This window comes from Colossoma macropomum, unplaced genomic scaffold (genome assembly GCF_904425465.1).
Source record: "Colossoma macropomum unplaced genomic scaffold, Colossoma_macropomum, whole genome shotgun sequence".
Taxonomy (NCBI): domain Eukaryota; kingdom Metazoa; phylum Chordata; class Actinopteri; order Characiformes; family Serrasalmidae; genus Colossoma; species Colossoma macropomum.
Genome location: NW_023494807.1, coordinates 10444766 through 10588944, shown reverse-complemented (window position 1 = coordinate 10588944; position 144179 = coordinate 10444766). Strand labels below are relative to the sequence as shown.

Sequence of the window (144179 nt, the reverse complement as noted above, 5' to 3'; positions counted from 1 at the left end):
CAACAAAGTCATCATTAAGATTCCTCCATGTTTAGCTGCCCACATATGACCCTTGATGATGAGCTACCTACACCAGCGATTTTTACATTCCGCAAGTTCTATGAACCAGAGATCCAGTCTGTCAAAAATCTGGTTTTATAAGGTAAGATGTCTTTTTATTGCTATTACTTGCATGTTATTACTAATCATTCCAATGCGGATTAATATAACAGTGTCATGTTGCCATTACTGTTAATTGTTATGACATTACAATGTTACATGCCATGACAGCTAACTAGGGTGATACAAGCTGTCATGACATCAAACATTATGGCGCCTGTCAAGGCAGCTATTACTGTTATGACACTGAACAAAATCTGTCATGACAACACATGAAATCTGTTATGACATGTTTACGGCATGGTTATGTCATGGTTATAAAATGCTCAGACAAAGTGTGCTGGGTCTATTAACGTTCTCAATAATCACAAGATTTACAGTTCACACAGTATTAAAAAGGAATTCCACCAAATTTTAGAAATTGATGCATAATTAAACAGAGTCGTTCAGAGTGGTTCGGTGTGAAACGCTCTGTTCTAGACAAACTTACTGAGTCAGAATTGTTCACAGTGGAGGTGATAGGAACCAGACGTCCACCTCTAAAAGCTCCCTCACAGAAAGTCATTACATGAAATGCTTATGAATTCACTGCCTGATGTCTGAGACACTGTTTTATGATAATTTTGGGATATAAATATTGGTCTAAAACACTTTTCCTAACACCATCCACAGTGGAGGAATACATGTAGTGTGTTGTGAGGCAAAATAGTCCCTGAAGAAAACTTATTATATCTGATTCTCCACTAGCCATCAGTAGCATTGCATATAAAACTCAGAACACACATGTAGGTTCACTGGTGGTTTTGGATAGTAAATAAAATGTCACAAATATATATTTGTGTTGTAGTCATGGTGACCCCTGGTTCCTATCACCACCACTATAAAGACATCTGAGTCTCAACAAGGAACCATTTCACACCAAACCACTCAGAATCACCCTAAATCCCAGTGAATTATGCACAAACTTGGAAAAATCTGTGGAATTCCCCTTTAAGTGCTGGCTGTGACACTGATGTCAACCTGCTAGATACCGTAAACCATGTACAGAATGTACACAGCTGACCTGCTTTAATAAATATCCCAAATATTAATGAGTATGCATTGAGTATGATGATTAGCTATGTAATTAATCATGTAATTGTGCCATTCCATTTGAACAGCATACACAGGATTATATTTGGACTTTTAAGGCTTAAATGTGGAGCCTATGAGATGAGATGAGTCAGCTTGGTCTGTTAGACGGACCGGAGGATGAATGGCGTCTGAATTCCATCGCCATCTGTGGCTTAAACCCGATGCCAATAAGAAACTACAAAGAAACAAAGAAGAATTACCCTCTAATTGGATGTGCCCTTCAACGGACTCCAACTCATCTTCCTCCGTGACCACTGCACAGCGGTAGGCGCCCATGTCCGACAGCTGGACCTCTTCAATCCTGCACACAAAGAAGGGGATTAGCCCAATTCGGGAGATTCATAGCTCAGAATTAGGATTACAGTTAGATTAAGCAGTCAGCCACATTAGAGAAAGAGTCAAAAGCCATTTTAAAACCATGCTCGGCCGCGTGAGCCAATATGAGAACATGCATGCGGAATTGAGGTGACTGGACCCATAAACGGGGTCATCCGCAGTAAAAGAAGACAAACCGACAGATGACCAGGCAGACAGGTGGCATACCGGAGCGTGCTGATGACCAGCCAGGTGTCCTCGCTGTAGGGCACCTGCACCTGGTTGGTGTCGGCGAACTCCAGCGGCTGACCCTCTCTGAGCCACAGGATGTCCGGCGGGCCCTCGTCGCCTCCATTGCCCTGCAGGATGCACTGGACGTCAACCGGCTTCCCTAGCGACGAGGTCACATTCCCTGGACTCTGAATGAAGCGCAACCCTGAGGAGGCATTCAGAATCTGTCAGCTTCACAGAGGAACTCGAGTTGTTTAGTTCATTGTCACGATTTCAGATACAAAACTTACAACGTATGATGGAAATTTGTCTTTGATGTGCCGCATCACATATATCCCACATACATAGACAACATTCATCCCCTTAAGTAAAACAAGCTGAGCACAATAAGATGATTTAACTTTAAAAGTGCATATCGCTGTTGTCGGAAGAAAACCTCGTATCTCCAAAATGGTAACTTTACAGGAGAAGGAAAAAACATACTTTACTTTTAATGTGAGTCAATGGAACCAGAATTTTTTCCAAGCCATTTTGGGCTGTTTCTTTTGGTCCATTCCTCATGAAATTTACAAACAATGAAAAGAGCAACATGCATTTTCAAATTATGTCAAAAACTGAAAAATGACAAAAATGGAGATACAAGGTTTTCTTCTGTCAGCAGCGATATGCAACAGCTTATTAATAAATACACTTTAAAACTAAAATCAGTGATGTCCCACAAATCATGGCAGCATTTACATGCACAAAAAAAATACACATTAGTCCATGTATTCACTTACGGGGGTGGCTGTCTTTCAAAAATGCTGCACTATTTACTGACTAAGACATTAAGTTCACTATAATGAACAATGTTTTATCGAGATAACACTTATTATGTCATGATAATGATATAATTGAGAACTCGAAACAAAAATGAAAATATCTCCTTATTACAGAAAAATGGAGTAAAGAAACATGAGAATCCAAGGGCTTTTAGGGCTTCTGTACTGATAGCAATAACTAACAATTTCATTTTTGCGTTTTAAAACAAGCTCACATAACAAATACGAAGCGCAGTGAGCATAAGACGTTAAAACTCCTCGAGTAATTCACAGGATCATTGATTAGGTTTAGCCGTGACATAAATAAACCAGACGTGACAATCACTGTAAACATGTGCATCACTATATTTTAATGCATAAATGAACTGATAAGCTATTATGGGGAATTATCAGCAGTAATATCAATATCTGACATAAAATAATAATTCGATTTTCTCATTTATCAGCAAGCAATATATTGGCCACTGATACAAGCTTAAGTTTTAATGTATATACTGTATATTAAGGTCTGAGTGCTGAGGTCATTTCGTGGCTGATATCGATACCGAATTTGAGTGGCTAAATATTCAGATAACTGATAATATCGGCCGATAATAGAGGTGGATGATACTGCAAAAATGCAATATCACGATACTTTGGGAAGTTTTTATGATACACAATATGTCACAATATTTATTTTTTTCTGACATCTAAAAAAATTGGGAAAGACAAAATAGTGCCACTTTTAAAAATAATACCAAAAGCTATGAACATGAATGCTTTATATGATTTATATTCAATATTTCACATCCTATGCTACACTAAATCCAATAAAACAGGACTAATTATGCTCTTTTTTACAAACATGGTTGGAAAGTGTTTTTAGGAACTGTTCCACAATGTGGTCAGAAAACTGGCATATTGTGGTGTAATGATATATTTATATTGGTATTTTATATGTTAATTTTATACTTTAACAGTTTTGTCCACTGTAATTTGTAAAACCTGTTCTCAATGGCTATTTTTGTTAAACCCAAATAAACAGCAGGTTCCAGTCTTATACAAAAATATAAATACTGTAGCACTGGGGAGCGGAGCAACCCAGAATTCACAGGTTTGGTTTCTGTTTATTACCTCCTTCTATTTTTTTAATCATAATAGATTTTTTAAAGTGTTATAACATGTTATTCTTATGCTAAAGATGAGGTTTGGATACATTTTAAACATTATTTTAACCAAGATTTTCAATGCTTGTGAGTTCAAATCCCATAAAAGATGCTAATTGTCGGTGATACTTTAACAGATGCTGATAAAACCCACAGATTGGCCGTATTGGTCTATACCAGGGGCATATCAAATTCAATAAGGTCCAGTTAGAGAAAATTTCCTCAAGCATCATAATGTCTGACTTGCATCATGATTCAGTGCCATATACTGTTTACTGAAGTAGCCTAGTAGGTATATCAACATCTTATACAATCAACAACTGAATATCAAATCAAATAAAGTACAATTCAGTAATATTTAAACAACATTTATTGTCAGTATTCTGTTTTTAGAGCACGACATGTGAAATAACTTCCCTCTGACTCACTTTCTTCTCCGACTGCTGTTTCTCGCCTCATCCCTCCCTTGTGTTTGCATCACTCACTCGAGTCTCAGTGCTCATCGTAATGCACAGATCTGATTGGCTGAGTTGTGTCATGTGTGATATTTATACCGCATGCGATTGGTCTGTGAGTCTCCCGGGCCGCTAAAGCTAAAATAAAGGCTAGAAAAGTTATGCAGATTAAAATAGGACCACCCCGTCAAAATTAAGTAATTCTCCATAGTTTATCAGTTATAGGTCCAGGTCCTCATAGGACAGTGTCTGGGTCCGGACTCGGACTGCAGTACGCCTATTAGTGACCTCTGGTCTATACTATTGGCCGACTGATATATCAGTCAGGCTCTAATATGTAAATATACAGGTTGATAAGTGCTATCAGTGCTGAGATAAGAGGAACAAACAGCGTTATCTTATTATCACTGAGGCATGACAATCAGAGCAGTAAGCTTAGCGCAGCTTTAGCTCGTGTTTGTGCTGATGATCCACTTTCCAAAAACCATACTAACCACCTCAGCTCAGCACACAAGATCGGCAACCGTCAACAGCTGAGCTCAGGAAGATCATGAAGCCTCCCTTGATGCTACACAGGCCGCATGGTCTGCAATCTGCGCTCTGTCAAACGTTAGCAAGGCCACAAACACAGCCATAATGAATCACTTTCCACTGGACTCCTCCCTTGTCTTCTGTTTGGCTTTAGAACCGAAATGTTTCACATTCTTCTGGTGGCATGGGCTCGATAACAAGTCCTGCTCTAAGGTCTGGAAGATAGCAGAAGCTTGTTCAGCTGAGCGTAGCATTGGCAGCACATTGGTATTCCGCAGTGGTGGATTCAGTGGTTAGCAGCTTGAGCTAATCTTGAGCTGAACCCAAAGATATTTAACTCTGCGAAATGCACTGAGCCCAAAGTTAGCCTGCTGTCCCACAAACCCACCGTCAAAGTTCTTCACAACTGAGTTCCAGCAGAAATCTTTGGAGTTTCTCAAGCCTGTCAGCCAATCTGATCTTTGACATCACAGCACTGAACTCTGACCCCGACATAGATCATTCGGCCCCCTGGGCCACCGTATTGGGACATTAACTGCGGCACACTTAAACATTATTGACGTCAGCCTGTCAGAGGCTTTGTAGAAGCTCGACCACAAGTTAAGAGTGACAGACTCAAACCTGTACATTGAAATATATTGAATTTGCCTGATTCATATTTCTGCATCTATATATTATATCCAGATATAATTTATCTAGTGTATCTAGATACAAATTTGTATATAAGTTATATACAAGAAGTTAGTAACCTGGCGGCCTTAAAATTTTGACTTCACTGAACTTCAAATAAAAAGTTACAGTATATAAAACAGATTATTGTTCTTTTAACTTACAATTAGTTCAATAAACTCATAATTTGAAGGCAACCAGGTTACTAACATCTTGTATACAACCAGGTTACTTACTTTTTTTTAAGGTAAAACATTAAATCGTTTTTGAAGTGTGTAAAAATACAGTTGAATGCAAACGTTTGAGCACCTCGATCAAATTTCATGTTTTGTTGATTTTCTTACTGTTTATTCGCTGAACTCAACGTATTAGATAAAAAGTAAAATGGCCTGTTACAACACATTTTATATTTTATGTTTATTTTTTCTCAAAGTGTGTTCCCTGTAGAGACTTTGTTAACTTATTTTCACTTAGAAAATCGACAAAACTTGTAATTTGTTGTAATGTGTTCAAACTTTTACATTCAGCTATTTTGCCGAAGGTATGTAAACTGCTCAAAAAGTTATTTTTTCCGTTTTATATACAACTATAAATTATACAATGTGGATTTGAGGTATTTTTCTCTGTCTTATTTAATATTTTGAGAATTCTGTGACGTTGAAGTCGTTAAAATGATACATTTTTGCTCATATTTCTGTCTTAAGGTTTGCTCTCTGCTTTTTAAACATGATAAATGTGGATGTTAATTTTATTAGAGCTTCTCTGTTGATGTTCTACAGCTTTATTAATCATACATATTAATTTAACAGTATTTACCTGAGCAGTTGTTCAGAATGTACAGATTACAATCATTTTAAACACTGCAGCTACATTTGGTGTCTGAAAACAGCAATTCTGAACTTGTTGTACATTTTGTACTGCACTTATGTGCAAATTATGTACACATTTGAATCAAGTAACTTCATGCATTACTATTTTTAGTGCAGTGACATCGGAATCCTTCAAGAATGATTGTGCAAAGGGATACAAAAAGATCAATATGATACAAAGTGCAGTGTGTCCAAGCCACACTAAGGAGAAAAACACAGGGAAGCAGTGAGAGGATATAAGAGCATAAACAACCCCCAAGACGATACTTAAACTGAGGCCCACTAACCCTGCTGTCATAGCTGGGCAGCCTCTGCTTTGGTTTGGCCTCCGCGTGCTGAACAGATTTTAGCCTCCCTCACTTCTTCTGGCACCTCTCCTTTTATGTCTTTCTGATCTCGGAGGAATGGGCCAGGCCAGCTCTCAATATAAACAGTCTCACTTCGAAATGGGCTATTTTGGAATTCTGGGTAATATGGAAGTTGGAGATGGTGACCTAGACGTAGTGTCTCTTTTAGGTATTCTGACTAATTGTGATATATTAGTAACCGTGAAAGTTAAGGAACCGATATTTGGTTTTGAAAAAAGAGATGTAAACAGTGCGGTGTGCTAGCACCACTAGGCTAGTGCCAGTCTAAAAAAAAAAAATGAACAGTGAAATACATTTGAAACATGTTCTAATGTTCAAAAAATAGCCAAAGAGGAACCTTCTAGTCTCTAAATAACTGGCAAGCTTAACAGATGATGAGCTAATGATCTTCAGATGAGCTAAAGCTAGAGCTAACCGGAACAGTGTTATATTGTAACAGGACTTTTCTCCTCAATGTTTCAGAACAGTATTCCGTTGTTTCTAGTTCTAGCTAATGTCAGCTATCATAGTTAGCCTAGCTAGAGATCCAACCGCACTACAGTAGACTTTTTAATCATGTCCTTGGTAATAAAACTACAGCTCAATATATGGCACCTGTGCTTCATAGTAAGGAAGTAACATAGGTCTACAAGTACAAGCTAAACTGACGCACATTACAGACTGTTTTGTGATACTTTCTCAGTTATTTTTAGTTAGCACTAATAAAGTTAATGAGCTCAGGCTGACTTGATACTCAATGCTAAAGGAATGTCTTATAATCCTGGCGGAGTTTGTTTTGTTCTGTTTTCGTATTAAATTGAACCAAATGGAGTCTTAATTGTAAACATAGTAAAACTACTACTACTACTACTACTACTACTAATAATAATAATAATAATAATAATAATAATAATAATTAAAGCTCAATTTAAAATGCGCTTTTCTTAAACTCAAAGCTCTCCAAATGTACTAGATAAGGCATAATAGATAGTGATAGATAGAACAATATAGAACAAACTAAAAAAATGCTTAAATAAATATATTGCATTATACACACACACACAACACACACACACACACACACACACCTACACACACACACACACACACACACACACACACACACACACACACTAAATGCTGTACAGAAGAGGAACAATTACTTCACAACTGTATTTTAACTTCACAAATGTATTTTAAACTTTTCTTTCTTACTTTTCAATCTAAAGCACCCAGTAAATGGCACTAAATTGCATGGATATAATTAGTAAAGGGTGCAAAATAGACTTCAAAGGCTGCTATTTGGGCATTATATCATGAATTATGTATTAAATATATGGTTCAAAATATTGCTTACACTGGAAAACTACACAGTATACAATTACCACGAACTCAGGAAACAATCTGTCGAATCATCTACTCACATTAATATGAATAAGGACTTTATTTTAGCTGTTTTTGGGCTGTTTCTGCTGAATAGTTTCTGGTTTTTCACTGTTTTAATCAGCATAACTGGTTGTGTCTTGTTCCAGAGATAAAAACAGGCCTTTTAAATGATGTTTACTGTGACTGGCTGTTTCTTACTAAATAGTATAAGGACTGGAGGGACTACTGGGCTCATTACAGTTTAACCAAATTAGTATTTTGCAATGGATTACTGTTTTCGGCACAGTTGACCGATACTTATCCAAGCACATCCCCCGTTTGGACGTGACTGTGTAAATGAGTATATGGGGATGTACAAGTGTCACACCTCCGTAATCACTCCTCATCGCTCTTTTTCATTTGCTGTTACTTTATCTCAGCACCCTCATCATCCTCCCGTCTGCAAGACTGAAACATTTCAGCTGCCAAGGACAACATAGCGCACACGGAGAAAAACGACAGACCAGCTCCGCCCTCCCTCCCTCCCTCGCTGCCTTTATCTTTGCCCTCTTTCCTTTCACACATTTTCCTTCTTTCTTTCCCTCTCCTTTCATTCCTCACATCTCCTCCCTAGCCTCGCCTTTTCATGCCATTCTTCTGGATTGGACTCTGCGAGGGCCCTGTGCTCCCAACTCAATCCATCATCTCCCTGACCAGACCCTGACTCACAGTCCGGCACTTTCTCTCCCCTCGTCCCTCTTCTTCCGCCCCCACACAGTAGAGCCCTGCCCTCGTCCTACACTCGCTCACGCAGCATCAAAGAGGTCTCGCCTGCATTCCCGTCATCTACAGCGCCTGTTAAGATGCGTCAGGCTCACAGCAGCACCAGCATATCCGATTATCCCACTGACTCCTGCTAGAGCTATGAAAGGGCGAGTCACAACATCAGCACACGCTCTACACTGTAAACTCTGAAACTAGACTGTAAACACACAGTAGACCTTATACATTTAGTCAAATCGCATAAAAATGTCAGCCACACTTTTGTTATTCATCAGTTTCATCTTTGGCACATCTGTATGACCAAACTCACGTCTAGTTTGTGTAAATACGAATGTAAATTGCCTGATTTGTGTTTAAATAAGAAAAATGATTGTCAATAACATCAATAATAACAGCAATAACAGTAAAAACAGAAAGTATATATGATAATTCTAATAACTTCAATAGCAATTGCTCTACAAAAGTGGATGTGCTATTTTTTGTGTACACTAACAACCCTGCTGAAGCGTTTCTGTTGGTTCCTGATGGTTTCGTAATGTGTTGTGGCTTTTTTAATGGGTTGCTATCACAACGTAAAGGATCCTAGTGGTTTAACGGGTGACCAATGGCTGATTCTAAATGCATTTAATGGGATCTGAAGGTGTTTTACTGTAAACCAGTGCAAGCCATTAAGCCAATTCCTATTAAAAAGCAAAACCATTAGGTTTATAGGTTACATTTTCCATTTATAGACTTTTGCTTTACATTGCTGATACAGTAAATACCCTCCCTAAAATGCAAAATATAGCACAGTAGAAGGTCATATACTGCAATATTATAGCTCAAGCAGTCAGTGTTTTATGGAAATGACTGCACGACACAATCACATCTTTTTATCTGAAACAACAGCTGTAATTTTAACACCATAAAGCTATGTAGCCTTTGTGCTTGTGCGCTTCCTGCTTGACCCCAAACTCCACCTATAAGGACAACCATTGGTTCACAATCCAAAATTCTGCATGCATTCGGCTGTGCTATGTATAAATTGTATGTATTTGAAGGCAAACTGGGGCAAGTCAGTGCAAATATATAAGACTCGTGTTTGAGCGCTTGTTTTCACGCACTGAAGCTGATTTATCAGTTTCGCTTGTTTATTCGTTGTACGCCAGTTTTCTGAATCAGTTCATACGTCATTCAGGTCACTCAGACCTGTACTCGTTTGTAATGAATAAGGGTCACTCACTGTGTTGAATACAAGGTTTTAAGACTAAGGACCAATCCCATTTCTTCTTTTTACCCCTACCCCTTGTTTTTGGGTGTCACCCTATCCCCTTGGAACAGAGTTACAAGGGGTAGTGGTTGAAATCTTCCCCTACGAAATGGGGAAAACCTTGCTTCATTAACAGCTACTAGCGGTGCTCTGTAGGCGACCCGCCCATCTTCAGTGATAGCAGAGGAGGGTAAAGTTCAGCTCCTCACTGCTGGGCTTTAAATACATTTAGGGCATCATATGCTTTCAAAGAGGGACAGTTATTTATTATCGCCTACCCCTAATTCTTTGGTGATATGAAGCTGAAGTCAGATATTCTCCAGCTTCTTGTTTGAATTTTCCCGTTCCACCTTAAATGGAGCAGCAGTTACATTCTGGTGCTTCAGGTGTCAGAACTGCTGGACTATTTAAGGTGGAACGGGAAATTTAGCTGGCTAGCTACCGAGACATTAGCATACTTTTAGCAATTTTTTATGCTTGTTATGAAGAAAAAGGACCATAATACACTGAAACTACTACTAAGATAATACAGTGGTTATCGTGATTTTTTTACAGAGAAAATTCTCACATTTGTGGGTTTCTTTGGTCTCTTGTTCAGCCATCTTGCCAGTTTTTCTTTTTTTCTCATAACTCTCTGTTTGGAGTCTCTGAAAAACCTCCGTTTGGAGGGTAATGTAGCTCTAACACTTCACCCTACCCCTCTATCTCAACAAAAATTGGGACACGCTACCCCTAGACGTGAACGCAAAAAACAGAGGGCTAAGGGCTAAGTGGTAGGGGCGAGGGGTGAAATGGGATTGTGCCCAAACATAAGCAGTTATCATTCAAACTACAGCACAGTTATGAACCGAAATGAAAAGTCTTAGAAAATCGAAAACAGAAAAAAATTTAAAACTGTTCCCAAAACATAAACTTATTAATTAATTTAATTTACTTAATTATTAAAGAATGTAAACTCCAGTGCTGTGAAATTCGGTGCTCTCGAAGGACTGATCATCAAAAATCAATGAATTGTAAATCAATATGTCCTATTATTTTTATTAAGTCTTTTTGATATTTGTCTGTGATTTGTGAACATCTTCATAATTTCATTAATTCATGAACACTTTTCTTCTGCTTCTGTCGTTTTGCTGTATTTTGTTTATCAGTTTTGATACTGTTTGTCATGTTTTGAGATGTTATCAGGTGCAGTGGAGAGGTTCTTGGCCGTCTCGATGCTCCACGTGAACAGAGATCATAAATCTTGTGTGTAATGTTACACGTGGCGGATGTTTTCACTGCCGATTTGCTGCTCAAACCGTCTGCACTCATCTCTGCTGACTGGGGCAGGACAGCGAAGGAGACAAACTCTAGGAAACCCCACCCCATACTCTATTAAAACCCATCTTGTTGGATTTGTTTCTCAGACAAAACTAAGTACACTTGAATTTTAACCAGAAAGAACAAACAACCTGCCTGGATTTAGTGAAAAACATTACTTGTGAGAAATTAAGTCATCATAACTGGATTATTTCAGTACAATGTCAGGCCTTATAGTGTGAAGCAGTCTCTCTCTTTCAGCTCAAGAACAGCAAAAAATTTCCCCCTTAAATGTAGTCGATCAACCATGACATCAAACGGGACCCAAACAAATGAGGCGTTATTATTTATATAGCATATTACACAACAGACCCTGTTCCACAGCAGCTTTAGGAAGAAAACAGACCCTGAATGGCTGTTAGTGAGGGTGACAACAGCAGGAGAAACTCCTTAAGAGCATGAGGAGGAACAATGGCAAGATACCAAGACAGGAGAACCCATCCTCCTCTGACTAACAACAGCGAAATTCTTCTCTTCAGTATCTCAGATCTGCTCTTCTGCGAGTAGAGTGGATGTGATTTCAGGTTAAATGGGACATTTAACAGACTTTCCAATAAAAAGTACTTGCGCAACTGAAGCAGCCCACTTAGGCTACGTTCACATTACCAGGCTGAAGTGGCACAAATCAGATTTTTTCAAATCCGACCTGAGCCACTTTCATATGTGGTCCTAGATCGGATACGTATCCGATTCGTGGCCATGCGACCTTAATGTGACGCTCAGATCAGAATTCATGTGCTTTTTTCCCCACTGCGCGTGCGCCATCATTCAGCGTTACCATGGCAACAGCGCTGAACAGAAGTTAAAGCCTGTAAACGGTGGAAAAGCAGCTCATCTCACCTTTTTCACCTTTGTCTTGCTCTAATAATGAAGCTGAGAGCTGATCAGAGTAAATTATCTTCTCAGCGAAGCTCGTTCTGCTCGTTAGTTTGTTGCTGATGATGCATGTGATTCATTCACGTCACGTTACTGAGTAGGATGTGCTCATGAGGGTCATTTCAGGACGTTATTTGTTCACATTAATGACAGATTTGAGTCACTTACCTAAACGAGTGTAAACCCTCGTGTCAGAGAGATCAGATTTGAGCAAAAAATCGGATTTGAGCAACGAGGCTCGTAATGTGAATTTAGCTCTACAGTGATTTCCTATCACCCATTTAGAAAGAATACACTAGAACACATCAGCAGGAACTGGAATAAACTTGAGTTTTGAACATATCTCCTTTATGCTGTCATATATTCAAAAAGACTGATGACAAACACTGTTTCAAGGCGTACAGAACCAGCTCAACACTCACGGTCCAAAAGTATCCAGACCTACTTCTAAACTCAGCTACTCTATGGTCACCCATTGGTCACACAGTTCCACTGCTGCACAGGTCCCCAGCATTGGGCTGTGGAGCAATGGAACTGCGTTCTCTGGAGTGATGGAGCTCCATCCAGTACCTTTGGAATGAGGTGGAGTGATCCAGAACTGACCATCCAACATCAGTACCTGACCCCACTAATGGTCAATCAAATCCTCACAGCAATGTTCAACATCTAGTGCAAAGTCTTCCCAGAAGAGTAGAGGCTGTTACTGCAGCACAAACTCACTAATAACACCTTCTTTTTTAGAAGAAACACTGGAGTCTACAGACTTCTGGACACGTCTTCTTCAAGGGTTCTTTAGTAAGGAAATGGTTCTATATAGAACCATGAACACTCAAAGAACCCTTTGCATGATTAAAGGGTTCTTTGTGTCATGAAAGCGTTCTTCAGATTGATGGAGAATGTGCTGTAGACGGTTCTATATAGAACCTTTTTGGAAAAAGCGTTCTTCTACTGTTGCAATGTCAAGCTTGTAACAACACAAGAACCCTTTTAATGCATTATAGAACTTATTTTAAATGCAAAGAACCCTTTAATTATGCAAAGGGTTCTTTGAGTGTTCATGGCTCCATATAGAACCATTTTCTTTATTAAAGAACCCTTGAAGAGCCATCTTTTTAATGAGTGTATGGTGTTTTTTTCATGTCTTGCCACAACAAATGGTTTAATATATAGTACTTAAGTGCCTTTTGCACAGTACTGTACACTCTTAAATAAGATGGTTACGATGGTTCTTCAAGAGTTCTTTAGTAAATAAATGGTTCTATATAGAACCATGAACACTCAAAGAACCCTTTGCATGATTAAAGGGTTCTTTGAGTCATGTAAGGGTTCTTCAGACTGATGGAGAATGAGCTGTAGATGGTTCTATACAGAAAAAAAACGTTCTTCAGTTGTTAGTGTCAAGCTTGTAACAATAGAAGAACTTTTTTTGGTGCATTATAGAACCTTTTTCAAAATGCAAGGAACTCTTTAATCATGCAAAGGGTCCTTTGAGTGTTTGTGGTTCTATAAAGAACCATTTTCTTTACTAAAGAACCCTTGAAGAACCACCTTTTTGAGTATATGGTGTCTTTTCATCTTGCCAGGACAAATGGTTTTAAAAATAGTACTTAAGTGCCTTTTGCACAGTACTGTACCCTCTTAAATATGATGGTTCTCCAAGCGTCCTTTAGTATGGAAATGGTTCTATATAGAACCACAAACACCCAGTAACCCTTTGCATGATTAAAGTGTTCTTTGCATCATGAAAGGGTTCTTCAGATTGATGGAGAATGTGCTGTAGACGGTTCCATAAAGAACCTTTTTGTAAAAAGTGTTCCTCTATTGTTGCAACGTCAAGCTTGTAACAACACAAGAACCCTTCAGATGCATTATAGAACCTTTTTCAAAATGCAGGGAACCTTTAATCATGCAAAAGTTTCCTTGAGTGTTCATGGTTCTATATTGAAGGGTTCTTTGCGTCATGTGTTTGTGGTTCTATATAGAACCATTTTCTTCACTAACAAACCCTTGAAGAACCTCCTTTTTTTAAGTGTGTATATATTTGAATATATATGTCTGGCTCTTTATGATACTGTGCATATATAAGGTCATATATCGGATCCCTGGACTGGGGTCCTCACAGCTGCCGGACGTCAACAAACAGAAGTCTTACCTGACAAACTCTGACCGGCCGTGAGCGCGAGCGCGGGGGCCAGGAGGAGAACGAGCAGCGGGAGGTCGGAGAGCTTCATCCTTCTCGTCTTGCTGTGAGAACTTGGAGACTTTCTCGTTCGCTCGAGTCGCGCTGTGTTTCCCTGATGACTCAGCGTCACCGCATCGCTTCCACACCGACAAACAGCTGCAGAAGGAAAAGTTTGGGGACGAAGCTCGAGGAAGATGCGCGAGGCTGTCTTCTCAGGCGCGGAGTTCTCGTTTTTCAGGTTTCGAGAAGGAAAAAAAAAGCCAAACACAACTCGCTGGTTCTGCTTTACAGCTGAGGGAAACCCAGTATCTTCCAAAGGTCCACGAGAAGAACATCCAAGAAGTGTGAAAACAGCCTTCCAGCCTTCCAGCCTTCCAGCTGTGTCCTTTCTGAAGCTCGAGGCGCAGCAAGGCCAAAGTTTTCCAGCCAAAGTTGTAAATAAGAAGTTATTTCTGGAGCTGAGAAGCCCCTCAACCTCATCGACAAGGCCCCCTCTCCTTTCTCCTCCTCTCTCTCTCCCCCCCTTCAAACAGGACTCAAACAAATTCCTCTACACAACTTCTTTCCATTCTCTTAGTTCCCTCCTCCTCCCTCCCTCCCTCCCTCCCTCCCTCTTCCCTCCCTCTGAGTCTCCTTCTTTTTCTCATGGACGTGAAAAGGCAGGGGGGGCACTCATTACCCCGAGACAATCCCCTCTCAGCAGCTTCAATTACCAATTTATCACCCCAAACTCTACAAATAAATCACTTTTTGGTGCTTTTTGTGCAAAACCGAACCATTTCTGACACTTTTCTGCTTCTCTCTCATGGATAAAGGGGGGAAATGTTTACTTTTGTCTTCTAAATTTCTTCATTCAGATGTAAACATAAGAAATGGTTGGTGAGAATGGTGAGAAATGGTTCAGATGTCTTTACAGTGGTGGTGATGGGAACCAGGGGTCGCCATGACTACAACACAAATGTAGACATTTTATTTACTATCCAAAACCACCAGTGAACCTACACGAGTCTTCTGAGTTTATATGGAATGTCGACGATGATAAAATTATGTAAAATCTGAAAATAATAAGTTTTATTCAGGGACTATTTTTTTTCCACAGTCTACATGTATCCCTCTGCCGTGAAAGGGTTTAAAAAAAAATGTGTTTAAGGCCAAAACTTTTATCTCAAAAATACTCAGACATTATATTCATAACTATTTCATGTAATGCCTTTCTGTGAGGGAGCTTTTGGAGGTGGACGTCTGGTTCCTATCACCACCACTGTGAACAATTCTGACTCGGGTAAGTTGCTTTAGAACAGAGCGTTTCACACCAAACCACTCTGAATGACTCTGTTTACATTTTAACCATTTTATCAGGCAGAAATCTAGAAAAATTGTGTAATTCCCCTTTAAAGAATTCCCATCTGAGTAGGCTGAGTGTTTTAAAGTTATGGCCGAGAATTGATGATGACTGTTGACAGTGACCGTCTGCTCTTTTTCAGGTCAAAGTTTTCTGACATAAAGGATTTTATGGTGCAAGAACATGAAGTTTTGTCTGAAAAACAAAGGTTTGTGAGTCATCTGGACCCAAAGCACTTTTCCATCCCTGATGGGTCAGCACTGCAAAACACTCACTGGAAATACATTGCAATAAACAGCCTGAGTCAAAACTAAATCTCTCCACAACAGTTTAGACTTTGGTAAGTATGTTTAAGTGGCTTCTTATTTCTTTTGTGAGATTCCACCAAATCCTAGTCTACTTTTCCCTTCAGACCGACGCACATAAACAAAGAGACTGAAGAACAGACACAAACACAGACAGTAGCTTATTAAAACAACCTCACTCTGTTCTGCTGCCTTAAAGCCCATTTTATTTTGGCGTTCTCGTTGCTGTGTCTACAGATGGAGCGGGCAGGCGTGTTTAGACCGGTCTGATGAGGGGGATCTGGGGACAGAGAGCCATGAGAGCAGATACACAGATAGACTGACTGACAGACAGACTGACAGACAGACAAACAGACAGATAGACAGACTGATAGATAGATAGAGAGATAGATAGATAGATAGACAGGCGGACAGACAGACAGAGACACACAGACAAACAGATAGGACGCCTAGATAGATAGACAGACAGGTGGACGGACAGACGGAGACACAGACAGACAGATAGGACACCTAGATAGTAGACAGATGGATGGATGATGGATGGATGGATGGATAAATAGATGGACAATGAGTGGATAGATAGATAGATAGATAGATAGATAGATAGATAGATAGATAGATATTGATTGGGCAGATGAGTTAATGAGCCCTTCATGAATTATTGATTTCCTGGGTGGGGGATTCATCGTTGCCGTGGCAGCACAGTGAAGTGGGGCTGCTGTGGTGTCGGGTTGCGCCGCTGCCAGCCCTTTAAGAGAAGGTTTGCGGGGGGACGCACGGTGTTCCCAGGGTCTTTAATAGAGATGGAGCTTCGCCTGAGAAAGACCCCATTGTGTGTCCTTTTCTCTTCAATAGAGCTCGACTGGAGCAATCAGACTCACACATCACACAGATACATACAGCGAGAGAGACAGAGAGAGAGAGAGAGAGAGAGAGAGAAACAGGAGAGAGAGAGAAACAGGAGAGAGAGAGAGAGAGAGAGAGAGAGAGAGAGAGAGAGAGAGAGAAACGGGAGAGAGAGACTGGAGAGAGAGAAACGAGAGAGAGAGAGAGATAGAGGGAGAGGGAGAGAGAGAGGGGGGTAGACAGGTGAGAGAGAGAAACAGGAGAGAGAGAGAGAAAGAGATGAAAAAGTGAGATAAAAAGGAGAGGGGGGAAGGACAGCTAGAGAGAGAGCGAGAAAGGAGAGGGAAAGAGAGCAAGGGGGTCCTCAGAGACAGAGAAGCACAAAAACTCAAAATTAGAAGAATGGAGCTCTTTTTTCTTGGTAGACAGAGCACAGCAGTAGAGGGCGGGGTTAATTAAAAGAGAGAGTGAGAGAAAGAGAGAGAGAGAGAGAGAGAGAGGGAGAGAGAGAGAGAGAGAGGGAAGGGTGGATTAAGTTCATTCCATTTCTGCTCTAAACTGGATAAACAGGCAACAGTTGATGGATCACGCCACAGGTAACACCTCAGAGGCTTCCTTTGAAAAATGCCAGAAATGTAACTAGAAACCAAAGAGAACCTGTGCAGGTAGAACAGGGGCTCAGCCTGGATCAGTCACACACATCCCAAACATCACGGCAGCTTTTCATTTGCTCATTTTAAACTTCTACTCTCTAACCACCTCCACTCTGCCTGCACCTGATTTTTTACTATTATTGTCTTATTTCATTATTTAATTGTTTTATTTATTATTACTCATATTCTTATTTCAATTATTTTATTATTATTTTAGTCATTTTGATTAATTTTTAGTTTACTTTTTAATCTTATCCTTCTTTTGTTTTATTTTGATTTGATTCAATTTTATTAACTTTTATGTTTCAGCTACGTTTTAATTATTGTTTTATATTTTCTACTGTATTTTTTTATTAATGTTTCTTTTTTAAACTTAAATGATTTGAGTAATTTTTCATTAAATATACTTTTGTTATTTGATATGTTCTTAGACATTATCAATCCCTTTTCTTGTATCAATTCAGCAACACTGTAAATGAGGGTCACCCTCAATGTTCTCCCAGGTTAAAGAAAGGTTTATTGATTGACCGATTGGTTGATTGATTTCTTGCAAGTTTCCAGATTTATGTAACAGTCAGGTTCCACAAAGGTACCTTCACTGTCTTCACTGCGCTGCATCTTGAAGTTTTACACGGCAGCATGAGCAGCAAGATATGATTTACTCTTTATTTCTGAATTTCGTTTATTTTACACAGAGCATTTTACAAAAATAAACAGTTTGATGTGTCCCAGAATATTTAATTATTCGGTTTTTGAAAATGCAAAAACATCTAAAATAATTAGATATAAAAACAATAAACATCATCATTGTTTATTTTTTATTTTATTTTATTTAACACCTACACTTAAAAAATGGTTCTTTAGTAAAAGGACTGGTTCTATAGTGAACCACTATGCTTAAAAGGTTCTTTGCATGGTGAAATGTACTGTGTAACATTCTGTACATTTTAAAAATGGTTCTATATGGCACCAAAAAGGGTTCCTCTACAGTTTTAATGTCAAGCTTGTAATAGAAGAACCCCTTTTTTGGTGCTATAAAGAACCATACAAAACACATCAATCAATCTGAAGAACTCTGAAGAACTGAAGAATTGAAGAACTATTTCACCACGCAAGGAACGATTTAAGCACGAAACGGTCCTATGAAGCACTTAAGGTTCTAAACAGAACCATTGCCTTTACTAAAGAAAATTGAAAAAATTCTTTAAATGAATTTAAAACTGAGCTTTTTAATTATATCTATAATTTGCCTTTTGTGGTAAAAATGTCATTTTGCATGAGAAAATATTGGGACTCTTTGATGTACACCTGTTAAGTAACACACTACAAAACCTCTTTTGTTGATGTCCACTGAACTCTTCACTCCCAGCTGCCTAAATCTGTTTCACAGGGCGGTGACTGAGCTCTCCGGTGGGTGTGACCTTGTACCTACCATGAGAAACACCATCAGCAAACAGTGTCTGTAACACAGCCTTAAACACACAAACACTGCAGCAGGCCTGTACACAAGGGCCCTGAGAGGGCATGGGAAATACAACACTCTCCCCGCTCTGAGTGACCGACACCTAGTGGCCGAGACAGGAGCTACACTGCATGTCCAGAAGTTTGTAGACTCCAGAGTTTCGTCTGAAATGATGGGTGTTAATAGTGAGTTTGTCCCCCTTCGCTGCAGTAACAGCCTCTACTCTTCTGGGAAGGCTTTACACTAGATGTTGAACATTGCTGTGAGGATTTGATTGAGCATTAGTGAGGTCAGGTACTGATGTTGGATGGTCAGTCCTGGGTCACTCCAACTCATCCCAATGGTATCGGATGGAGCTTCATCACTCCAGAGAACACAGTTCCACTGCTCCACAGCCCAATTTAGCTTTATACTCCCCTCGCTCAGCATTGGGCATAGAGACCTTAGGCCCATGTGCAGCTGCTGCAGAGCGTCCCATTCCACTGGTCAGTGCTTTTCTAAGGATTTATGGTACATAAATATTTATGATTCATGATTTCATAGTGATTGAAGTAGCCATTAGAATGTATGTATTTCAGGACTCAGTATTCATGTAGCTAACTGTGGGTCTGTGAGAAAGGCATGTGCAGTTTGAAATATTAATATAAATTAATAGTTTGCTATCTTGTAATTTTTATGTATGTGAGGTAAAATGTCTGAAACTCTACAAAACATACGCTGTGTAAGAATGTAGTTTAGTTTAATTATGTGTCGAATGACCAGCTCGGCAGATTAGCTCAGACAGCTAACAGGCTAAAAGGCTCCTTCAACACAGAGAAAGGCTTGAATGTCTACATAATTAAATGGCTCCGATGTAAACAGAGTCGTTCAGAGTGGTTTGGTGTGAAATGAGTCAGAACTGTTCACAGTGGTGGTGATAGGAACCAGATGTCCACCTCTAAAAGCTCCCTCACAGAAAGTTATTACATGAAATGGTTATCAATTCACTGCCTGATGTCTGAGACACTGTTTTATGATAGTTCTGAGAAGATTATGGCCTTAAAATCCTTTCATGGTGGAGGGATACATAATATGCAGGGTGTTGTGAGGCAAAAAAATGGTTAGAATTCCCTTTTAAGTTCAAATGTTTACTAAACAATTCACTGAAGTTCAAATGTCCTTATTTAGTAGTATTGCTGATGTAAGTAGCATTAAATCCAGTGTGGAGAAGTGAATGTAACTTGTTCTAACATAATATATAAAATATATACTTAATATAAAAAATCAGACAAAACTAATGTTTTCAAAAGAAAAATAAATTACATTGGTTTAAAGTAAAAAAAGACATTTGGGACTTTTAACAGATCTTGGACTTTAGACTATAGTCTAAAGTCCAAGATCTGTTAAAAGTCCCAAATGTCTTTATATTTATATATATATATATATAAGAAGAAAAAAAGAAATACATATACACTGACTCTGAATATACACATATACACAATATTATACAATTTGTACAATTTCCAATGTACAGTTATACAGTAATAAGTTATGAAATAAAACTATGATTGTTTATTTATTAAAATACATGACTGAACGTTCCATTCTGTCACTACCAAATCATAACTCTACCCAAACTTTAGCAAATGTTTCAGCAGTGACTGTTTCAGTTGTGACAATTTTAGCTCATTTTTGTGCAAAACTCACCAGTAGCCAGTATATGACTAGCAAACACAGCTTTGAACAGCTGTTCACACATAAAATCATCATATTTTTGATTAAAACACAGAAAAGTTGTAAAATTACAGACAATCTGTTTGTGTTTCGGTAGTGACAGTTCTTAATGCTTCACACTGATTTTCAGACTTTGGGACACATTTACTTCACAACACTGGCGTCTAACTGCTTACCATAGCTGCGTTCCACAGTCTAGGCTGCAGCCGAGGTAGTGTGGGTCCTCGGTAGGACTGTCCTATAAAGACTCCTCCTTAGTAGCCTATTGGTCACACAAATGGAGCAATCCTAACGAGGCTGTGTGGTGACGTCACCAGAGCGGCGCGAAACTTGTGAGGGAACTGGTGAGAGAAACTGGAACCCGTTGCATTGAATTTGTTGCTGTGATAGCTAATACGCCAACAAGCTTATGTAGTACGATAACCTATATATACAAATACTTCTATATAAAATACGATATATGGACGATACATGATATATGGACCAATGCTTTAATTAATCAGTGATTTTACACTTTGTAAGGTAACAAAGATGAATTCAAGGCTCCAACGGCTTCATTTTCCATCATTTTTGTGGTGCTGTTTTTTTTTTCTTTGGTGTCGTTCGTGCGCAGAACTGTGGGTAACCGAAGGCGGATACATCTGATGCATCCTTCAAATCACTCAGAATGTGGGCTGCATTTCTAGGCTGTATATGAACGGTCCCTCACGTTGGAACGGCCTGCTATGACGTAGCAGCCGAGAAATGCAGCGTAGACTTTGGAATCCAACTCATGTGGCCATGAGGGACAGGGATGCAGTCTCACTTCCTGCTCTAAAATGCAGGGTCGTGGCTAAAATAAGTCTCCACCTATGGACTCAAACTGTTTCAGTAGGAACATGAAAATGCAGGAGAGCCTTTTTAAATAATTTTTTTTAATCTTTTTTTTTCCAAATCTTTCAACTTCACTTTACAAGAAATCAAAAATATCTTTTAAAAAAACAACAAAGATAAAAGTGTTATTTTAGGGTTTGGAACAGACACATCCCAATAGAAAGCAATAGAAAGCACACTATAAAGGATGATGTTGTATATACTTAACTTCTTACTATCTCTATTAGTTTGTTGGGTTTAAATAGATCAGAACATGCATATATATATATATATATATATTGAACGCCATGGTGCACCTTAAATTTGCTGAACTCTTTAATTAGAAGGAGTGTCTGGTCTCCTGAGTGAGTGTTGGATTGAAATTGGTTTTCATATGAACACTTTCATACCTGCTGTGTCCATCAGCCACTTTCCCAAAGCTCGCTGTACACATATGGCTTTGACAGGCAGAGAGGTTACATAACAGTACTGTGGGCAGGCGCCTAGGAGGCTGATTGACCAGTAATCCTCCACTTCCAGCCTCTATCTCTCCCTCTATCTCTCTCTCTCTCCGACACATGACATTGAAAACAATCAATATTATGGCAGGGCAGAGAAGGTATGCTCCTGCAGCCTCAGATTAGCACAGCCCGGTTGGGAAAGCTGTATGCGACAATCCCAAGCCTCGTAATCCCTACAGCCTTGAGAGGACACACATTCTCTGGGGCCACACATGGTCAGTACCTCAGGAATACTCTGTGTCCGTCTACTCTGAGAAACTCTGAGGTACTGTTTGGGTGGTGGATCATTCTCAGCATTGCAGTGATGCTGACGTGTGTTGTGCTGGTCTGAGTGGATCAGACACAGCAGTGCTGCTGGAGTTTTTAAACACCTCAGTGTCACTGCTGGACTGAGAATAGTCCACCAACCAAAAATATCCAGCCAACAGTGTCCTGTGACCACTGATGAAGGACTAGAGGATGACCAACACAAACTGTGCAGCAGTAGATGAGCTATCGTCTCTGACTTTACATCTACAAGGTGAACTGACAAGGTAGGAGTGTCTAATAGAGTGGACAGTGAGTGGACACAGTGTTTAAAAACTCCAGCAGCACTGCTGTGTCTGATCCACTCAGACCAGCACAACACACACTAACACACCACCACCACGTCAGTGTTACTGCAGTGCTGAGAATGATCCACCACTCAAATAGTACCTGCTCTGTGAGGGTCCATGGGGGTCCTGATCACTGAAGAACAGGGTAAAAGGGGGCTAACAAATAGAAACAGATGGACTACAGTCTGTAACTGTAGAACTACAAAGTGCACCTATATAGTAAGTGGAGCTGATAAAATGGACAATGAGCGTAGAAACCAGGAGCGTAGTCATAATATTATGCCTGATCGGTGTGTAATGGAAATACGTGAAAAAAATGTTAATTATTTAAGCAGTTGGTAAATTGTTGCCATATGGCAACAGTGCACAATCGTGGAAAGTAACATAAAATCGAATTTTTCTCTAAAAACATCCTTTTATTGAAAAGAAGACAAATCCAACGTATACTTTGTGAAATTTAAAACACAGATAAATTAATATAATTTTGGTTGTTATTTGGAATGTATGGCAATACTAACATCATGATAAGTGATATGATAAGTCACATACACCTGTAATAAGACATGGGGACATCATTCTCTTGATCAAAAAACAAATGCATTTCCTTTTTAATATTAATTAATCATTCTCATTCAATATCATTAATTCCATTTAGTCATCATCAACATTTTTTTCATTGACTAGAAATGAACACAAAAGTGGACCAACATATAAATTGGGTGGGATTTCCCAATTCCTTCTGCTAAAACTATGATTTCCAGTGTTGTCATTTACAATCTACATAATGTGTTACAGTTACAGAATATCTGAAATTACAAAATGCAAATGGTGTTTTTTCCCTTTTAAATGTAGTCAAAAGTTGTAAACATAGTCTCAGAGTAGCCTGTTAGTCTAATAGGCTGAAAACACAAAGATCACTTACATATTCGCATAGAGTTGTCATATGGCAACAAATTCATTTTACCATTTTACCAAAAAAAGGTATCACATCTAAACAGATTTAATGACCAAAATTAAAAGTTAACTTACCCCAGATAGCATTTACATTTTTTTCTTGAAGGAATTTTGCCTAAATATTGAGCAATGACCCACTCAGTGTCAAGTGTCCATTAAAAAAGGAGTGTAAACAGGATTTCCTGGTCATGTGATATCACTGAGTATTTGTCCTTTCATAGTAAAAGACCCTTTTTCCCCCAATTAAAACATGGATTTTATTTTACTACCTTTAGTAATATTGAGATAAAGTAATTGTTGCCATATGGCAACACTGTGCAATAGAGGGATGTCATTGTTGTCATAAAAGAAATTGTTGGCCTCCAAAAAAATAAATGCCACAGAGTTAGCATTGTTAGCAGAGTCAGTAGATTCTATATAGTCTCACGCTGTCAAAAAGATCATACCAACATCCAAAACACAGCATTTGCTGCTTTTACTATTTTTCTAGCAAAAGCAGCTCCGCAGCTCTAGTGCTGTTAGCTGTAAAGTCAGTGAGTTCAATGTTGTCGTATCATAAACAATGCATTATAACTCCACAAAGCTTGTTTGCTGTAAATCTGTGGGTTCCATATCATTGCTAACTTTGTAACTCCACATTGAAACAGTAAAAATCTGTAATATCATTTACGCCATTTGTTGACGTCAGCTAAACTTCACCTGAATTCATGATTCTGAACCTGAATTTGTGACACTGAACCTGAATTTGTGGTGCTGAATCTGAATTCATGATGCTGAACCTGAATTCATGATTCTGAACCTGGATTTGTGATGCTGAATCTGAATTTGTGACCCTGAGCCTGAATTTGTGGTGCTGAACCTGAATTTGTGAGACTGAACCTGAATTTGTGACGCTTAACCTAAATTTGTGACAGTGAACCTGAATTCATGATTCTGAACCTGAATCCATGATTCTGAACCTGAATTCATGATTCTGAACCTGGATTTGTGATGCTGAATCTGAATTCATGATGCTGAACCTGAATTTGTGACGCTGAACCTGAATTTGTGGTGCTGAATCTGAATTCATGATGCTGAGCCTGAATTTGTGCTGTTGAACCTGAATTCTTAATGCTTTCTTCGTACAGACATAAGCTGATGCTTGATTTTTTGTAATAGTGATTAGATACCACCTTAATTTCTCAACCTAAATTTTACAACCTGAATTTCTCAACCTGAAAAAGCATCAGGAATTCAAAGGAAGCCTGAGTTTAAGGACAAGCTGTATGATGTGAAGAACGTTTTCTACAGTTTAACGGTGTTTTCTAGTAACCATTGGTTGCGGAGAGAGTGATTAGAGTAATGTATGTTACTCTAATTTAGAGTGAACTTCTTCTGCTCTCTCTTTATGTAAGAGATGTGCTGTTTTGTACTGAGCAGGCTGCTCCTCACACATCAGGCCCAGGCTTTATCTTTTATCTTCTGCACCGTAGCCCAGCTAGATGATAACAGCTACAATGAATCTTTGTACAGTGGCCTTGAAGGAGACTAGCCCATCCTGAGGACACTAGACTTGATCCTATTGGCCATATTTGGGCTTCCTTCTCATTTATTATGTATATTTGTTAACGCACGCTTGATTATTCATACTGCAAATATGTGTAATCAATGAATTTTAACGTATTTGTTCAATGAAATGTATCTTCAACCTGCTGGGGACCTACATGAGCTCATATCAATTTGGTCTCTGTGGAGAACTCTGGTAGTTTCACCAGGAGCTTCTTCTAGCCGTTCTTTAACATCCCAGGCGTATTATTCAGTAACTACAGGGGAACCAATTTTGTTATTACACAAAATGGTTATGAATGTGTGTTAGTGTGTGTCGTGCTGGTATGAGTGGATCAGACACAGCAGTGCTGCTGAAGTTTTTAAACACTGTGTCCACTCACTGTCCACTCTATTAGACTCTCCAACCTTGTCAGTCCACCTTGTAGATGTAAAGTCAGAGACGATAGCTCATCTGTTGCTGCACAGTTTGTGTTGGTCATCCTCTAGTCCTTCATCAGTGGTCACAGGACGCTGCCCACAGGACACTGCCCACAGGACGCTGTTGGCTGGATATTTTTAGTTGGTGGACTATTCTTAGTCCAGCAGTGACACTGAGGTGTTTAAAACTCCAGCAGCACTGCTGTGTCTGATCCACTCAGACCAGCACAACACACACTAACACACCACCACCACGTCAGTGTCACTGCAATGCTGAGAATGATCCACCACCCAAATAGTACCTGCTCTGTGAGGGTCCATGGGGGTCCTGACCACTGAAGAACAGGGTAAAAGGGGGCCAACAAAGTATGCAGAGAAACAGATGGACTACAGTCTGTAACTGTAGAACTACAAAGTGCAGCTATATAGTAAGTGGAGCTGATAAAATGGACCAGGATGTGGTCATAATGTTATGCCTGATCGGTGTATGCACGGTGGCTAACGACGACTAATTTATTTCACTCTTCTTACCTTGATTCCAGTTTCTGTGGTGGAAAATACAACAGAGGGGGCAGTAGTTTACTTTAGCAGCCACATTTGAAGAAATCCACTTTGCATTTTTTCACAGGTCTTGAATAATGTTAGTCATCGTCGGTGAAGTTGTTCGACCTCGGTTTTTGTGTGTAGCTTCAAAACAATTAGCCACTGCAGGATTTCTGGTATTTGTAACGACAACTGAAAAAAACGCACCATAATGTATTTTCTCCATTTATTTTTGCCTCCTGGTTCAGCGCGGTTCACCACCACTCTGAGCAATTAACCAGCAGGGAGTAACTGTGATCTATCACAGCTCTTCTTATGAATAAGTTACTCACATAAGCTCTGAGTTTTGTTGACACCGTGCGGCGCAACGCCACCAACCCAGTCATAACATAGGGTGTCCGAAGAAAATGTATTTTTTCTAGTGTAAAACCTTACAAGACACATGAAAGTTCACTGGTCATTCTTTATAGCAGATAAAATGGTGATACTTGTAGTGAAGGCATAACAACGTCTGGTTCCTAGTACTATAATGGTGAACAATTCTGGCTCAGTAAATTTTTCTAAAAAGGTGCATTTTACACCGAACCCCTCTGAATGATTTTGTTTACCACTGAACGATTAAGTAATTTTGAAAAATTGGTGGAGTTCCCCTCTAAATGCAAACTGGTGTGTAATAAAGCTTTGGGCCTGCTGGTGGGCCCACAGCCTGTTAAGGGGTCAGTTGTGGTCCTGTGGCTTTTCTGTTTTTCTCATCTTTAAAGAGATTTGCCACGACACCACTGAGGAAGCTTTATGTTTAAGAGTGCAGGACCAGAACCGCTCCAATATATACATATCTATATATTTTCTGGGTCAGTGAATCTATTACATAAATAGACACTCGCCGTTATCAACGAGCGCCTGGCTGTTTTGATCATAGTGAGAGAGTGTGAGAAGGAATTGACTATGACATCTGGCGAGGGGTCGGATGATGAAAGCTCTGATGGTGGCCTGGGTGGGATTTGCTGCGGGTTATGATTGCGATTATGATTACGGCGGCTGACGGGTGTATGTGATGTTTATGTGCAGCTCTCCCTTAGAAGCAGCAGCGGCGGCAGCAATCCCATCATGCCTCCCTCCGCACTCCCGGATTGAGCCCTGGCTTCTGGAATGTCCTAAATGAGTAGGGATTATTCTCTCTCTCTCTCTCTCTCTCTTTCTCTCTCTTTCTATTGCACACAGACAAATTGAGAGTGCACCCTGAAGCCGTGGGTCTTTGTGATTTCTCTGCTTGGCTGACCGCAGACATGACCGCAGCAGGGGTGCGCCGAGGCTTCCTAAAGAAGTACGGTGAGTCTGGCACCATCTTCTCTTCCATTCCGCTTCTTTCATTTGTCCGTTTTCCTGATGGACAGATCCAAACTGGACATTTTTTAATTGCCTTCTGTCTCCCTTCATTCTTGCCATCCGGATGATCATAACTGCTGCACAAGTTCTGCATTCCTGTGGAAATATTGGTCTACAGGGTTCCTTCAGCGATGCCTTGTGGAGAACCACTTTTGGTTCCCTGAAGCAGGTTCTCAAACCGGTCTTCGGGCTGCTCTCTCACTAGTTTTGGCCCATGTAGGGGGCTCTGAGAACTGGACTGAGAACCAGTGCCCTAAAGAACCATGTCTGAAAAAAGAGATGTGTGAAGAACCTGAAAATGGTTTAAAGAACCTTCACATTCCATGTACAACCTTTTCATTATGCGGTTTTCTACACAACACATTTGCAAAGAGAACCAAACAATGAAGGTGGTTCTTCTATGTGATTGCAGAAAGAACTATTTTTGGCACCTTTATTGTTAAGAATGTACTCTTAAATAATGGTTCCTCTTGGCACGGTTGTTCAATTCTAGGAGAACTTGCTTTGGAAACTTGGAAATTGGTAGGTTCTTTAAACTATAAGGTTCTCCTAGATAGAAAGAAACCATTTTATGTAGCACCAGTTTGGAAGCACCTACTCTATCATCATTAGCTGTAGAGTTTGATTGGTTCCATATTACTGGTCCAAAATATCAGTAAACATAAAGGTTCTAGGAAAAGCATTGTGAGGTTCTGTAAACTCAGCTTTCCAAAATACTTCTTATAAGAACTGTCCATTGAATAATCCTTTATGGAACCAAAAGTGGTTCTTCTATGGCATTTCTTCTAGTTCTTCTTTGACTTGTAATAGTAACAGAACACTTTTTGGTGGTATGTAGAACCATTTTTTCTTTAAAGAACCATGTTCAACAGGTTTTCCATTCTAGAGGAGAAACAAACGGCCATCTTAAATTCAATTAAATGTGTTCACTGTTCTATATATGACCACCGCTTTTACTATAGAACCCTTTTTTAAAAGTGTAGTTCAGATTTTCTGTTGGATTCAGTTTGAAGTCGTTCACACTAAATTTGGTTTAGAGCTGTTTTGATTATTTAATGGACGTCTTACATGTTTAAACCAGAACATTATTATATTAAACACTCCTGTCTGAATGTCAGGAAAGCTCATGTGGAGAATATCTGAACAGATTCAGAGATTATATAAGATTCAGTGGGAAAATATAGAGCTAGAACAACGTTCTATAGAGCCTACATGTTTGTGCATGTGCAGATTTCCTGCGTGGTGTTTTCAGCCTCTCTCTCATCTGTATCTGGTAGATCTGTGTGCTCTGAACAGATTAGAGTTCCATGTTTAACATGCGTCTAAAATCCCACAACTCATGTGTGTCCCACTGCATTTCAAGCAAATAACCTACTAATCTAACTTCTGCGTGTGTATGATTTACGAAAACTCACCTACACTGTTCACAGTCATGATTTCAGCATAAAATAAAATATTTTAGGGTATAAATAACCCTTAAAGATGCCAAAAAGGGTCTTTTACCCATGGAAGAAAGAGCATTTCAGAACCTTCAGTACCTTTAGAACCTCAGCATAATGTAAAGGCTTTAAAAAAGAGCCCTTAAATTGTTATAGCTCCTTTACGCTCTTACACTGACAAACTTAGACTTAAATTTAGTCAATATATCTAAGAGTTCTCATTATGAGATTATTGTAAAAATATTATAAGACTATTTAAGTTATTTGTAGACATATTTTAAATGTTAGAAGTAACATTTATCTTATAGGCAGATCATTTTATTAGCATTATTTCTTATTGTTTCTCAAAACAAATAAACTGATCTGCTAAAGAAGTGACACTTTCATAAGATAAAGTTACTTAAAAAAACAAATAAAAATGTATAGAAACAGGTTAAATAATCTCAGAATAATCTCACCACAGTCTCATGATGAGAAACATTAGATATATTGACTATGTCTAAGATGTTTTCACTCGCTATGATATAATGTTCTGCAGTGTGGCTCTTTAGGGAGGTTAAAGTGGTTATAAAGGTCTTAAAATCTAGTCAGCGGTTTTGTAATGACACTAGGTGGCCAATCGGTTACATCAACATCAGGTTAGTTAACCAGTGGTTACAAAATCCAGGACTGGAAACTGGATTCAAGGCCCAGATTTGAAGATCTCTTTTCTGGTAGAACCTTTTGTGGCACAAATTATGTTCATTTTGCTGAGCTATTCAAATGTAATTACGTCATTAAACATTTAATTACGCTGTTAGTTGCGTAATATTACATGCACGTTCAATTTACCCTCCGCAACGACAGGTTCGAGCCTGCACTTCTGACTGTCTGCTAATTGTATCAGTGTCAGTTGTCAAACCAAACTGGACTGATATCAATTGCTCTGTTCTTTTGTAGTATTTCTGTAAAATGGTCGAACGCTATTGGGTCAGGGAGCTTCCTCAGCAGGCTCAGGGATTAATCCACCTGGCTGAGACTTCAGTAATCCCCACGAAAAACAAATGGAGCGGACTATGAGCCATCCACATGTGCTCTCCGTGTATAGCTGTTAAAGTATGTCAATAGAAGGCCAGGGCATCATCTGTCTGCTTCGCTTTGTTCTCCCGATGGTGACGCAAGCTGACATTTATTTACATTTGTCAGACGAGGACATCAGGATATTGAGATGTTCTTAATTCTGATATGGCCGTTTGGTCTGGAATTAAAAGTCAGCTGAGATTACTGGGTTAGTCGAGCCACTATGTGTCCAAAAGTTTGTAGACACCAGCGTTTCCTTCTTTCTTCTGAAATGAAGGGTATTAATAGTGAGTTTGTCCAGCTTTGCTGCAGTAACAGCCTCTACTCTTCTGGGAAGGCTTTACTCTAGATGTTGAACATTGCTGTGAGGATTTGATTGAGCATTAGTGAGGTCAGGTACTGATGTTGGCTGGTCAGCTCTGGATCACTCCAACTCATCCCAAAGGTATTGGATGGAGCTCCATCACTCCAGAGAACGCAGTTCTGCTGCTCAACAGCTCAATGCTGGGGGGCTTTATACTCCTCTAGTCCACGCTTGGCATTGAGCATGGTGACCTTAGGCTCATGTGACCTTCTATTGGTCAGTGCTTTTCTATGGAGACAGTACAAGCTGAAAACATGAGGTGTGATCTTATATTTACAAAAATAGCCATAATTAATTTCTGCGTGACCATTTTTCAGCCTCTCTTTATCCCTTAGAATTAAACAGGCTGTTTTTATTATTGCACCTTCAAGACCGATGTATGTAAATGAGCTCTGTTGTGATTGGCTGCTCTGTAGCATGCCTCACTCTGGGCTGAAACACTTCTTATAATGTCACCATGAATGGGTGGGGTTAAACAATTGCAGGCTGAATGTTTTTGCAGCTTAGTTTCCATATAAGGATTGCATGAGTGGGTAGTGAATGTAACTTTTTGAAAGTTTAGCACTGTTTACATCCTTTATTAAACTTTTTTTTATGTCAGGAAAGGGAGGAAACTGTCCATATATAGAAATTTTACTCTATCTTTAAGACTAAAATGTGCAAATGAGCTCTGTTTTGACTGGCTACCTCATTCAAAAGCAGTCCAGTTTAAATCTGTTTTGTTTTTTTGTGATGTCACAAAAGTCAACACATTTACATATATCCACTTATTCAGCCTTCAGCACTTCAATCCTGCCCACTCACACTGAAGTTATATGGAGTGTTTCAGCCTGGACTGCTTTTGAATGAGGCAACCAATCAGAACAGAGCTCTTTTACATATTTCAGTCTTAAACAGTAAAAATAATCAGCCTGTTTCTAAGGGATAACGAGAGGTTGGAAAATGTCATGGTAGGTAGATAGATAGATAGATAGATAGATAGATAGATAGATAGATAGATAGAGATACTGAATACTTTTGGATATAAGCGCTGATAAGACGAGTAAAAAGCATATAAATCAGTAGTTTATCCTCTCTCTCTCTGTCTCTCTCTCTGTCTTTCTCTCTCTCTCTCTCTCTCACACTCTCTCAGGTGGCTTCATGTTCAAGCAGTGGAAGGAGAAGTATGTGGTGCTGACTGTAGAAGGGAGTCTGTTCGTGTGCAAAGACGCAGATTCTCCTCCCGACCAGGTGGTGGTGCTACAGAATGAGTGCCACTCCATAGTGGAGGGCAAGGAGATCTTGGATCTGCCCCGTTTGCCCCCGGGAGGGCGCAGGGACTGCTGCTTCGCCCTTATCCTGCCCCAGGACAAGTTCTTACTGCTGCTTTCAGACAACCCTGATGACTGCAGGTCAGTCGGAGCTCACGGTTCTTACGCTTTCTGGAGATTTGTGATTTGTTAAGTTTTGTCAAAATAATTTTTATGCCTTAAAGTGATTAAATGACCACTTATTCCTGTCTGGATGTTGTTTTCACTGCAAAGAAAAGATATTTTGGCAAGTGAAATCTTAAATCTAGTCAAACAATGTAGTCTGTTGCAAGAATATTGTACGATTATTTAAGATTATATTATTTATTTCTAGACTTTTTAATAGTTTTTAAGCCCCAGGAAACCCTATTTTCTTTCTATTTAAGTTAATCTTGCTTTTGTGAGTGCACAATATATGTACGTCCTGTGAATAACTTTCCAGTGTCCACTAAAAGGCTGATGTATTTTCCAAAATTCTCATCTTTCGATGTAAACAGGGCAGTCCTAATCTTGGGTCATGCATGCGTAAGCAGTATTCTCACCAATTACAAGGCTGATGTGGTTTGACCCGCCCACACAGCTTTAACGGAACTGTGTTCGATCTCTCTGAGTCTGAGAGACTTAAGCTAACCACCAAGTGAAAGCTAAACAAGCAAGCATAATTGAGTAAGAAGGTCCATTCGTCTCTTTGTTTATTCAACTGGCCATGCCAGCGTTCCCTGGATGAAGGTCCAGCAGTAAAGTGAATAAGAACCTTCACTAAGGTTCTCTATATTGTAGTGAGTGGACACAACGGGGTCTACAGCACCACGTTTCACTCAAGTACCTCTACTTCATTCACATTGCTGTGTTTAGTTCTGCTTTAGGCTGGGAGTGATGGACTGAGGCCTGTCAATCACACTGCTCATTAGAATATTAGGCTACGCCCATAGAGTTCTAAGATAGGTCTTATCAGCAGGGTTTAACGACATTCACTGTTTTTGTTTCATTCATATTTATTTTTAATATGACAGAAGCAGTTTTAATATTTTACACTATGTTTCCTGGGACTTTATTTCATGCAATGAAAGTGTCTTAATCCAGTGGCGAATAATTTAGCTTATTTCAAGTAATAATGCGAATAATGTTGTGAAGTTTTTCAAGAAATAATTCTTGGAAGGAGTAAAATTATCGGCCAATGCAGTAAGACTAATTCACTAGATAAAGTACATTAAAAAAAAGCAAAAATGTTGAAAAATAACTAATAAGAAATAAATCTCAACGGAAGTGCGGCTGATTACATATTCTGCTAAATTTGAAGCAACTTGGGGTGGCCGGTTCTTCCTTTAACTACAGCAGATGCGGCAGCTAGACAAAGACACAGGCCTTGACCATCAGAGTAAAACTGTTCAAACTCTCAGGATCAGATGTAAATGTGTAAGAAGACACAGCACAAAATGTGCCTTGTTGTGGCTGCAGTATATGCGCACAGTCTGCGCTATTGCCTCACAAATTCTGCTTTTTATCTTGAGTAGAATTACACCCCTGTAGAATGTCCAGGTGTGAAAAACTTCATTTATTAATTTATTTATTAACATCATTCATTTCTGAGTTTATTGCAGTCTTCTATTGACAATATTAATTTCAGACACACTGTTGGCGCATATTACAGCCTTTTCAAAGCACATTTTATGCTGTGCCTGCACTCATGCGCACATCTGGCCCAGGGAGAGACTGAATTCAAAACTGAATTCTGCTGAATTGTTTCGTTTCTTGCTCATTTGCATTGACGTTTCATTGATATGCTTTCATCCACAGTCAATGGCTGAAATTACTGAGGAAAGTCAAAGAGGTGAGTCTTCACGGCCTAGCATCCACCTTGCGTACCATAACAACAGCATAGTAACACCTTAGCAACCACATGGGATACCATTACAACAGCGTAGTAACACCTAAGCAACCATCTGGGATACTATTGCTATGGCCTGGCAACATCTTTGCAACCACCTGGGATACCATAGTAACCGTGTAGCAACACCTTAGCAATAATCTGTGATTCCATAGCAATGGCCTAGCAACATCTTAGCAACCACCTGGGATACTACAGCAACAGCGTAGTAACACCTTAGCAACCCTCTTGGATTCCATAGCAGTGGCCTAGCAACATCTTAGCAACCACCTGGGACAACATAGCTTCTGGACAAACTTTTTGCAAGTTAGCTGAGCAGTGACAAATCAGATGAGCCATAACATTAACTCCTTGTTTCTACACTCATTGTCCATTTGATCAGCTCCACTGACCATATAGTTTCACTCTGTAGTTCTACAGTTACAGACTGTGGTCCATCTGTTTCTCTGCATACTTTGTTACCTTGTTCTTCAGTGGTCAGGATCCCCACAGGACCCTCACAGAGCAGGTACTATTTGGGTGGTGGATCATTCTCAGCACTGCAGTAACACTGACGTGGTGGTGGTGTGTTAGTGTGTGTTGCACTGGTCTGAGTGGATCAGACACAGCAGTGCTGCTGGAGTTTTTAAACACCTCAGTGTCACTGCTGGACTGAGAATAGTTCACCAACCAAAAACATCCAGCCAACAGCGTCCTGTGGGCAGCATCCTGTGACCACTGATGAAGGACTAGAGGATGACCAACACAAACTGTGCAGCAGCAGATGAGCTATCGTCTCTGACTTTACATCTACAAGGTGGACCGACAAGGTAGAAGTGTCTAATAGAGTGGACAGTGAGTGGACACAGTGTTTAAGAACTCCAGCAGCACTGCTGTGTTTGATCTACTTACAAATAATACCTGCTCTGTGGGGGTCCTGTGGGGGTCCTGACCATTGAAGCACAGGGTAACAAAGTAGGCAGAGAAACAGATGGACTACAGTCTGTAACTGTAGAACTACTGAGTGAAACTATATGGTCAGTGGAGCTGATAAAATGGACACTGAGTGTAGATACAAGGAGGTGGTTTTAATGTTATGGCTGATCGCTCTATGTTGTATTATAGTCAGTTATATACAGTATATACAAGCTTTCACTGCATTTCTAGCATATCTGTTCTCTTCTCTTTAGGGTGTGACTTCACCACTGACCCTGCAGCGACAGCAAAGCATTGTCCCCTGTATCACTGACAGAGACCCCCTGCCAGACACCCCCACTGAGAAAGAACCCCCCTCCCCCAACTTCAGCGACAAACCACTCAACTCCCCACGAACCCAATCCAGAGAGAACTCGTTCAAAAGCAGAGGTGAGTCTCAAAGCGCTGTGTTGTGCTGCTTTCAGGTGCAAACTGGCACTTTCCTCCTGGGAGGAATGAAAAGATCACGTGACTCATGTGGGAAGTAAACAATGTTAATGTACCTGACTGAAGGACGATCATGTGGTGCCTCCTGGTGGGAAACTCATTAACCGACACCACTTGAATGCAGCATTAATGGGGAATTCTGTGTTTTTTGTATTATTGTTTCCGCATAATTCAGAGTGTGAGATGTAAACACAGTGATTCAGAGTGGTTTGGTGTGAAATAGTTCAGATGTCTTTACAGTGGTGGTGATAGGAACCAGGGGTCGCCATGACTACAACACAAATATAGACATTTTATTTACTATGCAAAACCACCAGTGAACATACACGAGTCTTCTGAGTTTATATGGAATGTTGATGATAGGAAAATAGTGAAAAATCTGAAAAAATTAATTTTCTTTCAGGACTATTTTGCATTACAACGCCTTGCATGTATCCCTCCACCATGAAAGGATTTAGAGTTTTGTTTACATCTTTTAGTTTATGTAATAACTTTCTGTAAGGGAGGTTTTAGAGGTGGATGTCTGGTTCCTATCACCACCACTGTGAACAATTCTGACTCTGTAAGTTTCTCTAGAACACAGCGTTTCACACCAAACCACTCTGAACCACTCTGTTTACATCTCAATGTTTAAATTATGCAGAAATTTTGAGAATTCAATGGATTTCCCCTTTTAATTCCACATTAAATTGGTGGCTTTCTATGGACAAATGTGGCGAAAGTGGCATAATTCACTGTGAAAGTGTAAGGACCCTCAAGAGATCAAGAAACCTTAGAAAGCATATTCTGCAACTGTTCTGCAATAACACAATGTGGATGGACTTTGTCTTAAAAAATAGGTTTTAAGTTAAATAAGTTAAAAGTTGGGTTAAATTGTAGAGAACGCTTTCACTGCATAGCACGAAAATTGTATACCTACTTATAGTTATTCATAATCTTATTTAGCTCAAAGTGGCAGCACTGTTCTTTGTATTTTAATTTGCTAGTTTGGGCCAAAATTTAAAGAACCTTTAAGAAATATCACTTAGAATATTATATTTAATAGCAAATGTATGTGAGCAAGTTTTAATGGAATATTAAACTGTGAAAACAATTAAAATGTCAACTCTGTAATTGGATTACATTGAATTTTACCAGGGGTCGGCAACATGCGGCTCTGTTACTGCCCTGTTGTCGCTCAACAGCATAATCAGATTTTTATGTAAAAATAAAATAATCCTCCTTTACAGTAAAATAAAGCTCTGCTGATCGTTCAACACAGTTGGAGTTAATGTAGAACTGCTAATTCACCCTTTAACCCTGAAGATCAGCACAGACTACTGGTCACCATAGCAACACAGACAACAATCTCACCTAGCTAGTAGCTAATGAAACGGCAAAGAGAGAGATTTAAAATGAACATTGATAATTTGGAGATGAATTGACCTTAATAATCACTCTAGCTTGTTTCCTGATACGTTTAATCTGCAATGAGAAACTGTCCAAACTAAAAAGTCGTGAAGCTGAAGTCAGTTTCTTGCCAGCTTCTTATTTCCACCTTAAATGGTGCAGCAGTTACATTCTGGTGCCTCAGGCACTATTTAAGGTGGAAAGGGAAAATTAGAACAAGAATCTGGCGAATAAGAAGCGACTTCAGCCTAGTAAATGTTGAGAGACATTGTACAAGAAACTGTTCTGGTTTTGAGGAAAAGTTTCCTGCTGGAGATGCGAGAAAAGCAGCTATAGCTGAGTGACAGCTCAAAGCAAAGTCTGCGTTTTTGCTTATATTATATTTTTTAGTCTATACTAGCACATTAGCTCATACTGAGACATATTTACAGCCAAGATGGTACGTAAAATATTGTGGACGTAAAATATTGTGGCTCCTAAGGTGGTTTCATTTTTACTGAAAGGAAAAAATGGCTCTTCTTAATGTTTGGGTTCCCGACCCCTGGATTATACCATGTTATACCAAGCAGTCTATAAGTATTTGCTCAGTGACAGTATTTGTCATTTTACTGCTGTAATCTGGCAAATTGTGTTGTTTTAAAGTGCAGAATGTTGCTCATGTCTTTATTGATGAACCATAAAGGAATCACTTCCCTTTCTAAACACAGAATACACATGTAATACTAGGCCTGTAATGCAGCTGCTTTCAGTACCTTTTTCAGTTCCTGCTTCTTCCAGTCTTGTCTAGTCTTGTCTAGATGCTGAATGGGATTGTTCTGGGACTGACTGACCGACTTGGCCATTCAAACTTCTAGCTCTGAAATAGACCACAGTCCTCACAGCTTTAAAGGTCACTGTGTGTGTCAGCGCACAAGCTAATTTTGTTTAAAGTTTTCAGTATGTTGTGTTATTAATTAAAACGTACTTTATTTAGTACACGAGTGAAAAGCCACACTTTTTTATTGCCATGTAAGCAAAGTTTTAGAAATAAACATTCAATTGCAAAGTTAAGATGAAAGTTCATTAGCTTTAGCGGTTTTAGCGCTGCTGGCTAAGTCTCTTTTCTTCACTGTCACTAATAGCTTGACTTTATCAATGCAGGGAAAATGTTGCTAACAAACCCCTTAGAGTAAATTCATCTATGCTACAGTACTGAGCAATGTAGGCTATGATAGTAGCCTCTTTATGCAGCACCCCCTAGTGGCCATTCCACCAGCGGAATGAAAATCAACTTCAATATTTTTAAGTAACAGAATAAAAAATGTATGTTCCAAAATATTTTATTTTGTCTTTGTGTGTGTGAAATGTAGTGACTCCTTGTTGGGCTGCTAGTGAGCAATGAGGAGTGAAGGGGGGGTTAGAACCCCCTGCCTTGTAAAACAATTCATGCCTCTCAACAAAGACATCTGTGCCAAGACAAAATGGACAATTGCAGCTTTCTTAGTATCAACTGTACAATAAACACATGTATACAAAATAAGTATTCTTTAATATTAATTACACACTAATAGGATTTTTTAGCAGTGTTCTGTTAAGCTAGCAACAGTAGCTACATTTGTGGGCGGAGCCTGGATATATCAAATAAACCTGGCGGTGGTAGTCATTTCAAAGGCAGTGTGCTGGAGTATAGAGCCAAAACTACACTAAGGATCCTTTAATAAAGTCAGTGGTTCTATATAGAACCATGAACACTCAAAGAACCCTTCGCATGCTTAAAGGGTTCTTTGCTTGTAACACATTCTTCATCAATCTGAAATTCCATGCAAAGAACCCTTTAAGCATGCAAAGAACCCTTCGCATGCTTAAAGGGTTCTTTGCATGGATTTTCAGATTGGTGGAGAATGTGTTACATGGTTCCGTATAGAACCTTTTTGAAAAGACTTCTATTTAGAAGCAAAAAAGGGTTCTTCTGTTGTTACAAGCTTGACATATTAACAGTAGTAGAACCCTTTTTGGTGCTGTATAGAACCATGAACAACTATTAATCATGCAAATTGTTCTTTGAGTGTTCATAAAACCACTGTCTTCACTAAGGAACCCTTGGAGAACCATCTTACCAAACCTGTGCTACTGTCCACATGTTTACAGATTGCATAGTAACTCTGACTGAGATTCATGTATCTACTGTATTGTCTAGGCAGCGTACGCCAGCGCCAAAGCCGCAGCCCTTCGGTGGTCCCGCCCCATCGCTCCAATGACTGCCTGCGCCATGGCAACAGCAGTGACGCCCGGGCTGTCAGGGCGGTCTGCTTACTGATGGGTGGAGCTGCCGCCTCATCGGCGTTGGGATACCTCAACTCCTGCTCGCCCTCCTCTGGCATGGCTGCCCGGGCCCCCGAGATCACTCACTCCACGGCTTTCTCAGAGCTCGGAGGGGGCACCTCATACCACGCCTGCAGCCAGGCAGTCGACTCCCCTCATTTCAACAGCTTCGACTTCGAGGGCGACTCCGACTTTGATGCTTTTGATTGCGGAGGATTCGCGTTCTAAAAGCACATAATATACACTGTGTGTTTTATGTCAGTGCAGAATGCAGAGGTGCTGCACCTGCAGCCAACAGGTGTAAATGGAACGCAGTCATTGCACTGGTTATATGCAGTTTATGCAGTTTGATTTAACCAGTTTTCCAGGGACAGTTCCTGTTTGAAGAACGTCCCAGCTTGAAGGAACTCCAGCATTTTTTAACCAAATCTCTATATCGCTGTTGACGGAAGAAAACCTTGTATCTCCAAAATGGTAACTTTACAGGAGAAGGACAAAACATACTTTACTTTTAATGTAAATCAGTGGAACCAGAATTTTTTCCAAGTCATTTTGGATCATTTCCTTTAGTCCATTCATCATGAGATGTACATACAATGTAAAGGATAACAGGCATTTTCATATTATGTAAAAACTGAAAAACATCAAAAATGGAGATACAAGGTTTTCTTCCGACAGCAGCGATATGCTGCACTGTTAACGCACAGTCGATTTGCATTTACAACACTTTCGACATGTTTCCCCTCGCTCAGAAAAGAACAGAAAACTTGACTTGAAACACTTACAACAGAAACAACTGGGCAGCTGCTAAATTTGTATAGAACATGTTTATGATTTTTCCATATTTATTTGGATATTTATAACTTAAGTTGTACATCTTGATTTTTCTCTGCAAAATTTTAGAGCACACTTTTTTAATGTATTGGCTGAAAAAATAAAACATTAAATATAAAATGCACCAGAACTTTTTACAGTATGTTAAAAGTAGTAAATAAACAGTAGTCGTGCATTAAAATGTGCAGGAGTGTGTTCTCTGTAGAGGATGTGTTCACTTACATAAAACATAGTATTTGTATGTAGGGGACTAGGGGTGCCAAAACTTTTGCAAACAACTGCAGTTTGTACTTTCAGAGATGGGATTAGTTTTCTAGAAGTAAGACTATTTGTGGTAATTCGCAACCAGTGTTTTCACAAGCTCGGTCTGATCACTATAGATACCTACCAGAAAAACTGTAAAAGCAAAACATTTGAGCTTTTGAAAAGTTTGAAAGTTTTCAAAAGTTGCATAAAACTTCATAACTTCATAAAAGCATCTTTGGTAAGACATTATGTCAGTGTTTTGCTTCCCATCTGTGCTATTAAAGTTGAAAAGTTAGTAATGAATTTAGCGACTGCCCAACAGGATCTATTATAAGTGAATTTTGAGTCGTTGGGTTTTCAGCTCACTGAACAGGATCAAAATCACTGGCTGTGTTTACATGCAAAGATTTTTGCCAATCCGATTAAATTCATTCCGATTATAGATTAAGACTGAGGTGTTTATTCTCACTCTGCTCAACAATCTGATGGAGAATCTCTCTTTACATGCTCACTATAAGTATTACAAGAGAACCGCTTAGTGTAGCTGTTACCATGACAAGCAGCATCAGTCCAGTCAGAGTGAGATGAGCAGCAGTGAGCAGTGCTTGTGTTTTTAATCACTTTAAAATGATGTCAGACTCAGGAAAACGTCCTTCACATGTCCTTATTAAAGAAGGCCGAGAGGAAGATGTCAATTCTGATTGAGGTGTATACATGGGTGCATTCTATTCCGATTGAGCTATTAGTCGGATTATTAACGGATTAATAGGCTGCATGTAAACGTGGCTATTGTGATACCTGACAGTGTGAAACAGATGCAGTAGATGCAGATCAGGTTGAAAAACGCTGGTGGATTCCTTTAATGTACCCAGATTGCTTTTTGAGTGAATGAAGGAGCTGCCTGGCTAAAAAGTGAGGCTGCATACAAAACAACACATTACACTACACGGTAAATACTACATGTATTATTCTAATGAATTTAGTACAAATGATGGTGTATTTTTTTTACTCTTTAGCAGTGGGGAGTCCTCAGGGCCTTCTAGGTCTTCAAAGAAGGCGTAATGATTTCTGGGAACTGAAAAAATATTATTTTTTATTTAATATAATCCTCACGCTTATTATATGTAATCTTTTCAAGTGTTGTAGTAATACACTTATTTCATTGTTAAGTTTTGGTTGGAAACTAAATCTTGAAATACCCAACAAAAAACATCCAATCAGGATTGTTTGCTCTGTGGTATCTAGGTAGATACAGCAGAGCGAGCTCTCCCATTGGTTAGGGCTTCAGGAGCTGGACTAAAGGCCTTACACGTTACCAACATAATTAGAAATCTGGTAAGGAAGATGTCCTTCTTGAAGTTCCAGAAATATCAGTGACTGTGAATACGAGTCGTAGTCTAAGCAGTGTTCCAGTTAGTTGTTAGGAATGTAAAACAGTGGTGGCAGCTCTATGCAGAACTCTTCACTGAGAGAGTCACTGTGAAACTAGTACATACAAGCTCAGATACACGTTAATGTCTGTTACAGCTTTAAATAAAACATACAGAATGTCTTTTACTTTCAGTCAAGGCCAAAAAATGTTCATGTCCATCAGTGTTAGCCTACTGCCAACATACTATTGGAAACCTAATAGAGGCACTAGCAGAAATTAACATTTTGTGAAAATGTTTATTCCTCATTTTTTGACCAGGTTTTACCATTTACTGCCCAAACTGAAGGCCCAGCTCTAACAGGCAGGGATCAACACTGCTGTTTAGTGTGGTAGTATGCAGCTTTTGACACAGCCAAAGTGAGCAAGTGCTGTTTTAATTTGTTCACTGTTTCAGCCTGCCTGCCTCATGATGCTAAAGACTGTCATTTAACAGCAAACTCCAATTTAAAGTATGCAATCTGGTCAGTATCATGCAGTGAATGAAAAAGAATAATGGATGATTTAATGAATATTGTTTGTATGTAGTAACATCACATCTAAACCCCATTTTTTCAAATTTTCTCCATAATTTAGTAGTTGAAATGTAAACAGAGTGATTCAGAGTGTTTTGGTGTGAAATGATTCAGATGTCTTTACAGTGGTGGTGATAGGAACCAGGGGTCGCCATGACTACAACACAAAAATAGACATTTTATTTACTAACCAAAACCACCAGTGAACCTACACGAGTCTTCTGAGTTTATATGGAATGTTAATGATGGTAAAATCTGAAATAAATAAGATTTCTTTAGGGGCTATTTTGCCTCACAACGCCCTGCATGTATCCCTCCACCATGAATGGATTTTAAGGCCAAAAAGGGAGCTTTTAGAGGTGGATGTCTGGTTTCTATCGCCACCACTGTGAACAATTCTGACCCTCTCATTTCTTTTAACCAATTAAATTATGCAGAATTTTTTAAAAATCTGTGGACCTTCCCTTTAAGACATTCAGATGAGAAGTTTTCTTATTGAAAATATGTCAATATCTATACTATATTATTGTTATTGTTCCTGGTTCCTGAGCCTTTTATTTTCAAAGCTAAAAATGTCTGATAGCTGTCATTAATTTTTAGTAGAAAGTTATTTCATTTATTTTTATTTTAGTTCATTTGATTTATTGGTTCATTTATTTATGTTTCTTATTCTAATCCTCTGGACACATTTCCAGGACTATTCAAATCAATGGCCTACATTCACAGCGCAGTATTTTTGTTGTGACTGTAAAGCGCATTATGGCCGCTGGTTCTCTGTTCTGACTGCAGAGATGATAATCTGCTGACCCTCTCCTCTGTGCTGTTATATTGTGATGACTGTGCAGTTGTCAGAAGGTTGTTGACCGATCAGATGATGTTGAAACCTTTTCTCTTGCTGTCTTCTGTGTTTTTTTCTGCTGTGAAAAAGACTTTTCTACTGAACTCCTAAAGCACTGAATGAAATGTATTTTCTGGAATCTTCTGTGCTTCCTTTATACTCGTTATCTTGTCCTAATGTGCCCCCTCGTTTCTCCTGCTCATGACGTTCTGACCTGCTTTTCTAAGGCCCTGTTTTAAACTCTGTCCTGCTGTTGTGTATGGATCTGTGTATATGTGAGTGAGCACAGAGGTGAGCGAGCAGTGCAGTGAAATAAAGGCTGACACTTCAGTTTGTCCATCTGTTTTTAAAACACGTCAGATTTGAGAGAGAGAGAGAAAGAGATGAGGGCAGTGATCAGAGAAGTGTCCTATCTAAACATCTAAAGACAATAAATAATGTAATTAAGGTGTTAAGGTATTAGAAACAGTCAGCATATATATATATATATATATATATATATGTATGTATATATATGTATATATATATATATATATATATATATTATATATATATATATATATATGCATGTATATATATGTATATATCGCTGTTGTCAAAAGAGAACCTTGTATCTCCAAAATGGTAAATTTACAGGAGAAGGAAAAAACCTACTTTACTTTTAATGTAAGTTAAAGGAACCAGAATTTTTCTGGGCCGTTTATTTTAGTCTATTCATCATAAAATTTACACATAATGTAAAGAACGACAGGCATTTTCATATTATGACAAAAACTGAAAAATGACAAAAATTGAGATACAAGGTTTTCTTCCGACAGCAGCAATATATATATAAATATATATGTATATATATATATATATATATATATATATATATGTGTATATATATATATATATATATATGTGTGTGTGTGTGTGTGTGTGTGTGTGTGTGTGTGTGTGTATATAGTGAAGGGAAACAAGTATATAGTAATATGTTATAATATTTGTTATACATGCCCAATGCATATATCCACCTCAAATTTACACATATAATGTTTTTTGACTTTGTATTTGATAAATATCAATAAAAACTATTCTAAAATGTAAACAAAGATAAAGTAGCATGTTCAGCAAATGTATATTCTGAGTTATTGTTTTCCAGCAGTTATGCTAGGTTTATTCTATAAGGACTCTTATTGTGAAGGCAGTGTTAGCCTGCTAGCTGTGTGTTTAGGTGTTAGAACAAGAAAAACTGGTGTCAGTTGGAGCTGAAAGCTGAAAGAGTGCGGACATGAGTCCAGGACTGCTTTGTGCTAATAAAGCACAATGACTGGTGCATAAGCTGTGCGTCCTCTTCCGTAGTGGTCAGTGCTACAATGTGTTTAAAAAAAGAGATTGATGAGTAAAAGTATTCAAGCACTATATTAAAATCTACATGTGTAAACGCATTTCTCCTTCTGGGTCACATGGGGGTTCTGGAGCCCATCCCAGCGGTATGTAAATGTCAAAAATAAAAACAAAGTTTTACATGTTAGTGCTACAAAAATAAAAAGGTTCTCGTTCAAACTGCATCTGGTGTGATTGTAAAAGATGTCGCCTTTGGTTGGGAAAATTTCATGCAATCATAGGTGAAGCTTAAGGAACTTCCTAAAGTTCTCAGGGAGATCATTATTATTAAACAACACTAATTAAGTGATTTCTCAATGATTCTCTCTACTAATGATGGGGAATGTAAGAGAGACACCAGCAGTCACTCAAACAGAGCTGCAGGACCTGAAAGCAGAACAACAGTTACACAGAGATCAGTAAACGATGAACCACACTGTAATAATCTCCGCTTCTACACTCCATTCATGTGGTGAAAAAGAAAAAGAAGCACAGAGATGTGTGCTTCTTTTTGCACCTGAGCATTTACACAGACCAGAACTCCTCAGGAAACAAAGTTCTCTGATCAGACAGAACTCTGGTAATACTTCAGCTGTTCATGTGTGGAGAAAGAAGTGTTGTGTGTATGAGAACATCACACTGACAGCGAAGTATGAAGGTGGGAGCATCGCAATATGGAGCTGCTTCTCTGTAAACAGTGCTGGGGCTTTACACGCCCAATTTTGAAATCACACGTCCGCCTAGTGGTCATTCTGCCAGCCTAATAGAAAATGACCCTGTTTTTATTTCAAATCTAATTTTGTTCATTTTAATGTTCTTGTTTTTTATTCTAATTCAATGTTTATTTTATTCTGTTGTCTTTATAATTTAATGTTTAATTATTTATATTTCTAGTTATTTATTTATTATTTATTATAGCTAATTTTATTAAACAAATGCTTCTTTGCTATTTAGTATAAGGCGGAATATAATTATTATTTCTATAAAATGACCCAAAGTCTAATGCAAGGCTTATGACCTTTACTCGTAACGAAGCTTGTTTTCTCTGCTTATCAGAGGTTTTTCTTTAACATATGTGTATATATATATATACGTGGCTGGCATGGTGTTATATATCTGTGCTGTTGTGTAAGAGGATAAACAGGGTAAATATGCGTGCTGTCTTCAGGCCAGAATCTCTGCGTGACATTGTCTGAATGCTTCACAGCCCAGACCATTAAATCCAGATGTTGTGCTCTGGTAATCTGAGAAGATTACTGCAACTGTCACCGCTGCACACAAGCAAACCCTGCTGGTTTAATTCTCTCTCTCTCTCTCTCTCTCTTTATTACACACAAACAAACTAATGATTAAGCCATACTGACATGCAGAAACAGGTTTACACGTGCAGAAAGTCACTGAATGGAAGCTCACAGTTCACTGAAAAATAGCTTAAACAAGCCTTTCTCTTAAACTGAGACTATTGTGACATTGAATGGCATCACCATAGAAGTGTATATGCTCCTAACAAAATGTCCATGTAACGTATCAGACTTAGTCAGACATGTGGAAAAAAGAGGCTTTACTGTCCAAAATTCACAATCGAGGTCGAAAAACAGGCGAAGGTCAAAACCAAAACGAGCCAACAATATACAAACATAACAAAGATAAATCCAGACAACCAAAGTCCAAAAAGGGACACAGGCAAAAGGGAGAGTCGAGAATACAAACAATGGGTCAGATACACAAAAGTAGATCAGAACACAGACAAAAATGCTCAGAAGCTCTATGAAAGAAGCAGGACCTCGCAACTAACCTGACCTAAAGCCGGAGCTTATAAACTAACTGGATTCACATGATAAACACAACAGGTGAAGAACATCAACAGTAAGGGGAAGCTGATCTCTGATACGTGGAACCAGGTGATCTCGACGTCAAGTGTTCATCCAGAGGGTTCTGGGAATCTGGGAACTCTGGGAGTCCTGAGAGTCATGGTTGGAGGGATGTGTGACAGTCTAAAAGTTTGGAGACATCTTTTTTTTCTCCTGAAATCAAGAGTATTAATAGAGAACTTGTCAGCGGCCAACACTGACTAAAAACCCTCGATGATAGCACTAATTTCCACTAGGATCCCTATGTGATTTTAGTAGTATGTCAGTGTTAAGATAACGGCAGTTAACATGTTTAACATTTAATATTTTGTAAAGGACATTCCATATGTTTTATCTAAAGCTTGTAACAGACATTATCTTATATCTGAGCTTGTTGTATGTTTTACAGTGAGTCTTTCAGTAAAGAGTTCTGCCATAGAGCTGCTGCCGCTGTTTTACATTCCTAACAACTGAGACATATCTAGAACTAGAATTTTTCTCATCAAATTTCTAATTGTTCCTAATTACATATAATTTCTAATTACGTTGGTAGTTAATCTAATGTGTAAGGCCTTCAGTCCAGCTCCTGAAGCCATAGATAACATAGAGAAATCTTGATCTGATCATTTTTTGTTCGGTGTTTTGAGATTTTAGCCCTTTAGGTTCGAACCAAACAATGAAATAAGAGAGTTACTGAAATACTTATTATTATTATTACTATATTAAAGTAAAAAGTGCAGATGTGGGTATTTTAGTGCCCAGAAATCATTTGGTCTTGTCTCAAGATCTAGAAGGCCCTGAATGTCAAAATAGTTCACCATCATTAGTACAGAGAGACTAGAGTGATGTTTTTTGGATCTACTTATTCTTGAGCAAAGCACATTTAGTTGGTTCCTCTGTCTCTTCCTAATTATACTGGTAGTTAATCTAATGTGTAAGGCCTTCAGTCCAGCTCCTGAAGTCCTAACCAATGGGAGAGCTTGCTTGGCTGAATCTACCTAGATACCACAGAGAAAACAATCCTGACTGGATAATTTTTTATTAGGCATTTCAAGATTTTAACTCTTTTGTTTCCAACCAAAACTTAAGACTGAAGTGTTGCATTATTACAACACGTACATGGTTTGAATACAACAAGCACGATTAGACTATTAAATAAAAATGAACAGACATGTATTTTATTACACAGAAATTATTAAGCCTTTTCTCGAGGCCTATAAGGCCCCCGAGGGCTCCACCTTTGCTGCAGTAACAGCCTCTACTCTTCTGGGAAGGTTATACACGAGATGTTGGAACATTGCTGTGTGTATTTGAGTGAGCATTAGTAAGGTCAGGTACTGATGTTGGATGGCCAGTTCTGGATCACTCCAACTCATCCCAAAGGTATTGGATGGAGCTCCATCACTCCAGAGAACACAGTTCCACTGCTCCACAGCCCAGTGGTGACCTTAGGCATGTATGGCTGCTCCATAGCATCATATTCTATTGGTCAGTGCTTTTCTGTGGAGATTATACAAGCTCTCTGAACGCCTATGACCTTAGCTGAATTCGCTCAATAGAAGGGCTGTCTGGATACTTTTGAACGTACAGTGAGCAGTGGATTCTGATGTCCACCCAACACAAATCTAGTACAGAAAACCTGCCAATATCCAGTTCCATCAAGTCCCAAGCCTGTAGGCGTTAAGATTGCTGGGTGCATGTCAGAACTACAGATTCCAGAGCTACACAGTTCTTGTTTGTTTTGGCCCAGGACAGGTGGGGGTGCACTCTGTGCTTGCTGTCTGCTGGAAATAAGTCACATGCCTCAACAATGCTCCTCCTACTTAACAGCCTCGCAGCTGCAAATCTAATCTTGTAAACTAGAGGCTGTCAGAAAAGATAGAAGCAGAAAAAATATGACAAAGTGAACATGAAGTTTGTGCAGTAAATAATCTGTCTAGAGAATAATTATGGATATCTTCAACACGTTGTTCTTGGCAGGCTTGGTGGTGGTTCTGCTTGTGGTAATCAGATGGAAAAGTAAAATGCGCAGACTTCTTCTATCCCCGGGACCACTAGCTCTGCCTCTGCTTGGCAATCTTGTTATGCTGAACAAGCGTGCACCCTTTAAAAGCTTCCTCAAGGTAAGAGATGAGCTCGAGCTCTATGAACTACATTTCCAAGGTATAAGTGTACTGAAATGGAACTGATTCCAGAGGTACTGCTATTATATAAGTGTGTGTTATGGCTGCACAGTTTGAACACAGCACTAGTATGTTCACATTGCTTCGCATTGGAAGTGCAACATTTCTTGCAATAAATAAAAAGTGCACTGATGAATCAATAACACGATGTGGTGAAAGACTGGTCTACATTATTTTCACCAACAACCATCTGAAAGGTGCTCAAAGCAGTAATAAACACTGTGAATGGTTAAAGGGCTCTTTTCCATTCTGTTATATCAGTATGATATCAGAGGGGTTCTTCTCATGAAGTGGGATTTCCTCCTTAACCGGCTAACTTTAATCTTAGCTTAATCTAACCCTGGATTTTCTGTCTCATGATGGTGTGTCACTTGTTAATGTGATACATCATCCTGGATTTCAGATCATAAAAAGCTCTTGAACCAATCAGGGCCATGCTTCTGACCAATCAGGGCTGTGCTTATGAACCATTCAGGGCCGAACATCTGCTCAATCAGGGCTGGGCATCTGTGGAATCATGGCCAAGCCAAGGGCTGAGCTTCTGACCGATCATGGACAACCTTCTGACCAATCATGGACAACCTTCTGACCAACAACCGTCTGACCAATCATAGACAACCTTCTGACATGAACAAGCTTCTGGTCAGCCAGGACTGAGCTTATAACCAAACAGGGCAGATCATCTGATCAGTCAGGGCTGAGCATCTGTAGAATCATGGTCAAGCTTCTGACCAATCAGGGCTGAGCTTCTGACTATTCAAGGCTGAGTGTCTGTCCAATCACTACTTAGCATCTAAGCAACCAATGCTGAGCATCTGACAAACTGGGACAACCTTCTGACTAATCAGTGCCAAGCATCTGACCATTCAGTGCTGAGCTTCTGACCAATCAGGGCCTGACATCTGACCAGTCAGGACTAAGCTTCTAACCAATCTGGGCCTAGCTTCTGGCCAATTAGAGTGAAAGTTCTGGCCAATCAGGGCCGAGCTTACGATCTAAATAAGCTGCTTGACTCCTCTTCATGTTTCACATGATTGGATGTTCATCTTAAATGTCATGTTACAATACACACACACAATGATTAATCACAGCCTGGGTCTCTAAGCCTGGGTCAACAGAGAAAGTTGTTAATATAAGTAATATAAGTTTGCAGTATCTGTGTTTGTTTACTGAGACTGGAAACCAGCCAGAAACCATGTTGTAGTGGAAAGTATTTTGTAAAACAGGCCACAAAAGCCAGTATTGCAATAACAATTAACAAACAACACAACACACTTCTAGATTTCTATAGATTCACCTGTTAATATCTGAAAGACACCCACAGACCCCATACAGTGCACTACAATGCATTCTGAGAATGTGCTGCAAAGATCTAACCTGTGCGTCTTCTGTAACAGTGGAGTAAGACCTATGGTCCAGTGATGACGGTGTACCTTGGGCCCCAGAGAGTGGTGGTTCTGGTGGGCTATGATGCAGTAAAGGAGGCCTTGGTAGACCAGGCAGATGACTTTGCAGGCAGAGCCTCAATCCCCTTTATGCACCGAGTTGTGAAAGGCTATGGTAAGACTAACTTTTCATGCTACCATTATTATCACTGTTATGGTTATTTCCATAGAAGAGCATTTTCCAGTAGAACATGAGCCTAAGGTCATCATGCCCAATGCCCCAGCCTGGGCTAGAGGGGTATAAAGCCCCCCAGCATTGGGCTATGGAGCAGTGGAACTGTGTTCTCTGGAGTGATGGAGCTCCATCCAGTACCTTTGGGATGAGTTGGAGTGATACAGAACTGACCATCCAACACCAGTACCTGACCTCACTAATGCCCAATCAAATCCTCACAGCAATGTTCCAACATCTAGTGTATAACCTTCCCAGAAGAGTAGAGGCTGTTACTGCAGCAAAGGGGGACACTATTAACACAGACCATCCTGCCACAATGAGCGAAATTAGAGCAGAACAGATAACAGAATAACTGCTTGCATCAAATTATCACGGTACACTGAGGACAAAACACACAAAAGACTTTTAATAAATGTATTGGTTATTAGCATTAGTATTGGCTAGGTGTTAATTAAGAACAGAGACATTCACAATTTGCTTTGTATGAGTCTGAGTCGAGTCTCAAGTCGCTGCAAGTCAAGCATTGTAGTTAATAGATGCATACACTGCACTGCACAAAAGTAAAGCCTACTAAGATATTATATATGTTTTGAATCTGAGTCAGGTCACAAGTTAAGAAGACACACGACAACTCATGTCTAAGTCACTGACTTGTAACAACATCAAGGTGTTAATTATCGGTGAATGTTATCAGAACAAATATTCTATATAAGTGCATCTCCAGTATTTGTCATTTTATAGTTATATAGCACAATTGAAATCGCCTGAAGCAGCGGTTCCCAATCAAGGCTGCACTTCTGAACCAATCAGGGCTGTGCTGCTAGACCAATCAGGGTTAAGCTTGTGGCCAGTCAGGGCTGAGCCTATGACCAGTCAGGGCCGAGCTTCTGCCCAATCAGTGCTGAGCATCTGATCAATTAGGGCCAAGTTTCTGACAAATAAGGACCAAGCTTCTGACCAGTCATAGACAACTTAACCATTCTAACCATTCATGGACAATCTTCTGACCAATCAGGGTCGAGCTTCTGACTATTCAAGGCTGAGAGTCTGTCCAATCAGGACTTAGCAACTGAGCAACAGTGCTGAGCATCCGACCAATCTGGGACAACCTCTTGAACCATCAGGGCTGAGCTTTTGATCAATCAGGGAGAGCTTCTTTCCAGTCAGTGCTGAGCGTCTGACCAATCAGGGCCACCTTCACGGCATCTTTGCAGCTCTGATGCGCCGCATCAACAAAGAAGACCTTGTTAATTAGCTGATTAGTCGAATCAGGTCTGTCGGAGCAGGATAAAACAGGGCAGGGCTACTCCAGGCCCATATGGAAACAAATACATGGACATATATGTTTTCTATGTTTGAAATGCATTTCAAATACATTGCAATCCATGCTGAAATACATTCCAAACACTAAGATGTATTGCAGGATATACTGCCATATTAACTAAATGTATTTTGAAATACATTTATTTTAAACTGTATGAGGAAGTATTACAACTAGAAATGTACCATATTAAAATATATGTATATAAATGTATTTATCAAGTCCATTTGAAAATGTATAAAAATATTCAAAATCCTGTCTGATGCACTTCACTGTCTGATACCTTTAGAAATGAATTTGTATTCAAGTATCTTCATTTTAAATATGATCAATTGATCCTTTAACATGACAGAAGCGAGTGTTGTAGGTATTGATACTCACTGCAGACGTACATGGTTAATGTAAAGAACAAGCAGATGACAGACGTCAGTATGTTTAGTTACATCTGTAACCTTTATTAAAACTATTAACAATTGAAAAAATATGATAACAAATACAAATAAAAGCATTTAAAAGTATATTTAACAAATAAAACGTTCATACATTGCAAAAAATATATTTGATAAGTACATTTGGAATATATTCTTTTTCCATATGGGGGACCAGTACTGCGAACCACTGGCCTTAAGAATGCCTTAATTGATTATCTTGAAATTGTACTTGCAAACACACAGATACTGCCAAGTGGCGGCTGCTAGATGGAAAGGACACTGTGATTATGTGAAGAATGCAAGCAGTCATTCATTTACTCCCCCTTTGTTTCCCTCCCATCAGGTCTAGTCATCAGTAATGGAGATCGTTGGCGTCAGCTAAGGCGTTTCACGCTCACTACGCTGAGAGATTTCGGAATGGGGCGCAGGAGGATCGAGTACTGGATTCAGGAGGAGAGCAGACACCTGCAAAACAGCCTCAGAGAAACCAAATGTAAACCCTCTGCAATTGCAGTGAAGTCTGTTGTTACCAATCGGCCCTCTGGTATTTTTACATGGTCCAAAATGGCCCCATATGGACACCCCTGGCTCACTCAGGAGACCTTGAAGTTGCTTGAATTTCTGTGTCCAGAAATGTTTATGAAACTGTGGGGAAAGATTTGTTGTTTTAGTTTTAAAAAGTAAGCAACAAGGATTAATTTTGCAGTTCATTTATTTTAAGTTTAATGAACATTTGATAGATTAGTTAATAGAACATCAGACACAGTTTGCTTATTATTTGACATTAAAGTTAATGAACTTAAATTCTCCTTTAAAGGCTCTTCATATAACATGATCCTCATATGTTTCATATCAAAATGCTGCGTTATCTTCATCACTACTTTCCAAAACCGCCGCAGCAACTTCAGCAGCTGTAAACTCTCTGGACGCCATTTCACATGAGTCTCCGATGTGGACTGAATGAAGAATGAAGGGTTTCCGGCATGATGGTCAGTTCTTAGTGATTTCCTGAGTGTCCATTGGTCAGTTTCACACAGAACATAGATGCACAAATCCACCAGTTCCACACAGTGAGAGGCAGATGATGTGTATCTCAGCCTCTCTTCACAGGCTCATAACTCCGGATGTGGGTTTAGTATGATCTCGAGATAAGATGGAATGGAAAGGGCGACTCTACAGATTCAGGAAGTGTTTGAACTGGATTTCTGTGCTATTGTATCACAAAGCCACACAAACAGATACAGAAACATCAAATTTGACATATGGGACCCCAGAGGGTTAAGAATTTTTAGATATTTTATGGTTTACTTGCCCGTCCTCTTTAGTAACTGTTTTGTTATCAGGCTAATGGTCTTTACTTTGTTCCCTTCCTGTAGCTGCTCCATTTGACCCCACGTTCTACCTGAGTCGAGCTGTGTCCAACGTGATCTGTGCGTTGGTGTTTGGCCAGCGCTTCAGCTATGAAGACAGCAACTTACTCCGCCTTTTCCAGATCATCACTGCAATACTGCGCTTTGGCAGCAGCCCATGGGGACAGGTGAGAAGGAAAAGAGGACAGTGCAGAAGAAAGTGGTTCCAAAATATTCACTTCTATCATCATGTACTAGAGAAGCTCACCTGGTTCTGCTCCTCTCAAAGGCATACAATGTGTTCCCCTGGCTCATGGAACACCTGCCTGGGCGTCACCAGACCCTCTTAAGAGAAGTGGACGAACTTAAGGCCTTCATTGTGGAAAAAATAAGAACACACAAGGAAAGTATGGACCCAGATAACCCACGAGACTTTATTGACTGCTTCCTCATCAGGCTGAACCAGGTGGGCTTTAGCAAGGCCTTGCTACACTTTTACTTATTGTGTCTGTTGCTTCCCTGAACGCAGCACCTCAACGGCATGTGGAGTAGTATGTGTAAACCTTTGAGCAGCGTCTTGTCTCTGTGTATTTCAGAGATTTTTGGAAACGGTTTTTAATGTTTGTTCGAAGAGTTGGACCAGACTAAGTTAGCAGTGCTTCTTAAAACCCTGTCGAAGGCACGGGACAACAGTCAATAGTTTAAAAATAAAGGAATTCATTATTGGTTTGGAGATGCAAAGTTACTACCCGTAATAATAAAGCAATATGACACGAGAGGCCGTGGGTTACTGTGATTTTATCATGGGGAAGTGTTCCTTGGCACGATGCAAAGCAGAGTAAAACCTCCTTCCCTGTGATAAAATCACTGTAACACAAGGCCTCGAGTGGCTTATTGCTTTTAGAAAACGACGGCCAACATAAAATATATAAAATACACAATGTTTTAGATAATTATTTAAGTTATTATTAATAATAATCGAATCGAATAATCGGACCGTTGGGTTTGACGCGACTTCTAACTGAATTACGGACATTTAAAGCGTGTAAGACATTCAGGTGACATTCTTTAGACTTTCATACTGCCGTTTTTCAGTGAATCATATCGTGAGTACTTTAATTCAAGCCTGTGATATTAATGTTGGAGTTGTTTAGCATGTTTGCTATCTTTTAGCCTGTTAGCTAGCTGACCAGCCTAGTTTTAGTAAAGAAAATAAGTTTTCAACCTCTCAGTTTAAACAAAAAACAGGTTCTTACTTCATAAGTACACTCGGTGCTCTCTGCAATCAGCATGAGAGTCAAAGATTAATCCAAAAACAGCGGAAGGGTTTTTCGTGCCGTGGTGCAGTGATACAGAGTTCAGTAGCTGTGAGGCGGTCATAGACGTGGAATATCGTGGATTTTACAACGACTTCGAACGCGGCTCAGCCAATCAGATTTTAGGACCAGAACTATCCGTTTTATAAAAAAGCAGCAATAAAATTGCCACATTTTGTCTTTGAAACCAGCACTTTTATGAGACTCTGGAAGTGTTTAATATAGATGTGCACGAGACTAAATACAAGGAGTAGCAGTGGTCAAAAACATTTTTATCCAGATGGAACTAAAAAGATCAAAGAACCGTTCAGTTAACAACAGAAGGTAATACCACCTGTAATTTTTTCAGAAAAAAACACAGACATGGAATCCAGACGAAAACAATATCACAGAGGAGCATCTGTAAAATAGGAAACTACCTCTAGACCCTATGCAAATTGAATCCCATCAGAATCTGCAACAAATAACTTTGTCCTTGTGTTTTTTCCATAACAGGAAAAGGACAGTCCAGAGACAGAGTTCCACTATGATAACATGGTGTCAACTGTCCTCAACCTGTTCCTGGCTGGGACTGAGACCACCAGCACTACTATCAGATATGCTCTGATGCTGCTAATCAAGTACACACATATACAGGGTACGACACTCACACAAAATGTTTGTTTTCTCCAACACAGAAAATCTGTAAAATAACCAGGAGACAATCAAATCAGACACATCTGTTTGCATCTGAAGCACTGAGTGCCAGTCTTTATGTATACACATCTGGCTACACCTCCACCACCAGGGCTATGTGGTTGGATTACATAGAAATGTTGTACCATGCAAAAATGAACAAACTTGCAGCACTGGCCGGCTGCTCAGACTTGCTGCGAACAGTTCTTTCTGCCTCATCCTAAAGATACTAGATAGGGTAAAGATCTGGAGGCTCTGCAGGCCTCCAAAGCAGAAGGAACTCATCTGCATCTGGTAATGACACATTTAAATCTAAGCATTTGGTAGATGTTGTTATTCTGAGCATCTTACATTTAAATCAAGTTACAAAGGTAGGCAAATGTAGCATTAGGAGTGTTGCCCAAGGGCTCCTAGGTGTACAGGTGCAGTATCAAGCCCCATTCTATCACGTGGGTAGTGTTGAGAGCTTTTCCCATAGCAGAGTAAAATACTAGCTATACTGCTTGAATAGGGATTTGTAGCTGAATTACTCACTATGAGATCTAATTACTATGAACTAATGAGTTGTAACTCAATTTAAAAGCTCCACAGAATCTGCCATAAATGCCTGCTTTTTACAACAACTGAAACTTGGTCTAGTAAGTTTTTCGCACCATTTACTGCCGTTTATTTGACTAGAGTGCTTGTATTGTATTTTTTTTTTATTACATTACAGGTCCAAACAAAAACTTTACCAAATCTCCCACCCCTCAAGTACCAGACATACACATATGAAGGTTATACATAGACCGATTTCCCAAAAAGAAAACTTTATAATACAAGTAAAATGAAAAAACAGAAAAAAATTGGTTACCTTGCAATGTCAGCTTCCATGTCCTCGACAAAGGCTAAGAGAGGCTGCCAAATGGTGTGAAACGTCCGAGTAGACCCTCTGACAGTTTATCTAATCTTCTCCAATTTGAGATGGTAAATGACTTCCCTGATCCTTTTCGGTAGAATAAAGTCTTTTCATTTAAACAATATCAGTGTCCTGTCAAGGAGAGAGCACAAGGCCAAAAAGTTGATTTCCTCCCTACTAGGAGGGGTGTCTGCCCAGGGGGGGTCCTGGGGGGTGGCACATGAAAAGTGACTACAGCTGTACTACTTTCCCAAATATCCTAGAAAATGTTCTCAAAGATGCTTTGCTTTGGACAGTAGAGCTTTGGACATGTTCAAAACGTGCAGCAGGGAGGCTGCGGCCTGCCTGCATCGATCACATGTGGGGTCTGTATCGGTTTTGATCTTAAAAAGTCTGACTTTATACCAGTGTAGACGATGTACAATTTAAAATTAGAATAACAGCGTGTCTTAGACTCATGGAAGAGTAGAAAATTCCCTGTATTATTTTGTGAAATGAAGCTTAATATCTGTCCTGAATGACTTGATCACAAGAGGACAGTGAGGTATACATTCGGCATTTCCATAGCTCAAATGCATCTCCATTGATCAGCCTCTTACTGCCTTTTTTATCAGATGTGTGTTATTAGAACTATGAAGAACATATTTGTTGCGATGGCACAGTTGATTAGACAATTCTTTGTTGCTGCCAGGGATCCATCGGGATGTTTCGCTATTCATTATGTGGTTATATGCATGGTCATATACACCGATCAGGCATAATATTATAACCCCAGCAGCACTGCTGTGTCTGATCCACTCGTACCAGCACAACACACACTAACACACCACATCCACATCAGTGTTACTGCAGTGCTGAGAATGATACACCACCCAAATAGTACCTGCTCTGTGAGGGTCCATGGGGGTCCTGACCACTGAAGAACAGGGTAAAATGGGGCTAACAAAGTATGCAGAGAAACAGATGGACTACAGTCTGTAACTGTAGAACTACAAAGTGCAGCTATAGAGTAAGTGGGGCTGATAAAATATACAATGAGCATAGAAACAAGGAGGTGGTCATAATGTTATGCCTGATCGGTGTAGCTTTAAAGGTGGTCTGAGATCACAACACGTCTCCAAAACGTATCAGGCCATGTTCACACCTGTACTCAGTGCTGTCCACTTATAATCAGATCACCAGGACGCATGTAAACGCCAGGAGTGAACAAGGCCATAGATACCTTGTTTTTGGACTACAAGCTAATATCTTCTCATTCTGTTCTATCAGAGCAAATGCAGAAGGAGATCGACACTGTGATCGGAACTGAGAGGAACTCTTTAATGCAAGACAGAAAGGCCCTCCCCTTCACGGATGCAGTAATCCACGAGGTGCAGCGATATCTGGATCTTGTCCCTTTCAGCCTTCCACACTACGCCACACACAACATCTCGTTTAGAGGCTACGCCATTCCTAAAGTAAGAGCACTGATACCTTCACAGCAGCCAAAAACAGCTTTATTAGTTCTTGCCTACCAGTGGCACACGGTGACTATTAGAGCTAGGCCTTCACTTTAGGCCATAAATGTCAAAACTCGGTCAAAACATGCAGAAAACACTATGCCCACTCACTGTCCACTCTATTAGACACTCCTCCCTTGTCAGCCCACCTTGTAGATGTAAAGTCAGGGACTATAGCTCATCTGCTGCTGCACAGTTTGTGTTGGTCATCCTCTAGTCCTTCATCAGTGGTCACAGGACGCTGCCCACAAGACGCTGTTGGCTGGATATTTTTGGTTGGTGGACTATTCTCAGTCCAGCAGTGACACTGAGGTGTTTAAAAACTCCAGCAGCACTGCTGTGTCTGATCCACTTGTACCAGTGCAACACACACTAACACACCACCACGTCAGTGTTACTGCAGTGCTGAGAATGATCCACCACCCAAATAGTACCTGCTCTGTGAGGGTCCATGGGGGTCCTGACCACTGAAGAACAGGGTAAAAGGGGGCTAACAAAGTATGCAGAGAAACAGATGGACTACAGTCTGTAATTGTAGAACTACAAAGTGCAGCTATAGAGTAAGTGGAGCTGATAAAATGGACAATGAGCGTAGTGTATGTTATGCCTGATTTGCTGATAGGTAATCTAACACATTAGGACTTCTCTTCAGCTCCTGAAGCCCTAACCAACAGGAGAGCTCGCTTAGCTGTATCTAAACTGGCCAATTTTCCATTCAGCATTTCAAGAATTTAACCCTTTTGTTTCCATCCTAAACTTTACAGTGGAACAAGAGTTTCAATGCAAGCATCAATCTATTAAATAAAAAATAAAATAACAATTACAGATCTTAATTTTTAAGTTCCCAAAAATCATTAGGCTTTCTCGAAAGGCCTAGAAAGCCCTGAGAGTTCCCCACTGATACCAACACTCTTAAAAAAGATGGTTCTTTAAGGGTTCTTCAGTAAAGACAATGGAGAATGTGTTGAATTCTTCTTTTTGGTGCTATGTAGAACCTTTATGAAAAAGGTTCTTTATAGAATCATACACAACATATTCTCCATCAGTCTCCATTTAATCATGAAAATTGTTCTTTGAATGTTCATGTTTCTATATAAAACCACTGTCTTTACTAAAGAACCCTTGAGGAACCATCTTTTTTAAGAGTGCATGCTTGCACACAGGTCAGCAGACACCTGTCACTACTTTATAAACACTTGCTGACCTTTTATCTCATTCCTCCAGGGTACAGTGATAATTCCCCTACTGCACTCTGTCCTGAAGGATGAGGGAATGTGGGACAACCCCTGGACTTTTGACCCAAACAACTTCCTGGATGCAAACGGCAACTTCAGAAACAACCCTGCCTTCATACCTTTCTCCGCAGGTAAATGCTGCTATTGTCGAACCAGAAACTGAGGGATCTTTTAGAGATGTTCATGTGCCTAAAATGCTGGTACACTGTCAGAATAAAGGTACTGTGCAGATACATTTTTCATTCATCAAGCTGATTGGTTGAGAAGCGTTCTAACAGTGCTGTTTTTTCGCCATATCATCACGTTTTTTTCACAAACACTGTATCACTCCGCTGAGACACTGTTGCTAAGCAACGACTTTGACAGCTGTAGGAGACGCTCAAGCCATTTGAACGTTTTTACTTCTTACTTTGCCACAAACAGAAAATGTATACTTTTAAGATCACATTTGACCGACAGCCAATTTGATCAGACTCTGAAGATGAGACTACACTAAATTCCCAAACTGTCATCACCACTGAGCAGCTAAACAATCTGGAATCAGCCAGAAATGAACCCAATACCATTCGCCAAACATGTAGTCTGATCTTCAGAGTCTGACCAAATCGAACTGAGACATAAAACTGCCGCAATATCAAGTTTAGCTCAGTTTTGTCCATTTTTTCAAGCATCTTACAGCCCGTTTTGTTTGGCGAATGGTATTGGGTTCATTTCTGGCTGATTCCAGATTATTTAGCTGTTCAGTGGTGATGACAGTTTGGGAATTTAGTGGAACTGGAGAACGAACCGCCGGCTGTGCAGCGAGTGGGCAGAGCTCGTTACTCGGATGGAGCAACAAGCTGCTTGTTAAGGAACTATAATTTGGCAGAAGGAACTGCGAACATTAAAACATATTAAACGCCGCATTCACGACCCAGTTTATTATTTATTACTTTATTTATTTAACTGTTGTATAAAAGCAATAGAACACTCGAGGAGTGTGTTATCGCCTATAACATCACGGCTGTGATGATCTACGGCGACCAAATCACAGCCGTGATGTTATTTCCCAATAACACACTCCCTCTCGTGTTCTATTGCTTAAATAAACAATTTAAATGTACCCTCAAAGGTGCAATGGTTGGTAATGGAAGTTTTTTTCCCATGAGAGACGTACATATTTGTATCTTTTCGTAATTGAATGTCATTTTCAAACAGAACAATAGACAGGGTGTGTGGAGCCAATAGAACGGTGTGCTAAATGTGACAGCATTATTTAGAGCATTATTTGTGCTATTTAGTAATAAAAGACATCAAGATATCTGCATGATGAGCCAATACACTGTTTATACTTTAATATGAATCCTAAAAATTGAGCAATCTCTAATCAGATACAACAGAAGCTCTTCATGGATCATTCGACTGAACTGGTTCAAAGTCAAACTTGAAAACACAGTTTGGACTTTTAAGTGATCTTGGACTTTAGACTAAAATCCTTTTGCTCTCAGTGATCTTGTACCTTAATCATGTTTCTTTATTAAAACAAATGCTTGAACACTCAATTTTGTCACTACCAAAACAGTGACAATTACAGTTTAGGTAATGACAATTTTAGCTCATTTTAAGCTAGTACATGACTAGCAAGCACAGCTGCACATGCATAAAATCATCATATTTTTCATTAAAACACAAAAAGTTAGCTTAATTGCAGAAAATCTGTGTTTCGGGAGTGACAATTCTTAATGTTCCACACTGGTTTTCAGACTTTAGGACACATTTATTTTAAAACCATGTGGCCATGAGGGACAGGGATGCAGTCTCACTTCCTGTTCTAAAATGCAGGCGTGGCTAAAATAAGGCTCCGCCTACAGACTGAATTTCTTTATGTTCCAGTAGTGACATGCAAATAAGGGACAGCCTTTTTTGTATTTTTTGGAGTTTTTGGAGTTTGTTTTTGTAGTTTTTGTAGTTTTTTAATTTAAAAATTCAAAGAATTCAGATTTAAAGCAAATGTAAAAGAAAGAAAAAAAGATCTTTCATAACAAAAACATTGATTTTTTTTATTATTTTCTCAAGTATAAATTAGGAGTTACATACACCTCCAAATAGGAGATACCTTATAAATGATGAATTTATTATATATGTAGCTTATTAGTATCTCTATTAATGCCTTGGGCTTAAATTTATCAGAACATAGTCTTTGTAACATAACATCTAAGGTCTGAATACTAAATACTAAATATGTTTTTCACTGTTGGACTCCAGTTTGTACTAATTTGGTGCAATGGTCCATATAATCACTTCCTTTTACTTGAAAATGGACAGCACAATTAAAACTGCTGTTTTAGACTGTTTTTTTTATTGCTGTTTTAAACTGCTGTTAAAAAGTTTAGAATCACTGCTTTCATTGCATTTTTGTCACATAAACTGTTTCAAATAATTTCAGGGAGTCTTTAGTGGTCAACTCTCAAGGTTAATAATGAGACGATGAATGATAACAGTAGATTACTTATCATTTAATAACTTCTTATTCCTGAAAAAAACATATTCCTTTTGGTATCTCTGGTCTAGTTTATAATAGTTAATCTGCAGTGTTTATGGTATGGACCAAATAAACTATTAATACGTTAAATGATTCCTTTCTGAGGATGAGTCTTGCTGCAGTGACACTCTGCTCCTCCCTCTCTCCCCCTCAGGTAAGCGGTCGTGTGTGGGCGAATCTCTGGCTCGTATGGAGCTGTTTATGTTCATCGTGTCTCTGCTGCAGCATTTCACCTTTAGTAGTCCAGGTGGGCCGGACAGCGTTGACCCCACCCCCGAACTAAGTAGCTTTGGCAACCTGCCCCGCATGTACCAGCTCATCGCCACCCCCCGCTGAACAGCCGCAGTACTGCAGGATAAAGGTGTTCACCAAAGCAAAACAATGCAGAAAACAGAGGGTCCCTAATACTGCGTGATAAACACTGGTATACTGTGATTTTGACCGATAGAACAATTCAAAATACATAGAAACTTTAGTTTTTAAAGACAGTTTTGTAGCATGGTGTGCCAGTGCTCACTGGGTTTATTAACATTACTAATGCACACCTAATTCTCATGATACAGTGATGGCATAATATACTTGGAAAATACTGTGATATTGATTTTTGGCAGTGGTTCCCAGTTAGAATCAGTGTTATGTTCATGCTGGTTATTTACTCCACAAAAGATGGGGAAGATTTGAAGAACTGATCTTGTCTTGTATGTTGTTTTTCCAACTAACAAAGCCTGTTTATACAATCTGTGTCATTGCTGCATTATCTGGACTCAGATGGTAAATAGAAAATGCAGTTGCAGGCAGGACTGCAAAAACATTTCTGGGTCATTCTACAGAAATCTCCACTTTTCTATCTCTCATAGGAGTCACTGGTGTTACCAATCCACATTGGTGTTACACATAATAAAGGTAACACCAGAGACATTTTTAATGAAACATGCATTTTACTAAACGGCTGCTACAGAGCAGCAAACCATGTGTTGTCAATCATGGAATATCCATTAAAATATGTAATTAAATCCATTTATATTCTATTTGTTCACAATTTCTGCAATGCTAAGAAGGTTTGCATGGATTCGGCTAAACACCATTCTAAAGTTCTAATATTGTACTTTTCTAATGTTTACAGCTCTAATAAACTTAAAAAGGGAACAATCCAAGTTTGTTGATGCATTTATTCATCATTCATTGAATCCTGTGGAAATAAAGGCATGCTGGTCAACCAGCATAACAATACTGGGTTGACCAGCTACACCAGCACCAGACCAGACCATTAATTCCATGCTGGTCTGTACTGTTTTGTTTTAAAGAGGGTGCAGTTTTTACAGGAGAGTACAGTGACTGAGTTAAATAAGCCAGTAACTGACAGCAACTGAGTTAAATATGCCAGTGGCTAAGTTAAATATGCCAGTAGCTGATTTAAATAGGTCATTTTTTAAAGTAAATATGCCAGGGGTTGAGTTAAATACGCCATTGGCTGTGTTAAATATGCCAGTGGTTGAGTTAAATATGCCGGTTTTTGAGTTACATTTGCCCCTCACAGTGACCAGTATGGCAGAATGAATTCCCTCTAAAGATAAACATCTCAACCCTGCTCCCAAGTGAATAGTTCAAAAGCAGCTGATCAAAGGGAATACTTCAAGAAAGGTGACATGTCTCACAGTTGGTGATAAGATTGTATAAAGGTCTCCTTTAAATGGGTCCCTCCTTGAATGCCCCATAATTGCAGGCCACAGAATTCTGCATTTGTGCTGTGTTGTTACTTGGAGTTGGTCCAGTCACGCAGGAAGGAGGTGAGGGTGCACCTACATGTTTCACCTCTGTCCCATTCAGCCCCTCCTCCTGGCCTCTCACCCCACAAACATATAAAACCCTAGCAGTTGAACAGGCAGAGCTGAGAAGCAGAAGACCAGCCCATAGAGAAGAGTGTGAACATCGTCTCTGGAGCCGAGGCATGGAGATCTCCAGCACATCCGCTTTGGTGGTCTTGGTGGTGCTGCTGATTTTGTTGGTCAGATGGAGAAGAAAGGCTTACAATCTTCCCCCAGGACCGCTGGCTCTGCCTCTAGTTGGCAATATCCTGTCCATGGACAAACGCGCGCCCTTTAAAACCTTCCTGAAGGTAAGAGGAACGTGTGTATGTTTACACGTCTTCACTAAATGTATTTTCCAGATGTGGTTACTTGTGAGGAGAAGAGTTTACAAGGCTGCACGTGTGGGAATCACATGTCTAGTCACGTGTAGAAAACATACAGTCTTATGTAAATGCTTAGACACCTGTGGTCAGCTTGCATGTTTTTCTGACCTTCTAAGTGAAAATATGTGAGGATTTATTGTGTTTAACAACAGTGAAAAGATGCTAACACGTCCTCTACAGAGAACACACTCAAATCTAAAATATTTCTGCTAATTTTAATGCATAATTTCTATTTGCTGAATCTAACATAAAATATAAAATGTCCTATTACTTTTGCACTCACTGCATTTTATGCTGTATTATATATTTACTCCAATATGTTAAACTCAGCAATAAACAGCCAAATAAACAGCAATTGTGTGTTTTCTGTAGAGGTTATGTTGACTTATTTATACTAAGAAAATCAACAAAACATGTAATCTGACCAAACTTTGCATATCGTTTCTTTTAACAGCTTCTACTTTTAAGAATTTCATATCAACAAAAGCGTAGAGCTTTATTAACCTGATAAAATTATGAATATTGAAAGCAACAATGAGCAGTGTGTCATAGAGAAATACATTTTAAAGCTCAATCATTGCCTGTGAGTGAAACAAAAACACTGTATTTGTTAAATGAGGCAAATTATAACATGCATTCTTTGGAAGTCAATAAAAATTATGCATAACATTAATTTATACACAAATGCCTGTACAAATGCCTTACTGAGACTGTAAAGTGGCAAAACCCTAAATCAGGAATGTCATGCATAATTCCTGCAGGGCTGCAGGATTGCGCAAGTGCACGTAATACGGATATGGTTTAATCTGATTTATTGAAAGTAGGGGTTGTGGCCTGACTGACCATAAAGGAACAAGCAGGGCAATGTAAACTGTTGTGAAAACCTCTTGCAAGGAACAGTCATACTGATTTATTCTAATCTAATGTGAAACTCAGTGTTGCAAATGGCAAAAAAGCACCATTCACTCTTATGCAAAGCTCAAAATAAAAATAATGAAATATTTATAGCTACTTGCTCTCAATTACAAGCACATTTTATGCACTGTATGGCTGTTAGAAAAACAATCAGCTTTCTCTGAACAGCTCTTTCTGTCCAGGTCTGTATTTAACTCCATTACAGGTCCTTATAGTGATGCAGGTTTGTTGTGACAGTAGCCGATGCATACAGGTTAGTTAGGGTAGTTTTTGAGCTGTGTGGATGTATGTTTATTATATTGGCTCTGTAGCAGAGTGGTTAAATCACTCACTCTGCATGTCATAATGACATCATTCCCATGTTGCACGCTTGTATTCTAATTTAGCCCTTTCTGTCATTGCAGTCCTTAATGTTGTACATATCATGGAAACTCATAAAGCAATGATAATAAAAATATGATTAATTGCACAGCCCTACTTAGCGGTCACAGTTATCACAAGTGAGAAAATCATGCTGAAATCGTTATTTCAGTACTTCTGATAGAATTTTTTTGAAAGTGCAGATTTCAAAATTTTCAATCCAGACCACATTTGTGTTTGTAAGCACATGAGGAGATATTTTATCATGATTTGAATTTGATGAAAAGTTACTGTTGTGTGGACTGTTTTTGTCATTTCTTACCATCAAAACAACCAAAACAATGCAGAAAGAAATGTAGACTCGAAGTCTGTCCATACAGAAGGAAAATATAAATATAATTTATTGCATATCTCACTAACCTATATAGTTATACTTTCATTTAAATAGGACTGGAGTGCTTATTAGGCTTAGGGTTAAGTTTAATAGGTAAACATCTACAAAGCATCTACAGTGGATCATCAAAATAACATACAGCCCAATGGTTCCTCAAGTGGTCTGAGCTGGCTTAGGGATGCTGAACCAAAGAAAATGCAAACAAAAAAAGTTCTCAGGGTTGGGAAGCAGGATATACTGGTTCATGCTGTTGACTATGTCCTTCAACAGTGGAGTAAGACGTATGGGCCTGTGATGACAACATATTTGGGACCCCAGAGAGCGGTGGTCTTGGTGGGCTACGACACGGTCAAGGAGGCACTCATAGACAATGCAGACGACTTTGTAGGCAGAGCCCCTGTTCCTTTTGTTCAAAGAGTTTTGAAAGGCTATGGTAAGTCTGACAATCTGGCACCACTACATTCACTGATAAAGTATATATATATATATATATATATATATATATATATATATACACACAGCTCATTCAGGCGTAACATTATGACCATCTCCTTGTTTCTATGCTCATTGTCCATTTTATCTGCTCCACTTACTATACAGGTGCACTTTGTAGTTCTACAGTTACAGACTGTAGTCCATCTGTTTCTCTGCATACTTTCTTAGCCCCCTTTTACCCTGTTCTTCAGTGGTCCTGAGTGGAGCTGATAAAATGGACAATGAGCATAGAAACAAGGAGGTGGTCATAATGTTATGCCTGATCAGTGTATATATATATATATATATATGTATGTCACTGTTGTCTGAACAAAACCTTGTATCTCCAAAATGGTAACTTTACAGGAGAAGGAAAAAACCTACTTTACTTTTAATGTAAATCAATGGAACCAGAATTTTTTACAAGTCATTTTGGGTCATTTCTTTTGACCCATTCATCATGAAATTTACACACAATTTAAAGGCCAGCAGGCATTTTGAAATTATGTCAGAAACTGAAAAATGACAAAAATGGAGATACAAGGTTTTGTTCCAACAGCAGCGATATATATAACTGTTGTCCAACATGCAGTTGGAGATACACTGACTTGTAGAGAGGAAGGGGACAATTTTCCAGTTCAAACTAAACGAGAAGTATCTGTTTTTGGACTACATAAACACAGAATCATTTCAAAGTGCACAGCTTTTTCCATTAAAAAGAACCATTTTTCAGTCAGTGTTAAAGTGAGATAACAACCTCTGTTTTGTGAGACTGGTTACAGTGGAGTAGCACAAAAAATTATATTTAAATTATGAACCCAGACCCAAAATGAATGTATTGTGTACAGTGAGCAGTTTGATGCAATCTGCAATCTGATTTTAATGCAATCTGCAATCTGATTTTAATGCACAGGGACTTCAGAAAATAAACTAAGACAAATATTACAAACAAATGAAAGAAAACAAAATAATGACCAGGCCCGATATAAAATAATTGTATAGAAAATGTTGTTGCTGACACTGTACTGGATTAAAATTATTTTCTAAATGAATTTACAAAGTATAACTAAAAGAGGAAAGAAGGAAAACAAAGTAAATTGGACTGTGAGAGTAAAATAAGCGATGATAAGTGGAATTTAGTCTAACACTGCTTAATCACTGATGAGCCGCCCAGAAAACGCTGAGCAAAACGCCAGTGGACCACTAGCTTTGCCTTCAGTGGGCCAACAGTGGGCTACTATCCTCTTGCTATAAGGGTTGTTGAAAACAGAACAAGGCTTTCAACGTTCAGCTCTGTAGACCTATGTTGGTTTTGGCAGTGTCAGCAGGGTTGCCAGCTCTTACGGTTTTGGATCTTTTCTCACACTTCCAATCTGCACAAAGAAATCTCAAGTCAAACAAGACAACACATCTGTTCAAGATACGTAATTTTAATGGCTTGATTCAGTCTGAATCTTCATCACTACTTTCCAAAACTGCTGCAGCAACTTCAGCAGCTGTAAACTCTCTGCACGCCATTTCACACGAGTCTCCGATGTGGACTGAGTGAAAAATGAAGGGTTTCCGGCGTGACGGTCAGTCCTTAGTGATGACGTGTATCTCAGCCCCTCTTCATAGGCTCAAGCTGTGGTTGAAATTGTTGTTTTAAATAGTGGATATGCACTCCAGTCTCACTCCAACTACATGAAAATCTCACTCTAATCACCTCACACAGCTGGCAACCCTGGTATCAGGGTTCCTGAGGAAGACAGCAGGGCCTATAGCCACAATGCTCCTGACTGCTTTGTAGCATTAGCTGCTTTCAAGAGCATTTTTTTAGGAAATCCCACTTAAGCCACAGCCACACCGAACGGTCGCCCAGCTATTTTCTTCGCTGAGGTTTAGCACAAACCAGGCGAGTATGTGCGGCCTTGATGTGATGAGGTTTGTGGAGGGAATGCATCGTTCAGTTAACTCATTTTTAAATTGTGAGCGACAAGCAGGAGCAGCTCTTCTATTTCTTTATTACATTCTGCAACTTGAACTCTTGTTTTTCATTAACTCATGCATCCAAAGTACCAGTTAAAGTTCACCTAGATGAACTCAGCCACACCCTGAGGCAAATTCTATTCAGTATACACTGATCAGGCATAACATTATGACCACCTCCTTGTTTCTACGCTCATTGTCCATTTTATCAGCTCCACTTACTATATAGGTGCACTTTGTAGTTCTACAATTACAGACTGTAGTCCATCTGTTTCTCTGCATACTTTGTTAGCCCCCTTTTACCCTGTTCTTCAGTGGTCAGGACCCCCATGGACCCTCACAGAGCAGGTACTATTTGAGTGGTGGATCATTCTCAGCCCTGCAGTAACACTGATGTGGTGGTGGTGTGTTAGTGTGTGTTGTGCTGGGTGTGAGTGGATCAGACACAGCAGTGCTGCTGGAGTTTTTAAACACTGTGTCCACTCACTGCCCACCAATTAACACCAATTAATGACCAAAAATGGAGGAAGGAACTTTATTAAGAGATTTCTGCTGAATGTGGAGCTTTTCAGTATAACCTTTAACCCTCTCTGCATCTCTCTCAGGCCTTACCATCAGTAATGGCGAACGCTGGCGTCAGCTCCGGAGGTTCACTCTCACCACCCTGAGAGATTTTGGGATGGGCCGCAAGAGGATGGAGGGATGGATTCAGGAGGAGAGCAAACACCTTCTGGAAACCTTCAAAGAAACCAAGTGTGAGTCAATTCATTTCAGCTTCAACAAACCAACCAAGTAAACGATTCAGGTTTCATATATTGAATTATGTTGAAAAATGTCTGGAAGCTGAAGTTTGGAATTTTACATCCTGTAGCTGCTCCATTTGACCCCATGTTCTACCTGAGTCGAGCCGTGTCCAACGTGATCTGTGCGCTGGTGTTCGGTCAGCGCTTCAGCTATGATGACAACAACTTCCTCTGTCTTCTCCAGGTCATTTCTGGGGTTCTGCGCTTTGGCAGCAGCTCGTGGGGACAGGTGAGAAAACGGGAAGGGATGATTCTCCTGAACTGATTTTCTGAATAAAACTCTCTGAAACACTTCTGAGAAAGATGGATCAAGTTCACAGACAAATATTCAACGTTGAGCATTTTAATTTCTTGATGACTCTTCTGCAATCTGTCATGTTTTGTTGCTTTGGCCGAGACACTCGAGCAGTCATATGACTTTATTACTCTTTTATATGTATATATATATATATATATATATACATATAAAAGAGTAATAAAGTCATATGACTGCTCGAGTATATATATATATGTCGATGCTGTCAAAACGAAATCTCATATTTACAAAATGGTAACTTTACAGGAGAAGGAAAAAACCTACTTTACTTTTGATGTAAGTCAATAGAACCAGACTTTTTTACAAGTCATTTTGGGCTGTTTAATTTGGTCCAATATGCCAAAACATGGAGAGAAATATGTGGATAGTGTAACACTGAGTTGACAAATCAGACACTCGCAGATAAAAGATGAACCATAGGGTTTACTAGAAAGAGGATTAGCTGAAATAACAGAGTTAATACCAGACCAGGTCAGAAACCAGATTAACACAACACAATACAGAGGTTAGGGCGATAACCGAGTCACAAACAAGCGAGGGGCATAACCACAGAGCAAATACACAGGTAGGCTTAGCCAAAGGGACAAATCTGAGAATAAGTAACAAGAACATAAACGGGGTAGCTAGTAAATAAGAGAACGACTCAGTATGTTTTAAGTTTCACGTTTCAAGTTTCAAGACAAAGTTTCATTTGTCATTTGCACAACATGTCAGGACATTCATGCATTGAAATGCTTGTGGTGAGGCTCAGCATAATCACTCTACAAAAAGTAAACAAAGTGAAAATAAAATACAGAAAAAAATCTTGAAACTGAAATATATTAAATATACACAAAATATAGAGACAGGAGGGACCTATGTAAGAAAAAAAACCTCTCTGCTATGTACAAATATATTTATATTAAGATATAATCTGTGAACAATATATAGATTTTAAAGTGACTTAAGTGACTCAGTGTTATTATCATTTAAAGTGACTTAGTGTTAAAGTGTTATTGTCCAAAGCACTAATATGAAATAATAATACTGACACAGTGACTGAGTGAAATGGTAACTGGGGAAGGACCCACAGCTTCACAAAGAAAGACTGCAAACAGACAGGTTTATAAACACAGGAACACAGGTGATGATAATCAGTACTCAGGTGACTGAGATCTGCTGGATGGCATATGATTGATTTGTAGGGCCACATGGCAAACTGAGGGATTCTGAAGTGGAGTCTGTAATAGAATAAGAGTCCGACTGAGAACCGGGAAGCGTGACAAACAGAAAGATACCAGCTGCTCCAAAGCTCCTCCTCCATCTAAGGGATTATTTTATGAAAAATGATTTAATACTTCAAAATTGTCTTCTATGTATGCTATGGTATCTCTTGACAGACAGACAGTTTATATTTAGAGGAAAAATTGGAGGTACTTCTTTATTAAGAACTCAAAACTTATGTGATGAGTTTTTGCATATTTATCACTGAAAGTCACTTTGCAGGACAGTCCCACTCAGGGACATGGGAAGTGGGGGTGCTGAGGAGGCTGCAGCACCCCCAGATTTCAAGACTGCTAATAATAATAATAATAATAATAATAATAATAATAATGAAACATTCTAAAATTCATAATAATTTGAATGTAGTAAAGACCCATGTGTCAGTTTGCAGGACGTCATTGTTCGCATCGCATATATATGCTGCTCAAAATTTCACCACCCACAACTTTAATGCGTGTCGCTGCTGCTTCATCCCTGGACCCAGTAGACCAGGGGTGTCAAACCACTAAAAGGGCCATATTAAAAATTCTCAGCAAATCTGTGGGCCAGCTGCGTTTTTATTTCTTTTTGCCATTGTTTATTCAATTTATTTGCCTTAACTGCAAAAGCAAAATAGGCACTAAATATTAAAAAATAATTCTAAATAAAAATAAATTGTTTTAGGTAGTTTTTTTAAATTGCCTATTTGCTTGAACTAGACACCTGGCATCTTTTCTTTTTGTGTATCCGCTGGCCCAGAGATTGTTGATGGGGGTCAGAATGCACACTATGGTACAGTACATGCTGGGGACTGTAGTGCATTTCAGGGTAAAACGGGCTAATAATAATAGAGAATTAAAATAATTTAGTGGGCCAAAAAGGACTGTGTCACGGGCCTGACTTGGTCCGCGGGCCTTGTGTTTGATCAACGGGCTGTAGACACTAAGCAGAGCTGAATGAGGCAAAGAAGCTACTATGGGCTCATCCGAATCCTTCACCTCCACTACAGCAGGGGGAGCCTGCACCCATTATGGTTTTCTGACAGACCCACAAGCAATACCCCAACTAACAAATCTAAAACATACTTTAAACAAACATAATACTTTAATTTCTTAACAAGCTGCTTAAAATAGGAATATAATTCAAATACCTCTTAAAACTTAAACAAATGAAATCAAATATGACAGCAAGAGGATAGTGGGCCCACTATTAGCCCACTGATGGCAAAGCTGGTGGTCCACTGCCGTTTTGTTCTGTGTTTTCTGGGCGGCCCACTGGTAGTTAAGCAAAGTATTTTCCACAAAAAAATTCCACTTATCATCACTCATTTTAAACTCACAGTCCAAATGACTTCTTTTCCCTTCCTTCCTTTTTTAGTTATAAGTTGTAAATTAGTTTAGTAAATAATATAATAATATTTTTTTCTGTACAGTCATTTTATATCAGGCCTAGTCATTATTTTTTTCCTTCAATTGTAACGTTTATCTTTGTTTATTTTCTAAAATAAAAGTGAAAATAAAATGTGCATTTAAAATCTGTTTGAGGAGATTAAAAACTAGTTAGAGCTTGTATGCAGGACAATAATCTGGGTGGTCCGAGGGTTGACCAGCAGTGGCAAACAGTCGGATCTGCTTGCAATCTGGAATCAAATGAAACCACGGTTAGCATTAGCACCCAGTCACCCTGCTAACAACCAAAGTTCCTCACATCTTGACCAAATTTCTCCAGTTCAGTAAAAATGCCAACTGAAAGGGATCAAAGTTTCCTGAATTAGCAGCCCAGTTTTTTTCTTTTGCATTAAATCGCTTGTGATTTGCACAGAAAGTTGCTGTGCTGTAAAAATAATTATGCAGCTTTTAAACTTAATAAAATTGATTAACCAAATAACCAGGTTAACTTGAAATGCTGAGTTCACTGAACTTCAAATAATAAATAAACAAATTTAAAACACAAATCGTTCTTCTGTTGACTTAATATTATAACCAATGAACTCAAAATTTCACGTTAACTCAGTTGCTCACTTTTTTAAATTAAAACACTACATTTTTTACAGTGTGTAAATGTGGCTTATGGAGATTGAAAAACACTGAATACAAAGAAGCTAAAGTTACAACAGCTCAAAGTTCAACAACACCTAAAACACTAATTAAACTCCTCCCATCTCACAGTTGTACAATATCTTCCCACGGCTGATGGACCTCCTCCCAGGCAAACATCTCAACATCTTCAAGGAGGTGGAAGCGCTCAGGGTCTTCGCTATGAGCAAAGTAGAAAAGCACAAGGAGAATCTGGACCCTGACAACCCTCGAGACTTCATCGACTGCTTCCTCATCCGACTCAACCAGGTAAACAAGGCCTCATCCGCAGTTACTGCTATAGTAGCTGCTGCTTGTGTTGCTGCTGAAACATCTAAAGCAGGGTTTTAATGGAGGACCAGTGTTTCCCACCTAACTTAGAACAATATACAATTCACTTAACGGTATTAAAACAACATTTGACAAAGCTGTAACCAACAAGCATTGGATCCCTCTAAACTCTTAAGGACTCGTTGACGTGTCTAGAAAGCTTCTTCTGAAATGAAGGGTATTAATAGTGAATTTGTCCCCCTTTACCCCTCTGGGAAGGCTTTATACTAGATGTTGAACATTGCTGTGAGGATTTGATTGAGCATTAGTGAGGTCAGGTACTGATGTTGGATGGTCAGTTCTGGATCACTCCAACTCATCCTAAATGTATAGCTCCATCACTCCAGAGAACACAGTTCCACAGCTCTACAGCCCAATGCCTGACTATGTAGATAATTTTGGACTTTTAGTGTCTCTTACATACAATCCCATTTCCAAAAAAATTGGGACGCTGTGCAGAATAAAAATAGGATGAAATGATGGGCAAATCATGTAAACCATATTTTTAAAGTAAAATACTACAAAGACAACATATCAAATGTTGAAGTGGGAAATTTTATTGTTTTTTGAAAAATATATGCCCATTTTGATGCCAACGACACATTCCAAAAAAGTTGGGACGGGGACATGTTTGCCACTGTGCTTCATCACCTTGTCTTTTAACAACACTCTGCAAGTGTTTGGGAACTGAGGAGACACTGCTGTAGTTTTGAAAGTGAAATGTTTACCCATTCTGGTTTAATACAGGATTTCAGCTGCTTAACAGTTCAGATGTCAAATGTTATCAGTGGGTGACAGATCTGGACTGCAGGCAGGTCAGTTTAGTGCCCGGACTTTTTTAATACAGAGCAATGCAGCTGTAGTACATGCAGAATGTGGTTTGATATTGTCTTGCTGAAATCCTCAAGGCCTTCAATGAAAAAGAGGTCATCTGGATGGCAGCGTATGTTGCCGAAACATGTATATATCATTTTCATATTCATATCATTTTCACAGACAGTGTTTTTGAGAAGTGTTTCTGAGCCCATGCAGTGATTTCCACTACAGAATCATATCTGTTTTTAATGCAGTGCTGTCTGAGGGCCCAAAGATCACGGCCAGCATATACTGGTTTTTGGCCTTGTCCCTTACATACAGAGATTTCTCCAGATTCTCTGAATCCTTTAATGATATTATGTACCATAGATGATGAAAAGCAAAAGTTCTTTGCTATTTTACGCTGAGAAACGTTATTCTTGAATTGTTGCACTATTTGCCTGTGCAGTCTTTCACAGAGTGGTGAACCCCTCCTCATCTGTACTTCTGAAAGACTCAGCCTCTCTGAGATGCTCTTTATACCCAATCATGTAACTGACCTGTTGCCAATTAACCACCAGGTGTTTTTTTAGCATTACACAACTTTACCAGCCTTTTGTTTGTTGCCCCAGTCCCAACTTTTTTGGAATGTGTTGTTGGCATCAACTTTAAAATGGGCATATATTTTTCAAAAAACAATAAAATTTCTCAGTTTCAACATGTGATATGTTGTCTTTGTACTATTTTCAACGAAATATAGGGTTTAAATGATTTGCACATCATTGCATTTTGTTTTTATTTACATTTTGCACAACGTCCCAACTTTTTTGGAAATGGGGTTGTATTGGTTTTATAGCATTGACTGAGTAATTCACAGTACTTATTTAATAAGAAGACAATAAGAGTATTAAATGGTAAGAATGTTGATTTAAAGAGTAGTGAATTTTAAGAGCAGATTATTTGATGTAAAATTAAGGTATCTAATCCCAAAAATTTGTAAGGGCTGTTTTGACTGGAAATTAAATAAGTGAAGGGTGATGTCTGACGTCTGCACAGTACTTTGTATATATATATATATATATATATATATATATATATATATATATATATATATGTATGTGTTTTATTTTTTTCAACAGGAGAAGGACATTCCCAATACAGAGTTCCACTATGAAAATATGATAGCTACTGTCCAAAATTTATTCCTGGCTGGGACCGAGACCACCAGCACTACTATCAGATATGCTCTGATGTTACTAATCAGGCACTCTGAAAATACAGGGTAAGGCACCAGTTACCACCAAGACGTTAATACACACACACACACACACACACGTTTTTTAAAAATGCTGTCCCATGTTTTCATGTCACTACTGAAACACAAAGTTTTAGTTAATGTTGCCCACCTGTCAAATGGAGAAACATCCTCATCCCTTTCATGCCTTTCAACTCCTGAAGTTGGCTTTTTATTCACCAGCTTCTAGTTTGAAGCTTCTAGTTGGTGCAGCTGTTACATTCTGGCACCTCAGGTGAAATATGGCTCATACGTTTCATGTCACTCATCAGCTCTCAGGATCGGCTGAGAAAGAGGAATATCGGCCAGTCACTGATCACATATTTGGGCTGAATATCAGCCGATACCGATACACAGCCGATCGATCTGTTCATCTCTAACACCATCAGTTGCACATCAGGACCATTAATGAAATGGCAGAAGGTGAAGTCTGTAAATCTGTAAATTACATGGTGTAGTTGCTCATAGTCACGTCTGTTCTCCTCTCAGAGCGCATGCAGAAAGAGATTGACACTGTGATTGGACAAGAGAGAAGCCCCACAATGGACGATAGGAAGTCCCTCCCATTCACCGACGCAGTGATCCATGAGGTGCAGCGCTACATGGACCTCGTACCCTCTCAATGTTCCACATTACGCTTTACGGGACATCACATTCAGAGGATATACTATTCCCAAGGTAAACAATAAAATAATAACTCCCTCAAAGCACATGCACTTTTATACCACAGTGTTTTTACTTATATAAAACTAATATGGTCAAATAAGCATTTGTTATCAGTACAAAAAATAGAATGTGAGACATTTTATTTCAGTTTGTCCAGAATTATGAACTGAGCTGCACTGTAAGCTGTAAACATTGGGTTTACTCTTTAAGAGCACATAGAAGACTCTAAAATCACCTATTACATGTTCATAACATCACTTATGAAGTTCTTATAATAGTAGTATCCAAAATGTCTCAAATTTAAAATACACTCACAAATTTACTAAGATAATTTAAAAATTGATTGTATTGATTGTACCATTTTTAAAGGCTCTTTAAAGAATCATGTACATTCAATGCAAAGAAATACAATGGAATTAAAATGATTCTTTCAATTGAAATATATATATATATATATATATATATATATATATATATATATATATATGTGTGTGTGTGTGTGTGTGTGTGTGTGTGTGTGTGTGTGTGTGGTGTGTGTATGTGTGTGTATCGCTGATGTTGGAAGAAAACCTCCAAATCTCTATTTTTGACGCTTTTCAGTTTTTGACATAATTTGAAAACACCTGCTACCCTAATGACCCAGATCCTAATTTCATGATGAATTAACTAAAAGAAACGACCCAAAATGACTTGGACAAAAAGTCTGGTTCCACTGAGTAACATCAAAAGTAAAGTAGTTTTTTTTCCTTCTCCAGTTAAGTTACCACTTTGGAGAAACGAGGTTTTCTTCGCTCTGAAAAAATATCATAAATACAATTTATACAATGTACGACATTCTATAAACACCTTTTTGAAGTCTAGTAAATCTGCACTGTATATTTTTATATAAAATATAAAAATCATTAATCTGAAAGGCGAATGTATATACCCATATGAGCAGAGTCTACTTAAAAATGCACCCACATATTAAAGAAATGGTTCACAGAAAAATCAAACTTTCAATCACAGTCGATCAGCCAAGGCATGTTTGGTGTCTGAAGTTTGCTTCCTTAGTTTTATCACTGGTGCCACGAGGCTAACCTCACTAACAACTAATGGAAGTCTGTGTCACCCAAAATCTATCAGCCTCATAGCTCCTGTGCAAAACTAGAGAACAAAACTACAAACACCAAACATGCCTGTCGAACACGTCTGAGCTACAGGGGGAAATTAGGAAACTCAGTGTTTACTGTCAGTATTTACGTGCTGTACGTGTGACAGTAAAACAAAAAACACCAAACGCTGTTGGTTTTGGAAAGCATTTGATAAACCTTCTATGACCTTTATTGATCTCACTCCTGCAGGACACAGTGATTCTCCCCTTGCTGCACTCTGTTCTGAGGGATGAGGGACACTGGGACAGCCCCTGGACTTTTAACCCCAAACACTTCCTGGACACCAACGGCAACTTTAAGAAGAACCCAGCATTCCTGCCCTTTTCTGCAGGTAAACACAACAGATAATCAGATGTGCAACACAAAAAAAATCATTAACGCAGAAAACCCCTTCGCAGCTCTGGACACGCCCACACAGGCTCCTCAGCAGACCCTTTGATCTGTTTACTCGGTTTGATGTTGAAAAACACTGAGATAATCATTAACACGCCAGACGCATATGAGGTCTGTGACTGCGCTCTAAAACCTGACTAACACACACTGCTGCTCAAAATGTTCTCAATGCAGGTCTAAGAATTATTTAAGAGAGAATGAATGAGTAATTATGGAGCTTTTAGGCAAAATTGCAATTTGTAAATATATCTACACTAAATGGTTCTTTTAGGGTTCTTTAGTTCTATATAGAACCATGCCATGCTTAGCTGGTTCTTTGCATGGTAAAATGGTTTTTTAGATTGATGGAAAATGTGTTGTATATGGCTCTATATAGAACCTTTTTGATGATGGCTCTATATAGCACCAATATGGTTCTTCTGTTGTTACAAGCTTGACGTTGTAACGATAGCAGAACCCTTTTTTGGTGCTACATAGACAAGCTTGACTGTGTAACAACAGCAAAAACCATTTTTGGTGCCATATACAACACATTCTCCATCAATCTCAAGAACCATTTCACCATGTAAAGAACCATGGAAGCATGCAAATGGTTCTTTAAGTGTTCATGGTTCTATATAGAACCATTATCTATATCGTTGAAGAACCATCTTTTTCGACCTGTTATGGTTATGATGTCAAACTTAATAGAACAATATATAACACATTCTCCATCAGTCTAAAGAACCATTTCACCAAGCAAAGGACCATCTAAGCATTAAATGATCCTATATAGAACTCACGAAAGAACTCTTACGAAAGAACCCTTGAAGAACCATTTAAGCATGTATTTGTAAACCCATATACAAATTGCAGTATTGCACAAAAGCTCTATAATTACCAATTAATCACTCCATCACTCTTCTGAATAATATATACATATATATACATACATATATATATATATATATATATATATATATATATATATATATATATATACATTTTTAGCTCCCAGAAAGCATCAGGCCTTCTCTGAAGACCTAGAAGGCCCTGAACACATTATAGACATGTTAATAATGACACTCACACTGACCACCTCTCTGTCCCTCCTCCTGCAGGTAAGCGGTCGTGTGTGGGCGAGTCTCTGGCTCGAATGGAGCTGTTTATATTCATCGTGTCTCTGCTCCAGCATTTCACCTTCAGCTGCCCTGGTGGGCCGGCCAACATGGACACCAGTCCTGAAGTCAGTGGCTTTGCCAACCTGCCCCGCAAATACCATCTTATCGCCACCCCCCGCTGAACAGGGACAGTACTGCAGGCTGTGAGGGCCACGAAAACATTCCACTCAGACTGAATCTCACTATAATGATGTACTTTCCAATTCACACAGTTAAATGGAAGATGCACGAACCCACTAATTTTATCTGAAGTGCGTCCCAGAGTGGAGTAAATTGGTTTAGGGTCTTGAACATATCAGTGGATTTTATGTACACCACTTTTTTAATTCAGTTGTGGTTTCTGGTTTATTCAGATGCAACAATGCGAGGAGACCTCGAGTATAACTCTGCAGACGTTCAGGTTAAGGTTCAGAAAGTAAACATCCACCCCTGGGGATCTCCACACTTGTTTAGAACTAATCGGAAAAGCCAAAGATTATCGAGCGAGGAGACCTACCACTCAATAATGTCTTCAGACACTAGAGGGCGCACCAGAGAGAGTCAAAAAATGAATGCGTTTCTATGGAGCTTTTGTTCTCAACCAGGGCCGTAACTAGGATGAAAATTTTAATGAGGTCCATTTTACATTCTCCTTTAGAGATTGTTTTGTTCATTTTTTTTTTTACCAAATCACTGCTCCTTTTTTACCCATCCATAACTGCTATGCACCTTTTCCTTTCATTTTTTTCTTTCCCCATCCCTTCATTCTTCTATAAACTGCTATTACTCTTCCATAAACTGCTTTGACTCCAGTTAAGTGTATTTAATTGATCATTTATTTATTTCTGTTTATTTTTAGCTGAAAAAAAAACTGTGTTGAATCCTACATAAAGTCAAGTAGTTTAAAATTGATTTTATTTTATTTACCTCTCTCTCTGTCTGTCTGTCTATCTCTCTCTCTCTCTCTCTCTCTGCTTGTCTCTTTTGCATCTCTGTCCTCACTGATTATGTAAAAGCTCACATTAAACACACGTTATAAAAGGCTGTCTGTACTAAACCCCAGCTAACAGGAAATATAGCTACTCATATAGTTAATGAGACAAAATACAGTCTAATGTAGCTGCTGAGTTCTTAATAATGTTAGCTACATGATGCTATACCATCAATATGCTGGTTAACAGTAAACTTTCTCATGCTGGTTGTGGTCTGTTATGATGAGTAGGTAACTTTTATTTCTAATCTAATCACTAATATAGCCGACTACAGAGCCAGTAGCCTGAACTGAGCTGGAGCTAAACTAAAGCTCTGTGAGGCAAGAAAACGAGCAGCCCAAGCACAAACTGAAATATAGGACACGACTGACTCGTGGCCGTATGACCTTAATGTGACGCTCAGATTGGAATTCATGTGTTTTTTCTCCACTGCGCTGCGCCATCATTCAGCGTTACCATGGCAGCAGCGCTGAACAGAAGTTAATGCCTGTAAAAGATGGAAAAGCAGCTCATCTCACCTTTTTCTCCTTCGTCTCGCTCTAATAATGAAGCTGAGAGCTGATCAGAGTTAATTATCTTCTCAGCGAAGCTCGTTCTGCTCGTTAGTCTGTTTGCTGATGATGCACGTGATTCATTCACGTCACGTTACTGAGTAGGATGTGCTCATGTGGGTCGTTTCAGGACGCTGGTTCATTCACATTAATGACAGATTTGAGTCACTTACCTAAATGAGTGTGAACCATCGTGTCAGAGAGATCGGATTTGAGCGACGAGGCTTGTAATGTGAACGTAGCCTAAGATCCCAACAGTACAAATAACAAGTCGGTTTAAATTCAGCTGCAGAAACGAATATTGTTAAATGAAGTGCAGGTAAAGCAACTGATTAAGTGTAGGCGTGAATTGTCAGAACATGGTGTGCATACATGTGAAATTCATTTCAATCCTTTCTTGAATGTTGGTCAGTCCAAGTTATTTGAAAATGGTGGATTTTTCTCAGCTAGGATCCTCCAGCCAGAGAATGAACATGTTAATCTAAAAAGGTCTATATATATATATATATATATATATATATATAGCTTTATATATAGTATTAGATATCTCAAATACTATCTAGCATTTACATAGTGCAGTAGTCAGTAGAGCTGCCATCCATATTTACTAATCATTTATTTAATAATAGTATCTTAATACTGAAAGTACGTTTGAATTAAAATATTATTATTAATGAACATGTCTAGCTATATGTGTCCAAGACATAAAACACACAAACAGTACCATTCAAAACTTTGGAATCATTTATTTTATTAAGAGTTTTGTAGTTTTATTATAGTAGTAATTTAGTGAAGATTTAAAGCTGCTAAGACAGGAACATCTTGTCATTTAGCTTGATTCATTTGCATCCACTGAGGAAAATCTTTAGCAGTTGAGCTCCATCCACTCCCATTCATTGAGGACTCTCTCTAGCACCCTCTAGTGTTTTGTAGGCATGTTTTGGCCTATTGGGAGGAACAGGAAGTGGCCCGACTCCCCTGAAACCAGGCATGTCAAACTGGAGACCCTCCAGGCCAAAGTGCTGCAGAGATTAGCATTTACCCTCATTTACTGCTCTAAGTTCAGTTCATGAAGGCCTTGCTAATTAGCTGATGAGCTGAATCAGGTGTGTTTAACAAGGCAGTGTGTTGAAGTCTGCAGTGCTGAACTGTTTTGGCCCGCGAGGACTGGAGCCTGACACATGTGCCTTAACTGACTTTTTACTTTCTGGACCCGAACTACTTACCTCTGATTGCCGAAGCACCTGTTTTCCTTTTACAGCTGTGTTAATGTTCACATAAGTCGACAAATTTCAGATTATTTTTAAAGAGGAAAAAAAATAGATATCATGTTTTGAGACATAGACTTTTACTATACATAGACTTTTTCAGTATTGAGAAAAAAAAGCCCAGTTAATTAAACGTGGGTGGGCTTGTAGCATAAGCCCCTCTCCCTCCCTTCTCACTTTACTCTATTAGGCTGCACCCAGATGCCTAATTTTGGTCACTGGCATTGAAAGACTCTGTGAAGAAGTACTCATCAATACCAAGTCTGATTCCATACTGAGTGATGTAGTTGTTACTGTAAATGAGTGTAGTGTACCATAACAGTTATATCACTAAAATCTAGCTGATTTTAAATGATGTGAACTAGCTAGCTATGCTACATTAGTTAGCTCGGATCGAGTACCGCTGCAGTGGAGAGGAGCGGGTTTTGTTCCTCGTCAGTAAAGCATTCCTGTACAGCTGTAAGTAAAGTGGGTTTCATAGTTTTGATCCTCATCTGTCTCTTTTAGCAACAGCACAGCAACGGCAGGAATCACATCCGAGGCTAATGCATCCAAAGAGCTCACGTGTCGAGTTTTACATGTGAAGTCTTCTGATTGGCTGGCTGAGCTGTAGCTGAATGTCCACTAAAGCCAGACAGACACTGTGTGATTTTAGAAATCTTGTTCTTCGGCGACTCACACCGTACATCTGAGTGGTCCATCGTGTTCGGACAAAGCTATGATTTATATTCTCACACTGTGTAAAGACACTCCGTCCATGCTGCGTGAAGTGCTCTGTTCGTGAACAACTTCAAATAGAGCTTCTTCATTCAAAGTAACACCCTGAGTACTGAGTAAAGAGAAACTGCGCAGCGCTGCTAACACTGAGCACTGAAGCTAAAGCAAGCGGTGATGTACTTGGTAGGACAATACGGTCTCTCTACAGCCTGTTTTACATAACAAATCACCGTATTAACGTTTCTACCTCGTAATTCTATTCAGTCAAAGAGAGTAAAGTCAGCTTAGTTGGACTTTAGTAGAAAATGTCGACTCTTTTGCTTCCGTTTTTCTAGCCTTCGTGTCTCCATCCGTATTGGGGAAGTGGTTCTGATTGACTGTTTAAAACGGGCTCACAGTGTAGGTCTGGTGGGAATCTGCCAGGGCAGAATGTTTAGGCCCAAAACATACTTCACGCAAGTACGCAAACGCAGACGCTTCGAGCTACGCAGACAGGGTTTTGCGCGTAGTTGCGTTGAAAAATGTGTTACAACACATTTCATAACGTGACGCAAGCGCAAGCTGCAATATGAGCATTACAGCAAGGGGTGCTGTAATGACAGCCAAGCCTGACCAAGTGGTCTTGCACCACAAGCATGCTTCTCAACTCCTATAGCAGACGAGCAGTTGAGTCTCAGGCAAAGATGGCATAAAAATATGATTAATTATCGCATTTCCATTCCAAAAGAAGAGGTTAAGCAGCTCACTCTCCTCTACTGTCCACATTTAGCTGTTGAGGCTATTGGAATAACATTAGATCCCTCTCTGATTTGTCCTCTATTGCCCCCTTCAGTACTTCAGAGTGTTTTCAAGCCACAGCATTGTAGTAACGCATGGTGAGTTTGTACAGAAGGACTGAGAGTTTGCAGTGCGTTAAACAAGCCCTGTCATGTGCGTTCGCGTCCTTGTGTCAAAGTATGTTTCGGGCCTTAAAGTGACCAGTGACTTGAGCTGAGCCTCCTTCACTGCCAGCTTATGTCATTTGCTCACAGTGCGGCAGCTACACTCGGCTTACGTCTCAGCTGATATAGGAATGTAGGTATCAGTGAATTTTGATGAGTATGAGTTAATGAGCACGATGTCGACCCGATACTCAATACCAGTATCGGTATGGATGCATCCCTACTAAAGACACAGGAGCAGGAGAAGATGAGGCAGTGAGGTGCGATTGCACAGCTGAGCATTCCGTCACTCAGGCTGGTTATCTGATAAGATGATCGGAGACGATCAGTCAAGCCAAATGTCAGGAGAGCAGCGGATCACTGTCCCTTACTGAATATCAATGGGTAGAAAGCAGCGGCGTCCTGTACTGTACGCTTCCAATTAAGGCCATTCAACAAAAACTGGGGCACAGAACTGGGCCAAGTTTCAAAGCTGTCTAACATGCCTTCATGATACAACAATATTCAGTGAAAAGTGATGGCTGATCTGTAAATTGCAATAAACACAAATGTACACAAAGGGAATTTAAATGAGGTTTTTTTTTTACTACTGTTAATAAATGTTTACCCACAAATAAAGTGTCTCTGTTGATAGAATTTGTTAATCTACATGACATTTTGTGTCTTTTAGGTGCAAGAAAAACGTGCACTCTATTTATTACAGGTAGTCCGTAACAATGCAGCATATTACCAAAAGGAATGGCACGCAGAAGTGATGAAACTCCAGGTACAGGGAGGAAAAGACGCGTAAAGGCATAGAAAGTCTTGAAAGGAGCTACATGTAAGAGGGTTAATTTTCATGTGAGAGTTTTTTATTTGGGGGGAGATGCCCTGAATGAGAAAGATGAAAAAAATGTTACTTACAGTAATTTCTGTGTTAGGATTTAGAGGAGAGACTACTTACAATCCTAGATGTCATTTAATAATAATAAAAATAATAATAATAATAGTAGTAGAAAAGAACCATCATGAGAAATCTAGTGATCCAATCAGGATTGTTCTCTCTGTGGTATCTATGTAGACACAGCCAAGCGAGCTTTCCCATTGGTTAGGGCTTCAGGAGCTAGACTGAAGGCCTTGCATGTTAGATTAACTACTAATGTAATTAGGGAGTGACAGAAAAAACAACCAGTCACACTTTTTTACGTTTACAATGGGTGGAACCAATTTAGTGGTACCTTCAAGAAATTCTAGATATGTCACTGACTGTGAATATGAGTCATAGCCTAACCAGGTTTCAATTCAGTTGTTAGAAATGGAAAACATCCTAGCATCCATGTGGGTTACCATCGTAACCCATAGCAACACTTTAGAAACCACTTTGGATACCCTAGCAACCACCACAAATAGCATACCAACTGGTTTGCAACACCCTAACAACCACCAGAAATATCAGAGCAACTGGTTAGCAACACCCTAGCCACCACCTGGGATAACATAGCAACCACCTATTAACACCTAAGCAGCCACCTGGGATTTGCTTAAGCTGCACGATCACTCCACATTTTCTTCATGAAAGGCCTTTTCTAGTTATTATTATTATTATTATTATTATTATTTGCTAGCAATTCAAGCATTAGAAATGAAGGAATATGACCTGTATATTTCTGCAACAAAAACAAATGACCACCTGATATATTTGGCACAACAGATGAAAAGACTGGGACTCAGAAGTTAATAACAAATCAAGTAAAGCTAACGTGGCTCTCACTGTACACGAGCTTCGGCTGATGAAGACGTGTATTAAGAATTTTAGCAATTTTGAAATGAAAGTGGAAAAAATCTCCATGTAGCTCCTTTAAAACGTACATATGCTGCACCACCACTTCAAACACACGAGTGCCACGGCTCACGATGATGTATCTACAGTATGTATGTAAATTCTACAGATCTCTCTCTCGCACATACAGACACACATACGGCTATATATGAAAAAGTTAACTGTTCATGTCTCCAGAGGTCTGTTTGCTCCTTGTCCAGAACACGCTCCTCTCTCAGATGTTGGGCAGATGGTGGTCATATTTGGGCTTGTGTTTGTTCTTCTGCTCAGGTGCTGGGGAGATGTTGCTGCTGGGGAGCTGAGGTAAATACTGCATCTGTGAAAACAACATGCATGCTGCTCTCACACTGATCTACACAGCACACACCTCTATCCAACACTGCAGAGAAGGTGTAAAAACCAGGCCCATAATCAGCCAAAGGGATTTTCTATTGTTACGATGGCAGGCTTGTTACAACAGTAGAACCCTTTTGGTGCTTAATAGAACCCTTTCCAAAAACATTTTATATATACTCTTAAATAAGCAGGTTCTTCAAGGGTTCTTTAGTAAAGAAAATGGTTCTATATAGAACCATGAACACTCAAAGCACCCTCTGCAGGATTAAAGGGTCCTTTGCATTGTTTCTTAGGTTCTTTAGATTGATGGAAAACATGTATGAATGTGCTGTAGAGGGTTCTATATAGAACCTTTTTTGAAAAGGGTTCAGTATATCACCCAAAGAAGCCTTAATTATGTTCATGGTTTAAAATACAATGGTTTTCTTTACTATAGAACCGTTGATGAACCATCATTTTTAAGTATGTAAGATGTAAGTAATGTATTCTTGAATATTCTTCAGAATAGTGTTAGGAATGAACATGTAAAATTAGTGATAGTTTTTAATATTAATAAAATAAACTGAGTTATATTGGTAAACGATGCTCTTGTCTGATCATATGGTTTTATGATGCAGATGATGAAGGTCTCAGAAGAAAAGCTGTTCTGAGCTCTGTAAAAGAGCAAATCTTACCCCAGGCATTCTGCGTCTGGTTCCTTTCTCATGGCGTCTCCCGGGCCGATCCACGTCTCTGCCCCACCCGGCTCCGCCCTCTTCCTGAAAGTACGGCAGCTCTAATAACTCCTCACACGACAGCCTTCCAGCAGGGTCCATCACCAGACACGACTACACACACAAACGATACGGGAGTGCATTAGTGCACATGGCATGGGTGACGTGCACATCTGTGAAGGCACCATTAATACTGAACGATATATACATGTTTTGGCAACATATGCTGCCATCCAGATGACGTCTTTTTCAGGGAAGGCCTTGATTATTTCAGCAAGACAATGCCAAACAACATTCTGCATGTAATACAGCAGCATTGCTCTGTATTAAAAGAGTCCACGTGCTAAACTGGCCTGCCTGCAGTCCAGACCTGTCACCACTGAGAACATTTAGTGCATTATTAAATGAAGTGGTAAACATACCCCATTACATTTTGCACAGCATCCCAACTTTTTTGGAAATGGGGTTGTACTATTCTGAGTAGACTAAATGGCATTTCTCAATGCTGTTGTCACATTTAAAGAACATGAGCATGACTAATAGGGAAAATGAGCATTCCAGCTAATTTTTATAGTATCGTACAAGTTAATGAATGAACATCTGGTTAACCATGAAGAAGAAAAACAACAGACTTCGGCCAAAATTAGTATTAGACTGTAGGCTTCCTTTTAGGATGACAGCACTGAAAACATCTATTATAAACATCTTTTATTATAAATAGCCAAGGGAAACTAGTCAGTTTGTGACTGATTAGTAACCGGTTGCCCCTTCAGATGAGTTAATAAGCTAATGCTAACCAGTACCGCACTGACTGCCGATAAGGACGCATCTTCTTCTACATGAGGTCTTTCCTCCTCAACGGACAGTTTGCCAGCATGTTCCTTGTCAAAAAAATATATTTTCACTGTTTTAGACCTGGCTAACATCAGCTAGAGTAGTTAGCCTGGTTAGCGAATAAGCCGCACCAGAGCAGTCATCAGCATTGCGCTCACACTCAGGCACTCGGGTTTCGTGGTAGCAAACCAATCTACTCATGAAAAAGAATGTTTTACAGTCTTGTTAAAACATAAAATCATCATTTCCCTGAATTGTTAGCCTGTATATTTTCTCCATCGTCCCACAATTAAACAAAACCAAGTTTTTCTCCTTCTGAGTTAAGTTCTCAATCAGTTCACACATTTTTTGCTACTCCACATTAAAACTGAATGGGTGTGTGGCGTGCGCCTGTCCCCCGGGCCCCGACGGCAGCCATGAGAGACTGCAGGAAGGTGGGGCCAGAACACCGAGTGGTGATGAAGCCAAGTGAGAACAGCGGGAAGAGGAACACAGCAAGTGGGGGGGTGGTGCACGAGTCCCGAGCTTAATGAGAGCCAGCTGATGCATGAGCGCCCGAGCTGAGAGGGAAAGAGAGCTCATTGCTCCGCCTCCTCGTTGCCGACCCCGCTCCGCAGCTCATCCACCCAGGTTAAACATGAGGCAAATTAAAGTGGCCTCGCTGCGGGACCGGAGGCGGCATCCAAACGGCAGGGCTCGGGACTCGTGTGCCATCCCGCCCTCACTTGCTGTGTTCCTCTTCCCACTGGCCGGGCTTTGTCACCGCCTTCCTGCCCTGCAGGCTCTCATGGTCGTCACTGGGGCCCGGGGGACGGGCGCATGCCACAGGGACCAAATTTCTTCTAACAAATTTGTGTGCAGTGGACACACCGTTAAATATAAGGCAGAATTAACCAATTTTCTTTTTGCATGAGTTGCTATACTGTATTGATACTATATAGATCCATCAGTACACAGTCACTACATCAACATGAAGCTTACCTTCATCACACTAATGGCTTGAGGAGATGCACCATGGAACCTCTTCTCCAGTGGTTCCTACAATAAGACATATTTTCAACTCCGTATTATATTATTATAATAACAATTACTATAATAATAATAAAAATAATAAGTATTCTTATTCATATGCATATGTGTATGTGTGTATGCCTGTTACCATGGTGTCTGGTTCAGGGATGCTGACTCCACTGAAGAAGACATTGGAGCGGAAAACCTGCTGGTGACGAGGGATCAGGTCACCTAAAGTCAAGAGGATGAGGACTTTAATAAACACAGCGGGATCAGGTTTAAAACATTAGACTGCTTTATCAGCGCATTTACAGTCCCAGTCTGACAAAATGTGACACACCCATTATTTGCCATTAGCCAGATGTGGTCATCACTCAATAAAGTTCTGAAACTGTTTCTTTTCATTGATTTGACATTTTATGACATTCGGCAGACGCTCTTATCCAGAGTGACTTACAATTTGATCATTTTACACAGGTAGGTGAAGGTAGTGTTAGGAGTCTTGCCCAAGGACTTGTTTTTGTATAGTGTAGAGTACTTGCCCAGGTGGGGAATCCACAGCATTGAGGACAAAGGTGTTATCTACTAAAATATACCAACCATTTTTTCACCTATTTATTTATTCTCGTATTTTGCATGACGTCACACTGTCATTTTGACCAATGCCTTCAATTTGTTGTGCTTGGTGAATGATTCACCTGCAAGACGCGACTGAAGCCGAGAATGACGAGAGATACACAGACCATTAATTTAGTGTTTCAGACTCCAGGCTTGGAGCCGCTGCACTGTATAGTTTACTGTTTCTCTCTGCTGTTCACACCTCGTTCAGCTCAAGAAGGGATTAATTAGCTAATAATATCAGGTATTTTAACCAGGGAAACCACAGAAATGCAGTGCAGGGGTTTCAGGACTGGAGCTGAACTCTGAACTAACTGCACTAGCAAACTTACAGAATCACGTCTGTCGAGACACGACGTAGTTTTCTGAACTATGACATTCAGTCTGATGTTTAACGTTTATTTTTCTCCATTCAAACGTCATTTAAATCTCCAGAAACAGAGAGTAAAGTTATACCGGCTGTCTGCAGCTCCGTTAGGGGGACGACTGTTCATCTCTCGGCTGTTGACATTAGCTTAAGCTATCTAAAGGCTAGCATTGTTCACATCTGTGTTAATTAGCTGATGTCGTTACCCTCCTATGATGACAGAGTTTTTTCTCCTCCTTATGCAACACCATGGGATCCTATACCCACCCTGACGTGAAGAGCCGGTGGGCTTCTGTGCTTTTAAATGCTTTGAGAGACTCCAGAATAGGGAGAGGGGCTGTTGAGATAAATATAAATGTCAAGAAAACACAAATTTGGTAGCTTTCCGTCAGTTTAAGTGGGACCAGGAGTTCAGGGGAAACTGTATAAGGATCTCAGCCTATTTTATCGACTTTGTCGAGGAAACGTTTTTATTTTCCAAAGTGAGGAGAGTAATTTTAGCCGTCTTTCACCTCTAGTTATGTTCAGAGCAGCAAAGCCAGGAAAACGGTCCCAGATATAGCAGCTGCAACAGGGAAATCACATGACTGAAACCCTAGGATAAGTCCACTGATATTGACTGCATGCTTCTGTGGATCAAATTTTTAAAAAGCAATTTATTTTGACATCATTTTCCAACCTCCTTTTAGCCCTTAGAATTAAATAGGCTGTTTTAGTTACTGTGCCTTTAAATCTTATACATCTAAATGAGCTCTGTTCTGATTGGTTACCCTGTACTGTGCCTCGTTAATGAAGCAGTTCAGTTCAGGCTGAAGGGATGGTACCTAATCCCACACAAATATGATAAATAACAAAAATGAGGAATGTGGCTCCTAAAGTATCGCTTGATTGGCTCTGATATCGATTGGAACAGCCTTATCCTCTTCGTTTCGGGCGTACCTAGTGTTCGGCGAATGAGGTAGAGCTGATCCACGTCGGACCTCCCAGGCCAGAGAGGGTTTCCATGCAGGAGCTCAGCGAACACGCAGCCCAGGGCCCACACATCCACTGGGGGGCCGTACTGCGTGTCCCCCACCAGCAGCTCCGGGGCACGGTACCACCGTGTGGCCACGTAGTCTGTGTAGTCATCACCTGGACCAGCTGTCACGCGCACATGCACACAGACACATCATAAGGGGAGGATTACACGGCACGTCGACTGACGGACTACATGTTAGCCTATGGTAACAATACACTGAAACATAAGAAGGAGGAAGGTAAGCGGAGCTCGGACCACGCTAACTGGCTGACCGGGTTTGGGAGGCCCTGGACTTCACACAAGGCTGAAAGTGAGCAGCTAAAGAAAGAGAGGTGACATAGGCGGCCAGTATGAATAAGTCATTAGCAAGCCAAGGATGCTAAATGCACATAAACGTGCTGCGGGGAGAGAGGAGGAAAAACAGGCGTCCCAGTTCGGGCATTGTGTGTGTGTGTGTGTAATTTTAATTTCAAAATATCAGCTGTCCTTTACATTGTGTGACTATTTATTTTTTTGTAGGGCAGCAGCATCTTTAACCAAACCTCCAATTTAGTGTTTGAAATGTAAACAAAGTCATTCAGTGTGGTTTGGTGTGAAATGCTCTGTTCTAGAGAAACTTCAGAACTGTTCACAGTGGTGGTGATAGGAACCAGACGTCCACCTCTAAAAGCTTCCACACAGAAAGTTACTACATGAATTGGTTATGAATTCACTGCCTGATGCTTGAGACATTGTTTTATGATAGTTTTGAGAAGATTTTGGCATAAATCCTTTCATGGTGGAGGGATACATGCAGAGTGTTACGAGGCAAAATAGTCCCCAAAGAAAACTTGTTATTTCGGATTTTCCACTATTTTCCCATCATCAACATTCCATATAAACTCAGAAGACTCATGTAGGTTCACTGGTGGTTCCAGATAGTAAATAAAATGGCTATATTTGTGTTGTAGTCATGGCAACCCCTGGTTCCTATCACCACCACTGTAAAGAAAGTCTCTGCAATCAACAATTTCACACTAAACCACTCTGAATGACTTACATGTTTACAGCTTAGCCACTGAATTATGCAATTGAAAAATAAGCGGAAATGCCCTTTAAGCAATAACAAAAAACTAGAGCAAAAATATATGTAACAATACAATTCACTACTGTGCAAAATACACAATCAAAAATTAATAGCTAATATCAATTGCAAACATTTTATGTGCACTTTAAGGCTGATAGAAAAACAGTCAGCGTTCCCTAAGCAGATTTTTTTAAACAGACCAACAGAAATTGATAAATACATATTTTTCTTTTCTAGGCCTGTAACAAATGGTGATGCAGGTTTGTTGTAACAGTAGCTATCAGTGCTTAACACATTAAATGCTCAACTCTTGCGCTGCACATGTAATGTAATGTTTTCATTGAGGTCACAGTTTCTCTGTTCTAGAGAAACTTACAGAGTCAGAATTGTTCACAGTGGTGGTGATCGGAACCAGACGTTCACCTCTAAAAGCTTCCACACAGAAAGTTATTGCATGAAATGGTTATGAATATGCTGGCTGATGTATGAGACATTGTTCTACGATAGTTTTAAGAAGATTTTGGCCTAAAACATATTTTTCAAATCATTTATGGTGGAGGGATACATACAGGGCGTTATGAGGCAAAATAGTCCCCAAAGAAAACATATTTTTTCAGATTTTCCAGTATCACAAAAAATGTGATAATCATGCAGTCTTAGTCAGCTATAACATTACATGCTTAGTAACCATTATAACAATTAGAAATTCTTGCCTGCATATAATAAATAGCCTAATGCAGATAATATCACATAGAAATACATCTGGACAGACAGAAGCCTCTGATGGCTCCGCCCCTTCCACTATGTATAGCAGCCTGTTTTCCAGACTTCATGTTTCTGCAGTTTAGTATATCATTCATGTATTAACAGAACACCACATCCACTGTGAACTCACTGCTGCACTAAAGGAGTCTAGTACACTAGGAGTCTAGTACACTGCAGTACTGGATCTGTGACACAGAGAAGGACAGATGGGGACCTACTGAGGATGCGTGCAAAGCCAAAGTCACACAGCTTAATGACGCCCGTCTTGGTCAGGAGGATGTTTTCTGGCTTCACGTCCCGATGGATACACTGCTGGGCACATTCAGGGACACAATTAGTTAGAATTCGCTTGCTTATGTCTTTCATGCAGTAACACTGGGCCTCCGACTCACTGAGGTAGAGCTGGGTAATATGACAACAGTCATCGTTATTGTGATAAATTACATCACAATATGTCACAATATGTTTATCTGGGAATATTGTGAATGATGTCTCATCACTTTCCAACTGCATTATGATCAAAAAAAGCCTGATTAGTCCTGTTAAATTGGATTTAGTGCAGCACAATGTGTGAAATTGGATTCATAGTTTTTGATCGTATTTTTAAAATGTGTCACTACTTTGTCTGTTCTAACGTATCTGATGACATAAAAAATGAAAAAGTACTCAAGTATTGTGATATCACATTTTGCCACATCGTCCACATCTACACTGACATCTCCATTCTGTGCGTGACTGTTTGACACTCACAAGTAGGCAAGCAGCGGATATATGCCCTAGGCTAGCCTCAGTGAGCTAACTAACTGGCTAAGCAAAGCTCATAGCACAAAAAGTTTTTTTGAGAGGTTTGAGCACAACATACAGAAACTGTGAATAGTTTCTCTTCCTTGAGGTTCAGGTTTAGAATGAACGCCGTACTTCACTGCTCTTCTTTTGTGTTTCTGCTAGCTGTGTTAGCAACAAAGCTTGGTAAGTAGTAATCTAGCAGAAAGTTGATCAGGTGTTTTCTACCTGAAGTTAAACCCCTTAAAATCCCCTTTTACTTACTGAGGCTTATTATTCAGTAACTACAGGCATTTCAAGGCTTATTATTCAGTAACTACAGGCACCTCAATGTTTATTATTCAGTAACTACAGGCACTTTAAGGCTTATTATTCAGTAACTACAGGCACTTCAATGCTTATTATTCAGTAACTACAGGCACCTCAATGTTTATTATTCAGTAACTACAGGCATTTTCAAGGCTTATTATTCAGTAACTACAGGCACTTCAATGCTTATTATTCAGTAACTACAGGCACTTCAATGCTTATTATTCAGTAACTACAGGCACTTCAATGCTTATTATTCAGTAACTACAGGCACTTCAATGGCCCGCCCATTTAACTGGTTAATCATCGCAAATAGAAAGTGATATTTTTGAAATATTAAGTATTTTATTGCACTCTTTGCTAGAAAACTAGCATAAACCAGCATTGCTGACCACAAGCAAAACCAGCATATCGTCGCTGTTGGAACAAAACCTTGTAGCTCCAAAATGCTAACTTTACAGAAGAGGGAAAAAACGTCTTAAATTGTAATACAAGTCTATGTAACCAATTTTCAGATTGTTCAAATATGTTTAAAAGTCTGTATGAAAAGGCTATATCAGTAAAATCATTAATAATGTCATGTAACCGGGCTCCTCTGTTGTGTTGCTTACTGTGTTTCATGTGTAAATCGTTTGTATGTGTAGTCGTTTTCGCACAACAGCGACAATATGTTGTGTTTTGAATGCTGGCATGTTAAACCAGGATAGAGCAGCATTAAACAGTTTAGTGCTGTTTTTTCCAGCAGGGTCAGTGTTAGCAGGAATCTACTATGCACTATACATATAATAGGAAACCTAAATCACCTCATCAGAAAATACCGTTGAAATGTGTAGGTAAGATATTTTCACAGCCTAAATCACTTTATCATAAAATGTTACCTGCTTTAAAAGAATAATTAAGATATTTTTATTGCCTTAATCACCCTGTCAGGGGGTAAGTAGTAAAATTAAACTGAGACTGTACTAAAGTACTATTAAACACACAACAAAACATTTGAAACACTAAGGCCCAATCCCATTTAACCCCTCGTCCCTACCACTGAGCCCTTAGCCCTCTGTTTTGCGCGTTCACGTCTAGGGGTAGGGTGTCCTGATTCTTGTTGAGATAGAGGGGGATGAAGTGTTGGGGCTACATGGCCCAAATGGAGGTTTTTCAGAGACTCCAAACAGAGTGTTATGAGGAAAAAAGAAAAACTGACAAGAGGGCTGAACAAGAGACCAAAGAAACATACAAATGTGAGAATTTTCTCAGTTAAAAATTACAATAACCATTATATTGTCTTAGTTTAATGTTGTGTCAGTATATTATGTTCGTTTTCTTCACAACAAGCTTAAAAATTGCTAATAGCATGCTGATGTCTCGGTAGCTACCTAGCTAATTCTCCCGTTCCACCTTAAATAGTCCAGCAGTTCTGACACCTGAAGCGCCAGAATATAACTGCTGCTCCATTTAAGGTGGAATGGGAAAATTCTAACAAGAAGCTGGTGAATATCTGACTTCAGCTTCGTATCACTGAAGAATTAGGGGTGGGCGATAATAAATAACTGTCCCCCTATGAAGGCATAAGATGCCAAAATATAACTCAAGCCCAGCAGTGAGGAGCTGAACTTTACCCTCCTCTGCTGTCACTGCAGACTGGCAGGGTCGCCTACAGAGCAGCGCTAGTAGCTGTTAATGAAGTAATGCTCTTTTTATTTGAGGGTCCCATTTCATAGGGCAAGTTTTCAACCACTACCCCTTGTAACTAAATAAATGCACTAATATACTAATGTGATTAACAAGGGGTTTGGGTGACACTCAAAAACAAGGGGTAGTGGTAAAAAGAAGAAATGGGATTGGGCCTAAGTTTCTATGCTGTTGTAATGGTTTGCGGCATTGGTGTGACCGCTCAATGGGACAAACTGTTAGAACACCAGCTTATAAAGAGCTTCATTATTGCAATGTGTTCTGGACACGTTCTACTCCTGAAGTCTGCGTTTATATTGACTCAGTCCCTTGTCTCCTCCAAAGGGGTCATCTTACAAACTTCACTTGAACTAATACAGTAAAGAAACAGTGCTAAGGTGGTATTAGAGATTACCCCAAGGGGAAATGATGAGGCCAAGTATACGAAAACATATTAAAACAGTGCTGAAATGGATGCCAGATGTTTCTGTAGACTTCTAAAGCTGCCATACCGTGGTCACCTTTAGTTACATCACTGATGAAGACGTGCAGCAGCTGCTATGCATGTCTAAGTCAAGACACTGTTTCCACCAAGTTCTATACACTGAAAATAAATGCGCTAATATACTAATGTGATTAAATATCTAACCATTTTTACTTGTCATTTAATGATCATCTAATGAAATTGTCTGATTCTCTTGGCAGATAATTTTGCCTGCGTTATGTCTTGAAACAAGCAAAATTATTGGCCAAAAGGCCAAAGACAATCTCTGTAGACAAAATTACTTTAAAAAAAGAAAAAAAAATAGAAATGAGTTGCAACATCTTGAATAAACTTACAATATTCTTACACAGTCACAAAATGAGAAACGTTACGTCGACTATATTAACTAGATTTTATGTTCTCATTTGCCAAAATATAATTTATTCTTCCCCGCATTTGCATAACAATCTTCCCATTATGCTCAGAGACGTTCACAATCATTGACTGGACTAAATCACTTTTGGTATGAAAGGACAAACTGTGTTTGCATTGATTTAAATAAGACATAGCAGATGTTAGCACTTACAAATTACACTTGACAAGAGAAAGTCCACACGCGCCGGCCAGCTGTGATCAGATTTCACTTTTTCCCCTCATTATTCAAACGAGTAGTCTTCTAGCGCGAGCCAAGGACATATCAGCATGAACAGGTCACTGAGAGGTGACCATTTTTGGACTGAGCACTAAGGATGTTACTGACAGGTGTAATGTAATATGAGTCGGTTCTCCTCCTTTACACCAACTGTATCTCAGATACTGATCAGCTGAGATATGTTTGCTGTCTTTTGCTTAGTGTTGCACAGCATGAAGCTAGAATGCTAATGTAGCTAACTAGTAATTGAAGCTTATGGCCAACAAGGTAGCATCCAGTTAGTGCACTGGCCTCAAAGTGTGTGATATTGTCCAGTAATCTCTAATAGACTTGATTATGTGGTTTCTGACACTGTATGACTCACTGTTATCTATAAACATGGACTAAAGTACCAGAATATAGCTAAAAACTGTAGTGACCATTTGTGTCCATACTTTAGTCCATGTTTACAGATGACAGTTTGTCATACAGTGTAATCAAGTTTTGAGGTGAATGTGTGCTGATTCAGACGTGCAGTTAGCACCATGCTGCATGCATTGTGGTGGCTATTAGCTTAGATTTCTTGTTAGCTACATTAGCCTTGTAGTGCCATCTCCCCCTATCCTTATGTCAGGGGGTCAGCCAGCCAAGACATGCTTGGTATACAAGCATATTCCTTCAGAACCCGGAACGCCATCCAGCTTATCATCTATATCATCTATAACGGCGGAACAGCTCCCTACAACTGTGTTTACAATAATCCTTCCCTGTTATTGCGTGTTAGTGGGTTTGGATCGGGTTCATGTCTCAAATTTAGCAGTACCAGTTAAGCTACAGGTCAGGTTTGAGCTTCAATTTCAAGCCCCTGTAGACCTCCATTCCAGTAATACACATAATAAAGAACAATGCGTTACTGTAGCTTCACTTTTCAGGCCTGAACTGTAAAAGCATCGTGAGAAGTTCCTATACACTAACGCTTATGTAAGCACTGAGGTCCTCACACGTCAAGATGTGGTGGCTGAGTTTTCTTTGTCTTTAAGAAGAGAAACTGTAGCTGAATTACAAAGTGCTCAGTGTTTGTTAAGCCAAAGGAGTTTAAGGCCCTGCGAATTCAAGTGATTGAAACTGACGTTGTTTTTGTGGCAGAAGTTGACGGCTTGAAGAGTTTGCCAGATGATACTCTTCAGCTGAGCCTCAGGAACCCTGCAGAACACAGGAAACAAAAGGAGAAGGGCTGTTGTCAAGACATAAGAACGCTGGAGGACCAACAGAAAGCTATACGTCTTCGGTTCTATCCCCCTTCTTTTTTGAAAAGACGGCGATAGAAAAAAGCATCGCCGCAGCAACGCAGCGCCTGTCTCCCGTAGCAACAGGCGCCTTTGTTTTCAGGGACGGCTAAGGTTACTGCGAAAAAGCCTTTGGCCTTCAGATGGAGATAGTTAGGCAGCCACTGGCTTTTGTGGGGTTACAAATGAACTGAGATCTGGAATCAGCTTGACCTTTAGCCACACAAGCGGTGGACACTAACACATGTGGACTTAAAGGGCCCATATCCTATGTTATAGTGTCTTTTAACTCTTCTGTCGAATTTAAATTGTAATGTTTGTGTGCTTTTATTCTCATGGTTCATTTTTACAGGGCCATTTTCCAACCTCTCTTTACGCCTTCCTATTAAACAGGCTACTTTGGTTACTGTACCTTTAAGACTGATATATGTAAATAAGCTCTGTTCTGATTGGTTGGGTCCCATTCAACAAAGTCCAGACTGTAACACTCCTTATAATTCCAGTCTGAGTGGGCGGGGCTAAACTGCTGTAGGCTGAATGGGTGGATATGTAAATGTGTTGGTTTTCGTGACATCACACAAACAGTGAGTCAGGCTGTTTTTGCAGCGTAAGTTTCCGCTGTATGGACCGTATGTACCGAGGAGTGAACAGTACATTTTGAAACTTTAACACTGTTTACATACGACATTAAACTCTTTTGTTTTATAATAGTGATGAAAATTCAGTTTTCCATGATACGGACCCTTTAAGTGACTTCTAAGTATCCCATTTGAAACCATAATACTTTTGGTACACCCACCAAGTCACATAGCAACAATAAAGCTCACTGTTTAGTACACGTCTTGTAGAATAGCTTCATCTAACAAGCCGTTCTTAGGCTCAGGAACAAACCTGTGATTGTTAGAATAACAGTAATTCAAATTAAATAAGGACGTCCTATAAAATCTTTTGCTCCTAATCCTGTTCCTAGTCAATTGAAGGGGAATTCCACCATTTTTGAAAAAATTCTTTCTACATAATTATACGGTTGAGATGGTGTTTCAGTTCAAAAAAGTTAAAGTTTGAGTCTGCTGAACATTAAGTAGTAACTCAACTGAACTTAAAGGGGAATTCTACCGAACGTCAAATAGCAAATCAACATAACTTAAAGAGGAATTCAACCAGTTTCAACATCAAATATAATGTCAAACAGAACTTAAACAGGAATTAGTTTTTATAATTTTCTCCATAATTATATAGTTGAGATGATGTGTGAGTTAAAATAGTCAGTTAAAAGTTTGAGTCTACTGAATATCAAATAGTAAGTTAGTTTTACTAATATTATAGTAACTTAAATTTTAAACTGTTTTAATTCACAAAAAGTTAGTCACTGGGTTCCCTTAAAATATTCAGTTTACTGATCTTCCTAAAAGGCCAATTCCACTGATTTTTCAGAACATCTGCATAATTAAACAATTAAGATGTAAACAGAGTCATTCAGAGTGGTTCGGTGTGAAATGCTCAGTTCTAGAGTCAGAATTGTTCACAGTGGTGGTGAGAGGAACCCAGATGTCCACCTCTAAAAGCTTCCTCACAGAAAGTTATTACATGAAATGGCTACGAATACGCTGCCTGATGTTTTATGGTAAGACTTTGATAAGGTTTTTATATAAACAAACACCCTCTGGTTACCTTCATGAAATATATCTATGATGTTCAAAATATAGAACTCAAAGGAAACATCTAAACAACTGTGAATATTTCAAATAAGCAACAATGTAACAACAAGAGACTGACCCTCTGGGGTGCTTGTCCAGTTCATTTAGGACGGTTTGTTCGCAGAACTCGAAGACCAGGTGCAGTCTTCTCTTCCTCCTGAAGACCTCCAGAAGGTTCACCAGGTTTACGTGCTTCAACTGCTGCAGGGGGAACCAGAGGGAGAGGAAATTAGGAGTTCAGAAAGTAGTAAAATAGTGAACAGAGTAAGAGAGCTGTGGGGGGGGGTTGTAAATGAGAGAGAGAACTCTGGTAGCACTTTATTTTAAGATCTGCTTCTTTAAAACTAATTGACTATTTATATGCAGTAAATAATGTCCTCGAAAATATACACATATCATTTGCAAACAAGCTGAAATGTATTTATATGACGTGTTAATAAGGTTTTATCTGGATTAGTTCTTAACAGCTTCTTGACTATTGAGCTAAATATTAATTAATTGTATTCTTTCAGTTGCAAACATACTTTGTGACCTATTAATCAAGCAATATGAGCAGGTAATACTTATCTGAATTTGCAACGAGCAAACTAGAAGTAGTAAATGTGAGTAATTGGTCACATTTCATAATTTGTGGATGCTTGAACACTAATTTTACAGTAGCTTGTAATACAATAATGATACATGTATATTATTACAGGGTTTCATTGAATTCTGCTATAAAGCCTGGGAGCTAAAGTCCATCATTAACAGTTAAGAACTTAGAAATATTAATTTTAATCATCCACTAGGGCTTATTAAGAATAAATAAGCTACAAAGCTGATGAACACTTTCTTCAGGTGGTTTTCACGCCTTAGCTCACTTGATTTGCTTTTATTATTACACTTTCAAACACAGTTGCACACTAATCACTGTAAAATTAGTCGGAATCATTTGTTTATAATTTACCAGACATGCAAACATATTCAATACACATAACATATATAAGTACACTTGCAGCTGAAATATGACCATTTACCAACGTTTACTACAATATTTGGTCTTGATGAATTCAGATAATAATTGCCTGTTCATTTTCATTTATGAAGAATTCACATAAAGACATTTCAAGAGTGTTTGCAATGAAAGATTTCAGTTCTCATGGTCAGTGAGGAGACGAACTGCTGTAGTTATGACCGTGAAATGTTTTCCATTCTTACTTGATACAGGATTTCATCAGTTTGGGGTCTCTAGTCATATTTCTCGTTTCATAAAGTGCCATATGTTTTCAGTGGTGACAGGTCTGGACTGCAGGCAGGTCAGTTCAGCACTCGGACTCTTAATACAGAGCAATGCTGTTGTAATACATGCAGAACGTGGTTTGGCATTGTCTTGCTGAAATAATCAAGGCCTTCCCTGTAAAAGACGTCGTCTGAATCGCAGCATATGTCGCCAAAACATGTATATATCGTTCAGCATTAATGTTGCCTTCACAGATGTGCACATCACCCATGCCAAGTGCACTAATGCCCCCCTATACCATCATGAATACTGGCTTTTGAACTGTGCACTGATAACAAGCTAAGTGGTCTTTAGCCCAAAGGACACAGTGTCCATGATTTCCAAAAAGAATTTTAAAATGTTGATTCGTTGGACCACAGGACACTTTTCCACTTCCCCTCAGTCTATTTTAAATAAGCTTGGGCCCAGAGAAGGTGGCAGCGTTTCTGGATCCTGTATATATGTTTTTTTCTTTGCATAGTAGAGTTTTAACTTGCATTTGTGGATGCAGTGATGGATTGTGCTCACAGACAGTGTTTTTCAGAAGTGTTCCTGAGCACAGGCAGTGATTTCCACTACAGAATCATGTCTGTTTTTAATTCACCTGAGGGCCCAAAGATCACGGCTAGCAAAATACTGGTTTTCAGCCTTGTCCCTTGAATACAGAGATTCCTCCAGATTCTCTGAATCTTTTAATGTTATTCTGTACTGTAGATGATGAAAAGCAAAAGCTCTTTGCTATTTTACATTGAGAAACGTTATTCTTGAATTGTTGCACTATTTGATCATGCAGTCTTTCACAGAGTGGTGAACCCCTCATCTTTACTTCTGAAAGACTCAGCCTCTCTGAGATGCTCTTTTTCTACCCAGTGATGTTACTGACCTGTTGCCAATTAACCTTAAGGTATTTTTTTAGCATTAAACAACTTTACCAGCCTTTTGTTGCCCCGGTCCCAACTTTTTTGGAACATGTTGCTTCCATTAAATTCAAAATGGGCAAATATTTTTAAAAAAACAATAACATTTCTCAGTTTTAGCATTTGGTATGTTGTCTTTGTACTATTTTTCAAATACATATAGGGTTTAAATGATTTGCACATCATTGCATTGTTTTTATTTACATTTTGCACAGCGTCCCAACCTTTTTGGAAATGGGGTTGTACATTTATACCACACTTGTAAGCTTGCATAAACTCGCTAAGCGAAGAGAGATGTATGACCTAGAGGTTGGCGATAAGGCCAAAATGTAATATCACAAAAGTTCACGATATGCGACAATATTTACACTTTCCTAACAACTGATAAGTAACAACAGACAAAGAATTTTACAAATACTGTCAAAAACTATGAATACAATGATTTGTATTTAACATTTAACAGACAGCATAGCATAAATCTGCTTAAATAGAATAGGGGGAAGCATTTTGCAGTCAGAGTTTGCATCCACTTGTAATCTCAGAGGAAAATCTTTATTAAATGATGAAAAATTTCCTGATTAGAGTGGTCTCTTTCAGGTCATGAGGGGCCACTGAATGGGTTGATAAGTATGAGAATGATGTAAATCCTATACTATAGAGTCACCAGATCTCTACCCAGTTTAACATGTATGGGAGATTTTGGACTCACATGTCAGTCAGTGCTCTCCACCACCATCATCAAAACACTAATTGAGAGAGATTCTTTTGGAAGAATGGTCCATTCCTTCTAAAATAGGTGTACAATCTGTGCCGAGGCACATCAAAACTGTTCTAGCGATTCTGTGATCATGGTTTGACCAATCAGTGGTCTGCCATATTTCTAGTCCCGCCCAAATGTTCTGGCGCAGCCTACGTGACTTGCATTGATAACTCCCTCCTAACAGTTTGGTAAGCATTGAGAAGCAGACCTTAAAACAAGGTGTCACCCTCAGTCCTTACCTTCAGCATCCTGATCTCCCTCAGTGCTATCTTCTTGATGACCGGGTCATCTTCAGACTCCACAAACTTCTTGATGGCCACTACCTGGCCTGTGTCTCTGTTGCGGCATTTGAACACCACGCCGTAGGAGCCTTCTCCAATCTTAGCCAGCTTCTCGTACTTCTCCATCGTACAGTCAGAAAGCTTGAATTCATGAAAGCTGAAAAGAAACAACAATAATACTGATGGAAAACGAGGCTCTTTCTACACTCTTCAACTATAACTAATCATCAAAACATGAGACTTTATGTGTGTACATTGAATCAGAAACTCCTCTCTTGTAGCTTCTCCTTGCTGGTGTACAGTTAGAGACCCAAGCTCATCTGTTAAGGCTCAGTTTGTGTTAGTTACTCCAGTCATTCATCGGTGGTCAGTTTCTGATCTATGATGGACATGGTGGTGTGTGTGGGGGGGGGCGGCACATCGGCTGTAGTCTTTAACTGTAAACCTACAAAGTGCACCTACGTGTTTGGTGTTTCTGATAAATTGGCCTGTAAGTGTAGATATGATGACAGATGACAGCAGCAATATATATATATATATATATATATATATATATATATATATATATATATTGCTGTTGTTATCTCCAAAATAGTAACTTTACAGGGGAAGGGAAAAACTCATTCCACTTTTAGTGTAAGTCAATGGAAACAGACTTTTTTCCAAGTAATTTTGGCCCATTTGTTTTGGTCCGACAGCACCAATACATACACATATATATATATATATATATATATATATATATATATATATATATATATATATATATATATATACATATATATATATCATATATATATATATATATATATATATAATTGACAAGTCTTAAAAGGAACTTAAATAAGTAGTTTGTCTTTCATATTAGTTCTAATCTAACTCAAATATGGTATTTACATTACACATTCAAAGGGCAGTTCCACCGATTTTTCAGAATATCTGCATAATTCAGTGTGTGAGATGTAAACAGAGCGATTCAGAGTGGTTTGGTGTGAAATGGTTCAGATTTCTTTACAGTGGTGGTGATAGGAACCAGGGGTCCCCATGACTACAACACAAATATAGACATTTTATTTACTATCCAAAACCACCAGTGAACCTACACAAGTCTTCTGAGTTTATATGGAATGTTGATGATGATAAAATCATACATGCAGGGTGTTCGCATGTATCCCTCCATATTGGACTTGAAAAACAAGGCCAAAATCTTCTAAAAACAACCACAACAAAAAACACTGTGTAAGACGTCAGGCAGTGAATTCATAAACATTTCATTTAATAACTTTCTGTGAGGGAGCTTTTAGAGGTGGACGTCTGGTTCCTATCACCACCACTGTGAACAATTCTGACTCTGTAAGTTTATCTAGAATGGAGCATTTCACACCAAACCACTCTGAACGACTCTGTTCACATCTTAACCATGTAATTATGTAGAAATTTAGATAAATTGGTGGAGCTCCTCTTCAAGGAGTGGAAAGAATTTGATAACCACCTAAATAAGAGTCGATAGTAGCTTTTCATGAAAATAAAAAGAGTTATTTTTGGGTCTCCATCTACTGATGTTTGTGTTAAGCATTTTTGATGATGTTTTACTGAATATGAAAATGAGTTATGATGTACGATTACATATTACATTTGTATCAATATTATGTTTGTTTAAATGTGTTTGTTGTGATCCCAAAACAGACTTACAGCAAACGATAATAAAGTATATTCAATTTAATTATATTCATTCATTATGAGTCATTTCGTCTTGCCATGACATAAACTAGCTGAATATATCATTAGAAAATACTGAGAAAGGCACACTCTTAAAAAGATGGTTCTTTAAGGGTTCTTTATTAAAAGGACTGGCTTAGAGCCATGAGTTCTATACAGAACCGTTTCATATAGAAATAGTTCTATATAAACAGTTCTTTTACATGGTGAAATGGTTCTTCAGATTGATGGAGAAAGTGTTGTATATGGTTCTATATATAGCATTTCTGAAAATGGTTCTATGTAGAACCAAAAAGGGTTCTTATATTATAACAAGCTTGACATTGTAACAATAGTAGAACCCTTCAACGGTTCTTTAGTAAAGGAAAATGGCTCTGCATAGAATGATGAACACTCAATAATGGACTTTAAAAAAGTTCTTTGCATCAGTAAAGGGTTCTTTAGATTGACAGAGAATGTGCTGTAGATGGTTCTACATAATATCCTTTTGAAAATGGTTCTATAAAGCACCAAAAAGAGTTCTGCTATTGTTACGATGTCACGCTTGTAACAACAGAAGAATCCTTTTTGGTTCTGCATAAAAACATTTTCCAAAACGTTCTATATAGAACCACACAACACGTTCTCCATCAGTCTGAAGAACCATTTCACCATGTAAAAGACATTTAAGCATGAAATGGTTACTTATAGAAGTATTCTCTTTACTAAAGAACCTCTGATGAACTTTTTTAGGAGTGCAGAAATCCAAAGTAAGTACATGGAACTACTTACTAACCACCTGTCATCAGAACTAAAGTGCACTTATAGAAGAAAATAGGTTCCTTTTCTGCTTTTACCTGAAAAGGAAATCGTTGAGTTGCAGCTAAAAGTCTTTGAAACGTGTAAAAATCACAGGCCAAACTCTTCTTTATCCATCCTCATCCAATATGCACAATAGAAAACCAGCTTTACTGCCTTCTCTTCACTCTGCTGCCTTTCCCTGGAATCCCATGCCAGGCTTGACCAGCACTGCAGGCTAATTATTCCCCAGAGTTCGCTGATCCACAGCTCCAAAACAGCTCCTCGGTTCCCAAACCTGTTCCTCTGAGCTCTGAACCTGGTCACCACAGGCTGGCATGCTGTCTCAGATCAGCTGGCGAATCATCTGAAGCTCGACTACCTTTCTGTCCTCTGTAAACTGCACGGCTGTCACTGCATGTGAGCTGCTCGGCCTTATCAACACATCACACGGCTCGTTTTGTTGTAGCGATGAACGATTCGTTCATTTGAACCGACTCGTTTCAAATAAATCAATCGAACCGATTCACTGGTTCAACTGAATCGCACTCTTTTGCAGCGAAATTCTAAATGATAAAGTTGAACACTTGCAATAAAAGTTGATCAGTGCTGTTTGCTTCATACGGAGCACCTAAGGTTTTGTAAACTGAGGTCACGATTTACTATTTTTGAAGCCACAAATTCATGTATGGAGGCCACCTGTTATGAGAAACCTAACTTGTGGGCTTAGTATATCAATTTGTAGCCTCCATATAGTAATTCATTGCCTAAATACAGTCATTCGTGACCTCGCTGTAGTAAATTGTGGGGTCAGTATATTAATTTGTGGCCTCGATATAGTAATTTGTGGCCTCAATACAGTAATTTGCGCCTTTTTTGATAAGTAGATCAAAAGCACCTTCTGCTTTTGCATTTGTGACAATTTAATTTAATTAATATTAACTCTCCTTATCGATTGGTGTCCAGCTTCTTTATTGAGTGAAGGCAGCGGAAATCAGACTCACCTGCTGAATCTAATGTCATTTTATGGCGAAAATAAAAAATGAATCATTAGTTCGGAAGTTAGATTCATTTAAACAGACAGTTCGAGTGAATCGGTTCATTGTTGGGATTCTCCAGCCTGAGTCAGCGAGCTGCGTGTCTACCCTAGCAACGCGTCTAGCAACGCACACCGTCAACATCCGGTGCGTTCGACACGGCTAAGATTACTTAGCTAAGGTTAGATTAATGAATTTTTTTGTATCTAAACGTTTGTGTGAAGTAAATATTTTTAAAAATAGGCGGTCAGAGGACGAGAATTACACAAAAAAAGGTTCACAGAACTGGAAGCGAATTTGCTGAAGCACAGCGCACCCCCTACTGGATGTGATAAAAACAGACTGATCACAGCACGTAGAAATCAGTTCAATTCAAAGGGCTTTTTTACAAGATGCCAGAGAATATAACACTATATTCGGGTCATTGACATGACGAGCAATTTTTGTGTCCAAGTCCATTATTTCCCCCAAAAAATAATTCAATAAATACATGACATATATCAAATTATACAACAACATTTTTTTATGTGAAACAATTTTTAATCCATCCAAATAAAATTAATTTTAGTTTCATTTTTCTTCAAAAAGTCTAGCGCTTAAGTAAACTATCAAAAAAGGTCATTTAGTTGTATAAAATTCAAAATAGAATAGTTTGGCATGGTTTTGTGTTTTAAAACTTTACAATAAAAACCATGTTGCAAAATAAGGCAAAATCTTAAAAGTGATCAACTGACTCAAACACTTTTGTCCACAAGTCCTTATTTACTCAAATGTCAGGTAGCACAACGAAAAAGAAAGGACTTTTATTTTGACATGCCTTTACGTGGAGAGGAGAATTACCACTCTGTAATGTCTTCCGGGTTTCTCAAACGCTAGATGGCGCTCCCGAGCGAGTCTAAAATGAATGGGTTAAGATGGAGCATTTGAGCAAAATCATAGTTCATAAATGTTTAAACATTTTTAATATAATAATATTAATATTCATTTCCTGAGCACAGAGCAGCATAAAACATTTAAACACTGCTGTTATATTTTTAAGAGCTTTTAAACTCGAGTTATAGGAGTTTAAAACGGCGCCTCGTGTGCGTTCATGATGTTTGTGAGCGCGAACAGCCAATGAGCTGCTCCGCTCGCCAACCAATCAGCACTCAGTAGTAGTAATGTTAGCGTCCTGCTGCCCAAAACCCATTTGCTATATTAAAAAGGAAACATAAAGGTGAGTTTTCTTTATTTTTTTTTTTAGTGAAACTCTACTTCTACTTTCTAAAATTAAAGGAAAGTTCTGTGTTAGTGATTACAAACTATTTTAACTTCATTTTTAGCCGTTTAGCTTCATTCACTCCCATTCATTGAGGACTCGCTCGCAGGCGCCCTCTACTGTTTAGCAGTCCTGTTTTTGATATAATGGGGGAAATAGGAAGTGGCCAGGCTCCTCATAAATCGGCTCTAATTGCATCATAAAGAAGACCCCAACATATGGGGAAAAATGTGATGTCTGAGTTGTGTTTAGAATGGTTCTGTTTACCATGTCAGGTGGTCTGACCTCAGGAGAACCATGAAATAATAACTGAAGTACGCAATTAAAAGCTTTGATTACACTCACTGTATTTAAAATATTAAATGCACATAGATAGAAATACAAACATATGTGCTGATATGAAAATGCACATTATGTCCTGTTTAATAAGTTTTTTTATTGTAATTTTTGATAATTTGAATATAGAATGATCCACCACCCAAATAATACCTGTTGGGGGTCCTGAACTGGGTAACAATGTGTGCAGAGAAACAGATGGACTACAGTCTCTAACTGTAGAACTACAAAGTGAAACTATATGGTCAGTAGAGCTGATAAAATGGACAATAAATGTAAATTTCAGTGAGGGAAAATAAGTGGTTATATATATATATATATAGGTTTCTCATTCTGATTCTCTGCTCCACCTTAAATGGTTCAACATTTACATTCTGGTGCCTCACTTCTGATGTAAATGCTGCACTATTTAAGGTGGAATGGAAAATTCAAATAAAGTAGCCAACTTTAACGTCCAGTCAACACTACCAACCAGACAACAGAGCTCAAAACCTGGCAAACCCTGACTCCTGCCAGTGACACCTGGCAACACTGACTCAACCAGATCCTGCCGGAGGTCATTTTGGTGACACTACAAAGACGAGCAGTGACTGCTAATGGCTCTCATGCAGGTGGTGATGTGATGATGCATGACTTTGTCCCCTCACTCTGCTGTGAATGTGTGTTCACTGCATTCTGTCATGTTCTCAGGACTCACCACTACTGTCCTTCTACTGGAAGAGGCTCTTTTTGATTGACGGGTGTCCTGACCCTCTGTCGGTGTGAAAAAGGTCTTGGCTCAGAAGTGGTCAAACCCACTCGAAATGCTGGACTGGCTGGAGGCTCTGGACCGCACTGATCTGACAGTGACTCAGGGAGGGATAACTGAATAACGATTCCAGGTAGAAGCTGGGCCTACATTCAGAACAGTGGATAAGAATGGGGTACTACTTAATACACCACATCTCCAAAAGTAATCAGACAGTCCTTCTAATCTCCTTAGAAAAGCATTGAGATGCTCTGGAGCGGTCGCACATGAGCCTAAGGTCATCAATGCCAAGCGTGGGCTAGAGGGGTATGAAGCCCCCCAGCACTGGGCTGTGGAGCAGTGGAACTGTGTTCTCTGGAGTGATGGAGCTTCATCTAATACCTTTGGGATGAGTTGGAGTGATCCAGAACTGACCATCCAACATCAGTACCTGTACTCACTAATGCTCAATCAAATCCTCGCAGCAATGTTCCAACATCTAGTGTAAAGTCTTCCCAGAAGAGTAGAGGCTGTTACTGCAGCACAAACTCACTATTAACACCCTTCATTTCAGAAGAAACACTGGTGTCTGCACACTTTTGGACAGATGTATGTCTAGAACACTGACTCATATTTTTTGGCATTTTTTAAAATATACAAAGATACATGCTCTAGTCAAAGTCCCTAAGATTATAATGTATGTCACTAGGTGTCGCTATGCGTCCACAAACCTGGGAAGGCCTACACTGATGATCAGTGCATACTTTAAGCGCACTGCACTTAAAAAGATGTTTGCATGCGTTCGCCTTACTAGCAAATTGTAGTAAAGAAAAAAAGGCAAATGCCTGTGCTTCCACTCAGTGGCCACTTTATTAGAAACACCTACTTTGTGCTTCCACTCAGTGGCCATTTTATTAGAAACACCTGCCTTGTGCTTCCACTCAGTGGCCATCTTTATTAGAAACACCTACCTTGTGCTTCCACTTACTGGCCACTTTATTAGAAACGCCTACCTTGTGCGTCCACTCATTGGCCATTTTATCAGAAACACCTACCTTGTGCATTACTAGTAAAGGGGCCAGTAAGTGAATATATTACACTTGCTGTGTCCAAAACAACAAGCACTTTATTTAAACATATTTGGACTCAGGTAAGATAAACAGTGGTGTAATTAAATCTTATGGACCCCAAATATGAAAATTATTGGTATCACCGAAGAAAATGAGGATTATTGACTATTCTTATGTCTCTTATGTCTCAAACAAGTTGATGCTCTTGAGGCATGCCACACTCACTGGCACCTAATGATAACCTGAATACACTAGATTACCGAATGGATCATAATTATGCCTCATATTTAGCTGTCAGACACGTCACTGCCAAAATAAGAAGAGATTTCCAAGAGCCTTTGGCTGTGCGGCGTACTTATTTTCATAAATTGCCTTTTTTCATGTATTATTTGAATGTAATCAAATTGAATTGGTTAATGAAGGCTCCTGCGAGTGGTTCACATGGACGTCAGTGTTAATGGGAGATCACTAGTGAACTATTCTGGTAAGAAACTAAATCTTTCATAATTCAGAAGTGCACTGCAAAAATATTATGTTGTCAAATTAAATGATCTTAAATCTGGTCAATATCAAAGACGCTTCTCATGTTAAGATTGTTGTAATGATTTGATAAGATAATTTGACTTATTTCTAGATAATTTTCTGCAATTCTAGAGATAAAATCTAACTTAATTTACTTAAAACCTAAAATTACTCAAATTACTTACTTAAAACAGGTAAAAAAAAGTCTAGAAATAAGTTAAATAATCTTATAAAAAGCTTACAACAAGCTCAGCATGATAAACATTACATATGTCAACTAGATTTAAGATCATTTCACTTGAGAAGATACCATTGATTGCAGTGTGAGTAACTGTGTCAGCATCAAAAGTAACCTTAAAAATAACCAAATAACCTTTAATCGAGTTCTAGAGGGTCCTTCATAAAATGAGCCCCTTCATGAAAAAACACATATTAACCCCTCCACCCTTTTTGTGGGTTATCAGTTACACTACTGCTTGAAAGTCTGATATTTCATTCATAATAAATCAGTCTCTTTGAAGATGTGGGTATGAAATGATTCTACAATGAAACTAATTTCTTACTAGGTTCAAACAGTCTGTAGGAAACTGTAAAACTGAAGATGTTCATGATGATAAACGGAGCTGTGAGTGATTTCATGATAAATGAGAAATCATTGAGAACAAACTGATACTGACACCCACAATACCTCATATTAGAAAGATGATAACCAAATCTCGCTAATTAAACAGATATTTATAGTGTTTTAATGACAACAAATTCCAATAAACAGAAAATTAGAGCTTTATGTTTAATAACACTTCCATGTCACAACTTTATGCTGTTCCCAAAATGCTATAAACTGTGAATAAAGTGTTGGTTTAAGTTTTGGTGTCTGTAGCATTTCAGTCTACACTGTTATTACTGAGTTATTACTGGATGACAGTTATTATTATGACCCCAAACTTTTGAGTGGTTGTGTATTTTGTTTTCTATTTTATTTTGTATAACTTTTACATTAAACAGCCAAATTGTGCTTTATTTAAAATTCAGCACAAGTGTTGGGGTTTCGGTTGTACTGGGAGAGTCTTTGGTTGTGCTTGGAGGAGTTTCGGTTATACTGGAGGAGTTTTGGTTGTACTGTGAGGGGCTTTGATTGTACTGGGAGGGTTACGACTGTACTGGAAGGGTTTTCGGTTGTACCAGGATGAGTTTTGGTTTTACTGGGAGGAGTTCCAGTTGTACTGGGAAGAAGTTCAGTTGTGCTCGGAGGAGTTTCGGTTGTACTGGGAGGGTGTTTGGTTGTGCTGTGAGAGGCTTTGGTTGTACCAAGAGGGGTTTGGTTGTACTGGGAGGAGTTTTGGTTGTACTGGGAGGCATTTCAGTTGTACTGTGAGGGTTTTCAGTTGTACTGAGAGGAGATTCGGTTGTACTGGGAGGGGTTTCGGTTATACTGGAGGAGTTTCAGTTGTACTGTGAGGGACTTTGATTGTACTGGGAGGGTTACGACTGTACTGGGAGGGTTTTTGGTTGTACCAGGAGGAGTTTTGGTTTTACTGGGAGGAGTTTCAGTTGTACTGGGAGGTGTTTGGTTGTACTAGGTGGAGTTCCAGTTGTACTGGGAGGAAGTTCGGTTGTGCTGGGAGGGGTTTTGGTTGTACTGGGTGGAGTTTTGGTTCTACTGGGAGGGGTTTTGGTTGTACTGGGTGGAGTTTTGGTTCTACTGGGAGGGGTTTTGGTTGTACTGTGAGGAGTTTTGGTTGTACTGTGAGGAGTTTTGGTTGTACTGGGAGAAGTTTTGGTTGTACTGGGAGTGGTTTTAGTTGTCAAATGTGTCTTGGAGAGGCAGATGTGTTTATGCTGCTATAACATTGTGGCTCAAATGCATCTCAGTCCACCTCCTGAAGCGGTGTGAGTGATCAGATTTGTATCTGGTTTAAATGCGTCTTGGGTGTATTTACACTTGTATTTTTATGTGGTCTCATCCAGATATAATCCTGATACTCAGGACACATGAAGCCACCAGTTGTAAACAGAGTCTTTGTGTGGAGAAAAGCTCCATCCTGCCTGCCCTGAGAGGTCTGTAAAGCACAGAAGGGGAAAGTCTGGGGCTTTTTTCTCACAGCGCTGTCACTGAGATTGTGTTCATTGGCGGATCATGAACTCAGACGTGTACAAAGACATTGGAGACAAACCAAAGAATACTTCACTAAAAAGAAAATGAACAGTCTGTTTAAAATAAACGACACCCGCTTTGACTTTTTGTTCAGAAGTACATACACAAATACACACATTCGTTACGTAAGCATGGCAGGAATGTCTAAATACTTTATGGAACCACTGTATATTAGGGGCCCAGCAATAATTTAAGGGCCTGGTTGATGTGGGCCCCCTGTGCTCCCCCAGCTGTTATGCTATTGGTAACAAAGCACCTGACTGATCTTATTGTAAGACAGTGGAAACATGCAGGATACCCTGCGAGTCATTTCACCGTGCAGCTGCAGACGAATGTGAAACAGTGTGACTGTTCACATATTTTTATGACAGATTACTCAGCCTGTGGAGATCTGCGAGAACAGAAGAATACAGTGGTCTTTGGGGGGGTGTCAGGGGTGAGGGGCCTGTGTCCACCATCAACACATTTTCAGTGTGTCACTTTGTCAGTAACCTGTGTGGTCAGTTTGGCCAGACAACATTATCTATTTACCTGTCTGTTAGACAGAGAGAGAGAGAGAGAGAGAGAGAGAGGGAGAGAGAGAGAGAGAGAGAGAGAGAGAGAGAGAGATAGAGAAAAGAAAAAGAGCAAAAGAAAGAGAAAATCAGAAAAGAGAGACAAATAGAAATGAAAGAGAGAAACAGCGAAAGCGAGAAAGAAACAGAGTAAGAGAAAAAGGAGAGAGTAAAAAGAGGAATATATATATATATATATATATAGAGAGAGAGAGAGAGAGAAAAGAAGAGCAAAAGTAAGAAAGAAACAGAATTAGAGAAAAATGATAGACAGAAAGAGAGGGAGAAAGAGAAAGAGATCCAGAGACAGTGAGAGGGAAAGAGAGAGTGAGAGAAATAGAGAAATAAAAACAGAGAGAGAGAGAGAGAGAGGGAGAGAGAGAGAGAGAGAGAGCAAAAGAGAAAAAGGAGAGACAAGAAAAAGAGGAAAATAGATAAAGGAAGAGAGAAACAGAGAGAGAGAGAGATCTGACACAGTGTATGTGATTGTGTAAAAGAGACAGATAGAGAGAGCAGGAAAGAGAAAGAAATAAAAAAAGAGAAATACAGAAACAGTTTGAGGGAGAAGGAGAAAGAGAGAGAGAGAGAGAGAGAGAGAGAGAGAGAGAGAGGCTTAGATATGTATTGCCCCATTTATTCTGTCACAAGCTTTGCTTTGCTGTGGGCTTCCTGGCCAGTACAGAGCTGTGTGAAGAGCAGATGTTTCTCAGAGTCCGTTAGCCTCATTTCCTGGGCGGATCGCTCTCCGCTCTATTAGTGCAGCAACAGGAACCAAAAGAAAAAGAAAAAAACAGAGAGTAAAAGAGAGCGAGAGAGTGAGAAGTCAGTGGAACGCCTTCCACAAATCATTTTGTCACTGGCAAGCTCTGACAAAGCAGAGAGAGAGAGAGGGAGAGAGAGAATGAGAGAGGGAGAGAGAGGGCAGGAGGGACATACCTAGTAAGAAAAAAGTGATCTCTGACAGAGGGGGAGAAGCAGAGAGTGAGAGAGAACGAGCGAGCGAGGAACGGAGCACAAGAGGAGGTGTAAAGGGAGCTTCACCGGGAGCCAAAGTGCATAAAAGTGGACGGAGAGAAGAGGGTAAAGAGGGAGAGAAGGGAACGCAACCTGATCCCCAGGCTTACGCTTGTAACTCCTGCTCCCACTGTTGCTACTGCCGCAGCTTTCTCATCTGACACTCGTTCGCTGGCTCTTGTCCTCAGATTATTTGCTTTGTTTACGACTCCGATATCTCCAAACCTCGTGGCTCAGCTGACACTGAGGCAAAGCTACAGGGTGTTTTCCAAGAGGATCCTTTGCTTTTCATGCCCTACGGGGCTGCTGAGTGCTGGGCGTGTTGCTGGATAGTGGCATGCAGCCTTAAAGGCTTGGCTGCTTCGGAAGGCTCTCATGGTAAAGGTACTGTCCACTCTCATTTACTGACACTTCAGACTGACTTCTGTGTCCTTCCAGAACAGTCTGACTTTCATTAGCCATCAAGCAGCTCAGTATTACTGTTCATGTTCTCTCTTCCCCTTTGCAAACAGGCTGTGTCAAAAGCTGCCGGGGGAACAGCAAAGGAAGCCAAGGGTCATCTGATCGTGCTCAACCTTCGGTGAGAAAAGCCTGTGCTCTTAGGAGGTGGACACAGCCCTCGTTTTGTATCAGACAGGATTTGGTAGACATCTGTGGGACAGCAAAACTCAGAGGAAAGCTGACAAGTGGCCTGTCAAGGCGGAACAGTTCAGAAAGGAAGGGCAAAGTTTGAGACCAGAAGCTGTAACTCGCATACAAGCTTGCTCTTGTGTTTGGACAGCAGACTCGTGCTGTTTTCTCACCAGAGACAAGGGTCTCCAACACAGGCTGAGAAACTTCAGGTTTCAGCCAGACCTCGTGGACCCGAACAAGCGAGTCTGTGTGCACTTGCCAGCTTGTTGAAACAGCACTTTAGAGACGGAGAGTCTGAGAAAAGCTGAACGCTAGCCAGTCGAGCTTGTGTCTCTTGTGAGTGAGTTTGTATGTGCACGTCTGTGTTTATTTGGATCTGTGCTTGGAGCTCTGCGTGCGCCCACCTTCTGAGAGAGTGTGGGTGTGTGGGAAACAGACCGCTCCATTTGTCAGCTTCGCGCACACACTCCGTTCCCACTCAGGAGCCAGAGCGCAGACGGTGAGTGGCTGCATGCTGGGATTCCCCTCTGGCTGCATTACCCCAGGTGCTTTCCACCATCAATATTATTATCAACATCAGGTAGCATCTCCTGACCAAGCAACACTACCCTGACGGTTTCCATCACACCTGACATCAGTCACAGTTATACAACAACCCTCTTCTACATCTGGGTATCAGTCAGATCAACATGAGACTCTTGTGTCTAGCGCTAGCCGCTCTGTGCCTGGTAGCCGTGGTGGGCGGCATGTCCACCTGTAAGACCCTGGATCTAGAGGTGGTCAAGAAGAAGCGTATCGAGGCCATCCGCGGCCAAATTCTCAGCAAGCTGCGCATGGCCAAGGAACCTGAGCCTGAGGAGGGGGATTTGGACAAGAACATCCCCGAGGCCATCGTTTCGCTGTACAACAACACATTGGAGCTCAGCGAGGAGTGGAAGAACAAGACGAATCTCGACTATCTGACCCAGGATGAGGAGGAGTACTTTGCCAAGGAGGTGCACAAGTTCACCATGACGCGGAGTAAGTACCCGGCAGAGACAGGCGGAAGTCTATGTACATTCAATCTTGATGCTTCCTGTTGAGATGCTTACATTATCTGTAAGTTTCACCACAGAAAGTGCAGAGATTACCTTATGAGCACAAAAAGAGTGTTAAATGTCTCAGAATACAAGTGATATATGGCAAAAATGTAAAACACAACTGCCACTCAAAGGTTTGGAGGCACTAATTTCATTCATTAAAACTAATATTTTTAAAGATACATGCATGAAATGATTCTACGATAAATGTTTTTTCTTCAAGTTTCAAACAGTTCGTAGGAAGCTGTGAAAATTAAGACATTTCGGATGATAAACGAAGCTGTAAGTGATTTCAAGATATCTGAAATATGTACAGCACTGAGAACGAACTGATAAAAAACTGACACCCTCAACGCCTCATATTTGAAAAACAACAACTAAATCTCACTAATTAAACAGCTATTCATAGTGTTTTTGTAATAAATAGAAAATGATAGCTTATTTTTTAATAACACAACCACATTTTTAGCATTTCCTAACTTTGTGTTGTTCCCGAAATACTATAAACTGTAAATGAAGTGTTTTAAGTTTAGTTGTCTAGTTTATGGCATTGCAATCTGAATCTGAATCACAGTTATTATTATGACATAATTTCATCTTAGATGCTGAACCAATTAAAAAGGACTGATCATACTTGATTTGAAGAGATGTAGTGTATATATTTCATGTACTTGTCTATCAAAGCTGATACATAAACATTTATAGAATGTATAAATTGCTAATCTATTCTTACATATGAAATATGGATACCACAGTTTCATAATGTTCACTCTTAAAAAAGATGGAAAAAGAAGAAAATGGTTCTATATAGAACTCAAGCTCAAACTCAAAGTCCTTCGCATGGTAAATGGTTCTTCAGATTGATGGAGAATGTGTTGTACATGGTTCTATACAGCACGACAAATGGTTCTTTTATTGTTACCATATCAAGCTAAATGTAGAACCCTTTTTGGTGCTATATAGAACCCTTTTCAAAAGGTTTCTGTATAGAACCATCTAGAACACAATCTCCACCAATCTGAAGAACCGTTTCATGTTGCAAGGAACCATTTAATCATGCAAAGGGTTCTTTTGGTGTTCACTGTTCTATATAGGACCTATTTGTTTCACTAAAGAACCCTTCAAGAACCATATGTCCAACCATGAGCACTCAAAGAACCATTTGCGTGCTTAAAGGTTCTTCGCACGGTGAAATGGTTCTTCAGATTAATGGAGAATGTGTTGTACATGGTTCCGTATAGCACCACAAATGTTACTTTCTTGCTACAATATTAAGCTTGTAAAAATAGCAGAACCCTTTTTGACGCTATATAAAACCCTTTTCAAAAACGTTTCTATATAGAACCGCCTATAGCACATTCTCCATCAATCTGAAGAACAATTTTATAATGCAATCAATTCTTTAATCATGCAAGGGGTTCTTTTAGTGTTCACACTGTTCTGTATAGAACCAGTTTTCTTTACTAAGGAACATTTCAAGAACTATATGTCCAATTTTCTCACAGACATTGGGAAAAAATCTTCTTTTAATGTGCTGAAGCAGATGGAAACGTGTCGGTATCGCGGTGCTCTCTTTGGTATTGCTACATGGTTAAGAAGTAAACCAGTGGTATAAGTTGCTGAATTGGATGGAACTGGGCTGAGCTCCTAAAGCGCCTTTCCACATTGTCTGGAACGGTGAGAGCCATGTGTAAATTCTTTACAGAGAACAAAATGAGGGGGTAGAGCTCACTAGGAATGACCGCTGATGGTAAAAATGAAGGGAAGGCAGGATATGTGTGAATGTTTGGGGGTATTTAAGGACATCTCAACACTGCAATTAGGAAGAGATGCCTAAAGGAGATAAGAACAAGCCAGTCCACTTGCTCATTTATCCAGGACTCCATACCGACGTTTTTAGCTCACTACACCTAGAATTCTCTTATTTTCCTCTGTATATCTTGCCTATGTTTGTACAGCAGGGCTGACAAACTCCAGTCTAGGAGAGCCAGATTTCAGCACAGTTTGGTGGATTTCCTGGAAATGAACAGATCTGAATAAGATCTGTTTGAGCAAGGAAACACCTTTAGCAAACTGTTCTGGACTGCAGGAAGAGAGCTGAGCTCCATTCTGTATATTCACTGATCAGATGAGGCAACACTTTTCTAGAAGTCGTAAGCTTGACATGTTGGTATGGAGTAAAACTGAGCTGATCATTATGCTTAGAAAACATTCAGCTTACATTCACAAGGGCTGTCAAATGATTGAGTCATGATTAATCACATTATACGGTTAATCGTGATTAATTACATTTTCCAAAGCTAATCATGATTAATCACATTCTGTGCAGTTAGTAATGATTAATTGTGTTATTTTTGTGTAGTTAGTCACAATTAATCATATTATATTTGTGTAGTTAATCTTGGTTAATCACAGTATTCTTCAGTAGTTAATCATGATTAATCACAGTATTCTTCAGTAGTTGATTGTGATTAATCGCATTATTTTTGTGCAGTTAATCGTGATTAATCATACTATTTTTGTGTAGTCAATCGCAATTAACCATATTATTTTTGTGTAGTTAATCGCGATTTAGTGTAGTTATTTAGTCTTGCTTAAATTTAATCTTTAAGAAAGATTTTGTTTCCATTTATATATATATATATATATATATATATATATATATATATATATATATATATATATATAAGGAGTATACAAATCATATATATTATGTATACAGTCCATGAGTGTATATATCATATACATACAGTCAATGAGAGTTTATATCTTATCTATCATATATACAGTCAGTGGTTCAGCTCCTCTGTGGTTGTATCCTCTCCATTTTGTTCATACAGCTTGTGGGTTCTTGTTTCAGTGGAGGTTCTCGAAGGGAACCGGAGCTCCACCAAGCATCTGCTTTTGTTAGTTTGCTGCTTGTTGATTCATCCATAAATCTCCTATGAGCATCTGTCCAGCGTGGTCTGCTGAAGGTGCTGAAGGTTTCGCTTTACAATGTATTTAAAAGCTGTATTTGAATGAGAGCTCTACAATCACAGAGTCTATCAGAGCGACATACAGCTGGGCTTCAGCCTGCACAACTGCAGACGGGTCGAGGGTCAAACTAGCACGGAAATGAGTGGCATTATTGCGTTAATCCTTACTTACAACATAGCTTCTCCAACTCGTATTGCTTAGCAATGTAGCTGTTGAAACGTTGTACCTACACTGTAAAGAGCTTTCTATGTAAAAAACACATTTTCTTGTCATGTATTGAAGCCAGATCATGGGAATAACTTGAAGCTTCAAATGAGGAACAGCAATGCTGAGCATATGATGCATCACACCCATGCCTGATGCATTTGCTCTTGCAGAACGAGCTCCCCTCCTGTTCCTCTTCTTCTTTCCTGACCTCCTCAGGCATTCTTCATGATTAGGTCTTCACAGAGACACCGTGGCGGCGCTGTTATTGTTGTGTGCGTAAATCTCTGCGTCATTTTTATCGCCGTGTTGTTTGTGTTGCTGCTCCCATGTGTCGGATCGCTAATCACGCTTTCTCTTCTACGTTCAAACAGTGGGCAGAACTTCTAGCGTCCTCAGCATCTGTTTGTTTAACAGCCCTGGCAGTCGCTCTCGGTTTTCTCTGGGCACGGCTAACTGCTCTCCCACCTCGTGGACCTGCTGTTAGCGATTTAGGCCCATCTGTTGATGGGTAAATAGTCATTTTTTTGAACCTCACCTCCCGCCTTCTTTTTATCACCCCTCTCCTCCACTCCCTCGAACCACTTCAAACGAAGGAGACGTTAACGTGAAGCCCTTGATCACAGATGTACAACGGGCGAACAAAGGCGCAGGAGACAGGGCGCTTACTTCAGCCCCAAACTGTCGACAAAAGAGGGAAAAATAATAATAATAACACTGTAGGGTGAGGTATGAGGGGGAGAGGGAGGGGAGGATGAGCCAGATTCTCTCTGTTCCCTTTTAGTCTTATCTCTTTCTTACTTTTTGTCTTTTTCTCTGTCCCTCTGGGAGGGGGGGGGGTTTCCTGTAACATGATCGTTGGGCACCTTTGTATCTCTCTCTCTCTCTCTCTCTCTCTCTCTATCTGTGTATGTGTGTCTTTACCAGGAAGGAAGGCTGGTAGTGCCTTCTGTGTGAGTCAGAATTAAACAGTCCCAGAAGGGTAAACGATGAATTTCCTGCTGACAAGTGCTCTCAGGGACAAAATCATTATCTACCCTCTCTACTTCTGCTTTCTGCGTATACAGAGGAGAGCGGGGCACTGCATTTTTTATTTTTTGCTAAAGAATTTGAAAAGCATGGGAGAACAGGGAGGGTTCTCTCAGGTTGTTTGTGCGATACTTTTCAAACTTTTATACAAGATGCTTGTATTCATAACAAATTGCAGTAGTTTAGAAATCTACACTCATAAAAAAGATGTTTAGTTTAGTGATGACGATGGCTCCATATAGAACCACGAACACTCAAAGAACCGCTTGCGTGGCTTTGTGTGGTGAAATCGTTCTTCAGATTGATGGAGAATGTTTTGTGTATGGAATATTTTTGAAAAGGCTGTTGAATGTGTTGTTATTGGTTCTACATAGCACCACAAAGGGTTCTGCTGTTAACATGTCAAGCTTGAAACAATATAAATAATGTTACAAGCTTTAATGTTACAATGTTAACAGCAGACCCCTTTGTGGTGATATATAGAACCATATACAACACATTCTAAATCAGTGTTACAAGCTTGACATGTTAACAGCAGAACCCTCTTTGGTGCTATATAGAAACATGTACAACACATTCTCCACCAATCTGAAGAGCCATTTCATCATGCAGAGAACCCTTTAAGCATGCAGATGGTTGTTTGAGTGTTCATGGTTCTATATAAAACAATTGGGCCTCATTCACCAACCGTTCTTAAGAAGAAATTTCTTCTAACGTAGTTTTGACGAAGATTCTGACATTCACCAGTGTTCTCTTACTTGGGATTTGTTCTTAGGTAAGAACAGAAACTACACACACTCAAGAGCAAAAAGGTGAGAACAGTTCTGCGCTTTAAGAACATGTCATGAATCTAACGAAGACTTTTTCTTAGAACCTTTCTCAAGAACACATTTAAGAACAAACTTAGGACGATACTGGTGAATGAGGCCCAATGTCTTTACCAAAGAATGCTTAGAAATCCTTCTTTTTAAGGTGTGCTGCTCACTGGCAAAACGAGGAAAATTATGGCAAGTAAAAAGACGTCTAACCTGCCAGAGCCTTCAGAGCGTAAATTAATTTCTTGAGGTACATCTGTGAAGCACAATTTTCCCTTTTTTTGTGATTTTTCTTAAATTCAAACCAGAAAGCATTAAAACTATTAAGTCTAGACATTAAATCTTTTTAAGTCTATAATAACAGGGACACAGGAAAGAGTATTAACCCCTTAAAATCCCAGACTTATTACATATCAAGGCTTATTATTCATTAACTACTTGGACTACAATGCAAACTGGCTGAGCTATTCTTAGGTTATAGAAGTGTGTATTAAACCTGCTGGTGAGCCCTGGCCATTTAAAGGGTTAATGAATGTTAACCAGCGTATATATTGTGTTCTCATTTAAAATAATTTGCCTTTATTTTCATTAAACTCTTTTGAAACAATTTACACCAGTCATGTCATATGATGCTATAATGTGGTGAGAGACAACAAGGCAACAGTTTCCTTGATCCCTGCTGCATTGACATATTAATGCTATAAACATGTCATATGCACAACATCTATCTGCCATAAAAGATAGACATGTTTATGGCGTGGTTACGCAGCAGGGATCAAATAAAATGCTGCCAATGAGAATATTTACATATAACTGACATATGCTCCCCCTGCTGGGTGGGTGGATGTGGTGGGTGAGAGTGCATGTGTGAAAAAAGGAGTGTTTTTATGTTTTTCAGTTGAGGCGAAAGACTTTGCCATCGCAAATTAAAGTCACAAGGCCCTTCACATGCTACATATTTACAGCCATTACCATATAACCGCTCTCTCTCTCTCTCTCATTCTCTCTCTCTATCTATCTCTCCAGCTCTCCAACTCAGGAATTTATTAATTCACACTCAGGAGAAGCTCTGGCTGCCAAAGCTAAGTTTAGCGGATCCTTTGCTCGTGTTCACGAGAACAATAAACTCTTTGCCTTAATGGCTGAACATTATGTTATTTGGCTCGTTACTCGCGGCAATCTGCTGTTCCTTCCCATCTGATTGCCTGATTGCTGTCTGTAGGGGGCACATTCTTGAGCGCATGGATCCTGTTTCCTGTTAAAAGGTGTCCATGCTCTCTGTCTGCCCCCAGAGAAGACATCTGAGATGTTCATGCTCAGCTTGAACCCCCTGAAACTCAAGGCATACTGTCCTGTTCTTGGCTTGTATTCACTCCTCAGTCCATATACAGTCCGTGCATGAAATTTAAGCTGCCGGTTTTGACGTTTGATTGTTTTTGAGATGTCACATTTACACGCATCGACGTATTCAGCCTAATATAGTTAAGAGTTAAAAGTTAAAGTTTCAGCCCCGGACTGAGGGCAGCCAATCAAAACAGAGGCCATTTACATTAATCAGTCTTAAAGGGACAGCAACAGAAACAGCCTGTTTAAGTCTAAGGTTGGAAAACAGTCATGTATAAATGAATTGCGGCCTTTTTTGGCATATAAGCCCCCCCAAATGTCATGCAAGTAAAATGTAAGATATGGACCTTTTAAGACTCTTTAATATTCGGTAACTCTACTGTGAATTATGTGTTAGGTTACGAAACTGAGGGCTTAAGAGGGTTAAACCTCTCAGCTCTTATGGTTTACCCTTTTTGCCCTCGAGGAACGGACAAGATTATGCCTCCTCAGCAGTCCTTGTAAGGCTCCATTACCTCGTTCTGTAATTGCATATAAAAACCACATCTAATTAGTATGTTTTTGACTGTTTTAGCGGCAGTTTGCCGTTTCAAAATGAGTCAGAGAGCGTGAGGTGACTTCTTCGCTTCTTCAGCGTACGACGCCAGGGTGATCACTCTGCGCTGGTTAAAAAGTGTTTGAAATGTTGTCACGAGGTTTTGCTTGCGTATTGCGTATTGAATGACTCCTTAATTGGTGACGGAACACTTGCTTTGATTCTGTTCGTGCCAGTGGTCTCTGCGTTGAATGCCTTTCTGTGTAAGAATAGACAGCCAGAAATAGACACGGTCCAGATTTCGGTGAGGCTGCCGGTATGTAGGAAGGTAGACCACAAGTGCAAATGGATCATCCCTGGAATGCTGAGTACAGGGATAGTAAATGTCTTTTATTCGTGTCAGAGTTTGGGATTTGGATTGTTTTTTACTCTGTTTTAGTGTGATACTGAATTATTTTCATTGCTTTCTCGAAATCTTAAGATATTCTATCATTATCACAGTATAATGGACATGTTTTATTTACAATAGATTTTGCTGTTGTCAGAACAAAACCTTGTACCTCCAGAATGGTAACGTAACAGGAGAAGGAAAAAAACATTCTTTACTTTTAATGCAGGTCAGTGGAACCAGACTTCTTTCCAATTTTTGACCATTTCTTTTGGTCCATATATTATGAAATTTACACACAATGTAAAGGACAATTTATGTCCTTTTTATGTCCTTTTTAAAAATTATGTCAAAAACTGAAAAATGAAGATGCGAGGTTTTGTCCCGACAACAGCAATTTGTTTTGCCATGATAATGACATAAATATCACAAGATCTCACAAGAAAGCAAATGATAATAAAAAAAACATGTGAATCTGTGGCCCTTTAGGGCTTCTGCAGTACGCATATAGAAATGCTGAACAATATTTATTTTGAGGAACCCACACTGAGGATTTATTTAGGTCTTATTTTCTCAAGAAATGTGCTTATAAATAGTTTCTTCACTTTGCATTAAGCTTTGTTCTTTATGGCCTGTATTAGTACGGAACTGGAGGCCTCTTAAATGAGACTAATAATTGCATTAATGCACAGTAAACACTTTATTGAGACATTGTTGTGCAGTAATTATCTAAATTCACATCTTCTTAATGTATGATTGGCAATATTTTATTACTAAAAGTTCTAAATAGAATCTGGTGACTTCTAAAAAAGCACTAAACAAGTTTTAGATAAGGAAATTGGTATCACACAGTTTTTTAATTTATTTATTTAAATTCAATACCTATTTAGGATAGTTTGACCCCCCCCCCAAATAAAATAAAATAAGAGGTTGAAAAGTCTTGCATATATGTTCAGCTTATCTGCATTTGGTTGTTGAAATAGGTTTAAATTAACATAGATATTCTGATCTTGCATAAATAAAATTCTGCTTTACAATATGGAACATATTGACAAGTATTAGTCATTAGTTTACAACTAATAATGCAATTCACATAACAGACTTCCAGTTTCCCCCTTAAATAGGTCCTAATGAATGCAGCTTTAATGCAAAGTGAATAAAGCATTTAGAAATGTCTAATTTGGCTTTTATTCAGCAATCATTAAGCCCTGATCCGTGTTCCCTTAAAATAAAGTGTTACTGAAATCCTGGTATCCGCTATGGATTCATCTTAGCTCGATCATATTGTAAACTGAACGCCGCCTGGGTGCTCACAATGCAGTTCCTTTGACATGAATAATGGGGGTCGAGGGGAGAAAAGGCACTGCAGTGAGGATATAAGCAGCCCTCCAGACGGCCCTCGCCTCTCGTGTGAGAAACTCGTATTGCTGCTGTCATAACGAAAACCTCGTAACCTTGAGATTTAATGGTGTGATTTGTCATTTCCGTTGAGAGGAAACTGTTAGTTTTGGATCTCAGAGAGTATTACACTGCAAAACTCCAGGCACTTCATAGTGAAGCGCATAGAACAGAGTAAAAGAACACTGAAAACCTCGTATCTGTGAAAAGGTAAACGCAGAGAGAGAGAGAGAGAGAGAGAGTGATTTTACACCATTTTTATTGGTCCGTTTTTCATGAAATGTTCACAAAGTGCTGATGTTTTCAAAAAGGCTGTCAGACATATTAACATATACTGAAATTCAACACAGTTTTTAATAACTTCAATACTCGCGAGAAACATTCCAGCCTTCAGGGCAAAATTTCAGTACCGTCAGTCGTCAGCTTATCACCCATGAGCCAATAAGCATGCTTGTTCAAAATCTAGCCTGCTGATTGGCTGTTTAAATAACATTCCGCATGCATTACCACATAGGAGCAGGCCATAAACATCAAAACTACGCTAAAAATTAGAGAAAACTCACTTCTACTATAATGCTAATTTCTGATAGCACCCTTATGGGATTTCTATTAGTGTTTTAGCACTGAGCTAACACAGTTGCACAAAAAAAGTCTCGATTAAACTTAGACATTCAAAGCTTGTAAAAGACAAGGAATATGCTGTATTTGAAGCCTATAACAGACATTAACATGCGGTATGTATCAGTTTTCCACTGTTTTCCACTTTTAATAGCTGAATGAAACCTGCTGAGACTACACTCCTAAAAAGATGTTTCTTCAAGGGTTCTTTAGTAAAGACAGTGGTTCTATATAGAACCTTGAACACTCAAAGACAGATTTGCATGCTTGAATGGTTCTTTGCATGGTGGAATCGTACTTCAGATTGATAGAGAATGTGTTATACATGGTATATGGTTCTGTATTGCACCACAAAGGGTTCTGCCATTATATACCACTTTTTGGTGCTATATAGAACCATATACAACACATTGTCTGTCAATCTGATGAACGATTTGAGCATGCAAATGGTTCTTTGAGTGTTCATGGTTCTATATTTTTTCCTCACTTCTTTAAAGCCTTCAGTCCAGTACCTGGACTCTTCCAGTTCAAGTTCTCTTGGCTGTATCTACACAGATACCCCAGAGAAAACGATCCAGATTGGATCATTTGTTTTTTGGCTTTTTTTTTTTTGATTCTGGTTTCCAGCCCAAACTTAATAACACAATTTTAAAAATGGGTAAAAAAAACCTGAATGGAAAAAGCCCTAAATTTGGAAAAACATTCAAATATCGCAAAAAGAGTTTTACGCTAAGATGAGGTGGAAAAGTTGGAACATTGCTAAAGCCGAAATGCAAAAAAGGCGATGAAAAATATTTTTTCGAATAAACGATGACATTTTAAACTGTAAGCCACATGATTCCATGATTCCTCCAGACGGTCCGATTGTGGCACTTGTTGCCTTCGACATTCTGAGACACCTGATCCAAAGCTCGTTTGAACATTTGCTCTACACTGCGCCCCCAGAACTGTCTGGTGCATTTGCGTTCCCAGATAGGGTGGCACAGAGATTTCAGCCCTCAATAAGTGGCCATTGCTCGTCCTGCCAGTCATCCCTGAGCTGCCAACAACACGGCCATAAAAAGATGGCAAACGGCTGGAAAGATGATTCTACTAAATCAAAAATGGAGTCAAATCTCTCTATCTTGCTCATTTAGATGCAACCCCTAATCATGGTAGCTTACGTCTTCTACAGTTTCTTCACATAAGTGGATGGAAACGTGACCAAATTTGCTTTATTTTTGCCAAAATTTTGTAAATGTGCGGGAAGTTGGAATAGAAACCCAGTATGAGAGTAGTACTGTACTCTCACATGATTCTATGAAATAAAAATGAAGTAAAATCTACAGGCCTGTATTTTTTATTTCCTAGAAAGCATTAGGCCTTCTCTGAAGGCCTACAAGGCCCTGAGGGTTCCCCACTGCATCACCAGTGAGACATTCTGCAGTGCACTGTACTGCGTGAGGGCCACTGGGGAAAAAAGGGGCGATCGAGTTCATGGGAAAGAGAGAGAGATGGACAGATGGATGTATGGAAGGGTGGGTGGATGGATGGATGGAGCGAGAAGTGTGCTTTGGAAGCTGGTATTTAAGCCTGCTGGAACGTGGCTGCGCCCGTCTGTAATGATAGGCCTGTCTCTGTGCCTGTTAGGACAGCTGTCCCGAGCTTACCTGAACGTGGGCCTACACACACAGACGCACACACAAAACTCCCTCCGCCCAGCCGCCGTTTGCACCCACAAACAAAAGCTGTCTGTCTTCTGTGACTTTTTCCACTGGCGCTGCTGCGAATACCTATAGCTGTTTCCCAATCAAGACAAATTAGCTGTGTACTGCTGCTGAATAGGCCACATGTTTTTCTTTCCCATAAAAAATACCATAAGCATTAGTATAATGACTAATAATGACTTAACGCGTGTCATTTGTCACTTGTTGACAGCCCAGAGTCAAAAGACGTGTCAACGTGAGTCCTTTAGCTTGTGTTTGTCAGCTATGCTGACACTTATGTTAGCGTATCTCCTGACGGGCAGTCACGCTAGCTCCGTGAGTCATGGCAAAGTGTAGGCGCTAACTAACTTTGACAATTACAGCGGATTGTGAGAGAGATTCTTGCATGCTGGGGCAATGTTTATTCACAAAAGACGACTGCGATGTAATTACTGTGTTATGAAGCCTGAGGTTATAGCTTGTGGAAGGGGCGGCTAATGCAACAGACGTATTCCGCTTACACTCCTACTTGTGCGGTGACTGTGGTGATCTCCCCGGCCAACCCTGCTGAAAACACAGCACAGACCAGTTTAAGGTGGTTTATACTGGTCTGGTGCTGGTTTAGCTGGTCACCCAGCATGTTCATACTGGTTGACCAGCACACCAGCAACCAAAACGCAACATATCGTCACTGTCAAAGAAAAACATATCTCTATTTTTGTATGGATGCTGCCCTTTACATTGTGTGAAATTTGGTGATGAATGGATCAACAGAATTGTTCCAAAATCACTTCAATAAAAGCTCTTTACATCAACTTACATTAAAAGTAAAGAACGTTTCTGTCCTCTCCTGTAAAGTTACTGTACAGTTTCTGTAAAGACCAGCAAAGCTGGTCTGTGCTAGTTTTTATAGCAAGGAAGCCTCAACAACTAAACACAAGATCACATTTTTCAGTGCTCAGTGTGTCACTCTTTACCTTTATTAAGGCATCCATTATTTCAGGAGACTCAGAAAATGATCAGCCAACTTCTAAGACTGAACTTTGGAGGTGTGTCTGCAGATTTCTTTAAAAAAACTAATCAAACCCATTCAGTGATGTTGAGGTCTGGACTCTGGGGTGGTCAGTCCATTGTTCAGCTTCTTTGTTTGATGTGTCCGTCTCCTTTTCTCAGTGAGGTTCTTCTTGACAGCTACACATCCTTTCACACCCATAGCGCTCTGTCGTCTTCTCACAGTGGAAGGATGGACAGAAACACCTGTGGATGTTTTCAGATCTGAAGCAGCTTGATTTTCTCCTCTCTCTCAAAGATGAAAGCTTTAAGTGCTGTTTATCTGATGGGGGCAGTTTTGGGGTCTACCAGGTCTTCCAGGTGGTTGTTAGGAGCCAAATTTGTTTTACTTATTTTTCATTTAACATTCTCCTTCCTTATGCAAGTGGATGGTCTTATATCTTGTCCTCCTCAGATATATCTCTCTGAGTAATGAATACTTCGTATTTAAAAGTCAATTTAACTGATAGTCTCTGAATTTTGCACGGTAGTCAATCCATTTCATCAGCCTAAGCACTGTAGGTAACCATGTAGGCCAATGGAGCAGCATCCATGTGGACACACATACTCAGAAGTCTACTCAAAAATGTCTCCCTTATCTAAGAAGTTGTCTCTTCTCTTTTTTCCTCCATGTGTGTAACTAGTGTCAAATGTTGACGTAAGGGTTTGTTATTTAGCTTATCTAACAGGAAATCCCCGCTATATGGGCTGTTTTCTGTTTCAAGATTATTATGTGCTGGCATGTGATGATTCAAAATATTTTCTTGTCCAGTGATGGAAAAGAAGCCTTAAGGGTATTTCTCATGCCGTCATGTAGGACAGATAAGGTTTTTACTGAAAGCAACAAGCATCAAGTTACAGTCACATTGGTGCATTGTGTCTCCTTACTCAGCACGCAGCGGCTGAAAACAATAAAAAATAAGAATGTTTTAGTTTTATGGCAGAATTAAGCATGATTTTTGGTGTTTATTAAAGAAAACAGACAAAAGAAAATAATACAAGTCATGACTATTGATTTCTGCATTCAGAGCACTGTATATCAGCGTATGCATATCATTGTTGTTGGAAGAAAACCTTGTATCTCCAAAATGGTAACTTTACAGGAGAAAGAAAAAAACTACTTTACTTTTAATGTAAGTCAATGGAACCAGACTTTTTTCCAAGTAATTTTGGGTCATTTCGTTTAGTCCATCCATCATGAAATTCACAACCAATGTAAAGGGTAGCAGGAATTTTTAAATTATGTCAAAAACTGAAAAATGTCAAAAATGGAGATTTTAGGTTTTCTTCCGACAGCAGCGATATATAATAATGCTGCATATATAGTGATTTCATCAGACTTCTACTCAATTATATTTGAGTTTAGACGAATCAAATTAAAGTCAACAGGTGACGCCTTGTGTTAATGTTTGTGAAAAGGCCCAAAATTGCACCATCAGAGTTGCTCAACTGTAGATCTCAGACCGTAAATGACCTCAAATGACGAATGATGGTGTATTTTTTTCAGCATTGGCTTCTACAGATAAGTTGTACGTCGAAGACTGTTTGGAACAGAAATGTTCGGGTCTGTGCTGGCGATCTGCCAAGTGTACGTGTGTAATTAAGCATTCGGGCTGGTAATTTCAGAGGAAGACAGGCCGGGACAGAAGTGTGTTTGGGGTTTGGCAAAGGCAGATCTTCACTTCACTCCTCTGTGCGCTTCTGCCTTTTTCGTAGCAGAACCTTCTTCTGCTTTCCAAGCTTGAGTTCTCCTTTCAAGCCATTTTACATCAACACAATTCTGTCTTTGAGTTTATGTACTTTTGGCAATATCTGCGTTGATGTAATACATTCTGCTCATGTAGAAATGGTGCGTACATTTGAATCAAGCAAATTCAATCCAGCGCTGCTTTCAGTGTTTACATTTTCTCACGATTATACTTTTTTCAGACTTATAAACATGTCATAAACGGTGCTTTATTCTGCGGTGCGCTTCTTTTTCTTTCTTTCCCTCACTGCCTCCTGCGTTCTCCCCCTCTCTTCTCATAACTCATGTCACTATTATGCAACGGCAGATGCCCTCAAAACACTGAGCGCCTCTGCTTTTTTTCTCTGTACTGTTCTGTGTTGTGCTCTTTTTTAGGCGTGTCTCGTGTCATTTCTAGAGCTAAATATTGTTTAAAAAAAGTACAGATAATGTTGCTTGGATTTTCATACCGATTCCTGAATGATGCCTTTTTGATAAGTGCTTTTAAATGCAAATTCGGTAACACTTTACTGTAGGGTGTTGTTCATAAGGTTATTGCCTTACAGCACCCTTACAGTAAAGTGTTACCGCAGATTCTATATAAAAGTTCATAAGGCTACATGACACCTACATAAGCCCTTCATGACACCTGACACCAACCTTCAGACATTTATAAAGGTTTACTCTAACCGGCTTCGTCTCTGCTGAGTTTGACATCAAGTTGACACCTATATTAGGTGCCATAGATAGTTTCTGACGGTGGTGATAAGTGGTACGTCAGCTTGACATCAAGGTGGAAAAAAGCAGATGACAGAGCTTAGAAAGGTCATCCTACTGAACTGGTTCAAAGTCAGAGCTGAAACACATTTGGGACTTTTAATTGATCTTGGATTTTAGACTAAAATCCTTTTGCTTTGAGTGACCCTATACCTTAGTTATGTTTATTTTATTAAAACTAATGAATAAATATTCCATTTTGTCACTACAAAAACAATCATAACTCTACCCAAACTTTAGCAAATGTTTCAGTAGTGACTGTTTCAGTAGTGACTGTTTCGGTAGTGACAATTTTAGCTAATTTTGAGCAAAACCCAAAAGCGCAGCCAGTACATGACCAGCAAACACAGCTTTGAACAGCTGTACACACATAAAATCATCATATTTTTTATTAAAACCTCAAGAAATGTATTAACTGCAGAAAATCTGTGTTTTGGTAGTGACAATTCTTAATGTTTCACACTGATTTTCAGACTTTGGGACACATTTACTTCAAAACAATGGGATCTAACTGCTCACCATGTGGCCATGAGGGACAGGGATGCAGTCTCACTTCCTGGTATAAAATGCAGGGGGCATGGCTAAAATAAGGCTCTGCCCACAAACTAGAACTCTTTTTGTTTCGGTACTGACATTATGTTTTTTTTTATTTAAAGATTAAACTTATGAATCAAAATCGTTTAACTTCACTTTAAAAGAAAAGAAAACAAAAAGATCTTTTTAAAAACAACATTGAAAATAAAATACAAAAAAAGTAAGTATTATTTTCATAAGTGTAAATTTAGGGGTTAGGGTTTGGGACAGACTCCTCCTAATAGGAAGTTCCCATTTGAATGATGATCTTATATACATATTAGCTGACTACTATCTATTAATACTTTTGGTTTAAATAGATCAGAACATAATCCATGTAAATATCCAAAGTCTGAATTCTTTATTGTTTGTACTAATTCGTTAGAATCATCTATATGGGTGTCATGCAGCCTTATGAACACTGCTCAGTGACCTCAAATATTGTTTAAAAAAGGAAATTGCATTTTTGTTAATTTATTGTTGTTTAATTTATTTTTTTATAACAACATCTACTTATATCACGCTTATCAGCTGATCAGCAACCTAGATTTTGGTAAAAGTATGTGCAGTGATGCTGATAACACTGACTGCTCTGGCATGAAATTTGATAACGGCACTAAATTTCTAACACTCTGTAACAGTGAAGAAGGGCAGTGCCATAAAAATATTACAATTCAAAACCAGGCTGTGGTCACTGTCATCCATTAAAACCCCATTTATTAAGAATCAGCTCACGGTTCCAGCTCATAAGGCTCCATTCAGATGTAGATGCCTTACTTAGTAAATTATATGGCCTCAGTAGAAAAGCATGCACAATTAACTGCAAGGGCTGCAGTATTGCATATAACAGTAATACAGTAAATTGCATGCTACTCTGAGCAGGTGGCACGTACAGAGTCAGAGTCGCAGCTACAGGTGCTTTTCATTAGGCCTTTCATTAGGCCAGCTGCGTGCCCAGCAGGATGTGTATCACCCTCTCCTCTCTGGTAGCTCTTTGTGGTTGTGGGGAAGTGAATCAGACACGGATTCATAATTATTTGCAGCAGCACATGATGAAAGCAAGTCCTTGGCACTTACGGACCGTCGGCCTTGATGCTTTTAGGTGCCGCCGTGTGCGAAACTCGAGCTGTCTGCATTACATTACAGTGAATTGAATGGCCTTCACATTAGCGATGCATGGATACCATTATTTTACACCTGATCAGTACAGATGATATCTTTTCAGTTTCAGTTTTGCTTTTGTCAAACTAAGTTTGACTCTGCTCATGTTGGATAGTGTTAACCAATTCAGAAAATAAAGCAAAAAGCCACCATTTGTTACAAAAACAAACACTATGAAATGTTTTAGAAATTGCAAAGTATAACATGATACAGAAATCAATGTTCGTGGAATAAATAAATAAATAAATGCATTAACAATAGTTGCAATACACATTGAGCTATAGTCGCCAAAATTCAACTCTAGAACCCAAACCACACTGTAAAATAAATAGAACGTCACATATATAATGATTTCTTTCAGCAGTGAGGAACCTTCAGGGGCCTCTTAGCCATTTTTAGTTCACGTTTTTAATAGTAACATCATGCTTGTTGTATTCAAACTCTAAAGTATTGTAGTTATAATCTTATTTCATTGTTAAGTTTTGGTTGAAAACTAAAATCTTGACCAACCGAAAACTTTCCAGTCAGGATTGTTCTCTCTGTGGTATCTGGGTAGACACAGCCAAGCAAGCTCTCCTATTGGTCAGGGCTTCAAGAGCTGGACTGAAGGCCCTACTCATTAGATTAACTACCAACATAATGAGGAAGTGATGGAGAAACCAACCAATCAAACTTTGATTTACAGTGGGAGCAATTTGGCGAAAAAAAAAGATACGTCACTGACTGTGAATACGCAATGTTTCAGGTAGTTGTTAGGAATGTGAAACAGCAGCTTCTTTACTGAAAGAGTCACTGTGATGTAGTCACTCTGTCATGTAGATCGCTAGCATACTATTAGAAATCTCATTTGGGCACTAGAATAAATTAGCACAATCATGGAGGTGGGTTTTTCTAATTTTTAGCCCGAACTGAAGGCCTCTAATAGTCATTGTTCACCACGCCTGCTCAGTATACAGGTGCAAGCTTTAGAAACTGGATAATGTTTGAAGTATCCAAATGTGTAAAACTCTAAATGCTAAGTAATGATATTACAGGAACATCTAAGATATCATGAAATAATATATATGGAAATATTAATACACAGTAGAATGTTTTCATTGGTATGTGTTAACTCAAGACTTTTCACCAGATTGTGTTCACTTAGCTCAGACGTTAGCAAGCTAACATGCCCTCGTTGCTAGCAAAGCTGACAACCTGTACGGTTGATTGTGTGTCAGCCACATCCTGATTGGTGGTTAAAATGTTACCATATTAAATAACATTTTTATATTCTCAAGTTTTATCTGTATAGTATCATGCAGCACCCATTCTAGCACCAGTATAAATTAGCCTATAAATACAATTTTACACAGACAAAATAAATATAACATCATATACCTGGTCTTCTTGACACTGATAGGAAATTTTGTGGCAGCACCCAGTGTGTGAAATCCCCGCTGCTATTCGGGGGGTCCCATGTTGGCTGGCTACTCCAGCGTTTACTGGCTGCTTATTCACTCACTATAGCGGCACTGATGCTTCAATGGCAGCAAAATGTTTGTTTTATCAGTTGTTCTTCTGTAAAGTCTGTGTTCTAGTGGAGTTCTGCACTCTTCCTCACATTAACTGAGATCTTCCTCGTCTCCTCTTCTGTCTTCAGTGAGAGAAATGAGGAACAGTCACTCTTCACTCCAAACTCTTGGGAAACTGGGCGAGTTTTCAGATTTACAGATCCGCGGCAGCACATTTTAAAGTTTTTCAGAAGAATCTGGGCAGAGTTACAGTTTCTAGGCTATGAAGGACCAACTGGGTGAACCAGTCTGCTACAGCGCCACCCTGAGGCAGAGCAGTGCTGCAGCTCTAGTTAGTTAAGAACACCAAAGACAGAAGCTGATTGTGGGTGAAGCAGATAAACAATCAGCTTCACTGAATCTGCATCTGCCTTTATTTTTTTCCTAATGGAGCGCATAACTTTATAATAAGTTTATATTCATGGACCCCCAAGAATTTTGATTTTGAGACATTTAGGTGTCCAAGAGGTGAATCAGGGGGTCCCAAACCAGGGCCCCCTGTATTTCACACCTTGACAGCACCTATGTCTGTATATGTATTATAAACACAAAATGAATGATGACTCTCTCTTCCACTCTGACTAGACGATAACGATTCAATGCGGCTGTATTTCGATGTGGCGGAGATGAAGAAGGACATCGTGGACTACAGGCTGCTGTCCACAGCCGAGCTCAGGCTCCGCATCAAGAACCCCACCATCGCACCCGGCTCAGAGGAGAGGCTGGAGCTCTACCGGGGCTCGGGGGGACAGGAACACTACCTGGGCTTCCACATCATCTCAAACGATCTGGCCAACCGCTGGATCTCCTTCGACGTCACGGCCACGCTCAAATCATGGCTGCAGTCCCAAGGTTAGTGGTGTGACTGGGTCGTGTGGAGGTCAGTGCTTCAGTTCACTTCACAGCTGGTTTTAATGTGACCGTGTGTAGCTTGAACTTAAAGGCTGTTTTGACTGGAAATGAAGAAAATTAATGGTCTCTAATTTTTTTTGTACTTCCACTTACTGGCTACTTTATAAGCTCCACCCACTTTATAGGTCCACTATTTACATTACCAGACAAAGGTTTGGACACACCTACTCACAAAACAGGTTTTATTTCTTTTTTTCTTTTACTTTTTTCATGTGAGAACAGTTTGAAATAGTTCAGATGGAATTACTAAAGTCTGAAATCCTCTACCAAATTAGTGCTGTCCGCCCTTCCTCATCACAGCACTAATGATTGGCTGAAATGCATCAACAAAGACAGTCAGTCTACAAATTAACCTTCATCAAGAAACACACAGGAAGGATGATAAAATGTTTGGGGTTCTGATTAGGGTTAAATATAATTTTGAAATGTTTATTCAATTCCTTATTTGTTTATTTTTTTTATTTTGATAAATAAAAGTTGCATTTGTAGTTTTAGTTTTGTTTTTTAGCATTATTGTAGTATGGTTATGCCAGTCATTGTTATTATCGTTTTCATTGATATTGTGGTGGACGTTAGGATTTTAAATTTGTTTTTTTATTAAATTTAATGAGTAAAAGTTTTACTGCTACTTTTCATTTTAGGTATAGTTTTCATTAGTTATAATAACCCTTCTTCCACACTCTAAATTTCACTAAAGTCATAAAGGTAAACTGCTTGTCTCACAAAATATTGTTTGAAATGTGATTTTTTTATTTTGGACACAAATTCATACATCAGTTTTAATATTTATATCTGTCTTAGACACAACTTTGAAATTTAGATCATAAGCCTTTTTAAATTGTCTTTAAGATTATGAGAAGCATCCAATCAGGTGTGCCCAAACTTTTGACCGGTACCATATATATACAATTACAGACTGCAGTCCATCTATTACCACGCAGTTTATCAGCTTCCTCCACTCCAGTCATCAGTGGTCAGTTTCTGACCACAGGACCACTGTTGACCAGATGTTATTTGGTGGGTGAACCATTCTCAGTGGATCTCGCACTTCAGGTCTGGTTGGAGCAACGTACGAGTGCCTCTACAGCCTAACAGGGAGTTATTTTTGGACGATGTCATGAATCTACTGAAATCCACAAACACGTCCACAAATCGGCTCCGTTCTAGTGACCGCAGTGAGGTCGTGGTTTGGGTTTATGTTAATTTGGTGCCTCTGTGTTTGTGTTGGGAAGGAGCGGGGAAGGAGCAGGGATTCGAGCTGAAGCTCTACTGCGGCTGTGGAGAGCCTGAGAAGAAGCCCAGCTTTCAGATATCAGGTTTGATGAATATTACCTGATTCGTAACAGATGCAGAATCTATTAATTCCATGTTTTTTTGATGTGTTATAGCATTTACTGCCCTGCAACAGTTAGTTCCGGCCACACAAGCTGATTGGTTGAGAAGCGTTCTAACCGTAATGTTATTTCACCATAACATCACGTTTTTTTCACAAATACTGTATCACTCCGCTGAGACGCCGTTGCTAAGCAACGACTTTGACAGCTGTAGGAGACGCTCGAGCCATTTGAACGTTTTTACTTCTTACTTTGCCACAAACAGAAAATAGACACTTTTAAGATCACATTTGACCGACAGCCGATTTGGTCAGACTCTGAAGATGAGACCACACTAAATTCCCAAACTGTCGTCACCACTGAGCAGCTTTTCAGTCGGCAGCTGTGACAGAAGAACAGCTAAACAACCTGGAATCAGCCAGAAATGAACCCAATACCATTCGCCAAACAAAATGGGCTGTAAGATGCTTTACAGACTGGCTGGAACAAAACAACATTAATATTGATCTGGCAAAAAATTACATAACTGAGCTGAACTTGATATTGCGGCAGTTTTATGGCGCAGTCAGTACTTCAGAAGGCGAGGCTTACAGCAGCCTGTGCAGCGAGTGAGCGGAGCTCGTTGCTCTGACGTAGCAACAAGCTGCTTGTTAAGGAACTATAATTTGGTGGAAGGAACTGCGAACATTAAAACATTTTAACCGCCCAGTTTATTTATTTCTTACTTTATTTATTTAACTGTTGTATAAAAGCAATAGAACACTCGAGGTCATGTGTTATCACGAATAACATCACAGCTGTGATGATCTACGGCGACCAAATCACAGCCATGATGTTATTTCGCGATAACACACTCCCTCTCGTGGTCTATTCTTAATTACGTTGTGTGAAAGCTTCAGGATGACTAAATTTAAAAGCATTCAAATTTAAAGGGCTCATATAATGGACTAAACTTTTCCTCATTTTATTTAAAATAAAAGAATTTGGTGATTATTGTTAGTTCCAAAACACAGCATTCACTCTCCAGTCCATACGGTCCATATACAGAAACCAAGCCCATTTTAAATCTGATGTCACAAAACCAACACTTTCACATACCTTAAACCTACAACAGTTTAGCCCCGCCCATTCATGCCAAAGTTATAAGGAGTGTTTCCCCAGAAGCAGAGAATAAACACTGACTCTATGTGTTTGTATGTATTCTCAGGTATTCATAAAGGAAGAGGAGACAGGAGTGATCTTGCTAACCTTATGGTCAAGCCGTTTATTCTGGCCATGTCTGTCCCTCCTGATGGCAACACCCACATCTCCACACGCAGGAAACGCTCCTCTGGAGCTGAGGAAACCTGCGCCGAGTGAGTTTAAAACACTCTCATCACTCGGGTTCCTCTTTTCTTCTTTCTTTCTTTGTCCCAGAGGTGGGCAATACGACAATATTTGATCATAAATATGATAAAGTTTATTACACAATACGTATTTCTGAGTATATCGTGGATGTCGTCATATATATATAGGAACACTGATTGAGAGCATCCTACTGAGTTGGCTTTAGTTCAGTACAGTGAAATATTGATAAACATCATTAAGTTTTTATGGTAGTTTTAAATGCAGCATTACTAGGCCTACATTGTCCTACTCTTTTTATATATCTCTGCTGACATACCTGTTGCCCTTAACATTGTGTGTAAATTTCATGATGAATGGACCAAAAAAAACCGGCCCAAAATTACTTGGAAAAAAGTCTGGTTCCATTGACTTACATTAAAAGTAAAGTATGTTATTTCCTTCTCCTGTAAAGTTACCATTTTGGAGATACAAGGTTTTGTTCAGACAACAGCAACATGATTGTAGAACCCAATAATGTAATCATTTCCCTATAATGTGATGAACCCAAAAACGTAATAAAACTTTGCACTTAATCAAAAATGATATGAAATCCAACATTGTAATGAGGTATTAAGTATAGTCAACTGGAAAATGTACAAACTTCTCAAAAATGTAATAAGATATTACATTATCAGAAAAAAGGTTATTATATTGTAATATTGTATTACATTTTGGAGCGTTATTACATTGTTGGAAAATTATTACATTAGTGGCTTCTACATATGATTCAACGTTCACAAATTGGCCGGCTCATTTAGCTGTTCTTCTAGCAGTGCTTGGTAACATATCACTGTCGTCAGAACAGCTGTTGTCTTTTTTCGGTTTTTGACATAATCTGAAAATGCCTGTCGTCCTTTGTATTGTGTACAAATTTCATGATGAATGGACCAAAGGAAACGGCCCAAAATGACTTGGAAAAACTTCTGGTTCCACTGACTTACATTAAAAGTAAAGTAAGCTTTTTCCTGCTCCTATAAAGTTACCATTTTGGAGATACGAGGTTTTGTTCAGACAACAGCGATATGCACAAGCTACCTTTGCTACAAACATGCTAAAAAATCGAACTTGTAACATTAAAAGTAAGTAAATAAAATTTTTATATAGACATTTATTAAAATATCAAACTTTTGTGACCAGCAGTCAACCAGTTTTTTGATGTTGGCCAATCAGTGTAGCAGTCTTATGAGGTAAAGCGCGAGGCACTGAAAGAAACCCACATGGAATCCAACCTTGCCCTGCTATTTACAGACTGTTTTCACTTGTCATTTCATGTGAAATGACCAGATAAGATTTGTCCACATTACATTTACACCATGTCAAGCCCTGTTTACAACTGACCCTGGGTGATCCGATCATACGTGGATAGTTCGTCTCAGAGATGTGCTGTGAACCAATCATTCAAAAGACCTTCAGAAGTGATCAGAAGGATATTCTAATCAACCAAAACATCAATGCAGCACTGGAAAAAAAAGTGCTGTTTTAATTTTAAAACATTGGTCATCGGGCTACCTTAAAAGTTTCACTTTATTGAATTTCTAATAGTAAGTTAACAGAGCAAGAATCTATGATTTAAAAGGAATTCCACCATTTTCAAAAGATCACAGAGATGTAAACAAAGTCATTCAGAGTAATTTGGTTTGAAAGCGTTCATTATAGAGACTCAGATGTCTTTACAGTGGTGGTGATAGGAACCAGGGGTCGCCATGACTACAACACAAATATTTTTATTTACTATCCAAAACCAGCAGTGAACCTTCTGAGCTTTATATGGAATGTTGATGATGGGAAAATAGTGGGAAATCTGAAATGGGGGGACACTTTTGCCTCGCAGTGCCCTGCACGTACCCTTCCCCCCAAGAAAAAAACATTTTAGACAAAAACATCTTTAAACTAGCGTAAAATAATGTCTCAGGCATCAGGCAGTGAATTCATAACCATTTCATGTAATAACTTTCTGTAAAGGAGCTTTTAGAGATGGACGTCTTGTTCCTATCACCACCATTGTGAACAATTCTGACTCAGTAAGTTTATCCAGAACAGAGCGTTTCACACCAAACCACTCTGAATGACTCTGTTTACATCTGAACCCTTTAATTATGTAGAAATTTTACACAATCGGTGGAGTTTCCCTGTAAGTTCTGCTGACTATTGGAAGTTCAAAAAACTCAAAGTATAAAGGAAAACTTTTTGATTTGAAACATCAAACGTTGTTTTACTGTGAGAGACGAAATCAGCCACGTAGTTTATTTTTCCCTGTCATCTCTTGTTTGTTTACAAGTTGCTTCAGCTAAACGTTTGTAACAGTCCTTACACAAACAATGACGGTACATTTTTGTGTGATAACAAAGGCTGCGAGACACTGACATGGTTAAGTCGGGTGGTACCCTTCCTCCAGTCACGGAATCCGATCACATGTGGTCACTGGAAATGCCAGGTGTTACTCCCAAGTGTAAACTGGACTTTACACAGATAGAAAACTGGTTTCCATCAGTGCTGCTTTTCCGTGACATGCAAATCTGAGTAATTCTAGTTGGAAATCTCCTAAAGGGATGGACTTACAGAAATTTTGCTATGCAATTTTCTAAGAACAAAAGAGAAACTGGCTCCCTCTGTCTTGATGTTTCCCTCAGGACCAGCGAGACCTGCTGCATGCGGAATCTTTACATCGACTTCCGGAAGGACCTGGGCTGGAAGTGGATCCACAAGCCCAAAGGATACTACGCCAACTACTGCATGGGCTCCTGCACTTACATCTGGAACGCTGAGAACAAATACTCACAGGTAGGGAGAACACAGAGTCCACATGACTAAAGGCCTCTGAGTCTTCCTGAGCATTCCCTGATGAGCCAAACAAGCAGTTCCCAAAACAACATTCCGGCATTTTCTGCTTTTTTTCGGCTTCCTGCCTCGGTCATTTCCTTAAGTCGTTTCCCGTCAGAGGCATTCTTGGGGCAGGCATGTGCAAACCCAGCTTTGGAAAAGCTCAGAGTGAACTTTGTGATCTGAAAGCTGGAATTGTGTTCTAAGTTGCGGAGAGGCGAGAGGTACCTGAGGGCCGTCCCTCGGCGCACATCTCTGGAAAATCTGCTGAGAGTTTTCCAACACTTTCTATTCACAACATCCGGACACAGAAATAACGACTATGAGGACTGAGAGCTATTAACACTTACAAGACCAGAGCTGCCACTGAAATTCTGCTTTACATTCTATAATTATTTAAATGTCATTACATAATTAGGTGTTAGATTTAAATTCAATTCTGTGCTCTGTTTCATTGTCAAACAGTGACAAAAAAACATAATAAGTATTTGCATCTCAAACCTTTTGGTGGCACAGAATGTCCATATGACTTATTTATGTTTTAGAGTGGTCTTGTAATGGTTGCTCATATGTACCTCAACCTTATTGTCTCAAATTTACAGAAATATTTTCATTTATGAAGCAGTGCATTGTGTTACAGCTGTATGAGTGGACAAAATAAGCTTCATCACAATGTTCTCAATAACAGAACAGCAGAACCTGAACATGAAAGTCACATGACTTCCATAGAATGAGTGCAGTTTGAGAGCATCTGTTTTCATTACCGACATCCAGTGAGAGCAACAGCGTTTGCATGTTCCAACTGAGTGTACATATTGTATATATATCATATATAAAGTCAACGAGTGTGTTATATATACCATATATACAGTCAATGAGGGTATGCATCATATATATCATGTATACAGTAAATGAGTGTATATATCATGTCATATATACAGTCAATGAGTGTATACATCATATGTATCATATATACAGTCAACGAGTGTGTTATATATACCATATATACAGTCAATGAGTGTATATTATATATACCTTATCACGTATACAGTAAATGAGTGTATATATCATATATGATATATACAGTCAATGAGCGTATACATCATATATATCATAAATACAGCCAATGAGTGTATACATCATATATATCATATATACAGTCAATGAGTGTATACACCATATATATCATATATACAGTTAATGAGTGTATATATCATGTCATATGTACAGTTAATGAGTGTATACATCATATATATCATATATACAGTCAATGAGTGTATACACCATATATATCATACATACAGTTAATGAGTGTATATATCATATGTATCATATATACAGTCAATGAGTGTATACATCATATATATCATATATACAGCCAATGAGTGTATACATCATATATATCATATATACAGTCAATGAGTGTATACACTATATATATCAAACATACAGTTAATGAGGGTATATATCATATATCATATATAGTCAATGAGTGTATACATCATATATATCATATATACAGTCAATGAGTGTATACATCATATATATCATATATACAGTCAATGAGTGTATATACCATATATATCATATATACAGTTAATGAGTGTATATACCATATATATCAGATATACAGTCAGTGAGTAAAACTCAGCAAATATACTGAATTTTACTCTTAAATTGGCATAAAATGCCATATTTGAATGTGTTCTCTGTAGAGGTTGTGTTAACACTTTTCACTACCAGAATCAACAACAATTAGTTTGACCAGGAGTGTTCAAACTTTTGCACACTACTGTATGACTTTATAACTATATTTGTATGTATTTACATAGATACCTAATTTCCAGTTGTCTGTAGATAAGGCTGAAACTATAGTTATACTTCCTCTTACTCACTTTCACTCTCTCTCACATGCACACGGGACACACTTTCTAATATGGTCCTATTTTGCTGTCGGTCACACTTGTCTGGCCTGAACAATGCGGATAGAGTGTGTCTGATTTGTGTCTGTGTTTGTCCCACAGATTTTAGCCCTGTACAAACACCATAACCCCGGTGCATCTGCCCAACCCTGCTGTGTACCTCAAACCCTGGACACCCTTCCAATCGTCTATTATGTTGGCAGACAACACAAGGTAAATATCCATATCGAGCTTTACAGTGAGATACACCTACATACCGTACTACCACTACCACCTCACTGCTGATACAATGACTCGCAAGTTGCATACGGTCAAATCTGATTATAAAAGGGCCGCACACAAACATTAAACCGTCAGTTTTGTGATTTATACATTTACACTTTGCTGCATCTGTATAATCAAATTCTCGTCTGGTAGGAGTGCATGTATCTTTAAGCATGATACAGGGTGATTCAAAAAGATTCATCTGATTTCAAAATGATTTATTTCACTTGTAAATCATTACAGAACAATGCAGTAAACTGTAAATGGTTTAAATGAGCGTAAAGTTTATTATGTAATTTTACAAGTGCTCAGTATGAACCTCCTCCAGCTGTACAGACAACATCAACACCATAGTTAAATTCATCCCATACTTGATTGAGCATGTCGGGTGTCGCTGCACTCACGGCTCTTTCAGTGCCATTTCGGAGATCATCAACGCCGAACGCTCTGAGCTGTTGGAGGTTCAATGCTGATGAAAATCACGCTGCACAGTTATGACGGATTCACTCTTATTGAAGTGGAGAACGCAGAACGCTTTCTGCTCAGGGGTCTCATCTCCTCGCAGACTGAAGGGAGCCATCTTCCACTGACAGTCAGAAACTCTATGACCCCCTCTTTCAATTGGATTGTGATTGGTTCCTAGGCGCCTCACGGTTGGAAAAATATGGCACTCTGGAATCGGATGAATCTTTTTGAATCACCCTGTAGTTTAACAACTTGGAAAAATGCCTGATTTGCAGTTAAATAACTAAAACTATTATCAATATCATAAATTATAGCACTAGTAAGAAGAAAAGTAGAAAATAACTGTAATACTATTCATTTGTGCTCATGGCAATCTAGTACAAAACAGGATGCACTTATTTTGCATGTACATTGGTGTAAATAAAACGCATTTTATTTAAAGCAATATTACACTGTGCATTTGTTTTATAACACTGACTCCACCCACAAAATAAAAAAAACACAAAGCAGCGCAGCGTTTAAATATGTTATTTTAGAAAAATAATCACAATTACAACCAACGGTCCGCTCGAGTTCAGAAACACCCACAGGCGATGAGCGATCGGTGATTTGGGTGACAAGAGCTCCAGTTCTAAACTATGGAAGCAAAACTTGCACACAAAACATGTCTTGGCTGTGTAAATTACATTTTTCATAAAACTATTCCTTTTCATTTTTAAGGTCTGGTGTGTTTTTGATGAGTTGCTCTAAACGATTCTTAACATAATCATCTTCTGTGTTGAAGGTGGAGCTCCTGTCCAACATGGTGGTGAGAAGCTGTAAGTGCAGTTAAAGTGGCTGAAGTTCATCTCCTTCAACACCTCATGCTCCTCTCTCTCCTATAAGCGAGCAGATAGAATGTCCCTGGGGGAAAGGAGGGGATGAAAGCACGGCAGGACTGAAATGGACAGAAAAAAAAGGACAAAAGGAGGGGAAGAGGAGGAGAAAGTGGCAAAGACCAAACAAAAAAGCAAAGGAGTTTTGACTTTTGACTCACTGTTGCTTTTTACCTTCTCCATAAAACATCACTGAGAACAATATGCTAATACTTCATTGCAGATTATGCTTTGTTTTATTTGTAATCTTTTAACTACAGTAGTATATTTCCTTTAATTTATTGTGAAAGATTGTTGCATTACGCTATGATGTCCTGTAGAGTTGCATGCCAGACGTACAATGAAGATTTCTCTTGGTGCTGTGCTTCTGAAAAGAGCACCAGTAACATTGGAGGAATGTGTTTCCAGAGAGAAATGAATGTGCTTACGTGAGAAGACCAAGAACTTTGCACTAAATCATGCTGAGAACGGAGGTTGAGGGGGCACTGAAACTCAGATTCCATTGATATGTGTTGGAGGATAGCTGTGGTGGACTTGAAAAGACCACTGACCTACAGTCCATACTACTACATTAGAGAAATATGGGTGTGAAAACCTTTATACCTGTATGTGCATATGAGCTGGGGATGTGGGTGGGGGGGTTCCTCTAAGGCTTCTACAACTTCCGGTAATTATTCTGGACAGCTGTAAAAATTCCTCGTCCATAAAGGGACTTCACCGTGGAAGGTTTGGCCCCATCGCTCATCCCTTGTCCAGATTTGCATGGGCCTGTGGGCTGTTTTGTGTGGTAGGAATGGAACTCCTCTACAGAGAACACACTTAAGTTCTGCAAATTTTAGTGCACACTTTCTATTTATTTAACAAATTTAAAGTTTAACAAATTTAAAATATATTAACATATTGATTAAACATTAGACGCCATTACATTTGCACATGCCACATTTCATGGTTTATTTCAGCAAATAAACAGTAATAGTGCATTAAAGTGTGCAGAAGTGTGTTCTCTGTAGAACTGATTTTCACCAAGAAGTTCAACAAAACATGGAATTTGACCAGGGGTGCCCAAACTTTTGCATTTGACTGTGTGTGTGTTCGTCTTGTGTATGTGTCTGATATACAGTGGGGTTCAAAAGTCTGAGAGAAAATGTTTTTATATTGCATTTCTTTCTAATTCAATACAGTGTTTCTCAGTACAAATTATATCAGCATGACAGTTCGAGTCAAAAGCACAATCTTTGAAATTTTAACATGAAATTCTTGATGAAATTTGGTGGTGTGTCCCCTTTTCACTTTAGCAACTGCACTCTACAAATTTGTGCAAAAGTCTTTGAGCAGGTCAAATCCACCTGAGAGGCGTCTGAACGCGAGCTTCAGTGAAAACAAGTCTTCTTTGTGCGAAGGCCTTAACGTTGCCACAAATTTGCTTAAATTTGAGTAGTGACATAGGCTGAATCTCAAATGGCTCCCTACTCACTATAAAGTGCACTGCTTAAGTCAAGAAACTATGGATCCTAAACTCAAAAAGCGCTCTAAACGTTAGATAGAGAGTCATGCAGCTAATAACTGAATACAAATGACTTTCTCATCAACATGTAAAGCAGTATTTTGGTGTAAACGCCATTAGTTCATGCCCTACATAGCGTACTACATAGGGAGTAGGGAGCCATTTGAGATTTAGCCCTAGGAATAGTGCAGTAGTCTTGTCATAACTTTTCTCTGTTTAAAGTTTTCCTCAATACTAAAACTTTGTTGTTTATTTCCAGATTCAAAGGGAAAGAATCTCAAAGTTTCAATGTGGTCTCAGACTTTTGGGGCCCACTGTCTACCTAAACAAATGCCCAGAGCCTCTCGGTGCTCCCTACCTTCCAAATGTGGCTCAACAAAACACCCAACTCATAATGACAGAATGCTCAAAGATGAAATGCTGCCTTTACGTGCTCATGGAGAATATTTCACAGTTGTCGCGCATGTTTGGGAAAACTTGCAATATCCACAAGCATTAGCCAGCTTGCTAAATAGCTAACATTTACCATCAAAGCACATCTTGATGCCAAACCTCTTCCCTCTGTATCTCCTAAGACTGTAGAAAGCACAATTAATCAAACACCGCCCTCATTTTCTTGGTCCTGTTTTTCTCGTGCAAAGTCGTGATTACGATGTTTTTGCGTCGTAAATATGGAGAATATTACGACACTGTTGTGCCAGTTTGGGAAAACTTTGACCACAATTTTATCTGGTTAGCTAGCATAATCTGTTAAGGTATCTTGACAGTTTCTTTCAAAGTAAACGTATATAATGCAACTGATGATGACTAAAAGGAAGTTGCATTTAGAAAAATAAAGAATTAGCTGCCATCGCCCACTGAAGCTAACTCTTTGTCTAGCATAATGAATCAGCAGTAAGTCAGAAACACGTGTTTCTGAAGCTTAAACTTGTTATTATGACATGCGCACACTTTAGGATTTGAAATCGTATTTATGATTCCATAAACTCAAATAAAATTCACTGAGGGCCATGGTAGACAGAAAGGGAGTGGCATTGTGTTCCCTAGCAATGCTGTTTTGCGATCCCAATTTTGGAAGTGAATGCTAAAATATTGCAAAGGAACGCAATGTTATTGTAGAATTCAGACTTTAAATCAAGCTCGTTTTAATGCTGTGTTAGTTTTAGCTTGGAAGATTTTCAACCTCTGCACTTTTGAGCCACAGAAATGGGAAAAAATCGTGAATGCCTTTAAGATTAGCCAGTAGCAACAAACTATCATGTTAAAACACACTTGTCTATTGTTTACGCTGGTTTATGCTGGTCTGGAGCTGGTTTAGCTGGTTTAGGCTGGTCTGGAGCTGGTTTAGCTGGACACCCAGCATGGTCACACTGGTTGACCACCGTATCAGCATCCAAAACACAACATATGCTGGTTTTGCTGGTGACCAGTCATGCCGATCTAAGCTGGTTTCTCTAGCAGGGTATCCAGCCAGCGTTAGCGATATGAGTGATAACTTTAATGATTATGATTTATCTACCTTCTCAGCAAACTTTATGGTCAGTGATATAGATTTAAGTACT

At 39.2% G+C, this 144179-nt stretch overlaps 5 protein-coding genes and 1 pseudogene across 8 annotated transcripts in view; 4 read left to right on the top strand and 2 right to left on the bottom strand.

The window, feature by feature from the left end:
* LOC118796936 (tyrosine-protein kinase receptor UFO) overlaps positions 1–15000 on the bottom strand; it is a 72089-nt gene extending 57089 nt beyond the window's left edge. Inside the window, exons 1-3 of the mRNA XM_036556094.1 lie at positions 14401–15000; positions 1777–1984; positions 1434–1534 (exon numbers count right to left, since the gene is read on the bottom strand). Of these exons, the coding sequence (XP_036411987.1) occupies positions 1434–1534; positions 1777–1984; positions 14401–14479 (388 nt within the window). The 5' untranslated portion in view covers positions 14480–15000. The remainder of the gene's footprint in view (positions 1–1433; positions 1535–1776; positions 1985–14400) is intronic.
* Positions 15001–27468: 12468 nt separating this feature from the next.
* LOC118797492 lies at positions 27469–42890 on the top strand. The gene is made up of 5 exons (XM_036556866.1): positions 27469–27511; positions 31563–31821; positions 33517–33550; positions 34777–34951; positions 38574–42890. The coding sequence occupies exons 1-5, from the start codon at positions 27469–27471 to the stop codon at positions 38924–38926; spliced, it is 864 nt and encodes a 287-aa protein (XP_036412759.1). The 3' UTR covers positions 38927–42890.
* A 4466-nt stretch (positions 42891–47356) lies between these two features.
* Positions 47357–61980, top strand: LOC118796680 (cytochrome P450 2G1-like). Of its 2 annotated transcripts, none has more exons than XM_036555700.1 (9): positions 47357–47901; positions 49359–49521; positions 51677–51826; positions 52710–52870; positions 52972–53085; positions 54494–54635; positions 56841–57028; positions 58295–58436; positions 60981–61980. In XM_036555700.1, exons 1-9 carry the CDS (start codon positions 47728–47730, stop codon positions 61160–61162), a joined length of 1416 nt encoding a protein of 471 aa, XP_036411593.1. In that variant the 5' UTR covers positions 47357–47727; the 3' UTR covers positions 61163–61980. The 2 variants fall into 2 exon arrangements, with proteins under 2 accessions (XP_036411593.1, XP_036411592.1); XM_036555699.1 differs by having other exon boundaries at positions 47728–47901; positions 52972–53148.
* A 706-nt stretch (positions 61981–62686) lies between these two features.
* On the top strand, positions 62687–82418 carry LOC118796682 (annotated as a pseudogene).
* Positions 82419–83762: 1344 nt separating this feature from the next.
* On the bottom strand, positions 83763–103370 carry LOC118796681 (cyclin-dependent kinase-like 1). 2 transcript variants are annotated; one of them, XM_036555701.1, is made up of 10 exons: positions 102978–103370; positions 100381–100579; positions 97286–97407; positions 95354–95426; positions 90570–90660; positions 88442–88642; positions 86666–86748; positions 86488–86544; positions 84634–84786; positions 83763–83939 (listed from the first exon to the last, which is right to left on the bottom strand). In XM_036555701.1, exons 2-10 carry the CDS (start codon positions 100546–100548, stop codon positions 83838–83840), a joined length of 1050 nt encoding a protein of 349 aa, XP_036411594.1. In that variant the 5' UTR covers positions 100549–100579; positions 102978–103370; the 3' UTR covers positions 83763–83837. The 2 variants fall into 2 exon arrangements, with proteins under 2 accessions (XP_036411594.1, XP_036411596.1); XM_036555703.1 differs by having other exon boundaries at positions 97286–97404.
* A 7863-nt stretch (positions 103371–111233) lies between these two features.
* Positions 111234–142379, top strand: tgfb1a (transforming growth factor, beta 1a). 2 transcript variants are annotated; one of them, XM_036556142.1, is made up of 8 exons: positions 111234–111969; positions 112104–113244; positions 131721–131987; positions 133280–133363; positions 134589–134736; positions 137398–137548; positions 139612–139722; positions 141023–142379. In XM_036556142.1, exons 2-8 carry the CDS (start codon positions 112914–112916, stop codon positions 141068–141070), a joined length of 1140 nt encoding a protein of 379 aa, XP_036412035.1. In that variant the 5' UTR covers positions 111234–111969; positions 112104–112913; the 3' UTR covers positions 141071–142379. The 2 variants fall into 2 exon arrangements, with proteins under 2 accessions (XP_036412035.1, XP_036412034.1); XM_036556141.1 differs by having other exon boundaries at positions 111239–111975.
* The last annotated feature ends 1800 nt before the right edge of the window (positions 142380–144179 follow it).

Bases quoted from the DNA above. Each gene is read 5' to 3' on its own strand.
- LOC118797492 (XM_036556866.1), top strand. From the start codon at position 27,469: ATGACCGCAGCAGGGGTGCGCCGAGGCTTCCTAAAGAAGTACG. The intron at 31,822-33,516 runs GTCAGTCGGAGC...TTTCATCCACAG, and splicing joins GACAACCCTGATGACTGCAG to TCAATGGCTGAAATTACTGA. The intron at 34,952-38,573 runs GTGAGTCTCAAA...TGTATTGTCTAG, and splicing joins GAACTCGTTCAAAAGCAGAG to GCAGCGTACGCCAGCGCCAA.
- LOC118796680 (XM_036555699.1), top strand. From the start codon at position 47,728: ATGGATATCTTCAACACGTTGTTCTTGGCAGGCTTGGTGGTGGTTCTG. The intron at 54,636-56,840 runs GTACGACACTCA...CTGTTCTATCAG, and splicing joins CAAGTACACACATATACAGG to AGCAAATGCAGAAGGAGATC. The intron at 58,437-60,980 runs GTAAATGCTGCT...TCTCCCCCTCAG, and splicing joins CTTCATACCTTTCTCCGCAG to GTAAGCGGTCGTGTGTGGGC.
- LOC118796681 (XM_036555701.1), bottom strand. From the start codon at position 100,548: ATGGAGAAGTACGAGAAGCTGGCTAAGATTGGAGAAGGCTCCTACGGC. The intron at 90,661-95,353 runs GTCAGTTTCAAT...TGTGCCCAGCAG, and splicing joins ACTTCTGCCACAAAAACAAC to TGTATCCATCGGGACGTGAA. The intron at 83,940-84,633 runs GTAAGATTTGCT...TTGTTTTCACAG, and splicing joins CCAGACGCAGAATGCCTGGG to ATGCAGTATTTACCTCAGCT.
- tgfb1a (XM_036556142.1), top strand. From the start codon at position 112,914: ATGAGACTCTTGTGTCTAGCGCTAGCCGCTCTGTGCCTGGTAGCCGTG. The intron at 134,737-137,397 runs GTGAGTTTAAAA...TGTTTCCCTCAG, and splicing joins GCTGAGGAAACCTGCGCCGA to GACCAGCGAGACCTGCTGCA. The intron at 139,723-141,022 runs GTAAATATCCAT...TCTGTGTTGAAG, and splicing joins ATGTTGGCAGACAACACAAG to GTGGAGCTCCTGTCCAACAT.